Source organism: Callithrix jacchus, chromosome 5 (genome assembly GCF_049354715.1).
Source record: "Callithrix jacchus isolate 240 chromosome 5, calJac240_pri, whole genome shotgun sequence".
In the NCBI taxonomy this organism is placed as follows: Eukaryota; Metazoa; Chordata; class Mammalia; order Primates; family Cebidae; genus Callithrix; species Callithrix jacchus.
Genome location: NC_133506.1, coordinates 33416882 through 33561060, shown reverse-complemented (window position 1 = coordinate 33561060; position 144179 = coordinate 33416882). Strand labels below are relative to the sequence as shown.

The 144179-nt window shown below is 43.3% G+C and overlaps 2 protein-coding genes, 2 long non-coding RNA genes and 1 pseudogene across 20 annotated transcripts; 1 reads left to right on the top strand and 4 right to left on the bottom strand.

Moving 5' to 3' along the window:
- Nucleotides 1–23836: 23836 nt before the first annotated feature.
- On the bottom strand, nt 23837–82120 carry RPRD1B (regulation of nuclear pre-mRNA domain containing 1B). Of its 4 annotated transcripts, none has more exons than XM_002747549.5 (7): nt 81585–82120; nt 75800–75929; nt 67877–68010; nt 59403–59515; nt 57233–57359; nt 50533–50708; nt 23837–26461 (listed from the first exon to the last, which is right to left on the bottom strand). In XM_002747549.5, exons 1-7 carry the CDS (start codon nt 81733–81735, stop codon nt 26312–26314), a joined length of 981 nt encoding a protein of 326 aa, XP_002747595.1. In that variant the 5' UTR covers nt 81736–82120; the 3' UTR covers nt 23837–26311. The 4 variants fall into 4 exon arrangements, with proteins under 4 accessions (XP_002747595.1, XP_035154472.1, XP_035154473.1 ...); XM_035298580.3 differs by lacking the exon at nt 23837–26461 and adding an exon at nt 46745–48760; XM_035298581.3 differs by lacking the exon at nt 50533–50708.
- LOC128932040 (ubiquitin-conjugating enzyme E2 L3 pseudogene) lies at nt 32893–36014 on the bottom strand (annotated as a pseudogene). Its single transcript, XR_013535155.1, has one exon. The product of XR_013535155.1 is annotated as a ubiquitin-conjugating enzyme E2 L3 pseudogene (transcript).
- A 116-nt stretch (nt 82121–82236) lies between the features above and the next one.
- On the top strand, nt 82237–133100 carry TTI1 (TELO2 interacting protein 1). 10 transcript variants are annotated; one of them, XM_078371623.1, is made up of 9 exons: nt 82237–82268; nt 98681–98735; nt 102355–104697; nt 109738–109935; nt 113353–113501; nt 117039–117179; nt 119145–119349; nt 119639–119726; nt 132479–133100. In XM_078371623.1, the coding sequence occupies exons 3-9, from the start codon at nt 102393–102395 to the stop codon at nt 132660–132662; spliced, it is 3270 nt and encodes a 1089-aa protein (XP_078227749.1). In that variant the 5' UTR covers nt 82237–82268; nt 98681–98735; nt 102355–102392; the 3' UTR covers nt 132663–133100. The 10 variants fall into 10 exon arrangements, with proteins under 10 accessions (XP_078227749.1, XP_002806811.4, XP_035154470.3 ...); XM_035298578.3 differs by lacking the exons at nt 82237–82268; nt 98681–98735 and adding exons at nt 86935–87070; nt 89348–89859; XM_078371621.1 differs by lacking the exons at nt 82237–82268; nt 98681–98735 and adding exons at nt 86935–89859; nt 98371–98489.
- Nucleotides 102353–128334, bottom strand: LOC118153598 (uncharacterized). 4 transcript variants are annotated; one of them, XR_013535157.1, is made up of 5 exons: nt 128260–128334; nt 123461–123991; nt 117914–118050; nt 116541–116843; nt 102353–109972 (listed from the first exon to the last, which is right to left on the bottom strand). It is a non-coding gene; the product is annotated as an uncharacterized LOC118153598 (long non-coding RNA). The 4 variants fall into 4 exon arrangements; XR_013535159.1 differs by lacking the exon at nt 102353–109972 and adding an exon at nt 126064–126231; XR_013535156.1 differs by lacking the exon at nt 102353–109972 and having other exon boundaries at nt 123461–123537; nt 123785–123991.
- LOC144582469 (uncharacterized) lies at nt 132482–137202 on the bottom strand. Its single transcript, XR_013535160.1, has 2 exons — nt 134422–137202; nt 132482–134110 (listed from the first exon to the last, which is right to left on the bottom strand). It is a non-coding gene; the product is annotated as an uncharacterized LOC144582469 (long non-coding RNA).
- Between the last annotated feature and the right edge of the window lie 6977 nt (nt 137203–144179).

The following is a 144179-nucleotide window of genomic DNA, read 5'->3' as shown; positions in this document are numbered from 1 at the left end:
AGATGTTATGATCCATAAGACAGATAATGAAAAGTGTAGGCGAGGAGGTGGAAAAGTTAAAGCCTTCTTACGCTGCTCGGGAAACATCAAATGGTGCAGCTGTCTTGCAAACAGCTTGGCAGTTCTTCAAAAGGTTAAATGTGGAGCTACGATTTTACCCATCAATTTCATTTCTGGTGGAATAACAGAATAAAACACATATGCCCACATAAAAGTTGGCCACAAATATTCCCAGAAGCCAAAAAGTAGAAACAACCCAAGCATCTATCAGTGGATGATAGTAAACATCTATTCTTTGAATGGAGTCAATAAACGAGTAAACAAATACAGTATATTCATACAGTGGAATATTAGTCTGCAATGAAAAGGAATAAAGTATGGACACATGCTACAACACGGATGAAACTTGAAAACATTCCTAAATGAAAAATTCCAGTCACAAAAGACCACATATTGTACAATTTCATTTACATGAAATGTTCAGAATGAATAAACAGATAGAAGGTAGATTAGTGGTTGCTTATGCCTGTGGTGGTGGGAGGGGCAGGAGGATAAGGAATGACTTAATGACCTATTTTCTTTTAGGATGATGAAAATGTTCTAAAATTAAATTGTGGTGATGGTCACACAATAGAGCAGTTTAAAATAAAAAGACACTCCTTGCCTTTATTCATGCTATTTTCCTACTTGAGCTGCCCCTACCTTCTCCTATGTCTGTGGATGTCCAAAAATAACACATATCTAAGGCCTGACTCAAATGACATTACAAATTTCCTTAATCTGTTCCATCAATTCACCATCATCCACTCAGAGATTATTTAAAAGGCACCTATCATGTGCCTGGCATTTATGACGTTTTACATGATTACTTAAGGACCAATTTCATCTCTGCTACTCTACTATCAACTTTGGGAGAGAAGATTGTATCTTACTTCCTGCACACTAAGAACCCAGCAATGTGACCAGCACACAGTTGGCATTCAAAGAAGGTATGGGACTTCATTCTAAATGTCCTTTTTCTCACATCAGCCTCCCCCCGGGAAACAGGTCCTCAAGGGAAGGTTTCAGGCTTGACTCATTATTGCATGCCCTAGAGAATAACCTAGCACTTAATAGAAGTTTGTTTGTTTCTTTGTTTTTTAAGTAAACACAAAGTGATTAAATGATGATGGCTTTAGTTTCTACTATGACTGTCCAGCCAAAGGTTTTAAAAGGGGAGAGACGTACCTCCAGATTTGGGAGGAGGGGTATATATAGGTGAGGATTAGCAATCTAGATGGGGAACTGCAGGAAGGAAGGCATGTAGCCTTACAAATATCTACTGGGAACAGAAACCATGAAAAGTACTAGCAGAATTAAAAGAGAACCAAATAGTGACGGCTGCACAGCATTATGAATGTATTTAGTACCACTGAACCGTATACTTTAAAATGACAAAAATGGTAAGCTTTATATTACATATATTTTACAACAATCTTAATAATTGAAAAAATAGAGAAACCCAAATAGAACTTCTAGAAATGAAAAGCACAATAACTGAAATATAGAAGTCGGGAGTGGGGTTTCATAGAAGTTTAAACAGAGCTAAAGAAAAAATGAGTGAGGCAGAAGCTAAATGATCCAGAACATAGTACAGAGAAGTCGATAGGTGTAAAACATAAAAGAGAAGTTGGGAGACATGGAAGAGAGGCTGAAAAAAATCTGACATATTTTTTTCATGGAAGGGGAAAGGGAGAGGAAGGGAAGGGAAGGGAGGGGAAGGGAGGGAGGGAGGAGAGGGGAAGGCAGGGGAGGGGAGGGGAGGAATCACAAAATAAGCTAACAGTAATAATAGCAGTTTCAGAATAATACAAGAGAGAAAATGGGGCAGACACACTAACTGAAGAAATAATAACAGAGAACTTTCCAAAACTGATGAGAGGAACTAATCCACAAATTCAAAAATCCCAACAAATCTCAAGGAAAGTGATAAGAATCAATCTGTGTCTAGGCATCACAGTAAAGCAGAAAAACATCACATACAAGAGAAAGGTCTAACAGGCAACCAGAAAATAAGAAAAATAACCTTCAAAGAAATGACAGAGTGATGAAGGCTTCTAACTAGCAACGACAGAGCCAGGTGATAGTAGCATGATACCTTCAGTGTGCTGAAAGAAACTGACTACCCAGCCAGCATTCCATGCTCATCATCATGTACTTCGAGAATAAGGATTAAATAAAGGCATGCTCAGACAAAAAAGAATAGAGCACATTCTGCTTGTTGAAATGTGTTGAAGTGTATACTCTATGTAGAAGGAATATGAACCCTGACAGAAGGCTTGAGATGAAAGGAGAGGTGAAGAACAAAGAAACTGATCGATACACCTGTGAGTCTACCTGAGCATTGACTATATAAAACAATAACACTAATGTCTTGTAGAGTTTATCTTTTAAAAAAATAATTAGAATATACCAAAACTATGACATATATATCAAATTAGAGTAGCAGTGTTCTAAGGCCTGGAAGAAGAACAATGGTACTGATTATATTTAGACTTCAGTAAGTTAAATATTCATGTTGTAATTTCAATGATAACATTAAAAGAATAAAAACAGTGCATAGTCCCCAAACTAGTAGAGAGGGGAAATAGAACGAATTAATAATTAATCCAAAATGGGGAAGGAAGGAAGGGAGAAAGGTAAGGGGGGAGAAGGAAGAAAGGAAGAAGGAAGGAAGGAAGGGAGGAAGGGAGGGAGAGATGAAGGGAGGGAAGGAGGGAAGGAGGGAAGGATGAAGGGAGGGAGGGGAAGGGAGGAAGAGGAAGGGAGGGGAGGGGAGGGGAAGGGGAAGGGAAGGACGGGACGGGAAGGGGAGGGGAAGGGAGGGAGGGGAAGGGGAGGGGAAGGGAGGGAAGAGAAAGGGAGGGCAAGGAAAGGAGGGGAAGGGGGAGGGGAGGGGGAGGGAGGAGAAGGGAGAAGAAGGGAGGGAGGGGAGGGGAAAGGAAGGGAGGGAAGGGGAGGGGAGGGGAGGGGAAGGGAGGGGAGGGGAGGGGAGAGAGAGAGGAAGGAGAGGAGAAGGGAGGGGAGAGGAGGAATCACAAAATAAGCTAACAGATTTGCACCCATATACATTGATAAATTATATTAAATATCAAAAGACCAAATGCTGCAGTTAAAAGATGCAGATTTGTGAAGGTTAATTAAAGAGAAATGGCACAAAAACCGAGAGCTCAGTTACATGGTTGGCTACTCCATGTGGCTTAGAATTCTCCCAGCATGGCAGCTGGATTCCAAGAGGAAGTGATCTAAAAGACAGAGTCCCAAGAACCCAAGAGCAAAAGTTACCAGAGTAGATAAAAGTTACATAAAGAAATGACAGCATCATTCTGGCCTTATTCTATTGGTCAAAGCCATCACAGGTCCCACCCAGAATCAAGGCTGCAGAAATAGACTCTATGTCTTGCTGAAGGAGTGGTGAATCACACTGCATAAGAGCAGGTGTGATGGAAGATACTGTTGAAGCCATCTTTGGAAGTTACAGGCTGCCATAGCTAGTTTCTTCTTGTCATTCATGCCTGCACTTAAATGTCTCAGGCCTTTCCTCGTCCACTGTTGGAAACAGATGTTGGGTGCCATGAAGATAAACCAGCACTGAGACAAACGATCTCTCAGCAAAGCAAATTTTACTTCCTGCACTGCAGAAAGGGTACCCTTGCTAGCCATCTTGCCACTGGAGTACAAGGAAAAGCAGACATATTCATCCCTTAAGCATTTGGGCTTGTCATTACTGCTGTGTCTGATCTCCATTGGCTGGAGTCAGACCTCACAATCTAAACTAAAACCTGATTGGCTAACAACTTAAAACTTTTTTAAACAGATAAGGGGCATAGCCGTGAGCTGGGACATGCTCGTGAGCACATCCAGCACAGATATCTTGGTTAATGTACAAGGACATAAAATATGGTTTTTTTGTGTGTTTTGTTTTCTTCTCATCTGGTAGGCAAAGGTAAGGACATAGAATGTACTACGTGCCTGTAAGCATGGCATGTTTAACAGCTACATAGGATAGGGCTTAACAAAGAGTTATTAACACACTTAGGATTTATACTTTAACAAGAAAGGAAACTTTGAAGAGGAACTTTTACTCCCCACACCCACCCTATCAGGGTAGTCACCATGTTGTGTCACTTTATTTTCATTTTTGTCATAGCACTTATTATCACCTGGCATTACATGATGTCATTGTATAATATTTGACTTCCTGCAGCTGAACCCAAGCTCCTCGAGAGGAGGGACTTTGTCTTGCTCAATGCTATGTTGCTCCCTCCTCACGAGGGCAGGGCACATGGTAGGTGCCCAGAGACTTACCGAATTATTAAATGAAGTTTCTGGGGGAAGGCTGGCACTTGGCAGCCAGTAAGCTCTTTTGAACATCCAGAGATGAATTTTGTGAGAATAGGCTACTGCATATGTCAGTGAGTTCCTTATTACTGGAAGGGTTCATGCAATGACAGGATGGGCTGCCTCCAGGGGTGCCAGAGAAAGAACTTGGAGAGGCTCGTCCTTCCCCATGCTGGACCTCAGCCTTTCTTCTTTCCTTTGGCTCCTCTTAAAGTCAACCTGATCCCTCTGGTCCTAGGGGGATAATGAGCCAGGATTTATGGCTCCACCTCAATCCCTAATCTTATCACCATCCATTCAAGCTCCCCTAGGCTCTGCTTTCAGAGAAAACCCACAACGGTTATTTCTCCTCCCTTTCCCCTAACCCTGCCCCACCAGGCTTATCTTCCTATTTCAAGTTTTCTGGCAGAGAGCACAGCTCGGTGTGTGGTGGGCACTGCGCTGGAGGCCTCTCCACAAACACAGACTTGAGGGGGGTCACTCTGTTAGAAGCCTCCAAAGGCACCCTATGGCCTAGAGAGATGTCTCCATACCACAGGCCCCTCTTATGAAAGCAAATCCTTCCTTGAAAACACCACCACCACCACCACCACGCTCAGCATCCACCGCGTGCCTGGCTTTGTGTTCTGGGCTTCGCCTGTTTGACTTCACTGAATTCTCCATAAATCCCCGAGAGAGGGGCTGTTACTGGCTCCTCAGGTCACACGGAATGAGGACTGGGGCTGGAATTCTGTGTTCAGACCACACATTTGTGAAACACCGTGTGACCTGCTTTGCTTTGGTTTTGGTTTTATAGCTCTGTCTTCCAAACAAAATTGTATGTGATCCCCTAATGGCGCAGCACAGAGGGGCAGAGCTGCTTTCAGTGGGGCAGGGAGTAGGGGTTCAGGAGCCCTGCCTCCCTAACTCTCCCACCTTCTTCCTCGAAGCAACGCCCCCAAACCACCAAAGCACCATACATCATGCTCCCCATGGTGGAGCCAAGGAGGCAGAGTGGATGATCAGGCAGACCCTGGGGTCAGAGAGCCCTGTGCTTTCCAGCTGCACACCCCGGGCCTCAGTTTCCTCCTACAGCTATGGGGCTGGTGGGCACGCCTACTTTGAGAGTACCATGAGGATGAAATGAGATGGCAGTGGCAGGGCTGTATCACCCAGGAGGTGCGCCTTGCATGTGGGCCTGGTTTCTCAGCAGTCTCTGGGGTTTAAGGGAGCTCCTCAGCACCCCTAAACCTGTGGACACCACACAGCAGGCCCAGGGCCAGGAGCTGAGGAGTTGAGGGAGCCCTGACCCCTGCCAGGGACACGGGCCAATCAGCTGTGCCGACTCTACTTGCAGCTGGTGCCTCGGGGGCGATGCAGGGAGGCAAAGCTGCTAATAAATCTGTCAGTTTCCATAATGTCTCCCCCACCCCACACAACAGAATGCCCCTGTCCTGACAGGCGCCACAGGAGGGCTGAGGCCCAGCTGGCAGCAGACCCAAACGTTGGCTGAACCACTGGGTAACTCTGTAATGAAATGTCCCCATGCTGGAGGCATTAACCTTGCTGCCCACCTGAAGTCTTGCTCTGGGGTTAACCCTTCCCTTCCCAGCCCAGTCCCAAGGGTTCAGCTGGTGGCAGAAGGGCTGCACTGATTACCCATTGCTGCCAAACTAATAACCCCAAAACTTAGCAGCTGGAATGAACAGCGGTTTCTCCGTTTCTAGGGTTTTGCTGGGTGGTTCTGACTCAAGGGTTTTCATGAGGCTGCCATCAAAGTGTTGGGCTTGGTGATGGGCATCTTTAGGCTCGGCTGGGGGAGAATCAAATTCCTAACTCACTCACTACCTGTGGGCAGGCCTAGAAGATCCATCTCCAAGATCATCTGTATGAGTTCAGGGTTACAGTGAGCTCTGATCGTGCCACTGCAGCCTGGATGGCAGAGCGAGAAGAAAGAAAAGAAAAGGAGAGGAGGGGAAAGAGAAAGAAAGAAGGGAAGAGAGAGAGAAAAGAAAGAAAGAGAGAGAGAGAGAGAGAGAGGAAGGAAGGAAGGGGGGAGGGAGAGAGGGAAAAAAGGAAGGAAGGAAGGAGAAACGTCTGTTGAATTGAAAAGAAATTTAAGTCCTTGTGCAGATGATAAAATTACAACTTTGAAACAAATCTGTTAGAATCACAGAACTCCAGGACTCAAAGGGGACTCAGAAACCATCCAGCCAAACTTATTCTTTCATTTTCAGAAGAGGAAACTGAGGCCCAGAGACAGGAAGACTACCCGGGCTGCAGTCAGTGAGGACAGAGCTGAGAAGCTGGGCCTCTGGGGTGACCCTCACCTGCTGTTTTCCATCAGTCACACACCCCATCTGCCTTCTGTCACCACCTAACCTTCACCGATGGTATCTGACACATGCTAATAGCTCCCATTGGCACAAAGGCTGGAAGCCTCCTTTCTGGTAATGTGTTTGCTCAGTTTTGGAAATACCTGAAGATGCACAATCAGGCTAGAAAAGATACCGGGTGCTGTGGCTCAAGCCAATAATCTCAACACTTTGAGAGGCTGAGGCAGGAAAACTGCTTGAGGGCAAGAGTTTGAGACCAGCCTGGGCAATGCAGGAAGACCCCATCTCTACAAAAAAATATGAAAATGAGCTGGGCATGGTGGTGCACACCTGTAGTCCCAGCTACTCAAGAAAGCAAGGCCAGAGGGTTGCTTGGGCCCAGGAGTTGGTGGCTACAATGGGCTATAATCACCTCACTGCACCGTAGCCTGGGCTAGAGACCCTGCCTCTTAAAAAAAAAAAAGGAAGGAAGGAAAGAAAGAAAACAATCATTCACCCCAAATCCAGAGCCAGCTCTGCCTTGGAAAACACTCCACTTTGGGTTTCTTCTCAGAACAAGGGGTTCTTCCTGAGACCGTGGGCAGCTACGCAGACTCCTGCCCTAGACACTCAGCAGAGAGTAACTCTACTTGCAGAAGTGGCAAACTGGACCGGGTGCAGTGGCTCACACCTGTAATCCCAGCACTTTGGGAGGCCGAGGCAAGAGGATCACAAGGTCAGGAGTTAGAGCCCAGCCTGGCCAGCATAGCAAAACCCCATCTCTACTAGAAATAGAAAAATTAGCCAGGCGTGGTTGCGGGCGCTTGTAATCCCAGCTACTCGGGAGGCTCAGGAGGGAGAATCGCTTGAACCTGGGAGGCGGAGGTTGCAGTGAGCTGAGATTGTGCCACGGTACTCCAGCCTGGGCAACAAGAGCAAGACTCTGTCTCAAAAAAAAAAAGTAGCCAACTGGTGTTCCAAAAAGATCCAGATTAGTTTCCAACATTTAAATTCGAGATATTCTTACATACAAACTTAGGTTTCCAGTTTCCTATTAGAAAAATCGGACAATCCGGGCGTGCAATCCACATGCCAACACCTGGCTGTACGGGGCAGTGGCGGGCCGCGGAGGCAGGCACACCATCTCTCTCTCCTGTCCAAGCGGGCCAAATTCCCTCTTCCTCACTGCCTTCTCAGCCTTTGGAGGCTTCGGAGTTTGCAGCCCCTCCTCTCTTTGAATTTGCAGAATCCCCTCTATAACGTTCTTCCCAGATAAGTGGCTGCACAGGCTTCATTTGCTGCCTCCAGGGACCAGGAGTTCACACCCAGTCTGTTCCACTGTTGGCCACGTAGATGGTGGTGGGGAGAGCTTGACTGGAACCACGGCATATCTGAAACCGTGTCCAACAGGTCATGCTATAATGTAATCCCGGAGCCTAAGAAACTGTATTGCCTTATAACCAGAACTCTCCATGCTTGTTTTAGCTGAGGAGACAAGAAAACTACCACTAAGGATGACTTTACAGACTTCCAGGCCATTCAGATGAAGTCCAGGACACCACTGCACTCCAGGTAAACTGGGGGCCAGGTCTGGATGGCCTTTTCGAGTTTTCAAAGGCAACCATGGCAAATATCAGAAGAGGGTCTGGAGGTGCTACCTACTTTGGGTTCTTAAGCAGTGACAGCTCTGAGATAAACTGCTTTTCCATGACAGGCCAGGCAGAACTGACTCCTGACCTTGCCGGAGCTGTCATCACCATCCCTGTGTCAAAATCCATGGGAGGAAGCAGGGAGGGTCTCACAGCGATGTCAGGCCACTGAGCACTTCATCAGGAGGCGGCCTGGGAAATCTGGGCAGACATTCTTTATAAAGTTCCTGGCAAGCTTCAAAGTTTGGAATGTTAAATAGCAATGGCTTTGTTCCTAGCACACTTATCAGCAGTCCAATCTCAAAGCCAACAGAAATGTTAGTCTGGACTGTTGGATCCGGAAGGGGTCTTGCATGCTTCATCTCATCCCATCCGCACTTTAACCAAGAAGCTCTTCACAGCACCCCAGCCGAGAAGGGTCAGCCAGCCTCAGTGGGGCAAGGTGTCTTCCTGGTCATGGGGCAGAAGCCCTCCCCACTGGGACATCCCTCTCTTGCCCCAGCTTTATCCTCAAGGCAAGAACCATTTTTATGCCCTATCTTCACCCACAGCCATTGAGCTCCACTGTTTTTGCTTTTTCTTCCTCCAGAGGCTAAACTCTTCCCCATTATCCACTTCTTCCTGAAAGGACTGGGCTTTGAGGCCTGGCCACCCTCCTGCAATTGGCCAGGGTCCTTTTCCAGCATCTTCTTACAACAGCTGTGACCTTAAAAGGATGCAGTTCATATTCCAGGACCTCCAGATGGGGTTCAGCTGTGCCCCGTCTTAGGCTCTCACTCTCTGAGTTTGCACAGACTGTTCTGTTCAGCAAACTTGGATTGATTTGGCAGACATGTAGCTTGTTACTTGGGCAATAGCAGTTCATGAAGTCCCCATTAACCTCATGAGACAGAGCCTATGATTATCCTTCCCAGTGTACAGATGATGAAACCAAGACACAGGGAAGTGAAGTCACTTGGCCAAAGAGCACGTTAGATCATGAGTTTCAGACCTGAACTCAGACCACTGGGGTCTGGAGCTGCTGCCTGCGAGTGTTCACGTTAAACGTGGGGAGGAGGCGTCCAGGGAGATCTGGAAATGCTTAAGCCTTCCTGATACATCAGCCTCATGCCAAGAAGTGATTTGTCGCAAGTCACCCAGTTCTGCAGTGATGGAGTTAGGACTTCAACTGGGTTCCAAATTTGGAGCTCTTTGCCCAAGACAAGAGCCTGTGAGTGGACCAATCTGATTTAATTGAAGTAGAAACAAATCCTCCAGGGTGGCAATGTCACAGCGATCCTATCCAGGGAAGCAGAATGCATGCAACCTGGCTTTGAGCCCAGATGCAGACCTGACAGGCCACAATGACACAGTGGGCCCCCGGGGCCAAGGAGAGAACTGCCCAACCTATGCATCTGAGAGTTTGAAAGAGCACATGTTAGGAAATACACAGAAACCTCATAATTCAGAGCCCCATCATTCAGAAGCCATCACGGACTCCGCTGGGCTGAAGTGCATAGCACATTAATCCAGAGATGGGCAAACTCTTGTAAGTGGGCAGATAGAAAGTTGTTGGGAAAGGCAGGCACAGTCTGCTGGCCCTTGTGTGGCTGCATAAGAGCGTGCCCGTGCTGGGTATATCACCTCTCCTGGAAATGTCTTTTCCTGTTCTGTGATTGATGCGTACCTCCTCTTCTTCTTCTTCTTTTTTTTTTTTTTAGACAGAGTCTTGATCTGTCACCCAGGCTGGAGTGGAATGGCATGATCTCAGCTCACTGCAACCTCCATCTCTTGGGTTCAAGAGATTCGCCTGCCTCAGCCTTCTAAGTAGCCAGGATTACAGGTACCCACCACCACACCTGGCTAATTTTGGTATTTTTAGTAGAGATGGGGTTTCACCATCTTGGCCAGGCTGGTCTCAAACTCCTGACCTCAAGTGATGTGCCCGCCTTAGCCTCCCAAAGTGCTGGGGTTACAGTAGGTACCTGCCACCATGCTTGCTCATTTTTTATTTTTATTTTTTTTAAGTAGAGACAGGGTTTCACCCCAGGCTGGTCTTGAACTCCTGACCTCAGGTAATCCGCTTGTCTTGGCCTCCTAAAGTTCTGGGATTACAGGCATGAGCCAGCAGCTTGGCCAATGTGTACTTCTTTAGTCTGCTTAGACACGGGTTTCACATGACAGCTGACCAGCCCACTGCTATATGAGTTCCTGGCAGAGAGGGAACAGGGTCCCTCACCTGCAGCACAAAAATGGGGCTGCAAAAGTGCAATAGTGAGCACTGACTCCTGGGCAAGACCCGCTGGCCATGGGGGACTGAGGTTCGCTGCTGAGGCTGATCTTGCTGTGTCTCCTCTCCAGGTGAATAAAGCATTGTGCCATCCAGTGCCTGTGCAAGTGGCTTTCTTGGAACCCCAGCATCTGCAAACCATGCATGGGCTGACATTCTCGGACTGCCGCTCCTTGTGGCAGGCATCAGTATGCTGTGCTCTCAGCTGCGCAGTGGGACTACTTCCCCTGGATGTGGGAATGGGTGTCACGTGCTCAAAATATTTTAGAGGTTGTAGGCCACCAGCCAGCCTTTGTCTCGAACACTCAACTCTGCTGCTGTGTGACAAAGGTGTAGCCAGGAACAACACAGAAACAGATAGGTGGGGCTGTGTTCTAGGAAAACTTTATTTACAAGAGCAGGCCCAGTGGAGTTTGCTGACTCGTGCACTAGCTATGGGAAAGGCACATCACCAGAAACAAGCCAGCCTCTCCCCGACTGCCAAGCGTATTTACAAGAACTTCTCAGGCAAAGTGCACTGGCTCGCACTTGTAATCCCAGCACTTTGGGAGGCAGAGGTGGGAGGGTTGCTGGAGGCCAGGAGTTCAAGACCAGCCTGGACAACATAGTGAAATCCTATCTCTACAACAAAAAATTAAAAATTAGCCAGGCGTGGTGGCTTGAGCCTACGAGTTCAAGACTGCTGTGAGCTATAATTGTGCCACTGCACTCCAGCCTGGGTGGCACAGTGAGATCCTGTCTCAAAAAAATAAATAAATAAGGCTGGGTGCGGTGGCTCACGCCTATAATCCCAGCACTTTGATAGGCCAAGGCAGGTGGATCATGAGGTCAGCAGTTTGAGACTGGCCAATATGGTAAAACCCCATCTCTACTAAAAATACAAAAATTAGCCGGGCGTGGTGGCACAGGCCTGTATTCCAGCTACTGCAGAGGCTGAGGCAGAAGAATAGCTTGAACCTGGGAGGCAGAGGTTGCAGCGAGCCGAGATCGTGCCACTGCACTCCAGCCTGGGTGACAGTGTAAGACTCTGTCTCAAAAATAATAATAATAGATAAATAAATAAAAGAACTTTTCAAACACATAAGCAGAACCCATTTGCCCACAATTGATAAGCAATCCTTAGTGACTCATTAAATTAATTAATTAATTAATTAATTTTGTCTTGAGACGGAGTTTCACTCTTCTTGCCCAGGCTGGAGTGCAGTGGTGCGATCTCATTTCACTGCAACCTCCGCCTCCCAGGTTCAAGGGATTCTCCTGGCTCAGCCTCTCTAGTAGCTGGGATTACAGGTGCCCACCACCACACTCAACTAATTTTTGTATTTTTTAGTAGAGATGGGGTTTCACTCTGTTGGCCAGGCTGGTCTCAAACTCCTGACCTCAGGTGCTCCACCTGCCTCAGCCTTCCAAAGGGCTGGGATTACAGGTGTGAGCTACCTCGCCCAGCCATCTGATTAAATTAAAACAGTAATATTTATACATAGAGAGAGAGAGAACCAAAAAGAGCTCTACTTCTCAGCAATTTTAGCCCTAGTCCTTTTGCCATAAAACAATCACTACACTTGTTCTGACTCCATCGTCTTTGAAGCCGCTGACACCGCTCATCTTCCCTGACCCCCCACCACACTGGGAGAGGTGGGTAAAGCACAGCGTTCTCATGTGAGAGACAAGGGCACTGGGGCACAGCGTGGTCATAGATCCTTGATTCCAGAATTAATAAAGTACAAGTCAGCTCTCAAATTTACATCTTTCAGGTTATAAACTTGAATGTCCTCCTTTCTACTGCCCAACATTCCTTCCCTCACAACTTCAAGAGTAATCAAATTATCTTTTAAAATAGTCTATTCTCGTAACCCTGCATTAGATAAGCCCAGATGAGTGAGATTTTATTGCCTAGGCTCCCTGTAGTCTGCTGCAACAAACAGCAACAAATCAGGATGCAGGAGATGGCAGCAGGAACTTGGAGAAGTTCCTTTCTTGGACCTCAGTTTCCCCTGGTGTAAAGGCTGCAGATCTTCTATGCCTGGCATTCTCTAACAAGCAATACAGGGTGACTGAAAGAGGGCTGGAGAGAAGAGGGACTTGGGGCTGAATCCCTGTTCCATCATATACCAGCATCACGCACTTGGGCAAGTCACAACATCTCTGAGCCTGTTTCCTCATCTGTAAAGTGGGGGTACTGTGACATCACAGGGTTATTGTGGTTAATAAGTGGTGGGGAAGGAGGAAGAATTTACAGTTATGGCGCAATAACTGGCTCATCACTTCATAGGTAGTGACATGTTCACTACTTCAAAACCTTGCAGCATGATTTGTAAATATTCTAGGGGGAGGTTGTCTTTTTTTAAATAGGGTCCAATTGAAGAATCTGTAGTTTTTAATTTTGAGAAAGTCCAATTTATGTACCTTTTTCTTGCTTGTGCTTTTGGTGTTATATTTAAGAAGGCTTTGCCTAAACCAAGGTCATGAAGATTTACTCATATTTTCTTCTAAGGGGTTTAGAGTTTTACTTCTTACTTCTAGGTCTATGATCCATTTGGAATTGATTTTTATATATGATGTGAAGAAGAGGTAAAACTTCATTCTTTTACATGTGAATATTCAGTCGTTCCAGCACTATTTGTTGAAGAAGCTATTCTTTCCCCATTGAAAAGTCCTGGCACTGTTGAAAATCAATTGGCCATAATGGGAGGATTAGTGTCTAGACTGGACATTCCATTCAGTATTACACAGTCTGGATTGTTGTAGCTCTGTACTAAGTTCTGAAACTGGGACTTTGCTCTTCCTTCTCAAGATTGACAACTTCCATATAAATTTTAACATCAGCTTGTCAATTTCTATTTTTAAAAAAGGCCTGCCCAAATCATGATAGGAATTGCATTGAATATGATCATTTTGAGAAGTATTTTTGTTTGTTTGTTTGTTTGTTTTGAGACAGAGTCTCACTGTCACCCAGGCAGTGCAGTGGTGTGATCTCAGCTCACTGCAATCTCCACCTTCCAGGTTCAAGCGATTCTCTTGCCTCAGCCCCCCTGTAGCTGGGATTACAGGTATCCACCAACCCACCCAGCTAATTTTTATATTTTTAATAGAGACAGGGTATCACCATGTTGGCGAGGCTGATTGCAAACTCTTGGCTTCAAGTCACTGCCCGCCTCAGCCTCCCAAAGTGCTGGGAATACAGGCGTGAGCCACCCCACTGGCCTTACTGGCATCTTAATAATGTTTTTCAGTCCACAAACATGGGATGTCTTTCTCTTTATTTAGGTCTTCTTTTCTTTCAACAATGTTTGTTATTTTCAGAGTATGACTTTTGCATATCTATTGTTGAATTTATTCATAATTATTTTATTGTTTCTGATGCTGTTGAAAATGAAATCATCTTAATTCTATTTTTCCTTTTTTTCTATTTTTTGATAGTTCATTGTTAGTGTTTAGAAATATGATTAATTTTTTGTATGTTGGTCTTTTATCCTGACACCTTGCTGAACTTGTTTAGTTCTAGAAAATTTTTAGTGTATTATTTAGGATTTGCTGTATACAAGATGATGTCACCTGTGAATATCAATAGTTTTACTTCTTTCTTTCCAGTCTGAATGTCTTTTATTTCATTTTCCTGCCTGACTGCCCTCATCAGAACATCCAGTACAATGTTGAATAGAAATGGAGAAAAGACATCTTTGTCTTGTTCCTGATTTTTTTTCCTTTTTAAGTTTTTAAGGGACAGGGTCTCATTTACGCTGCCTAGGCTGGTGTCAAACTCTAGGCCTCAAGCAGTCTTCCCACCTCAGCCTCTCAAAGCACTGGGATTATAGATATCAGCCACTGTGCCTGGCCTGTGCCTGATCTTAGCAGGGAAATTTTGTAGTTTTTCATCATTAAGTATGTTGTTAGCTATGAGTAATCCATAGATGATATTTATCAGGTGGGAGCAATTCTCTTCTATTCCCAGTTTGTTGTATCCCACAAATTCTGATATGTTGTGTTTTAATTTTCATTCAGTTCAGAATACATTCTGATTTCCCTTTTGATTTATTTTTTATCTATATTTTGTTTGGAAGCATGTTACTTAGTTTCCAAAGATTTGGGGATTTTCTGGGGATCTTTTCAGTATTGATTTTAATTTTAATTTCACTGTGGTCAACAAATGTACTTTCTATTACTTGAATCCTTTAAAAATTTTTTGAAATAAAAATTTAGTCAGCTTGCTAGAGAACTTTTTTTTTCAAGTCTCATGAGATCTGATAGAGAACTTTTGAATTTATTGTTTAGAATGTGGCTTCTACTGGTAAATCTTACTTGTACACTTGAGAGAATTTGTATTTTGCTGTTGTTAGGAGGAGTGCTCTAGAAATGTCAATCGGGTTAAGGTTAATGGTGTTGTACAAGTCTACTATCATCCTGACTTTGTGCCTACTTATTGGTGTTAGTCTGCTCAGGCTGCTGTAACAAATACCATAGACAGGATGGCATAAACAATAAACATTTATTTTTCACAGTTATGGAGGTTGGAATTCTGAGAGCAGAGTGTTAACATGGTTGGGTTGTGATGAGAGCCCATTTCATGGCTTGTAGACAAGCCACCTTTCTGTGTCCTCACAGGAATAAGGACAGAGAGAGAGAGGGAGCAAATTCTCTTGTGTTTCTTCTTATAAGGGCAGTAATCCAGTAATCCCATGATGAGGGCTTCACCTTCATTACCTCATTCCTCCCAAACACCCCATCTCCAAATACCACCATACTGAGGATAAGGGTTTCAACATATAATTTTTGGAGAGGAAGGAGGACACAAACATTTAGTCCATATCATTATTCTATCAATTATTGAGAGAAGGGTATTGAAATATCCACTATAATTGTATATTTGTCCATTTTCTTTGTGGTTTCATCAGTTTTTCCATTATATATTTTAAAGTTCTGTTATTAATGCATAAGTGTTTAAGATTATCGTGCCCCCTTAATTAACCCTTTATTATTGTGCAATGACCCCCTCTATCCCTAATAGTATTCTTTTCTCTGAAATCTAGTTTGCCTGATATTATTATTTAGCTTTCCTTTTGTCTAGTGTAGGTATGATATATCTTTTCATCCACTTACTTTTAAACTATTTGTGTCTTTACATTTAAAGTTTGTTTCTCATAGGCAACATATACTTGATCTTACCTTTTTAAAAAAAATCCAATCTATCGCTGCCTTTTAATTGAGATATTTAGACCATTTACATTTAATGTAATTACTGGTATGATTAGGTTTTAGTCTATGACCTTGCTATTTATTTTCTGTTTGTCTCCTTCTGTTCTCTGGTCATTTTCATTTTTCATGTCATCTTTTGGAATAACTGAATAATTTTTACAATTTCATTGCATCTCCTTTGTTGGCTCCTTAGTTATAACTCTTCATTTTGTTATTTTAGTGGTTTTAGACATTTTAGTGTACTTATTACCTTATCACATTCTACCTTTCACACCTAACAAACCTTATGGCTTTTGTCAGCTAATTCAATCATCTGTTTCGTTCTGGATCTATTATTTTTCTCCTAGCTCTGGGCCATAATTTTCTACCTTTCTGCATGCCTGGTGATTTTTTTGTTGGATGATAAACAGTAAATTTTACATTGTTGTATTTGAAGAAAGACAACAAAACCTAGAGTGCTAGGTTTAAACAGGGTTAGGTTAGGCTTTGTTCTGCCATGCAGTTAAGTTACCTGTGGATCTATTAAAGGTCTACTATTAAGCTATTTTTTTATGGCAAGCTGTGAGCAGCATTACTCTAGGGAAAATTTAGCCCTATTACAAAAGCATAATCTTTTTGAGGATTCTATCAATGCTCTCTGTATTACAAGGTCTCTCTACTCTAGTTAGTATAAACCTCAACTATTCCCAGACTTTTTTGAGCTCTGGGAAGTATCTGGTCTACTGCTTTCTGTTTGTTCTTTCTGTTTGATCTCATGGTGTTTTATCCCACACATATATGATTGGAACTTGCTTAAGGGTCAGGGGACCCTCTGCAGAACTCCCAAGCTCTGTCTCTGTTCAGATACTTCCTGTTATTTTTCCCTGCAAGTTCTAGCCATCTCAACTCTGATTTCTAGCCTTCCTTAACTCTGATTTCTGTCTTCTCAATTCAGTGATACATTGGATCTCTGGTTCCCTATCTTTGTGCTGTATACTGGAAGTGCCCTGAATAAGTAAGGTAGGCCAATCATAGCATTCTCTCTGTTTGTTTTCCTTCTCTCAGGGATTTATAGTTCTGTTTCCTATGGTCCAATGCCTGCAACACTTGTTTTATATATTTTTTCTGCTTTTATAATTGTTTATGGTAGAGGGCAATTTCCATAGCATTTAATCCTTCATAGGTAGGAATGAAAGTCTCTAACTTAAATAATAGAGGATGACTTTATTAAAGATTGGTAGAGACTTTTAAGAAAATTGTGTTTGGCTGGACATGATGGTGCACACTTGTGGTCCCAGCTACACAGGAGGCTGAGGTGGGAGGATCACTTGAGCCCAGGGATTCTGGGCTGTGGTGTGCTATGCTGTTTAGGTGCCTGCAATAAGTTTGGCATCAATATGGCAAACTCTTAGGAGCAGGGGACCATCAGGTTGCCTAAGGAGGAGTGAATCGGCCCAGGTCAGAAATGGAGCAGGTCAAAACTCTCATGCTGATTACTCGTGGGATTGTACAAATGAACTCATAATGAATCAAAGACCTAAATGTAAGAGCTAAAAGTATAAAATTTCAGGACTAAATCTTCATGATCTTGGATTTGGCAGTGTTGTTTACTTAGATGAGCCCAGAACAAGCAAAACAAAAAATAAATTGGAACTCATCAAAATTAAAACCTTATGTATATCAAAGGACACTATCAAAAGATTGAAAAGACAACACACAGGGTGGGAGAAAATCTTTGAAAATCATGTATCTGATTAAGGGTCTAGTATCCAGAATATTTAAAGAACATTTACAACTCAACAACAGAAAAGAAAACTCAATTCAAAAACGGGCAGAGGACTCGAATAGACATTTCTCCAAAGAAGATATTTAAATGGCCAACAAGCCATTTGGCCATGTTGTCATGGCCAACATGACAAGATGCTCAACGCTATTAGAAAAATGCAAATCAAAACCATTTCATGCCACTTCATGCCTAATAGGATGGCTATTGTTACAGCTTCAATTGTGTTTCCCGCCCCGCCAATATGTTGAAGTCCTAACTCCCAGCATCGGTAAATGTGACCTTATTTGGAAATAGGGTCTTTGCAAATTTAATCAAGTTAAGATGAGGTTATTAAGGTGGCCCTTAATCCAATATGACTGGTGTCCTTAAAAGAAGAAAAATCTGGACATAGAAACATAGGGGAGATGGCCACGTAGGAAGACGGAGGCAGAGGGTATAGTTATGTTGCCACAAACGAAGAAACGCTTGGGGCTACCAGGATCTGAAAAAGGTAAGAAAATATCCTCTTCTAGAGGCTTCAGGGGAAGTGTGGCCCTGCAAACACCTTGATTCTGGATTTCTGGTTTCCAGAACTGTGAGACAGTTAACTTCTCTTGTTTTAAACTACCCAGTTGGAGGTCTTTTTTAATCGAACTCTTGAACACTAATACAGCTATAATTTTTTAAATGAAAAATAACAAGTTTTGGCAAATGTGGTGTTTTATTTTATTTTACATGTCAACTTGGCTGGGCCATGGAGCCCAGATAGTTGGTCAAATGTTATTCTGGATGTTCCTGTGAAGACATTTTGGGGATGAAATTAACATTTAACTTGCTAAATCTAGAGTAAAGCCAATTATCCTCCCTAATCTGAGTGGGCCTCAGCCAATTAGCTGAAGGCTTTAACAGAACAAAGACTGACCTCCCCCTAAGCAGGAAGGAATTTTGCCAGCAGATTGCCTTTGAACTGCAAATCTTGCTTAGGTTTCTGGCTGCCAGATGACCCCAGCCGATTTGGGATTTGCCAAACCTCCACAATTGTGTGAGCCAATTCCTTAAAATAATTTTTCCCCTTTCTCTATGTATGTTTTTCCGGAGACCCCTGACTCATACAGGGAGGATGTGCAGAACCTGGAAGGCTCACACATCACCGGTGGAAATGTAAAATGTCGCAGCCAGTCTGGAAAAATATTTGGTGGTTTCTCAATAAGCTAACGGTAGAATTACCGCGTGACCCTGCAATGGCACTCTTAGGTATACCCAACAGAACTGAAGATGGGTGTTCAACCCAAAACTTTCATGGGAATGTTTTCAGCAGCCCGACTGGTTACAGAGAAGAGGTAGAATCAACCCAACTGTGCATCAACTAATGGATAAATAAAATGTGGCATATCATACAATAGAATATATTCAACCATAACAAGGAATGACATTCTAACATTTGCTACAACATAGATGAACCAAGCTTAAAAAAATTATGCTAAATGCAAGCAGCCAGGCGCAAAAGATCATATATTGTGTGATTCCATTTATATTAAATATCCAAATAGGCAATTTCATAGGGCTAGAAAGCAGATTAGTAGTTGCCAGGGCCTGGGAGTAGGAGATAACAGGAGTGACTGCTTACTATGTACAGGGTTTCCTGTTGGGGGGATGAGAATACTCTGGAACTACATCACAGTGACGGTTGTACAACATCACAGATGTGCTAAATGCCACTGATTTATACACTTTAAAATAGTATTTTTTTTTTTGGAGATGGAGTCTTGCTCTGTCACCCAGGCTGGAGTGCAATGGCGCAGTCTTGGCTCACTGCAACCTCCGCCTCCCAGGTTCAATTCTCCTGCGTTAGCCTCCCAAGTAGCTGGAACTACAAGTGCACACTACCACACCCAGCTAATTTTTGTATTTTTAGTAGAGACAGGGTTTCACCATGTTAGCCAGGCTGGTCTTGAACCACCTGCCTCAGCCTCCCAAAATGCTGGGATTACAGGCATGAGCCACTGTGCCCAGTTAACATGGTAAATTTATGTTATACGTATTTTACCACTTTTGAAAAACATGTTCATGTATATATAGGATTATGAATTCACAAATTAATGAACAAACTGAGGTTATGGAAATAAACATTTTAAGTAACAAAAATGGAAAGGTGAACCAAGAATGAAAGGTCCTAAAATGAATCATGTGTGTGTGTCACCACCACAGTCCACAAGCAGGATCGGGGAACTGCAATCACTAAGCAACTTTGTCTCTAGCGGCCCTTGAAATCCAATGTGTGGGGCTAATGTATCCACTAACTCTCAAAGAAAAACCTAGGCCTCCATAACTTCTCTAGTCATTTTTATTAAAAAAAAAATTCCTGGCCAGGCATGGTGGCTCATGCCTGTAATCCCAGCACTTTAAGAGGCCGAGGTGGGAGGATCTCAAGGTCAGAAGTTTGACTCCAGCCTGACCAACACGGTGAAATCTCATCTCTACTAAAAATACCAAAGTTAGCCAGACATGGTGGTGTGCACCTGTAATCTGAGTTATGCCAGAGGCTGGGTGAGGGAGAAGTGCTTGAACTGGGGAGGCAGAGGTTGCAGAGAGCCAAGATGGTGCATCGCGCCAGTGCACTCCAGCCTAGGTGACAGAGCAAGACACCGTCTCAAAAAAAAAAAAATTCCTGTCATCACACTTACAGTGTGCTCTCATTTGAGAGCTGTAAATGTGCAGTTCCATGTTATAATCAAAACAGCCTATCATGTGAAGGTGACGTCTCTGTGTCTGCTGGGGGTGGAAGGCCAGCATCAGGAAAGGGAGGCCTCCCTTGTTTACTGTTTCTTGCAGGGACAGAACAGTGGGAGTGAAGCAGCGAGACAGTCCTTTCTTGAGGTGTGGTGGTGGTGACTGGGAGCTGCTGGGGAAAGGGTTCACAGCTTCCTTCCCCCACGGGCTCCTCAGCTCCTTGGAGTCGCTCCTCCCCTCCCCCCAGTCTGCCATCCTCACTCCCATCAGCTGGGGTCTTTTGGGGTGAGACTTTCTCCCTGGCTCTTTGCTCTCCGCTCCTTCCTCAGCACAGCGAATCTGAAGTTCTTCTTGAAACCCCTGGCCTCTTGCTCAGGCTCCATCAGCCCAGGATGCAGGCCAGTTCTACGTGCATCCTCTGCCCTGACGAACTCTAGGAGTGGAGGCTGCACCTAGCTTCTCCCTCGCTTCTTCATCACTTAGGCAGCACCAGCATCTCATCCTTTAGACCTTTCCAGGCAGGGGTCCGTCTAATCCACCAGATCAGGGAAACATACTAAGTTCTGTGGAGGCCCTTTCCACTAGCTTTGAGATAAGTGGCACCCACTGCTCCCACTAGGGAGATGCCAAACACACTAATGACTCCTTTCAAAGAATTCTCGCCCCAAATCCTCTTCATTTACCCCTTAACTCCTGACTCTTTCCATACTTTCAATGTGGGTGAGGGAGGTTGAGGATGACAGGTTTTTGACCACCCTCTTGTAAGTGCTGCAGATGGTCTAGGCATGTGGTCTCTGCTACTCCTTCCAGTAAACATCTATTTTAATCTTGTTACTTGTGTTTATAAATACCTGCATTCGTTATTTAACATAGTAACAGCCACCACTGAGCCCCTAATTTGTCCCAAAGCACTAGGTACTTTTGACAAACATCTCAGTTATTAACAAGCATGTTTGTAACTACTTTATCTATTTCATAACTAAGAATTTGTATAGATAGCTGGTATTTTAAAATCTATGGAGGACATTATTCAGGTACTGAATTTGTTAAGATTCTCAGTAGGAAGAAACATTCTGAAAACCTAGTGACAGGACTTCAGATGTGGGAAGGACTTCAGAGGTTACGTAATCAACCCTACTCATCTCCTGTAAGCAGCAGCTGAGGTCCCCAGGGGCTGAGTGACTTCCAAGGTCATCACAGTGAGAGATGAGAAGATATGAATTATCACTCACCACAGCTGCCTCTTATTCACAAAAAATACTAGATGGTTTCCTGCTGCTAATTTTAATATTTATCAAACCAATGGTGGAAATGAATTTTTAATGCAAAATAACTTGTTTCAGAGTCTAAAAAAATCGAACACACTGGGCTTTCAACACTACATAAAGCTGTATGAATCCCAACCCACTGTACGGGAGAATAATAGATTAATTGAATCTGTGCCTCAGAGCAGAAGCATGATTTCTAAATGGAAAATCCTACAGAGGTGGCAGTGAGAGATGAGCTTTAGCCAGATGAATTATTCCAGGAGAAAGTAAAAGAGGAAATCATGCTAGCAAATGGCTTTTTCTTAAAGATCCCTGATAAGCCATACACGAATTTTGTGCAGTGAACTACTGTGTTTACTCCCATCTTCCTGGTCGTGGCACTGTCTCCTGTGTCCTGATCTTTACAACTGTGGTCTCCAGGGTTTCCTACGTGTACACAGCACAGTGGTGATACTATTCATTTCTCTAACAAACAGTACTGCGAGCCCAGGATATACCAACCAGAGTTCTCAGAGACTTCAGTCCTGTATGCTTCTTATGCAGCGCAACAATCCTACGCTTTTAAGGCTCGAAGCAAGCCCAGGAATACTTCAGATAAGAAAACTGAGGCTGGCCGTGGTGGCTTATGCCTGTCATCCTTTGGGAGGTCTAGGCGGGAGGACTGCTTGAGCCCAAGAATTTCAGACCAGCCCAGACAACATAGCGAGACCCTATGTCTAAAAAAGAAAAGTCAAGAAAAGAAAAAAAAATGGCCAGGCAGCCAGGCATGGTGGCTCACGCCTGTTAACCCAGCACTTTGGGAGGCTGAGGTGGGTGGATACCTGAGGCTGGGAGTTTAAGACCAGCCTGACCAACATGGAGAAACCCTGTCTCTACTGAAAATACAAAATTAGCCGGGCGTGGTGGCACATGCCTGTAATCCCAGCTACTCGGGAGGCTGAGGCATGAGAATCGCTTGAACCCAGGAGGTGGAGGTTGCAGTGAGCCGAGATTGGGCCATTGCACTCCAGCCTGGGCAACAAGAGCCAAATTCTGTCTCAAAAAAAAAAATTAATAAATAAAAATAGGCCAGGCATGGTGGCGGATGCCTACAGTCCTAGCTACTTAGGAAGCTGAGGTAGGAGGATTGCTTGAGCCCAGGAGTTTGAGGCTGCAATGAGCTAAGGTTGCACCAGCCTGGGCAAGTTAGACCATCTCGAAAAGAAGAAAAAAAAGGAAAAGAAAACTGAGGCCCAGAGAGGAAAATACCTTGCCCAGGAAGGTCACACAGAGAGTTAATGGCTCTAATCACAAAGGGTAAGCGTTTTGACAGATTCATGAACTCTTGGGTAGCTCCGTCTTGAGCTCTGAGGACCTCCAAGTCATTTTGTAGCCTGAAGTGCCAATTAAACCAGAAGAATCATGGACTTACTATTTATAGGTAGAAGTGAAGAAATTAACTAGGCCATGAAACCTGGGGACGCAGGAGATCTTGTCTCTTGAGATTCACATGTAACATTCAGCTTCTATATTTTAAGACAGAACTTGGGTAATGCAGTCTCAATTTTCCTAACTTCTTCGGGTTGCAGTCTTGACGAACCACACCTACTACAAAGGTTTTTGCACCATAAGACAAACAGATAACCCCACTTCTGGCAGATGCTGCCATTACCCACCCAGTGGACCGGTTTATGAACATTCCAAGCATATCCCTTGCTTCAAAAAGACCTAAATCAAACCATTTTTTCTATTATTTGGAGAGCTTTAGCCAGCAATACACAGTCAATACACATTCACTGAATGTATAAGCGAAGAGGAGAAAGGAAAGCTATGATTGTTTTTTAAGAGATACCACTTGGGTTTGCAATTATCTCACATTTTTCATCTTTTTATTGTTCAGAGTGGTTTCCCCTGTACTGCCAAAATCAAATAACTCTCAGGAGGCCTACTGGTATGAACAAAGGCACTAAAATCAAAGAACTTCCAAGTTTCAGTCTGCCAGAGACTGGCTGTGCAGTATTGGGGAACAGTCATTTAGCCTCTCTCCATCAGTTCCCACTTCTGTACAGTGGGGGTAAAACTATGGTGGCACCTCTCATGTGTGCACTGGCTAATTAAAGCTAATGAAGCCTCTGGAAATAACCAGAAAACACTGTGTAAGTGCTGAGTATTTATGTGACACTAACAGTCACAAAAACTCCCAGGGGACAAGATTCTGTGCAGAGCAGACAGCACATTCTCTATTGGTGATTACTAATCACCCACTGCTTACAAAGAAAAGCACTGTGTTTTCAATAACAGGGTAGGTTTAAAAAAAAAATCACACGATGTTGTTCAACAACACCATCTTTATTCAAAAATATATATCTATGAGACATTTCAGAATATACTGCTGCCGACGACAGCCTGTACTTCTAAATAAAGTCCTAAATTAATATACAAATTTAAGCTTTGAAAATATTCTTTAAGAAAAACAAACAAAAAAGAAAAACAAGGGAAGATTGACATTTCTGAGGAATATGACCTAAAGGAAAGGTCCTTTGAGGCCTACAGATGCCCTAAGAAAGAAAAACACAAAAACAAAAACCACCCGCCCTGCCCCGCCCCGCCCAGTCACCTCATACATACAAGGAGGGTTCATTTAAATTAAACAAATGAAGTAAGCACACTTTGGGAGGATGTGGACAGCAGAATTAAGATTTAAAAAACAAAAGCATTTCATCAGAACAAATAACTAACTTCCTCACAGGAAGTTCACTAGTAACAGGTATTAAGAGGCCAACACATTCATTTACATAATTGCTACAGTTTCATTCCTTACTTTTGCTGTAATAATTATGCACCAATTGCTGGTCATAGACTCAGTTGGATAAAACAGAGCAGTGAGCTAAATCCATTCTGTTCTATTTTCATCTAGCTGATCAAGTATCTACCATACTCTTTTGGCTGGTTTGTGGCTGGTCAGATCTCACTTCCTTGGTGAAAGCATAGTGTCCAAGATGGGCCTGCTCCAAAACACGCTCATCTATAAAGCAGCACACCATTGGGGGCGGGGGGGGGGTGAGGAGGTTGGGGGTGCAGCAGCAGCAAAGATTACAATTTATCTTGCCATTTTAGTGATGTCACCTACGGCCTCTGGAAGAAAAACCTTATAGACTCATTAACAGTGACGGAACAACAGGCAGTGACAATAAGCAAACGACACAGTCTGAATTCATATCTGATTAACAGCTCAAACACTACCAGGTTCTACACAGAGTTAAGCTGAGTATCTGCTATGACTTTTCACTGTTCTTACTTCATGACAAGCAGGAGAGCTTCTGGAAGGGAAGCCCGTTTTGCTTTCTAAAGACAGGTTACGTTTCGACGTGTTTAACATGTAAAATTACACATAATTTTTGGTGATCCTGGAAAAAGCAACTCAAATTAATGGAGATTAGAAAACCCCCTCCATTGGATTCCTTTTTATAGAGTTTGCGTTTCAGCCTCTGGTCTATAACTCCTATTACATTATTGGGCAAATTGTTTTCTGCCCTTTCCAATGTCAAAAATAAGCCTGCCAAATTAGAATGACCTACAGTTGGCAGGCTGAACCTTTACTATAAGCAAGATAAAAATCGTCTCTAACTACATTATATAGTCATAATGTCAGCTGGCATGATGATAGAATTAAAACCTCCAATTATTATCTCTGACTCCCTGCTTCCCTTGCCAAGATGAACCATTCAGTAACATCTGACACAAGTAAGTACTCCCCACCGAGTGCGGACAGGGACCTGCGCAGGGACGTGACCGGACAGACCTGCTCAGTGTCCCGTTTGCAGTGATGTTCGAGTTTAGTCATGTACTGTGGACACGCACCCAGACGGCGGATTAAACGTTAGTGTGTACCCAACTCCCAGAAGAAAGGGTCCAAGTAACACCCACGAGGAGCCCGGATGCAGCACACCTGGGTAAGGGTCCTTCATCTTTTGGGGCCCCCCAGTGCCCGCCACTCCTAACAACTGCCTTCGCACCCACCAGGGGTCAAGGCGCCCTGTTTTTCGGAACATGCTCTGGCAGTGGAGCACTGCAGCGTGAGAAGGCTGTATCTAGGAACTTGAAGCAAATAAGTTACTTTTAATTCATGCTTGTGATCCTTGTTTCTGTCTCTGAACTGTGCCTTTATGTTCCACATTAGATTTGAATCTTATTGCTAGATTCTCCAATCTGTTTACAAAATAAATGCACCTCATCTTTGTGCATCACTAGGAGAATGGAGAGGGAGGATCAGAGATTTGGCAAACTCTTTATGGCAATGCTACAACAGCTGTGCTCCAACCTTTAGGGGCAGATGTAGCCAGGAAAGCCAACATCTCCAGGATAAGTACCTCAGTGGAAGCCCGCACTGAACTTGAACAATCCCAGCTCAGAAAGCAGCAGCTGCTTTTGTGACAAAATGATGTCTTGAGGGACAAGATTCTTTTGAAAGCTTCCAGAAGTACACATGATTTTCCTAACTTCTTAGGTATAAGGAGAGAGCTAAGAATGGAAAACCAACGGGGGGGGGCATGAAAATACAAAGTCGGAGAAAATGTCTGTAGTCTTTGCAAATATGAATATAAACCGGATTCCAGTCGCCACTGTTCTGAACTGTGCTCAAGATAAAAGGCTGAAGAGGAGAATCAGAGTCTGTGGTTCTTTCTTGAGGCTGGGGGGTTGAGTGGAAGAAGGGATAGAATCAGGGGCTAGAAGGTTATTTCCAACCATGACTTGCCCACTTCTTTCTGCTGGTACAAACAGAAATCTGGGACATGACACCTGTCCTAGTCAGTTGAAAACAGGTCCCCAGCAGAGGGCAGGGGGGCCAGGCCCCCTGTGACGTTGGGCAGCAGTGAGAGGTCTGGCAAGCTCTGAATATGGGACTTCAGTTCCTTGCGGACCTGGGTTACCCGCGCAAGCTTCTGTTTGTATTCCTAAGGAGACAAAGAGAAGACAACAGCGTTAAGTCTGCGCATGCTGAGGGTGTAACATGCTGCTGTAGCTGGGGCAGCTGCTTTCATTCTCGTGTTCTTCCTTGTCCCCACCAGCCTGCCCACCCTTTTCAGCTATATTGCAAAGCTAGAGTTTCAAACTCTCAAAAGGCAAAACTTTATATCAAAAAAGGAACGCAGAGTACAATACCGGCAACAATGAATTAAATGGCATTCAACTTAGTACTTGAGATTTGGAGTAAAAAGAAGTGACATTTGGTATTTGCCTTCTCTTTTTGTTGGTTCTCAAAAGTTTCAAAATTTGTAAGTTTATGCCTTAAAAATAAAATACAGACACCTGAGCTTCACAATTTCTTTCCAGACTCCACCTAGACAGGGCTAGAAAAAACACAGTAAAGTGATGCGTTCTATGTTAAAGCTTGGAGATCAACCTAGATTTACCATGTTTTGCAAATAAGCACTATAGAAGCTCAAAATACCCCACTGCTACTCCCTGCGACCGGGACCTGCTCATCCTGTTATATTGAACTGAGCACAGAAAGTCAACACCAGAACAAAAGTATGCCAAATTGCAGGGTTTATTGCCGGCGACCATGGAGGACTCACGTCTCTCCAACCCGTGGCTCCGAAAGAAGAGAGACAAGACCTTTTTATACCCGCAAAAACCACCTTGGGAGTGGGGGTGGAGATGGGAATGAAAGCTGTCAATCACCTCCCAGGCTAAGACGAGGGTGAAGGGCTTCGGACATTCCGAGGGCCAGTGGATTCAAATCACCTTCTGGGCGGAGAGGAGGGTGAGGGGGTTCCGGACATTTAAAGGGCCAGGGGACTATTTGACATTCTGATTATTATTTAAGGGGTTCACAGATGCTGAGATTAACATTCGTTTACACATCGTTTGGGTAGGGGTGGGATCCATAGATTTTTAATTACTTGGCACCAGGATAGAATTATCTGGGGGTGCTTACTCTGGTAAACAAAGGCCAGTAATTCTGGCATTTACAGATAAGAGAAGGTATGCAGCTTTACCTCAATTTGCATCCTGCAAATGATCTAGCAATTTACAAAAGCCAAAGTTAGCAGTCATTGTGAGGAGAATGGAAATAGTTTAGTTCTTTATAAAAATGGCATTGTACAGGTTCTAACTCTAGGCCGGCTATATCACAATCCCATGACTGAGTAATTACAGTAAGTCCTTGGTGAGGCCTTCCAATAGTCTCCTGACACCTGGGGCTCCTAAAACGCCACCAGACTTCTCTTCTGAAAGCCCAGCTTTCATGAAGCCACTCCTTTGAGAAAGTGAAGCACAGCACCCCACTAGCTCCACGAGCTGGTCCTTCAGAGCAGGTCTTGTAAAACCAGCCCCTGTGCAGATGTGTTTCTCACAACCTCCCAGTCCTCTGTGTCTGTGTGGACCATTTTTTCAGGATTCCTTCCAAGCCTGGAGGGGTCTCTCTCTTCTCCTAGCCCTATATAAAGCTTGGCATCCACTCCTCTGCCTATCTGGGCTCCTCCTCTCTAGGAAAATCGTTGCTCTGCATCCAGATGACTGCTCCAGAGCTCTCCCTCACACAGGGTGTGTGCCTGAGCCCCCAGCAGACTGCTCTGTGCTCTCTCCACACATGTGAGCCTCCTATGTTCCTCTAGAATACAAATCCCCTAATAATAGAAATGGGGCATATTTTTTTTCTTTCTTCAGCTCCAGAAAAAGGTACTCTTGATAAATCTGCAAAGACACACAGAAAACAACCCTAGGCCATATGAAGTGTGGGGCTGCTGGCCCCCTTAGGGCTTATTTTTTGTCCTCTCGGAGTCTCTGCAAGGATAAGCAAGTCCCTGAGGCTGGGCCCTTGATGAAGAAAGCCCTTTGTGCAGGAATGTAACAAGAAGCACTGGGCTGAGACGCGGAGACCTGCGCTTTGTCCTGGTTCCACCTCTAACCTGCTGTGTGACCGTGGATGTGTCCCCTCTTCCTTATCTGAAAGTGAGGGAACTGGACTCAAAGATTTCTTTTCAAATTCCGAATTCCTTGATACCAGATCCCTGGTGCGCACCTGAAGAGGCAGCAGGTGGAAGCTAACAAATGGGAAGAATAATGAGGCAGGAAAAAGGCCAAATGAAGAATACTTAGTTCAAGTTGTAAAGACAAAAGCCCAAGCAAGGAGAGGAGGGAACCAGGCATATCCTCTCCCCATTGCTGCAGGCAGTTGGTCTCCCACCTGCAGTGAGAGCTCCTCAGGCAGCCCACAAAGGAACAAAGAAGGGTGGAGAGTGAGCTCTCCTAGCAGTCCATTTCTTTCCTTTGTAAACTTAGCACAACTAAAATGAAACAACGACTTATGTAAATTATTAGCAGTGACTCCCACATTTAACTGGTAAGCTCCTGGAGGCCAGGACCAGACCCATCTGCTTCCCCCACCATCCACCAGCCTCCGCAGTGTCCAGCAAATAGAAGGCACCTGGCACATGTGCCGAGTGAAAGAACAGTATCTAAAGCATCACATCAGGTGAGCACACCACATGAACTAACCTTCCTGAGACTCAGACTCTGGTTACTGGTCACCTTTCACGTTCCTGAAACTGAAAACTATTTTCAAATCTGAGGATTGGATTCCCCTTTCTCCCACTGTACTTTTCTTCTTGGCTGTATATACTTCAAGGGAAATTAATATAATGGATGAAGATGACTAATTCTCTATGTCTGAACATGGATTCATCTAATAAACTTCTCCTGAATGGTAGGTACAAAAAGGGTAAAATAGCAAAACAACTACAGAACAGGGATTCCTGCCCCCTGCTTGAATGCCCTGATCCAAGCTGACAAAGCCACCTCCACTCGGAGCCATCCACTCTTGGCAACTAGGGAGCCCCTCAAGAACGTTCGAAAACCACCGAATCTCTAGCAGCTGAGCTGGGATCAGAATCCAAGGATCCTTACTCTTGGGTTATCATCAGACCATCCTGGCAAGTTAAGTTCCATTCCATTCACTGAGGTTAAAATGGAATGCACTTTGATCTAATTAGACACCACCTTAAGTTCAACTCTCTGCTAGGCTATTTCTTAAAAATCCCAGTTGTAGCCATATGTGGTGGCTCACCTCTGTTAATCTCAGCACTCTGGGAGGCTGAGGCAGGTGGATCCCCAAGGGTCAGGAGTTCAAGACCAGCCTGGCCAACATGGCAAAACTCTGTGTCTACTTAAAAAAATACAAGAATTAGCTGGGCATGGTGGTGCAGGCCTGTAATCTCAGCTACTCAGGAGGCTAAGAGAGAGAGAACTGCTTAAACCCAGGAGGCAGAGGCTGCAATGAGCTGAGATCATGCCATTGCACTCCAGCCTAGGTGACAGAGCAAGATTGTGTCAAAAAACAAAAACAGCTATGTCTGTTTGGAACGGGGGTTGGGGTGGGGGATGGGGGATTCCATTATGCTTAGGCTGATATTATATTCTGGACATTATCAAAGAAACTCATTTAACTAAAAAGAAATGTGTTCCACTTGAAAGCTTTGTCTTCAGGCCTTCAGGCCACTATGAAAGTGGACGGATCCTGCCCAAAGCTCTTCCTGCCACTGAGTGACTCTTCTCACAGGGATGCCTATTGTGAGAGCAGGTGTAGGCGGAAGGCATCACTAGAGAAATAAAGAGTGAGAATGAGACTGTCACTGAAAAGGATCAATAAACATTAAGGCTGGCCTGGGCATGGTGGCTCATGCCTTTAATCCCAGTGCTTTCAGGAGCTGAGGCAGATGGACTGCTTGAGGCCAGGAATTCGAGACCAGCCTGGGAAATACAGTGAGACCCTGTCTCCACAAAAAATAAAAAACATGAAACACTGAGACCAGTTAAAAAAAAAAAAAAAAGACCTGTAGGCTAAGAGGTTTAAATATATCAGTAAGGATGCCTGGATATGTACTCTGAATAGCCAAATACAGGTAGCAACCACCTTTAAAACTGTTAAAACATGTATCTGCTTAGCTGGGGCAGTCAAATGACCCAGATTACTTTTCTGAAGAGAGGCAAGCAGGCTAGAATTAATGGCAAGATCTGATTAGGTCAAATTTAGGCTACAGTAATTTTTATAGTTCCCTAAATAGACTCAAGTAGTAACTACTGTGATTTCCTACTCCTCATCCCCGCTTTTAAAAACAGATTCAGGCTTTCCAAACAGTCATCTGTAAACCTTGCCATGGACCGACAAGAAAAATTAATGGTGACTCCAGGCTAGACACGGTGGTTCATGCCTGTAATCCCAACACTTTTGGAGGCTGAGGCAGGCATTTGAGCCCAGTACTTCAAGACCTGTATGGGAAACATGGCAAAACCCCATCTCTACAAAAAATGCAAAATTAGCCAAGCGTGGTGGCTCGCACCTATAGTTCCAGCTACTCGGGAGGCTGAGCTGGGAGGATTGCTTAACCCCAGGAGGTGGAGGCTTCAGTGAGCTGAGATCACACCAGTGCAATCCAGCCTGGGTGAGAGTGAGACCCTGTCTCCAAAAAAAGAGTGACTCCAAACAAAATTCCCCCAAATACAACTCTGGCCTTTACCTGCCTCCCAATTTTCTGGTTCTTAAGTTCTCTCAGTTGCATCTTGCAGACCCTCACTAGCTGCCTTTCCAGGTTATTCTCTTGAGGTCTGGATAGATGAAGGAGAAAGATCTTAGGAAGATCCAAGAATCTCATGTCTCAACTTACCAGCCTGCCTTCTCACACAAGAGCAGTTCACGAGCTCTGCTGCCACAGGGCTTCTCAGCCACTCCCGCTCTCAGAAGAAATCCCACAAAAACCAACTCCAACGTGATGAGACCCACTCAGATTCTTCCACCTTGTTTAAGTGTGCTGCATCCCACAATCTCTTTAGTATACCAAGTGCCACTCAGGTAGAAAAATGATGTGCCCAGGTGGTCACATGCTCCTTGTTTCAGACACTTCATTGTTGTATGTAACACAGGACTAAGCATTTCATCCAAAACCCACGCTCCCCCGCCTAGAAATGGAATTCGAGAGCTCCTGTCCTATGCCATTTACAGCTGCAGGATGACCCTGCTGCAGTGTTCTTGCCCATCAGTCTCTTCTCCGCACCAGTGCACTCTTCTCAACCACAGTGCACCAGGCTCTCATGTTCAGAGGGTGCCTTTCCTCCACGACCAATCTTAAGCAAGGGAAGACAAGGCAAGCCCAGGCAGTCCGGTTGATAGTCCTCTCCACTGCATGCATAATTTATACTGAGAGGTGGGGGGCTGAGGTGGGGCTTCCATTTAGCTGCAAGTACCTATTGCGGCAACCCTGCCCAGACCAGAAGAGCCGTGGGGAACCCTGAATAGGGACAGTCATATCTGACTTGCTTCAGCAAACCTGTCTCAGGATCCTCAAGGAGTGGGTGTGGAGGAGGTGGCAAGCACTTTCCAGAAACTGCCTCGGTTTATTTGACTGCCAAGAAGTGTTTACAATGTAAAGGGTAAGGCCCAATGTGTAGTTCTGAGATAAAGCCTAGGATTTATGCTCTTGGCAAAGTTTGCAATCTTGCCTCACAGACTGTCTAAAATTGCAGGAGAAAATGTGTCTATAACATTCTCCTGCTTCCTGTGGATCCAGCTGACACCATGAACTCCACCCATCATGGAGCACCCAGACAATTCACTAAAGGGAGCAGGGCTTACACATTCTTTGCCTTTTTTGGTTAGAAGAGTAAGCCGGACCTGACACACTGCAGACGAGCTCTGGGATAAGAGGGCTAGAATGGCAGGGGCTGGCACTGCAAAGATCTTTCTATAAGAATTTCATTTTTAAATCAAACAAAATGATGAGTGTTTCTTCCAGCAACACACGTAAGAAACAATAATCAAAATGTAAACATTGTTCTTCTTGCTAAGAAACACTTACATATGAAAAAAATATGCTAAAAATAATGCCATGGGCAAGGGCTTGACTTGATTAAGATTTCCAGTAGAGGACTCCTAGAAATCCCCATTATCTTGCCCTGTTGTGCCACAGGACATATGGTATATCGAAATCACCCACTGCTTGGCTACCCCCAATTAGGAGTCATAAAGGGTTATTGCGCATGAAGCCGTTTATGAAGACCCCTGTTTTAAAGGTGACCTGCCAAAAGGTATTTAAGTCAAAGGTATGCTTCATAGTATGAAGGCTGGGAGAGCCAAGTCAAAACGGGAAGCTGACCCACACCCCACCAATATTTAACACACCTGCCAAGCCGCCTCGTCCTTGCTACTAAGGCCATACAACCTATACTTGAAAATCACAGTTTTTTTTTTTTTTGATATGGAGGCTTGCTCTGTGGCCAGGCTGGAGTGTAGTGGCACTACCTTGATTCCCGTGTTCAATCAAGTGATTCTCCTGCCTCAGCCTCCTGAGTAGCTGTGATTACGGCACGCACTACTAAGCCCAGTTAATTTTTGCATTTTTAATAGAGATGGCGTTTCACCATGTTGGCCACGACGGTCTTGATCTTTTGACCTCATGATCTGCTTGCCTTGGCCTCTCAAAGTGCTGTGATTATAGGCATGAGGCACCGTGCCCGGCCAATCACAAATTCTTAAACCACAATTTCATTCACTGATTCATTTATTTATGTTTTTGGAAAATACAGTAAATGAATATTTGGATAGAAAATAAGAGTGCTGTTTTTACATTTTCTTCAAAGATCCAATGCGAGAACAAAAACCCAATCACTGACCTGCACCTCTCCCCCAGCCAGCTCCACGCTCCCCTATGACCTAGTGGCAGCTGTAACATTTTGAAATGATATATTCTGCGGTGTCATAGCATGGCAGGAGCTGCTAAGATGCTGGGAAGATACAAGGAAGAGAAGAAATTGTGGTTCCAATCCCAATACGCAGAGCCTCTCAGCTCCACCATCAAACCCCGTAATTAAGGTACACGCCGAGTATTTCCCAAAAGGAAAAATGGCAAAATGGCTATAATGGGAGGAATGTTCTTGGAGCAGAGCAGCCATTCACAAGAAAAGGTAAATGGAAGCAAGCTTCTTAAACCTGAAATTGTACCACAAAGCATTCACAGGGTACTGCTTTCTCCCCAGAGGTACCTCTACACAAAAGGTGATATGATAAGGGAGCTTCTACTGCCACAAAAAACCCCCAATCTCACAGCAGAAGCAAGGAGAGAAGGAAAAGTTAGTGTCTACATTTACTAAACTAATAAAAACAAAACTGAAAAAGGAAAATACATATTAGGACTGGGCATTTTTCAAGGCTTAATATAATTATAAAGCTAAATATTTTCAATTTAACAGCTGTTCATAAAATGCTTTAAAAAGATACATATTCAAAAATGAACCTCGATTCTTCAAAAATCCTTACATTTATGGAATGGGGTCCCTCATTACATAAAACCAGTAAAACCAAAATACTAGAATTTAAGACAAACTATTTATTTTTTTTCTAAAAGTAAACCATCAAAAATGTATGCTTTATACAAGTAACAAAGACCCCATAAACTAGCTTCTTTAAGGACTATTTTAATGGAAAGCCAGGTTATTGATTTTTGTGTAGACAAATATCAGAGGTATAGACATCTCATTTCAAGCCAATACTGGTAGAGTCAAGCATTCCTGAGGGACAACTGAGAAACAAAGTGTAGAAAGGAAAAAGACAAACACACAAAAAATTTATTTTTTGTGTGTATGCTTGTGTACTTGGTTGTATCGCATCAAATTCTTTTAAGCAATGGTTATTTTAAGTGCTGGCAGGTCTGCCCTGGTTAAGACAGTCTGTAGGTTACTGTAGTATATTGGAATACAGCTCTCTCAATAAGCAATAAAAAAATTCAATTCCTTTCCAGTAACAAACAAGAAGGTAATGCTTCCTAGCTCCTTCAAATGACTGGGAGTACATCACATCTTTTCTACTGGAGGGAGATGGCTGTGGCAGAAGTCAGAAAACACAAGTTCAACCTTTATACACAAAAAAACTAGAAAACCTAGAAGACATAGATAAATTCCTAAAAACACAAAATCTCCCAAAATTGAATCAGAAAGAAATTAAAACGGCCGGGTGCAGTGGCTCACGCCTGTAATCCCAGCACTTTGGGAGACCAAGGCAGGTGGATCATGAGGTCAAGAGATCGAGACCATCCTGGTCAATATGGTGAAACCCCCGTCTCTACTAAAAACACACACACAAAAAATTAGCTGGGCATGGTGGCGCGTGCCTGTAATCCCAGCTACTCAGGAGGCTGAGGTAGGAGAATTGCCTGAACCCGGGAGGCGGAGGTTGCGGTGAGCCAAGATTGTGCCATTGCACTCCAGCCTGGGTAACAAGAGCGAAACTCCGTCTCAAAAAAAAAAAAAAAAGAGGTAAAAGTTATATAAATTGTAAAATAAAAAAAAAAAAAAAGAAAGAAATTAAAACCCAATTTAAAAGCCTACCAACCAAAAAAAGCACTAGACCAAATGGATTCACAGTCAAAATCCACCAGACATATAAAGAAATCCTGGTATCACCAATTCTACTAATGAAAGTATTCCCAAAAAATCAAGAAGGAAGGACTCCTCCCTAACTACCAAAACCTGGCAAAGACACAATCAAGAAAGAAAACTTAAGGCCAATCTCCCTGATGAACACAGACACAAAAATCAATGAAATACTAGCAAACCAAATCCAGCAGTACATCAAAAAGCTAATCTACCATGATCAAGTAGGCTTTATTCCTGGAATCAAGGTTGGTTCAACATATGCAAAGCAACAAATGTGATCCATCACATAAACAGAACTAAAAACAAAAACCCTATCATCATTTCAAGTTTCAACAGATGCAGAAAAGGCTTTTGATACAATTCATTTATTAATTTTTTTGCAGAACTAGAACATCTTTAATTTTTAATCCTTTCTTTACAGGTTACCTAGACCACTTTTGATTAAGAAAACTGTAGAAAGTTAGTAACTGCCACAAGCGAACGCCAGGCAGTCGCAGGTGTCAATTTCCAGAGTCCTACTTTGCGGGGTGTCTGAATGCATTGCACGGGGTCTCTGCTCACACCTGCTGGAACCAATCGTGGCAGATTTTAGTCCACAGGTCGCTTTTCCCCATATTTCTTTGTAAACTCTTCAGCATTCTTACAGAATTTTTTACGGTCCTTAGAGTATTCTTCAGCTAGGTCAGCCCGAAGTGGGTGCTCAGGCTGGGGGTCATTCACCAGTGCTATGAGGGACTGGATTACTTGGTGAGTTTTGGTTGCTGGCTTCCAGTTTTCAGCACTAATTACTGGGAGACAGACCTGCCCCTTTTCATCGATGTTCGGGTGATAGATCTTTGTTTTAAATGTGATCTTCGGTGGTTTGAATGGGTACTCTGCTGGAAAGTTGATTTTGATTCTGAAGGCCCCCTTATCATATGAAGGGTTGTCAGGAACAATAAGCCCTTGCCAAGTCAATAAGTTAGCTTCATCAACCTGGATATTACGGAAGTTTTTCATTCCACATTTGTGGATTTCTTCAAGCTCCTTCATCAGCCTCCTGCTGGCCACCATCTTGGATTTGGTGGTGCTCCTTCCCCCTTTTGATACAATTCAACATCCCTTCATCACGTTAAGTGCCCTCAACAAACTAAGCATTGAAGGCACATATCTCAAAATAAGAGCAATCTAGACAAACCCAGAGCCAACATCATACCCAAAAGGCAAACGCTGGAAGCATTTCCCTGGAGAACCAGAATAAGACAAGGATGCCCACTCTTGCAACTCCCATTCAACATAGTACTGGAAGTCCTAGCCAGAGCAATTAAGAAAGAGAAAGAAATAAAAGGCATCCAAATAGGAAAAGAGGAAGTCAAACTATCTCTCTTCGCAGATGATATGATTCCATAGCTAGAAAACCCTGTATCTTCCCAAAGACTCCTGGTTCTGATAAGTAACTTCAGCAAAACTTCAGGATACAAAATCAATATATAAAAATAGGTAGCATTTCTATATACCAACAATGTCCAAGCTGATAGCCCAATCAAGAACACAATTCCATTCACAACAACTGCAAAAAAAAAAAAAAAAAAAAAAAAAAAAAAAAAAACAGCTAATCAGGGAACTGAAAGATCTCTATAACAAGAATCACAAAACACTGCTCAAAGAAGTCAGAGATAACATAAACAAATGGAAAAACATTCTATGCTCATGGATAGGAAAAAATCAATATTGTTAAAATGGCCATCTACCCAAAGCAATTTACAGATTGAATGCTACCATTCCTATCAAATTGCCAATGATATTCTTCACAAAATTAGGGAAAAAAACCTATTCTTGGATGTACAACATCTACTAACAAAAACAAAAACAAAACAAAGAGAAAAAACTATTCTAAAATTGATTTGGAGCTAAAAAAAAGCCCAAATAGCCAGAGTAATCCTAACTAAAAAGAACAAAACCTGAGCCATCACATTACCCAACTTCAATCTATACTATAAGGCTAAAACAGCATGTACATGGTACAAAAACAGATACAAAGACTAATGGAACAGGGTAGAGAACTCAGAAATAAAGCTGCACACCTACAAGCATCTGATCTTTGACAAAACTGATGATAAGCAATGGGGAAAGGATTCCCTATTCAATCAATGGTGCTGGGATAGCTGGCTATCCATATGCAGAAGATTAAAACTGGACCCCTTCCTGTTATCATATATAAAAACCAACTCAAAGTGGATTAAAGACTTAATGTAAAATCTACCCTAGGAGAAAACCTAGGACATACCATGCTGGACATTGACTCTGACAAAGACTCCAAAGTAATTGCAACAAAAACAAATTGACAACTAGAATCTAATTAAACTAAAGAGCTTTTACACAGCAAGAGAAACTATCAACTGAGCAAAAAGGCAACTTACAGAATGGGAGAAAATATCTGCAAACTATGCCACCATCAAAGGCCTAATATCCAGAATCTATGAGGAACTTTAAGTCAATAAGCAAATAAAAACCCCATTAAAAATGAGCACAGGACTTGAACTGACACTTTTCAAAAGAAAACATATATGCAGCCAACAAGCACATTTAAAAAGTTTAATATCACTAATCATTAGACAAATGCAAATCAAAACCACCATGAAATACCATCTCATACCAATCTGAATGGCTATTAAAAAGTCAATAAATTGTCTGGGTGTGGTGGCTCATGCCTATAATCCCAGCACTTTGGGAGGCCAAGGCGGACAGATCACCTGTTAGGAGTTCAAGACCAGCCTGGCCAAATAGTGAAACCCCATCTCCACTAAAAATACAAAAATAAGTTGGGTGTGGTGGCATGCACCTGTAGTTTCAGCTACGTAGGAGGCTGAGGTAGCAGAGTTACTTGAACCTGGGAGGTAGAGGTTGTAGTGGGCTGAAATCACACCACTGCACTCCAGCCTGGGCAACACAGTGAGACTTAGTCTCAAAAAAAAAAAAAAAAGTCAAGAAATAACAGATGCTGGGGAGGCTGTAGGGAAAAAGGTACACTTATAAAGGGCTGGTAAGAATGTAAATTAGTTCAGCTACTGTGGAAAGCAGTCTGGAGATTTCTCAAAGAGCTTAAAACAGAATGACCATTTAACTCAGCAATCCAAATACTGGTTATATAACTAAAGGAATATAAATTACTCTACCATAAAGACACATGCATGCATACGTCCACTGCAGCACAATTCACAATAGCAAAGACACTGAATCAACCTAGATGGCCATCCATGGTAGACTGGAAAAAGAAAATGTGGTAGATATATACCATGGAATACTATGCAGCCATAAAAAAGAATGAGATCATGTTTTCTGCAGCAACATGGATGAAGCAAATCAAATACCACATGTTCTCACAAGTTGGGAGCTAAACACTGAGTACACATGGACACAAAGAAGGGAAAAATAGACACCCAGGACTACTTGAGGGTGGAGGATGGTGAGGACTGAAAAACTACCTATCAGGTACAATGCCAATGACCTGGATGACAAAATTTTCTGTACACCAAAGACCTGTGACATACAATTTGCCAATGTAAGAAACCTGCACATGTACCCCCTCAATAAATAAATAAAAGTTGGAAAGGAAAAAAAAAAAGGAAATCCAAGTCAAATCCTACACTTCCCCATGCCTACAACATGTGATAACCTTACATGCGATGGGAATGAAAACAATGGCTATGCACTGGGGGAAGCTTGGGCGAGACCAGGCACTTGCTAAACTGTTCCAGGTGAATCAACAGATCTGACGGGGAAAGAACACTCACCCCTCCCAAGTTCTATTATTTTATGAGTGATACTTAATCTTCCTGATTTATAATATGTCAAGAAAAGACATGCAAAATTGAAGAAAAAGAATTATTAATGGGAAACAAAATCCTTTTTCCCACAAACCATTTGATTATATCCTTAAAATTTAGAACATTTACTAGAAGCTGCCATGAGAAAAGGAAAGGATCTTTGATCAAGGGCACCTCTTTTTCCTTCAAGGTCTACCTGTAACACTGGAGAAAAAAGATCACGGAATTTTTTTAATTTGGTGGTACCATAGTCCAATCAGTCCATCAAGCTACAGGCCTAGTGAGAAGTCCATCAAGCTACATCGTCAAACTGGAAGGAGTCCCCATCAAAGGCAGACACTGACCATGTCTATAGATGAACCAAGTGGCTTCGATACTTGGCACCCCAAGATGAGGACAGTGGGCCAAGAATCAGGAGAGGGTTGGATATGCCTGAGTGACAATACAGACCGCACTTTATGGTCTGGTAATAATCCACGAACAGATGGACAAACTATGTGGTGCTCTGAAGGAAAAAGCTAGGGAGCTAAGAGTATATGGGGGATGGGGGATTGGGGTGGGGTCTGAGGAAATACTGTTTGACATGAGACATAAATGGTGAACGAGAATTAACTAGCTAAGGATAACTGATGGAAAGTGAGGCAGGGGAGAGTGTCCTGGGCAGAGTGGGGGGACAGCATATCCAAAGCCTGAGACCAAAGAAGGCCAAGTGCAGACAAATGCCATGGGACACAAGAGATGTGGCTGAGGGCAGCAGGGGTCAAGTCATGGGGAGTAGGAGGGGACCAGGTCAGCAGCTGGGCCCATAGTCTTTTTTTTTTTTGACAGCCTGCACTGTCACCCAGGCTGAGGTGCAGCGGCACAATCATGATCATGGCTCATTGTAGCCTTGGCCTCCTGGGCTCAAGTGATCCTCCTGCCTCAGCCTCCCATGTAGCTGGGCCTACAGGCATGAGCCACCATGCCCAGCTCATTTTTAAATTTTTGATAGAGACAGAGTTTTGCTATGTTGCTCAGGATGGTCTCGAACTCCTGGTCTTAAGTGATCTGCCTGCCTCAGCCTCCCAAAGTGCTTAGATTACAGGTGTGAGCCACCATACCTGGCCTCTGGGCCCATATTCTAAGAACTAGGAATAATGAGAAGCTATTTAAATGTTTAAGCAGGAAAATGACATGCTCAGAGCTACATTTTGAACACACCATGTGAAGAATGGATTACAGGGCATAAGAGCAGATGCAGATGGATCATAAGAGCAGATGCAGAGGCTACTGCAAGGATCCAGGGGAGAGATGATGAGAGTGGACTAAGGTGACAGAACTGGAGACAAAGACAGAGAAGGGAGACAGAGTCACGGAAAATTGAGAGGGAGCAAAAATCACACTGGTGTGGTGCCTACTCAGCTGTAGAAGATGGTGGGGTGAGGTCAACCTGGCAGAGGCATGGTAGAGGAAATGAAGGAGAGACTGTGACAAGGGGGCCAAAGCAACAGATGTGGGAGCTGGAAAAAATCAGGAGAAATACTGCATGAGGTCTAGTGTCTGACTTTGAGGGATGGCACTGTCACTCTCCAAGCCAAGGAAAAAGAAGGAAAGGAGAGGTGAGAAGGAAGAAGACAGTCTGTTGCGGCCATAATGCTTGAGGTGCCTGTGGAAATAAGATATATGAGCCTGAAGTACAAGAAAGGGGTGTGACCTAGAGATCTAGAGGTAGGCCATTGATACCCAGGTGGTAACTGAAGTCGGCCTAAGTGTTAAGCACTCAAGGGAAAGGTCTAGGCCAGGCACGGTGGCTCATGCCTGTAATCCCAGCACTTTGGGAGCCCGAGGTGGGTGATCTCCTGAGGTCAGGAGTTCAAGACTAGCCTGGTCAACATAGTGAAACCCCGTTTCTACTAAAAATACAAAAATTAGCTGGGCATGGTGGCATGTACTGGTAGTCCCAGCTACTTAGGAGGCTAAAGCGGGAGAATTGCTTGAACCCAGGAGGTGGAGGTTGCAGTAAGTCAAGATCGTGCCACTACATTCCAGCTTTGGCGACAGAGTGAGACTCTGTCTCCAAAAAAAAAAAAAAAGGTCCAGAATGAGAAAAGGCTAAAGGAATGGGAACATTTACAATACAGGCATGGAAAAAAGCTTATTGAAGGATGAAAAAGCAGACACAGCAGCAGAGGGTGGTACACAAAAACCAGAAAAGGCAAATACATTGTAATACAGTAGTATTAAATGCTGCAGAGAGGGCCAAAAGGAGAAAAGGAGCCAAGAGACACAGACTAAGAAATACCTTTTGGGTTTGAGATTAGACCACTGGGAGTCAGGGGTGGGGACTTCCGAAGACAGCCACTTGGGTGGAATGTAGACATGCATGCCAAGCCGCAATAGGCTGAGAAGCAGCGGCAGCAAGGGAAGTGGAGTATGGTGGTAGTTACAAAGGGAGGGTGGTACGGAGGGTATGCTCATGTGAATGTGATTATTTCTTTTAAATACTGGAGAAACAAAGCATGCTACATGCTTAGGACACCTTCAGCTAGTTTACTGGAGAATACTCATGTAGACAGGAAAATAAATTGGCCCTAAAGGTCCATGTGACAAGGGAAGACTAACAACCTCAGATCAGTTAAGGTGTTGGACTCTCTTGCTCCAGGAAGGTAAATTGTTACTTTATCCATGAACAGCCACATCAAAGATAAAAGGCTGGGAGGACCACTGGCTTCAGTGGAAAAAGCCAGGAAGAACTTGGAATATGCAAAGCAGATCTTCATCACGGCCCCATCATTGGGGTAAATGGTACCTTAAAGGGAACAATTCCTACTGAGGCTATGCCCTGCAGAACAGACACACTGTGAGCAAAAGGAAAGAATTGAGAAAAGGATGTCGTGAGTAAAAGTGGGATGAGTTCATTCATAATTACTGTCTGAACCCCAAGAATCCTCAGAAAGGCTGGTAAATTTTTGTTGAGTTGAAGTTTGCAGTTATTGTGCTTAAAATTCTCAAAGTAGCTACTGGCTGAATTAAGCAAAGAGAGCTGACAATACTCCTTCCTACAGATGTTTAAAGATAAAGGACCCGAATAAGAAAGAAAACAAAGGAGGCTTGCACAGTCATCATGAGCGCTGGCTGGTACCATCCTCTTCACATAAAGTATGCCATCTTTGGGGCTCATGGCTTTCTTCTGCAAAGGTTCCACTTAACTCCTGATTATAATCAGAATACTTTGCCCTGATTTCAGAAAACAACTCTTTCTGATTTTATTTCAAGTCTAACACTTTAGAGACAGAACTTCCAAGATTGCAAAGTATGCCACAATCCAATTTTAACTTTCTTCAAAATCCCAATTTGAAGTGGAAGTAGAAGGCCCACCTTAGTAGGAGCACTCATAAAGACCAAAATAGAACCTTGCTCAAAATAACATGCACCCACTCGGTCAAATAGGCAGCTCAAATTTCTGCAATCTGAACCTTGCTCTCAAAATTATGCTCACTCAAGTCCATGTTATAATAAGAAGTATGTGTTATTCTCACACAGCTGTCTCGAATGTAAACAGGATCATTTAAAAGCCAGAAGAGAGCTCCATTAGTCTAATTAAACTATTCTATGTTTACTCCTTCATAAAACAAAAGATTAATCCTTAACTTGTGGAGAGATTTATACAAAATAAGTTCAATGAAGTCCTAGACTGGTTAAGATGCTTTGGAAAAGGCAAGAACTCCTACAGCAGGAATGCATTCTGGTGGCAGAGACCATGAAATGTATATGACCTTCAGTGTACTTAAAAGAGAAGCTGACATCTGCACAGACACATAGAACTACTTCTAGAAATCTACAGGAAGAAAATAATGCAAATACTGAAAGCCTAAAGCTAAGAGACAGAGATAGAGAGAAACGTATAAGCGCTCAATATCAATCATCACTGACTAACCAACCACAGGTATTCAAGCAATCATTTACAATGTTTATAAAGTTTTTATTTCTATTGGGAAATAATCATGTTAAAAAAAATGACAGAAAACTATCTACACATTACCATTCAGTTTAAGAGGAAAAGGAAATACGCAAAAAAGAAAAATAGTTATCTCTGGGTAATGAGACCAATTTTATTCTTTATACTTATTTGCTAAGTTTCCTCTAACTTTTTTTTTTTTAGCCGGAGTTTCGCTCTTGTTACCCTGGCTGGAGTGCAATGACGCAATCTCGGCTCACCGTAACCTCCGCCTCCTGGGTTCAGGCAATTCTCCTGCCTCAGCCTCCCGAGTAGCTGGGATTACAGGCACGCGCCACCATGCCCAGCTAATTTTTTGTATTTTTAGTAGAGACGGGGTTTCACCATGTTGACCAGGATGGTCTCGATCTCTTGACCTCGTGATCCACCTGCCTCGGCCTCCCAAAGTCCTGAGATTACAGGCATGAGCCACCGTCCTCTAACTTTTATAATCATAAAAAAAAAAAAAAAAAAAAAAAAAAAAACCCTGAGTACTAGTTGAGTCAGAGTGAATGTTCTGGCAGCCAAGGAGTGACAAGAGGCCCAGGTACTGTTTCGACTTCATATGTATATGCATTTCATAACTATGAAAAATTAGTGCTACATATACCAGCTGAAACCCAGTGGCACTGCTCTGTAAAGCAGGGGCTACACTGCCTACAGAAGTTGGGCTACAAATATGAAAATGGTACTAAGGCTAAAAGCATGAATTCTTGCTGGGAGAGCTTTGAAACATGTCAGTTTTTCAATGTAAAGTCTCAAATGTTGGCAAACAATGTTTTTAGGTCACTAAGTATGTGAAGTACATTACATTTTTATAATGTGGCATTATTTTCCTGGGGTGAGAAAGAAGTATCGTACGTATCACATTGTAATAAAGAAACATACTACACACCAAACAGATAAAAGCTCCAGCTGTAATTAGACCTGAGTAATAAGGTCAGTAGTGACTAAAATGAACAAAAGAAATCCAAGGACCCAATATGCAGCCTCTAACTCCAAATCACTCACAGAAACTCATGCATCAATTCCAGAAAAGTCCTCACATACTGGAGGGAAGCCAGCATTTAAAAAAAAAAAAAAGCTCCCATATCAAAGTAGGGATGAAAAGGCAAGGGAGAGCAAGCAGTGAGTAGCTGCTTCGTGGGAAAGGACTGAGCGCAAGGCCCCATAATCACCTGGCAGCAGACTGACCTGTTTCAACAACTGTTCTAACAACCTGGGTACTGACAGAGCTGCCAGCCTAGGGAGGAGAAGTCATATGCTAAGGAAGGGCAGTGAGTTTAGAGGACTTGAGGGGAGGGGGCCAGCTCTAGGCAGGGCCTCTCAGCTCCCAGGGGAACCCAGTGGATGATCACTGTACTTAGGAGCCAGAAGATTCAGGTACTGGTCCTCACTGGCTTCCTCTGTGACCCTGAACTGCTCATATAAACCCCACAGCTCTTACCTAAAATGACGATTAGATCACCTGCTCCCATCTGTCCTTACCATAATAGGTCAGTGAGATACTGGCTTTGATTATCACAGGGAAGACAGAATTTACTCCAAAGTTGACAAAAAAGGAGCTCTCTATCTCCCCCTACTGCCTGGCCAATTATTGAAACAAAAGATTCTAACCATCTGCACCCTGCAGGGAGGTGCTGCCAAAAACAACTATCTGCCATCATTTTGGTTTAGCGCCCCCTCAGCTGTAGCCAAAGAATTTCTCAAGTTGTTAGAAGCACAATACAAACATAAATTTGAAGATTCATAAGGCAATGTTGAATTCTGAACCATTTCCCCCTTCCCAGCTGTGTTGTCTGAAGTCAGAGGCTCTACTGAGTAGTCACTATAGCAAAGGGGGAGGTGCCAAGCTTAGGAGAAACAGCAGTAGCTTTAAGTTCAAGAGCCAATTTCTCCCCGCCTATCAGACCAAGAGCATGAGCATGGGTACAGCGAGGAGGGTACCCAACCTCGGTGGCAGAGTAGGTTTTCACACTTAGAATGCTTTCATGCAACCATTTTATGATTCTACATAAAATGTCATTTCTCTACAACAAGATTCTTGGGAATTGTTTAAATGATTAAACTTTGGCTACTCTTCTGTGTAAGATGTCTTCCTGCTGTTGAAGTTGCAGAATCAAAATTCTGAAATCAAAACAAAAGCACAAATCTGATGAAGTTACCAGATGTCTGCCTTGGACTCTATCCCGGTCTGCAGCTAACTCTCCCTGAGTGTCTTCATCAATTCAGAAGTCTGATTATATGATCTCTAAGGTTCTGTCCAGTTCAATAATCCAGATATTTATCCAGGCCTCCATGTGTCACTTTACTTTGTAAAGCTGCTGTTGTGACTGTGCCCTGGTAACTTTACGGAGTGCAGAAATACTCGAATCTTCTAAAGGTGGGCGTTAACGCTGACAACTGAAAGGTGATACCACTGCCCTTCATCTGTCGTGCTGATACCTAGACAGGGCCTTTATAATATCAGACGGATCAGTACATGACATTCTAGGATGCTTTTTTAAACTCTGCAGCAGAAATTAAAGACTTAAATAACTGGGAAGGCATCCCCTGTTCATGAGTTGAAACACTTAGGACTGTTAATGGCAATACTCCCCAAAATGACCTATAGACTCAATGCATTCCCTAATAAAATTTCAACGACCTTTTTTGCAGAAATGAAAAAGGCGATTGTTAAATTCATAGGGAATTGCAAGTGGTCCCGATATCCAAAACAACATTGAAAAAGAAGAACTCTGAGGACTCATACTTCCTGATTTTAAAACTTACCACCACAGAACTAGTGATGGAGACAGTGTGGTATCAGCATAGGATAGACATAGAGATTAACAGAATAGAATTGAGAATCCAGAAATAAACCCATATATCTATGGCCAACTGATTTTTGACAAGGGTGCTGGGCATTCAGTTGGAGGAAAGAGTAGCCTCTTCAACAAATGGTGCTGGGACAAATGGGTATCTACACGCAAAAGAACAAAGTCGGTCCCCTCCCATATCACACCACAAACAAAAATTAACTCAAGGCCAGGCGTGGTGGTTCTGCACTTTGGAAGGACGAGGCGGGCGGATCACCTGAAGTCAGGAGATGGAGACTACAAGACTAGCCTGGCCAACATGATGAACAGTGAAACCCTGTCTCTGCTAAAAATACAGAAATTAGCCAGCCATGGTGGTAGGCACCTGTAATCCCAGCTACTCAGGAGGCTGAGGCAGGAGAATTGCTTGAACCCAGGAGGTGGAGGTTGCAGTGAGCTGAGATAATGCCACTGCACTCCAGCCTGGGCAACAGAGCAAGAGTCTGTCTCAAAAAGAAAAATAAATAACAGTTAAGGTAAAACTACAGATTCCTGACCTTTTTTCTTTCTTTAATACTTATACAAATAGGCTTTTTCTCACACACACAGAGACACTTTTCCACATGCACTGATCGTGCTAATGGAACATGTCCATACCATGCTTTATTCAAACTGACAAGACAGGAACTCTGCCCAACCCACTCAGACTGTCTTATGAGCTTTCAGTAGACACCTGGGAGTAATGAGTCACCTCTGTCAACCACAAACATACTTTCTCTTTGCTCTGGAAGTGAAGTTGGAAGGCTTTTCTGGCATCTTTGGCCTTTGCTTTTTCAAATAGGCTTTCTCCTATGCCCTCCACACTCCCTAATCTCCCCTTTGGGCTGCTATTTGTGCCTCCTTCCACATGTCTTCTTTTCCATTTCTAGGTTTTTTCATTTTCATGACAGAAACATTACAAACAGATTTTCAGCAGCATTCCTTCCACCCATGCCTGGTGTTTAAGGGCCAACATCATAGGTCAAAGTTAATCATGACACCCAGAAGCGAAAGTCAAAAGCAAAACAAAACAAAACAAAACAAAACAAAACAATGAATGATTATCTCAAAACAAAGCATAATTCTACTTAAAGGAAAAAAGAAAAGTAGCAGAAAAGAGAAACCTACAGAAATTGCTAAAAATGGTTACCTTTCTGTACTAACATATTCTTTACAATCAATCATTAAATCAGGTTTGTTAAGCCATTTTTAATGCAACCTAAAAAAACAAAACCTTTTCTCTACAAAAAAAGGTTACATCAATTGATGGATTTCAGTTACAGAATATTTATTGAGGAACAAATACGTTCCTGGCACTGTGAGAGCACTCAAAGAGCATACAGTCCAGCACTCTGGGAGACCTGCTGAAGGCATTATGGTTTCAGAAACTGCCCATGATTTGATAATTCGCACATTTCTAATAAGCATCTGATCAAATTATTATTAGCATCTTCATTTTTTTCTTGGTCATTTCAATGGAGAAACAGGTCTTACTGACATTTTTCCTTACTGACAACCTTTCCTGAATTCTGTATTAACCCCTTGCTTGCTGCTGTTTCCCCCAACTCAAGTGTAAGCCCTTTGAGGGGAGAAGAGCATCTTGTTCATCTTTGTACATCTGGCTGGCACAGGCTTTGCTGACTCCCTGAACGAAGAGGTAGCTTCTTCAACAGCACAGACCTTAAGCCCCCACTGGTAGTCTCCAGCACCTCCTTCCCACATCTGCTTTGTGTTTTTTCAGATACCTGCCTGCCCCAGTCTAACTGCTCCGATTTATAAACACGCTACTCTTCTTCAACCGCTAGTTCCTTTTACAAAAAGGTTTTATTGCCTGAGAGGAAGTCTGGACTACCTTATACCACAATCAGAACTGCCAAACGCCTCCTTAATCTACATTAGGTACAGTCAGTTGGTTTGGTTTTATGTTCGCCTGTGCTGTTTATGCCAGAATATGATTTCCTTGAGGGAAGAAACATAGTCTCCTCCTTCGAGCTATAATTCCCTCTCCTACATCCCAGGCTCTTGAATCATCACATGCCTTATCCTGACATAAAATTCCTTCCATAAAATCCACCAACATAAAATTCCCGAGTGAAAGAGAAAAAGATAATTATTACATAAAGCAAGATATCAACTTAAGAAGGAAAGGACAAAGAAAACTAAGTATGTTAGAGCTCTGGGAAGAAAATGGACTCCCAAGCAAATAACCACATCTCCAAAGAGTTCTGAGAATTCCATGTATGTATACACTGAAGGCAATGAAAGGATTAACAAAATAAAAGATGTAATTACCATTCTGATTTGGCAGTTTTAAAATGGACTGGCTGTGTTACAAAAATGAGTGTTAAGAAAGCAGGTACTTTATGTACTGCCCCATCACGCAGAGAGAGACTTTCGGACAGTTTGAAGGAACGCATAGTATTTACGCATCTTTCAAGTGGCACATATTTATCAAGTTGTGCCACCACCACAGGGATGTGATGGAACAGGACCAGTCTATTACAGAATGTGAGAGAAAAATCTTAGGTTCAGGAGAGCAGATTGCCTGTATTTTTAGCAAGCATGGATAAAGAAAAGAACTAAAACCATCTCTCAAATCTTATACTGCAAGGCAGGAAGATAACTTGAGGCCAGGAGTTCAAGACCAGCCTGGCCAGTATGGTGAAATCCCGTCTCTACTAAAAATAAAAAAATTAGCTGGACATGGTGGTACATGCGTGGAATCCCAGCTACTTGGGAGGCTGAGATAGGGGGATCGCTTTAGCCTGGGAGGTAGAGGTTACAGTGATCTGAGGTCACACCACCGCACTCCAACAGAGCAAGACTCCATCTCAAAACGAAATACAACAAAACCTTATATTGTATCTAGTCATTTGCTTTCTTAAATGCAGCAAGTTTGGCTCTATTTTTACAATCAATGGTTCCGCTCACGTGCCTGGGAGGCCTGGTTTGAGGTAAAAACCTTCAGTTCAGGCTCTGTACTTTGGTTCCAGTGGGGGAGGCTTTCTGTTCCGCTTCTTCAGCAATGGAATGCCAACACCATTCCACTGAATGAACTGGGCAGAGCAATGCAGACTGGAAAGTTACTGAAGAGATCCAAATCTCTAATCTGTTTCTCCACCTTAATGCCCTCTCGTAGCGTCCAGGAAACCACTGGTTCTATAGAAACCAGAATGATTCCCCAACAATACACAGAGGAGAGTGCAACTGTGGGGAGGGAAAACAGAACAAAGAGTTAACCAGTTCTACCAACCCGGTCTCAAAGACACTGTCCTCTATGGTTGCTTGCCACGTTCCACCCAACAACAGCTGCTCGTGATAATCAATGTCTGACAGATCAGAGAAAGCCCTTAATGTGTCGCCAAGGGGCAGTTCAACAGATGGCATGGTGACTTACAACCAGAATCATTAATTACACTCTCTTATTAGTCCCGGGGCACAGTGCTGAAAATGCTTCCTCAGTGAAAGATGAGCATTTCAGATAAATGACCGTCTGGTACTGCCGTGAAACTCCCTTTAGGATCTCCGGTCAGTGCCGATGTCTAAATCTAAGCCATAGTATTTTTACAGCCCTTCCCATCTTCCATATTCAAGCAGGCTACGAATATGAAGCTCCTGCTACCACTACCCATCACAGTTCCCATAATCATTGCAGGTAAGGCTATGGTAAAAAGTGCCTACTACTCATTTCCCCTCCCAACTCAGACGACTGTGTGGAAAGGCAAATATGATGATCTCAGCCTCTAAGTTAGCTCAATCTTATCTCCTTCTGTGCCAGAGCACATTTCCTGAGCACGGAGGCAACATGGCTCCGTCTTTCATTTACTCTGAGTGGGATTTAAGAAGTATTTCTTGAAACATAACATGACTGGCACTCTAACTCAGAAGCGTCCTCCTTCACAAAACCACTGGCTGCCAACTCTCTTCCGCATCTCTTAAAAAAAGAAGAGCAGACATTCCTGAAAAGGAATTGCAGCGGCCTGGGGCAGCAGAAGTTCCTGGACATTCACACTGCTGGCTCTGTTATCCCCACAGGACCAAGCACGAGGGTGAGCCACCAGGTACTTAATTACAAAGCCAAACATGGTGAGGAAATGTTTCTGAACTCCCTCCCCAAGGTCACTCAGACTGTCCTCAACCCAGGGTAGAAATGAGTTCGTTCTCAACAGTTTGAGAACTGGGGGCTACATGAATACTACTGTGAAATTTAAGAACTGACTACAGAGAGATCATGGAGGCAGACAACTTCTTGGCCTCAGCAGGGATACAAGTCAGAGATAAACCTCCAAATGACGTAGAAGAAAAGCTTTTTAACACTTCCCAAATACTACCAAGCATATTCTTTGGTTTTCACTGATCTGCTCTTCTTTTTGTACCTCAATTTAGAATTTTTTTTAAACATGAGTTAAAATTAAAGCAATCTTTTTTTGAGATGGAGTCTTGCTCTGACACCAGGCTGGAGCACAGTGGCGCAATCTCGGCTCACTGCAACCTCTGCCTCCTGATTCAAGTGATTCTTCTACCTCAGCCTCCTGAGTAGCTGGGACTACAAGTGTGCACCACCACGCCTGGCTAACTTTTGTATTTTTTAGTAGAGACGGAGTTTCACCATGTTGGTCAGGATGGTCTCGATCTCTTGACCTCGTGATCCACCTACCTCGGCCTCCCATAAATGCTGGGATTACAGGTGTGAGCCACTGAGCCTGGCAACTAAAGCAGTATTATGCTCCTAAGGCTGTGATTAAGAGTTCACTGTTTGTTTCCTAGAGTCTAATTTGTTCTGTCCTGGACATATAAAAACATGACTTCAATTTTTAACTTGGTTCAAGTAATTACAGCATCTGATGGATATGCAGAATTCATATCATAAATTTTTCAATGATAAAAATGTAGTTAATCAAAGCATAATAAAAACCTCCTATTGTGGGCCACAGGAAGGGAAACTTGGGCAGTCTGGGTCTGCCTTTCAATGCACTCACCTCCAGCTTTTTCTCCTTCTCTGACAAAACATCTTTCTGATTCTGGGTATACTCCACCAACATCCGAGCCAGCTGGCGACGGTCCTCTAGTTCTGCCGCCAGGCGCCCGTTATATTCTGCTAGTAACAGACATGCTTCATCTACTGTTTTCGAAAGACGTTCAGCTGCCTCTTTGTCTAAGTACAAATGAGACCAAAAAAAGAGAAAATATACAAATCACATAGGTACGATTACAAACATTTCTGGGGGATGTTAATGGTTTCTCTCCCAATATACAGAGTCTGAGCATAAGCCAGAACCTGTGGACAAACAATGGGTTGATTGACCAAGAAATCCAAAGGCATTCACTCTGTCAACAAGACAGGACACTCCTCAATTACCTGAAGCAAGTAAGTTTTACCAGGAGCGGGGGCTCTGCAAGGGCTTTCTAAATGCCTGTTCCTGCAAAAGCTCTCCAGATAAAACAAGCAGAAAGAGATACTGAAGGTCATCCATGAAAAGAATCGTTCCTTGCCTCTGAGAATTTCAAGTGCTTTCATTTATATTACAGTTGGTCCCCTGTATCTGTGGGTTCTGCATCTGTGGATTCAATCAATCATGAATGGAAAATACTCAGACCAAACAACCCACAAATAAAAATAACAATAAAAAACCCCACAATTTAGAAAATACAGAATAAGAACTATTTACATAGCATTTACACTACATTAGCTGTAAGTGATCTAGAGATTATTTAAAGTGTAAGGGAAGACGTTCATAGGTCATAGACAAATTCCACACCATTTCATTTAAGGGCCTTGGGCAACCTTGGATTTTGGTATCCTCAGAAGGTCTTGGAACCAATCCCCCATGGACATGGAGGGACGACTGTATTTCATTAAGCAGTCTTTTTACATTCCACTGGAATAAAAAATAGCATGTACTTATTTCTTTGATGTGGGAACTAAGATCCAAAAAAAATAAAATAAAATACATGACAGGTTTTGATATGCAGTGAGCTGAGACGTTGGGACTCGAAGCCAGATTTCTAAAATGATCTATAGTACTCTATCTCTTAAACTATGTAAGCTTGGACCTGGGGATAAACAGGGATGAACTTCTTCCTGCATTCAACAAAATGTAAGCCTGATAAAGAGGTTTTCAAATGTTTCTGAACATGACCCACAGCAGAAATACACTTACGTAAACACATAGAAAAATAAAAGAAACCAGCTTCATAAAACAATACCTCTTCTTACTATGCGTGCTCTATCTTCTATTCAGTTTTTTAAAAACTGTTGGTCATTACCTACTAGACTGATTTCATACCCAATTACTGGGTTGGAACTCATCCTTTGAGGGTCGGAGGAACTGAGAAGTATAAGAAAGGGTATTTTGGGAAGAAGTGATGAACAAAGAACTGATAGAATTAATTACGTGGCGGTGGTGGTGAAATTAGAATTTTAAATACGTATACCTCATTTTTAAAAGGCCTGAATGGCTCGAAAGAGCAGGTTGGTGCTTTGAAACAAAGAGCACCACAGAGTGCAGCATTTCCAGGGGATAGTTCTGTGACACTCCCTATGGATACAGGATGTCAGAGGTGAGAGTTCACATTCTCCTGAGGAACTAGGTTTTAAGAACTCCCAACACAGTATCTCTGGCAAACAGCCGTCTGGCTTTTAGATACCTGCTTACTGTGAATATTGGGAGAGGAACTGCTGAAGGATTCCAGATTGGGTGTGATGCCAAAGATCAGGCACTTCTACCCTCCACAGGGATGGGAAACACAAGAAAGTCCTTGGTGAAAGGGAAGAAGTGAACAGAATGGAGCACAAAGGAAAGAGACAATCTCAGTCACAGAGGACAAAGGTCAAACTTCTCCTAGCTCAGTGGCTCAGTCCATGAGCAAGCTACTGGGGTGGTGAGGTTGGTTTTAGTTTTGTTATTGCTTGATTGATCATTTTTAAAAAATCGTTAATTCACTAAGATGTTTAGGTACCTAGGGCAAAAAATGGTGAAGAAAATACTAATTTTTAAGATTAAAAAAATCAATTCGCAGCCTTAAGAACTTATACAAAGGAAATAATTCATTTACACAAATAATTACAACCCACAAAAGTAACTTATTATAGTGTAATGAGTCACACAAAATATGCAGTCAAAACGCAGAAGCCAGATGCTCGCTCCAGGGGACCTACCCATGGCTGTCCTCACGCTCTCCTTCACCCATCAGTGAGTGGCTGTGCGCCTCTTTCAGCCAGTTCTCCATGCGCGCACCAGCATCTCATGCCCTCTTGTTTCCTCAATGACTAAACTTCTGCACTGTCCCATGTCTTCCCTACCTCAGCAAATTCTCTCTTCCCTTCCTGAAGAACGCTACTAGCACACAAACCTGCTATGTATTCCAACCACACATCGCTCTCCCACTATTGACCCATTTCCCTGCTCCCTCTTGTAGCTCTTTTGAGAGAAGTGTAACCACCTGCTCTCCTCCTAAGCACACCCCAAACAGGTTTTATGCCCCCCAATCCTCTGCTCGAAACTTTCCAATTAGTTTAACAAATCTAAGTTCTTTTACCTAGCCTCTCAGAAACAGCAGAGAACAAAAAGGACAAAAACTCTCTGCCCTCAAGTTTATATTATCAGGTAGGAAGAGAGTCAATGCACAACATTATGCTTATTTATCAGCGAAAGATAAGAACTACAGAGAAAAACAAGGCAGAGGAGAAAGAGTGGGGCATTAGAAGGGGAGGGCGATCAACATTTTGAAAAAAGTTGTCAGGGTAAGCTTTGCTGAGGTGATACATAAATAAACGACTAAGAAAATGAGAACGAGCCATGTAACTATCTGGGGAGGACCATTTCAGGCAGAGGGGACAGCAAGTACAAAGGCCCTAAAAGGAAAGAGTGACTGGCAAGGAGCCCATATGACTTGAGCAGTGAGTGAGGGGAAAATGGTAAAAGTCTCTGAGGTAACAGAGGCCAACGAAAGACTCTGACTTTAAGGCCAGGCAGGGGGGTCACACCTGCAATCCCAGTGTTTTGGGAGGCCGGGATGGGAGGATTGCTTGAGCCTAGGAGTTTGAGGTTACAATGAGCTATGATCATGCCACTGTACTCCAGCCTGGGTGACAGAATGAGATCCTATCTCAAAAAAAAAAAAAAGACTCTGGCTTTACTGTAGGTGATGGGGGGAGCCATGGGGGTGTTCTGCGGAGTGGGAGACATGATCTGACTTCTACTGAAGAGGACACTCTGGTTACTATGTTGAGAACAGAATGATGGCTGAGCAGTGAGACAACGAAGCAGCCCAGCTGGGAGGCAACAGCAATAAATCAAGTGAAGACGCTAGAGACCTGTACCAGGTGGTAGCAGTAGAGGCAGTGACAAGATTATCAGATACTGGTGTTGGTCCCAATCAACAGGAATGATGAGGGCCGTTTACTGAGATAGGGAAGACCATGAGTGAAACAAATTTTAGAGGAAAGGTCAGAAGTTCAGTTTGGGCAGAATAAGCTTGAAATGCCTATCAAGATATCCAACTAATAATACTGAGTAGGAGGCTGGATATATGGGTCAACACTAGAGATGTAAATTAGGAAATCACCAGCAGAAAAATTGCTGTTTGTAGTCATGAAGTGAGAATGGCTGCCAGTGAAACCTGCTAAAGGAGGAGGCTAATATGAAGAGGTCAAGGAGAAGTGAGGAAACTAGCAAGGAGGCTGAAAAGACACAGAAGGAGAGGAGGAAAGCTGGAACCATGTGGGCTCCTACTTCCTACTGCTACTGCAGCCAATTACTACAAATTCAGGGGCTCAGCATATCACCAGTTAATCATCTCATGCCTTATCACAGCTGCTTCCTCCATCTTCAAAGCACATCGCTCCAACCTCTGCTTCCACGGTAAGATCTCCTCACTCCCACTCTCTCATCTCCCTCTCACAAGGACCCTGTGATGACACTGGGCCTTCTTAAATCATCCAGGATAATCTCCCCATCTCAAGATATTTAATCACATCTGCAAAGTCCCTCTGCCATATGATTACATATACACAGGTTCTGTGGATGAAAACATGGGCATTTGCGGCGGGGTGGGGGTGGGGGCGCATTATTCCAACTACCACACCAACTGAAGAAAGTATCTTCAGGAAGAAGAAATAACCTACTAGGTCAAATACTACTGGGGTGAAGTTAAGATGAGGGCAGAGAACACACCACTGAGTTTAGCAGCAAGGAAGTCATAAGCAACTTTGAGAGCAGTTTCAGTGAAGGGGCATCAAGAGTGGCTGGGAGGACAGGAAGTGGAGACAGCACAGGCAATCCATTCAGGTGGTTTGGCTAAAAAGAATAATAGAGACATGAGGCGGTAGCTAGAGGAAGATGTTCCCATGTGGGTAAAAAGAAAAATGTTTTTATGCTATTGAGAATAATCCAGCAGAGAATAAAAAATGGAAATGCAGGAGAAAAGGGGAGCATTGCTGGAGCAATGGCTTTGGCCAGAGGAGAAGGAGCAGACCTAATACACAGAGAGGCGGGTTTCGAAAACAGCACGTCGATGCAGAGAAACAGGAGGAAACGTCAACCAAGACGCGAGTTTTTCCAGCCACATTCCGCTGAACAGGTACGGGAAAGAAGACAAAAAGCTAAATGTAAGAATGGTGGTTGCCAGGTGATATGGGAAGCAAAAAATGATGTGTTATTGTTTAATGGGAACAGAGTTTCAGTTTGGCAAGATAAAAAGAATTCCAGCCGGGCGCGGTGGCTCACGCCTGTAATCCCAGCACTTTGGGAGGCCGAGGCGGGTGAATCACAAGGTCAAGAGATCGAGACCATCCTGGTCAACATGGTGAAACCCCGTCTCTACTAAAAATACAAAAAATTAGCTGGGCACGGTGGCGCTTGCCTGTAATCCCAACTACTCAGGAGGCTGAGGCAGGAGAATTGTCTGAACCCAGGAGGCGGAGGTTGCGGTGAGCCGAGATTGCGCCATTGCACTCCAGCCTGGGTAACAAGAGAGAAACTCCGTCTCAATTAAAAAAAAAAAAAAAAGAATTCCAGAAACTGGCTGTGTAACAATGTGAAAATACTCAGCACTAACTGCACACTTTTATGCTATGTGTAGTTTACTATTTTGTATGTATTTTACCACAATTAACAATCAAAATAAGACAAATATTTTGAAAAGAACTACATGAAACCTTTAGGTCAGTGAAACAGAGAAATGAAATTTCATACAAGGCTAACTTTACATTAGTCTGCTTCCAATTTTTGCAGATTGTGAGTTTGATAAGAATAAATGAAGTGGTCCTTTTAATAATATATATTTTAAAAATGTGATTTAACCTGTTTAGGGATTTTGCCAGGAGACTACACTGAAGGGAGAAAGAGAAGAAAATGGGTTGAAGGTGTGTGTGAGTAAAGTGAAAACAGACTTTAATCTGAGTAAAGAAGAAATCAGGACTGGAGGGCTAGGAGGAGGTGGGGAGGATCAAGGGACTGCAAGTCCCAGTGGGGTGAACTGCTGGGGCTGTAGAGGCAGAGTGAGGGGCTGAGATGTTTCCTGTGTGACTGAGAAGGCCTCCAACCCAGTACACCCACTGCCTGAAGGTCTGTCCAGGTGCGTGGACTGCTTCCTTTGCCTGGTGGCACTTCCTTCCTTTGGATATCCCCATGGCTGGCTTTCTAATTTTTCAGGTCTCTGCTCAAAGGTCATCTCATCAGGAAGGCTTTCCCCAAGCACCTCTAAGATACTATTAATATCTCCTGCAATCATTCTCTGCTCCCACTTTATTTTACTTCTTGACACTTCACCTGAGGGGATATAGGTGGGCCTCAAATATTTGTTGAGGAAATAATTTCATGAGTGACCTTGATGTCCTCTAGTAGATATGGAAGGAGTTAGAGAAGCAGTCAAGTCAAGGGACTGGAGTGGGAAAATGGTGGCCTCTGGAAGACAGCGTAATGAAAGCTCTGAGCTTTTGTAAGGGGAGGAACACAGGCTTTGCAGCCTAGGTTAGAATCCCAAGATCCACTACTTGTGTGACCTTGGGCAAGACACTATCTTCTCAAAGCCTCAATGTCCTCCTCTGCAATGTGGAGACACAAATCAGCCATCTCCAAAGATTATCATAAAGAACAGAAGTATACTGTCAAGATTAGTCATGCTCCATTCCCTCCTTTCAACTTCCCAGGCAGAAAGCAGGAATAATGTCAACGGCCCCTCCCTGTTTAACTTGGGAGGTCATGATTAGGCCAAAACCACATGCCTAAAAACACACACCTGAAATTCCTGGCATTGAAGGCACTCTCATCTACAGGGTTTGCTAGAAAGCAGGGGACAAATCACATAGCCCTGAATCATCATTTTTTCCCTTTTAGTAAGAGGGTTGAGTGTAAGAGACACAATAATACCTAATTTCCCCCCACCTACACAGCATACACACAATTTGTACTGTTTTTAACAGACCTTATTTAGAGAGCCACTGGCTGTGGCACACCAGCATTTCTGCAATAATTCCTGTAATCACTATTTAAGCTTTGACTATTTCAAAAGTTTCTTTGTTCACCCTGTGAGTTATGTTTGCAAATCCCAAGATGGTAGGGCATCCAATACAACACGGCAAGTAGTCTATACCCGCAACCCAAGTACGGCCTCAGGTTAGCGCATTACACTTACGTCCCTCTTTCCTCACCTTTCACCCAAACTCTACCTTCTCACCTGTTATTTTTTCCAACAGAGAAACATCCTGCACTTCCTGGGGCAGAGAAGCAATTTTCTGTCGGACAGTAGCATCCCCTGATGCGGCATTTTCCAGATCCTGCAAAGCTTTGATTAGTTCCTCAGTCTATAAAATGAAAACACAAACAACACTAACCATGAAGACATGGAGTTGAAAGAAAATTAGAGTTAAATAAGGTGGAGGCAAATTCTAAAAACAGTCATTCCTGCCATTTTCAAGAAAATTGTTCTTGGCCGGGCGCAGTAGCTCATGTCTGTAATCCCAGCACTTTGGGAGGTCAAGAGATTGAGACCATACCAGCCACAGGTGAAACCTTGCCTCTACTAAAAATACAAAAATTAGCTGGGCATGGTGGTGCATGCCTGTAGTCCCAGCTACTTGGGACAGAGTCCCAGCTGAGGCAGGAGAATCGCCTGAACCCAGGAGGCAGACATTGCAGTGAGCCAAGATCATGCCACTGCACTCCAGCCACTGCAGCCTGGCGACAGAGTGAGACTCTGTCTCAAAAAAAAAAAAAAAAAAAACAAACAAACTTTTTTTAGCTCCAGAGCTTACATGCATTACGAATTCTAAGAAAATCTACAAAACTAGTTTATCTAAGTCCATCCATGGCAGGACATGAATGAAATTCTGAATAATTCTTTTTTAAAAAATTCTAAAAGAACATGTTTTTGGCAATTCCAAAAAAAATGAAGTTTGGTTCATATTGCTTAATTTCAAATGATGTATCATTTCCAGTATAGAATAAAGGTATAAATATCAGAAGTTAACAACTGTGTGTTGTAGCCTGGCGTGGTGGCTTGCACCTGTAATCCTAGCACTTTGGAAAGCCAAGGAAGGAGGATCACTTGAGCCCAGAGTTCGAGACCAGCCTGGACAATATAGCAAGACCCTGTCTCTACAAAAAAATAAAATACTTAGCCAGGCATGTGTCTACAGTCCCAGCTACTTGGGAGGCTGAGGGAGGAGGGTCACTGGAGCCTGGGAGGTCGAGTCTGCAGTGAACAGGGATCAGGCTGCTGCAAGCCAGCCTGGGTAACAGAGCAAGATCCCCTCTCAGGAAGGAGAAAAAGTAACTGATATGGTGACTCATCAACTACTTCAATGCTTTCTTGAGTTTGCTTTACAAAATGAGTGTCACTCCTGAAATTAAATGTATCCAACTTACTATAAACAAAGGGGGAAAAAAACAAGAGAAGTAAACCAAGGATGCATTTTCTGTATATATCAGAAAGGAGTTTTTTCAATTGTCAGAAAACAAATGCTAACAGGCCACTCCATAATGACCAAGGAGTAGCTAGCTCTGTAGCTGGTAGATTACCCTGAAAGGTAATAACCTTGGCTGTTGTCCTTAAAGTGTTTCAATGCAAAGATATATGACCTAACACTGCTGTCATTTAATCTCCAGTCTAATTCAGCATTGTAACATAATGCAAACCAGACATGCTTCCCACTTACATAGGCTTTAGGCATGACCATGTGTAAAAAAGTTGTTTAAGGCAAAATAAGATGAAGCCCACCTTGAAAAGAGCATGGACTCTGAAGTCAGACAGACCTGGATTTAAATTAAGACACTGGCCAAGTTACTTAAACTGTCACCTGGGGCCTAAATTCTTCAACTGCAAATGGATAAAATGAACCAAGACAGATTTCATAAGCTAACTGGTGTAGCCAAACAACATGAACACAGGGTTAAAGACTAACTCCCTGTTTTAATAATCAATAGGCTAGAGTGTAGCAAATTTGCTATTGACACACAGACTGTCTTTAGATATTAATGAGTTATTTACTTTATAAAACAACCATGTTACTGGCAACAGGCCATGGTAGAAGACTTTTGAATGTCTTTGTAACATTATTTATTCCTTTCTCCAAAATCTATTTTCAAAGAATATTCTTAATTTCTAGGATTGAAAAAACCAAGTCCAAGTACTTTATAAAACATTAGGACATCCCAGAGTCATGGCACACAAAGAAATAATGATGTCTACCATCTGGCAAGCTCCTCTGGGCAGGGTGATGCACAGTCCCTGAGAGCTGCCCTTTGATAATGCCATACTAGTGGTCACTGGCACCACCTTGTGGCCATAGTCTTCAACCAGCGGTCACTTTAAGCCACTCTGCCCTACTCTGGGGGTCAAGACCTACCAAGAGGGGTCCTGCAGAAGGATCCTGAGGCGAGTAGCTTCCAGGATAGTCGTCATCCTCCTCCTCTTGAATTTGCTGAAAAGTTCGTTTCAGAGATTTCTTCTCTTCTGTTGCTACAGGAAAAAGAAAAAGTGATAAATTTGAGTTGCATATCCTGTACCGATAAGGGTCACATGCTATGCACAACGGGCCACGCGTAAAAAACAGGGCAGAAGGGGCACACATTTTCAGAACGGCTTAATAGTAACCTTTATGCTAGTTATTTTATACTGGCTGTAGTTCCCCTATGCTACTGAAAAGAGTCAAACAGGTCTTTGTCATCTCTGTTGATGCTCTGGTAAAATATTATGGAAAACAAGCATCTAAAGTGGAACTTACCCAACTATCACACTTGAGTAAGAAACTCATGGGACAATATAATGAAGCAAGCCAACCCGCTCGGGTTTACAGAGAACATACTGCATATAGAACGACATACGTTATGTTTTCCAGGGATCATTTCCGAAAACAGGAGAGGAAATTTTATCAATAAAATTTTGTCAAAAATTCCAAACACAAATATTCTTTACACTATTCCTCTAAAAACAAAATAAATCTAGTTTTACCTTAAAACTAAAATAACCATTACTGAAACCTATGATTGATACTACTGAGAAAAACTACTTAAGTTACCATTTTAAATATGACCACTTTTGAAGCTGACAGGTTACATTATTTATTATCTGCACTGTATGTTTTTACATTGTTATGATAGATGTGTTAATTCCAAAATCATTCTTTTGGAATCAAATTAGACAATACAAAATAAATGCCAAACAATTGTGAGAAATAAATCTAAATGATAAATTCTAGTTTAGAAAGTAAAGAAATATTGGACATGACCTGTGCCTGGCACTGCAATAGTTTCCTTTTAATTTTTCCAACAATTTTAAGGTATAGCATCTCCATCTGACACGTGAGAAAACAAAGGCCAGAGAGGTTAAATGACACCTACGGTATGACTCCAAAACCTGTCCTCTTTCCACTGCACTTGACTTACTTAGCATCACACAAGTACCCTCTCATTTAACAAAAAAGAGGGACATCAGGCACCTGCTTCAGATATATCCACGTTTTTTTCTTAACATTTTCTTCTGGAACCAAGCCATGTAGCTCCTGTTCTCTGTATTATATCCATTATATACTAACTGACCAAACCTCTGTCTGAAGTGAAAACCAGGCCAATATCCTAAGTTTTATTTTTATTTTTTGAGATGGAGCTTTGGCTCTGTAGCCCAGGCTGGAGTACAGTAGCATGTTCTCAGCTCATTGCAGCCTCTGCCTCCTGGGTTCCAGTGATTCTCCCACCTCAGCCTCCCAAGTAGCTGAGATTACAGGCACTTGCCACCATGCCTGGCTAATTTTTGTATTTTTAGTAGAGACAGGGTTTCACCATGTAGGCCAGCCTGGTCTCGAACTTCGGCCTCAACTGATCCACCCACCTCTGCCTCCCAAAGTCATGGGATTACAGGCATGCTCCACTGTGCCTGGCTGAGTTTTATTTTTTCTTAAAGTTTTTGTCTACTCCAAAAAAAGGAGACAGCAACATCTGCAATACGGGCTGTCCTCACTTTGTGCATTCTATTATACACAGATTTGTTATCACGGATTAAATACCAGTCCCCCAATAAAGTTCAAATTTCAGTTATCACAGCATATTAACTCTGAGTAACTGTATAAAGTACAAATTTTGCTACTAACTTCAGGCCCCAAATTGTATCAGTGACCAATCGCATCACTCTTCAAGTCTGTCAGTGATTGGTCACTGCACACCTGTTATGCAGGTCACACAAAGACAGCAAAGTGTCTCACTGAGCTGTCTCCTTGTCTCCCAGTGATAACATCCACGACATTTTATAAAAATGAATGATCAAAAGAGGGTATTGGTTATAACAATGAATACAGAACAAAGAAACTGAAACAAAAGCTAATGCTGGAAACTGAAATCCCAATGGCACATCAGTGGAGTTACAGAAGAAAGAGCAGGCTGCAGGATGCTGCCACTGCCAGCATCAGAGGGAGCCTAGATCCACAGCCAGAGGAACTTGTAGGGGCCAACTTAGCAATGAAGAAAGTGGTCGTGATGAAAAGAATGACACCATCCTAGAGGAAGAGATGCTAACAAAAAAAGTGCATGCTAAAGGAACTGAGAGGTATTTCACAACACCGAGAGCATAAAAGATAAAATGTTGGAAGCTAATCCGAACAAAAATAGGTACAACTTGCTAAGGCACTGAAAAGCTGTTTGCTCTGTTTATGTATATAAATTACACCAGAAGGCAGCCCTTGCTCAAACTACTCTTAAGTTTGTTACAAAGAAAACACACTTAAATTCTCAATGTTTTTAATGTTAAGTTATAGCACACTAAATAACTATTAGTTTACAGTCTCTTATGTTTCCCTATACATTTGGAATCAACAGTGAGTTTTTAATTCTTTGACCAAAAAAATTTCAAAGTCACAGAACAATTGTTAAGTTTCCCCACTGATTAAGATTGCTCTGCATGGGTTCAGTTTACATGGTCATGATTACAATCCTGAACTACTATGCAAAACAAAGACTGCTATATTTTTAATATTAAAAAGATCTATTAGGATATCCTTTACACACGAAACCATCTAACAGTACTTTGTACACAGCAGCTGCCTAATTAATGTGTGGTGTGACCCATGTAGACATTTAGCCACTATGGGATCAAAGCGGTCATTGTGGAAGGAGTGGCCATTAGAAGGTAAGTGCGAACTTCAAAATTTTTTATACTGTTCTGTTTGCTTTCAAGCACCTAGAAGAATGCTCAGTAAGTAACTGTTAGATACACTAAAGGTGGTAGAAAAAAATTATAAAACCTGAAATCCTTCCGTTTTCAAACTCTCATACAGAAATTATTATATATAAAACCAAACACTACTACCTCAAGACACTTAGATTTCCTGAACTCTGGCAATGGGCCTTAGATATACCTATACCTTTGTTTCCCCCAACTCAAATTTTCATGAAAATGTCTAGGTTCACAGGTTGCAGTCTGCCCAGAGGCAGAGAATGTGTTAGTGTAAATCTGGGTGCTACAGATCAAAGCCTCCTTATCTGGAGCTCTCTTTCCACTTCAACACTGCTGCTCACACACAGCATTACAAGACTCAAAATGATTTTAAAAAATCATTTTAGGACCACATGTCCTTTGCCATCCTGACAAAAGAGGGCATAATAGGTGTTAACCATTATCATCCTACTTTTCCAGTTTTCTCCCATTTCCATTTGGAGAAGCTATTGGTGCTACAAACGTTAAGATTTCTGGACATGAATTACTAATCATTTCCCCCACAGGGCTCCTTCTTCCATGAGCTACCTATTTCCATTATGAACACTTCCACTGACCCGTCTTCCAGGTACAAGGCCTTGGAAACCACTAGAATCTATTCTAAGGTCCCAATTTCTAGCAGATTCCATACCTCTAAAGGATGCCTTACATACCCTCTCTCTGCTCCTTCCCCTACACAGCCTCTTATCAGCAATCTGCCCTTTGTCACAGCTGGTTAAGACCAGTTATTTTGCTGTTATTTTAAATTGCTACTTATTTTAATATAATAACTTTATTATTTACCACTGTCTCCCTGCCTCTAGTTGCTCCTTTCCCAAGTCAGACTCTACAATTATCCCTCAGTATCCATGGGGATTGGTTCCAGGACCACTACAGATACCAAAATCTGAGGATACTCAAGATTCTGGTATAAAATGGCATAGTATTTGCATATAACTTAGGCACACATCCTCCCATATACTTTACGTCTGTATTACTTACAGTACCTAATACAATGTACATGACATGTAAATATTTGTCACACTGTTTCATTTTAAAAATGTGTATTTTTCACCCCAAATATTTTCAATTTGCAGCAGGTTGCATTCACAGATGTGGTATCTGTGAATATGGAAGACTGGCTGTATTTCATTATTAAATTAATATTCCTAAAGCTGAGTGCTCACTCAGTCATGTCCCTATTCAAAAACCTTCAGGGGCTTCTAATGAGTTTATAGACTCCTCCTAAGTTGAAAGCCTAATGACGGTAATGGCCTCCAATGCCCAAGGCACTTGGGCCTCTTAAAGCTCCTGGCCTTGCTACTTTGTATGACCACTGGCAAATCTTCTTCTCTGACAAGAACACACAGTGTCTTATTCTTCTACATCCCTACAGTACCTAGGAAGGGGCTGACAGAATGGAGTTTGAAACCGCTTGAAGGGAGAAGTCACAGAGCTTGGAAAATGCTAGTGCTGGGCCAGAAATGACTATCACTGCTCCAAAGTCAGCAGTTACGGTGCCCAGTATTGACAGTCTACTCAGACAGCCATTAAAAATAACCTGGGATTTCCAGGTTTCCTTTTCAAAAGCTCTACATTTTTAAAAACTAAAATTATTTTAAAAACTAGAATACCTGTCAGTCCCATTTCTACATCTGAATTTAAGGTAAGCCTTCCACTAACAATTCAGCTTCTACCATGGTATATATTTACACTCCCTTTTTAACTCATTTGACCACTCTGTTTACAGGCAGGACAAACTGTGGGGGTAGCCAAAGTCCCTCTGTCCTCATACTAACCTTAAAGTAATCCTCGTTACCTAAGAGTTTATAGTATGCCTCTTACAACCTGATTGTGGGAGAATTTCAGACACTATGGCAGACTGTGAAACTAATCTTAAGGCAAAACCCTGGCCCGCAGGCTCCCAAATCACATTATAATATTCAGCCATCTACCGTAAAGCCAGATCTCCTAGAGGATCCACTTGAAATTTTCTGTGATTTAAAAAAAAAAACCATCCTGTGGCTGGTCCAAGTGCAGTGGTGTTTACAACTAATTGTACAATCAGTTACAGATTTCTTTGTTCCTTTTCTACTCCCACTGCTTTATTTGACTAGTTAACAACAACAAAAACACACCTACAGGTTTTATACAGTGTTTATAATGAAAAAATGATCGGGAAATAGCATTTGCAACAGGTTCCTCATTCTTTGTTCCGTCCCTGCATAATAAAGACTATTTGAATAAAGCACATTCAACTTTACTTATGGAAAGAAAAGAACATGCAACACATAAAGGTCTAACACTTGAGGCCCAGTTCTACAAGCTGTCTACCCTTATCATCTCACTGAACTGAGCAGCCAAATCCAGGCATAAACCCAGGGAAGTCGTGCCTAGAGCTCATACTCATAGCTACCATGTTCTCCAGCCTCGCTCAAAGTCTGGACTGAAAATATTAAAAACCTCTCCTTACTTTTGCTACCAGTTCATATATAGAAACTCAGCATATTAGATACTAGAACTGACAGGGGCAAATCAAACTCGTATCATCGCCCCACTGATAACATCTAACCTGCATTATCTCAAGTAATCCTCATCACAACCCTATAAGGTATCATCATTAATAGCCATATTGTACAGTGAGGATCTGAGCTTCAGAGAGATCAAATGCCACGGCCAAGGTAACAGAGCTTTAGAAATGACAGCTAAGATCCATATTGTGGAAGTCTGAATAGCTAAACTATACTAAGATCCAGGAAAGCTGGGTAACCGACTCACAAATTCCTAACAAAAATGCAAATCCACGTACTTTCAGGAAATAAAACTGTGAAAAATATCGTCTTTAAGGTCATACAGATCTGGGAATTTGCCGCTTATCAATTGTATCTCTCTGGACAAAACTACTATCCCTTTTTGAGCCAGGATCCTCATCTAAAGTATGAAAATAATACCAAATTCATAGAGTAGTTGTAAGGATCTAAAAAAAATTAACACGAAAAGCAGCCAGCAGAGAGGCTGGTACATAATGGATGCTCAATAAATGCTAGTCCCTTTGTATCTACCCTCTCTCTCTCTAAATCCTTCTTCAACTATACACTACATGAGTCACATGTGGCCCAAATAAAAAAGTGCCATTCAGTCAAGCAACAGCTTGAGTACTCTCAAGAGTACTTTTCTCCTTTTCTTACTTTTTAAATTTTGTTTTTAACTGACACATAATTGTGTGTATGTACAGGGTAATGTTTCAAGAGACACCTCGGGAAGACAGGTGTATGAACTCAATACCCAGTTCTGAAACAGAATTCCTAAGCTCATGCATTCTCCAATGTCGTAAGAACTGTCAAAGTTCCACAGAAACATTTTTATTCCAGAGGTAAACTCTGTGAAGTTACCTGAAAACAAAGAATCACCCATGAATCAAAGCTGGTATATAAAAGAACTACTCAAATTTGGAAGTAAACTTTTGGAGAACTCATCAATATTTGAAAGAACTGTGGTAAAATATTTGATTACTCAGGTCCAGAGAAGACAGTGAAGACAGAGTGAGTAAGCGGGACTAACACACATGTTGAAATCTTTTGATGTGTGTTTTCATCTTTATAGAATAGAAAAAGAGAAATTATCTTCAGATCAGCATTATCCTCTACCTAGAGGAAACTGCCTCAATTACTGTTAATATCTAGGCTCAAAACCAAATCAGAAACCCAGTGAAGCTATTTCCAATACTATCACTGCCACAAATTCCACACATTTCCAGAGTGCAGAAGTACTCCTCACTCTTTTCTCCCTCTTTCCTATAGCATCTAGCATAGATGTTTACTCAATGTGTCTAGCAAATGTACGTTAAATTGAAATTCAACATTAGTTTCAAACATCCTCTTTCAAGGCTCTCCTACTTGCCCAAAAGTGTTTTTAAAAATTGGCACTGTTTACCACTGAACTCTAAGGCACAGTAAAGAATGCTGAATAATTCCCCAAAGCTATACTGAAGACCTCCAAAGGACACAATACAAACACTAGAATTCAAAGTAGGAAACACTGTGCTTTTCAGAAGCTCCCTACCACCTGAGTGATCCTAAAATTATCTTCTAGCAACACCAAGTAAAACAACAACGACCTGCAGTCTGAAAGCACTTATGTCATTCACAGAAAGCCTCACGCCTTAAGTTTCACAGTAAAGTTACTCACTGTAAAATGCAAATAATTTCAGACCTGGAAAGGATCATGAAAGGTACACAATAAAGGGTTGCTCAATGAAGGATACTGTCACACATGTTATTTGTGACTAGGTTCTACAGCAGATACACGTACAAAGTAAGAGAACAAGGAGGGAATGACCACATGAGCCCAGACAAGCCAGGGAAGACATCAGAGTGAGAGGAGCATTCTTGGAGAAGTTCGCCACAGTGAAAACAAGAAGGACATCAGGTAGAGGTAACAGCAGATGCAAAGGAAGCAGTGCCAACAGAGCATCCAGAGGGGAAACTGTCAGCAATTCAGTTCAGCCAAAGAATACTGTAAGTGAGGAAGTGGCAGGAGAAGAATCCGGAAGAGCAGGCTAGTTCAGATAGAAAGGGTCTTCGATACTATCAGTACTTGGACTTGATCCTCCAGGCAATGAGTATGTATGCACGCAGACAAGATCTATAGCTCAGAAACATGTCATGCCAACTAGAATTAAACCACAACTAACCAGAAGCCAAGTAACTAAACAACATTTGATCTTACTCTTTAAAGAAAAAAATAACATAAGCTGTTATTAAGGGCTTTGCAAAAATTATCTCTCCCTCTCTCCCCCCTCCCTCCCTTCCCTGATGCCCCCCCCCCCAAGGATATCCTGGGTTCATTAAAAATCAAAATCAATTTTAGGCCGGGCACAGTGGCTCACGCCTGTAATCCAGCACTTTGGGAGGCCAAGGTGGGCAGATCACTTGATGTCAGGAGTTTGCAATCAGCCAGGCCAACATGGCGAAACCCCATCTGTACTAAAAATACAAAAATTAGCTGGGCATTGTGGTGGGCATCTGAATCCCAGCTACTCAGGAGGCTGAGGCAGAAGAATGGCTTGAACCCGGGAGGCAGAGGTTGCAGTGAGCTGAGATCATGCCACTGCACTCCAGCCTGGATGACAGGGAGAGACTCTTGTCTCACAAACAAACAGACAAAAAACCAATTTTAGACAGACAGCATGCTGACAATCATAAGGATATGTTTCAAAAGCACATAAACATTTAATTAAACCAAATTCTTTAAAACCTAAGAAACTTATCCAAGGTCCTATTGTAGTTAATGGCAGAGCAAGGACAAAATCTTATTTCAGGGTACTTCCTAGTTCACCACAACTCTCAACAACTTTGCTGTTCCTTTCCTTGTGCAAGTAAAGTCTCTGAAATTCAGAAGCAAGCCAAGGAGAATAGAGAGCAAAAGTCAGGGTGTGAAAGGATGAACAGCATGAATACTAGAACCAGGCTTACACGCTGTGAGCACTACATAAATTCTCACCATCATTCATGATCATCTCTCTCTGAAGAATCATAAAATCGCTGGTGGTTCACAGCAAACCCCACTGCAGCTTTTCATATTTGATTCGAAAGTAGGCAAAGACCAAGAGCTGTAAACATGTGGTGATGTTTCTACCTTTGGGGGGAGGGCTCTTGGAGTCCTCCATAGACAGCTTCAGCTGCTGTATGAACTCGCCGCCATACACACTTCGTTCTTGCCAGATGTTCAGCAATCTTTCTAAAGGTTTTTTACAGCCTTCATCTGCCTCTCTGCCCAGAAAAGATGAAAAGATATATATAAGCTTAAGATTTTTTTGCTTTTAATTAGGACAGACCTATTTTTAAAAAAAAAAGAAGAAGAAGAAATCAACTGACTAAATGATTTACACATTTAAAAACAAAATAAGATACATATTGTAATACTTGGATACCCAAAACTTGACCACAAACTACACTCTTCCGGTGGTGGGAGGGATCATGCCATAATAGTAATCTATTTCCACGCCTGAGAAATGGAGCAAATAGGATGAGAAGTCAATGGCCAATTTTTACAAACAGAAAATTACCAGAACTCCGGCTTATCAATTGTGATAGCTTGCTTTTTAAGAAGACGTTAATTAAAATGTACTGCCAGACATTCTGCTGGAAATTAAAGTTGATCAGAACTCTTTTTTTTGAGACGGAGTCTCACTCTGTGGCCCAGGATGGAGTGCAATGGCGCAATCTTGGCTCACTGCAACCTCCACCTTCCGGGTTCAAGAGATTCCCCTGCCTCAGCCTCCTGAGTGGGTAGGACTACAGGTGCATGCCACCACACCCAGCTAATTTTTCTATTTTTAGTAGAGACAGGGTTTCATCATGTTGGCCAGGAGGGTCTCAATCACTTGACCTCGTGATCCGCTTGCCTTGGCCTCCCAAAGTGCTAGGATTACAGGCGTGAGCCACCGCGCCTGGCCAGAACTCTCAAAGACAGAAAAATGATTTTTAAAAACCAGATGTTTAAAACAGGAGATAAATTCACTGCAACTCATCAGTTCTAACACAACACCTATACATGTATAACACAATCATATATACATATATGTCAAGACTCATTTCGGTTCTAACTACTTCATAATTATTTTAATTCTGGGTTAAGTCCATAGTCCATGTTCACACAAAGGTGTCTGATAATCTTAGAACACACTTGAGAATAATGCAGTCCTTCATAATTTATATCAAAGCATAGAAATTAGAAGTTAGAAAATGTTTTCCCCGACATGTTAACTCCTGAAACAGGATAGGAGAGGACTATAGCATTCGCTGAGAACCAACTGCCTACAATAAAATGTCAGACCGCAAGCAGACAGCAGGGGAAGACTTTCTGAAAGAAAAGTGAATTCAGCCACCACCCACTGTATTATCGTGAATCCTTCTGTTTTGTTGAGGTGGTTTAAATGGCAACAATCTTATACTGAATGACTTTAAAATGGAGATACCGTGACACCTCAGTATCTAAGTTAAATGGCTTTTAGTAGGAACTTCAAGAAGAAACCATACCAAATTCAACTGAGATGGGAACTCTATTCACACACAACCATAACAACACTTTGGTAAACTCAAGGCGAGCTCAGGTTTCAGCCTAGCTCGGTCAGAAAGTCTTACTTACGAATTACTAGTTGTCAATTTCATTGATTAAAGGACTCAATCAGGGTACATAAAAATAATTCTTTTTTTGTTAAACTTTTTTAAAGTCAGAAGTGAGGGTTAGGTTAAAAAAGGGGGAAAACATTTCTACTACTAAATTTGTAATGGTTAAAAAATATGACCCAATTACTTGATATTTGTGATAAAACACTTTTACTCCACCTTCAAAGTATATCCAAAAACGAGTTACATGTCACCTTTTCCTCTGCTATCAATCTGGCCCAAGGCACTATCATCTCTCACCTGGATGACTAAAGTAGCCTCATTACTGGTCTCCCCGCTTCCACCCTTGTCCTCCTATAACCTCTGGGGTTTTCAAAGTGTAATTTTAGCTGCTGTGCTAAGGCAGTCCACGTCACTCCTTTGTTCAAAATTGCCAACATTTCTTCCCAGTATCCCACAGAATAAAATTCCTTATAAAGACTCCAAGGCCTTTCCCAAGCTGGCCCGTGATTTCCCTGGCCTCATCTCCTACCCACTCTTCCCTACCCCTGTTCTCCAACCTCCTGCCACAACAGCTACCCTGGCACTGCCTCAGAGCCTTAGCACTTGAAAAGTTTGCTTTGCCTGGAACCCCATTTCCTCATGCGGCCACACAGCTCCATCCGTCTCCTCCTCCAGGTACAAGTTGATTCACACCACCTTCAATGTGTCATTCCCTAATCTTCACATTGAAAATGATACTCCCCACCCCTACTTAATTTTTCTCCATACAACTTATCTTCTGGTAGACTGTATATTCACTAGTTTACTTTTGGTTTACACGCTTTCCATTTGAATGTAATTTCCACAGGGGGAGAGATTTGTCTTTTTCTCCCATTGCTATGTGCCCTTGAACAAACACAGTAAGTATCTGTCAAACTATACTCTTTTTCAAAAAAAGTATATGGGTTTCAGTAAGCTATATAGTTACCTACCTTTCCACAATCATCTTACTGTATCAAGGTCATCAAGTCAGAAATCAACTAAGCACACCCCAGCCCCATCAATGAAGGTGTATGGACTACAGAGAAAAATAAAGGCTGGGTCCTGACCTCTAGGGCTCACTCACAGACAACCCCTCAGACCTCGTTAGCCTCATTTCCCTACCCTACCTGGAACTTCACGTTCCAGCAACACCCACCCATATGTATTTTCTACTCAGAATTAGCTCTCTCATGTGCATGTGCCTTGTTCATGCTGTCTCTTCTCCTTTAAACGGAACTGCCAAAATCGAACAAGGCAAAGAGAAAGGAGAACTCTTGAGTAATTCGGGTAGCTGAAGTAAATGGGGGAATGTGCCGAAACTGCAGAAGAATCTGGAAGGATAGGGTGGAAATCAATTACAGAGGGCCCTGAATGTCTTTTAAAGCATGTGACCTGCAGGCAATGGGAGGTCCCTGATGTGATCAAATGTATGGCTTAGAAAAATAAAGTTATTATAACGAATATAACCAAATTGCAACTCATCAGAACTTAGTTAACTAACTGGTAATTTTAACATAAAATCTGTTCAGCGCACATTCTCCGTTTACTTAAAAGGAGGAGAAACCAATTTCATGAAAACAAATTCTTACCAAGGATTTAGTTAAAAAGTGGGTGGGTATCAGAACACACACCCACCATCTACCATTACCCTTCCTGGGGATATCTGGGACTCCTTTAAGGCTAAGACTGGTTTTGTGTAGTTTCAGGCACAGTGGAAAATGATGCTCAAATCTGTTATAACCACAAAATATTTTCAAAAGGGTTTTACTATTACTAACAGTACGGTGTTTCCTTGAGCAATGTGGTAAATCAAGGTTTTGCTAGATAAGTTTCAAAGTTTATAGTTGAATATTCAAGAAATCTTTGTACTGATTAGATTTCAAAGGAAGTAACTCCAGTGAAATGGAAGTCACTTTGGCACCTGGAATAAGACACAACTAAAGCAATAAAGCCGTTTTATAACAGAGCAATATTTTCAGATTGTACTAACTCCAATCTAAACTGAGCAATCTTTATGTGAGAAAAAAAGACTAAAAAATCTTTGCCACCAATCTATGACTAAAGTGGAAGATGGCAAATAATTATATACACAACTTAATACTATGTTGAACACTTAGGATTTTAACTGATTAATTACAAATTCAATCACTTAATTTTTAATTCAGATAGCAAAACTGACCTTTAAGAGTAAAAAATGTGTATGATACACACAAACAGAACTGCTGCTTGAAATGTCAGCTGGACACCTGAAGCCCTGCTAAGCCAGCCTTGGGGGCCTTTTCTCCTCTACAGTTCTATGGCACTTTTTGGGTACAACCACAATAATTTGTACAACTCTGTCTTATCCCATGCATAGCAGGTCTATGGTAGACCTACTAAGAGCAGGAATTCTAACTATTCCCTACACTTCCAACAGTACCTCATGTAAAGCTGGTTCAGAAAAGAGTTAAAGTAGAAGGCCAGACTGCTACCCTCAGGAAGGTACTTGGCTAGTGTCCGGGAACTTGGGATTTCAGAGTGTCCCTACTATTTCCTAATTGATAAGGGTGGTTTACTGTGCCTGTATTGTTTGTGCAAGCAATACGGTTCTTAATGAACACCTGCTTTATTTTTGGGAGCCTAGAATTTTGGCAGAGGGTACCTACATGACATATCTAATAAAAACTCTGGGCATGAAGTCTTTAATGAGCTTTCCTGGTAGATTATACTTCATACACGTCACAACTCAATGCTGGAGAGATTGAGTGAGTGAGAGAGAGAGAGAGAGTGTGTGTGTGTGTGTGTGTGTGTGTGTGTGTGTGTGTGAGTGAGAGAGAGATCGTACGGGGAGAAGATTCAGCAGCTTACACCTAGGGTGCTTCAGTCTGCTGCAGGCACTGCATGCACACCACCTGCTACTACTGTTGCTTTGGATGCTTTAGATGTAAGAATCACTGCCGTGAGTACAACTACATGATGAATCCTGTGAGTCCTTCTAGGGAATCACCAAACCTGGGAGTGGTCTTGGGGCCCACAATACAACAATAAGTATCATGTGGGTAACTCCCAAATTATGTCTCCAGAAATTAATTCTCTACTGAGCTTCAGACTATTTTATCCACCTGGCTATCTGGCATCACTCCTTGGAATATCTACTAGATAACTCACTCTTGACCTGGCCAAAACAAAACTTGTGATTTCCTCCATCAAATCTTTACTTCAGTAAAGGGCACCATCAGTCATTCACTTATGTCAAAAACCTAGAAATCATCTTTGATTTCTCTTTTCACTTACTACCAGCTCCCACTCAATGCCTAAAAATCCTATCAGTTTTACACTGGGGGGCATCCTCCCACAAAGGAAGCGTTCAATAATGGAAGCTATTACTATCTTCTCATTGCTTCTAAGTCCTAGTCAATGTCACCTCTAGCCTGTACCACAGCAATATCCTCCAAACTCAGATCCCTGTCCCTCCCTTGGCCTTTATAATCCATCCTTCTACACTAAGCCATTTTTAAAGAGGGATTTAAAAAAAATTATGTTGGAACGTATCACTCACCTTGTTAAAACTCTTCAATGACATCCCATCAGAAAAACATCCTAACTCCCAGGTCTTACAGGGTGTACATGACTGGGGCGTGTCTACCTCTCAGACCTCATCTGGATGCCACTCTTCCCTTTTTACACTATGTTCTAACCACATCAGCCTTCATTCTGTTTCTCTTAGCAGGCCAAGACTATTTCCGCCTTAAGTTTTTCTTAATAGCTGCTCCTGCTTCGCACGATTACCTCAAATGTCATTTCCTTAGAGGCCTTCCTTAACCACACTGCCTGGGAGAGATCCTACTCTAGACCGCCACCACATTTCACTATGTCCATATTATCCCACTCTGAAAGCATCTTGCTCATTGAACTGTCTTTGCTGCCTTGTTCACTGTCACTCTCTCAGTGTCTGGATCTGTACCTGGCACATAGAAGGCACTCCAATACATGCTGAATGAAAAATGACATGCACAGCTGTCTCCTCACTGGGAAGAAAACAAGGCACTTGTGTGAAAAACAAGTTTGCAGTCTGGTTAATTAAACTGCTATTCAAATCAAATCTACCCAACGAACTTGGCAGCTTTCTCTGACTTGAGAGGTTTTTTTTAATTGTTTGTTTGTTTTGGGGGTGGAGGTAGGGTTTTACCATAAAGATATCCCTCATCAATTTGGTTAATAGTAATGGGTCAACTATCTTTGTTCATCAGCTGGCCACAGAAAAAGCATATAGAAAGTATATGTTAATTAGGCTACTCCTACTGTGGACAAGCTGCTTCACAGTTGAAGCAGAGCTGTTGGACTTTCTGTCCTAATAATGGGGTACAAGAAAGGAGCTTGGAAACATGGGTATCCTGAATATAATACCCAAGCAGAACCTTAAAAGAACCAGAAGAATGAAAACAGAAAGGAATTTGGGCTATCTTTTTTATACTGAGAAAGAACAGGTTCATCTTCCCCGCACTGCCACTAAATCTGCCAAGACACCTAAAACCTAGCTAGTTTTTAAGGTGTTCCCAAGTAAAAACGAATTTTTAACCCTGGAAATCACCCACTCTCTTTTCCACCCCTTTCTATTTACTATTTGGTTTCAGGACAGCTAAAGATTACACATTTTTTGTTTGTAATTTAGAGACAGGGTCTTGCTCTGTTGCCAGACCTGGAGTGCAGTGGTATGATTATAGCTCACTACAGCTTTGAACTCCTGGGCTCAAGCAATCCTCCTGCCTCAGCCTCCCAAGTACCTAGGACTACAAATGCACGCCACCATGCCTAATTTTTAAAAATTTTTTGGTAGACACAGGGAATCACTGTTGCCCAGGCTGAAATTTTTAAATAAAATTGTGATGTTTACTATCCCTACAAGAAATCATTCCAGCCAACTCCCTAGATCAAATCTCTTCCATAATGAGTTAACATTAATTAACTCATTTAACAAATATTTACCGAACCCCTACTCTGTGTCAGGGCAGACCAAAATGTTGCCCAGCTCCTAGGACACCACATGGAGGCTCTATAAATGGTATTCCTTCAAGCTACGTAACTCAGTAGCTCCCCAGACACTTTTCTAGGTGCCTGGAATATAGGAAATGATCCAATGAGCAAAGAATGTGGAGCAGGCATTGTACTACATACTTTTAAATATTCTATCTTTACCCTCACAACAACTCTTACAAGTGGTGTCCTCCTCCTTTTAGCCAGTTAGAAAATTTGGGCTCAAAAAGTTAATTAACACATCTAAGGTCACTCAGATAAGCGTCTGAGGCAGCGCTACCATCAATTTCTAAGAAACTGTGAACTAAATCTCATGAAAACAAGAAAATATGTCTCCTGTTTCAAACAGCTACTCTAGTAGTCTTGTTCTAAGCTTACTGTTACGAAGATTCAGTATTTTTTCCAAGTAATAACACATTTTGCTACTTCAATGTCCATGTTGTTCAAAGGTGAGCCACTTATGTATCTGACCAACAAAACCCATCTTTTTCATCTCTAGAAAGCTAGGTGTCATTTCTTTCTCTTGGACTTCTAATTTTATTCCTTCAAACTTTTCAAATCCTGCAAGAAAAGCAGGACTTCATTTCTCAGTTAAGGCCTTTCACTATATTTTTGATCTAATAACAATTTCTGTTTAACCTGCTAGTCTCCCATTCATGTTTCTCAATTCCTTTCGCAAATATCTGTTTCTATGTTTTCTTATAAACAAAATATTCTAATGAGCAATCGTTTTTCTTTGCTTTTCCTGAGCACCTAATTTGAGCCTACAGAAAGCTTTTGTTTTCACATGAAGTAACTTATAAAACTTGTAATCCAATGTATGCTTTCTATATTATATGTGTGCCACTCCTCTCTGCCACAAAACACAATAGCATCAAGCTTAATACAATGTAGCCAGATCAAACACCGACTTTCCACACTAATAATTACTATTATTGCAGTTACAGTAATGACTACTATTTTTAATAAACTAGACATATAGAAATCCAGGAGGAAGTACAAAGGCAGGCATTTGGCAATTAGTTTCTTGCTATTAAGGTTAATGTTACTAAAAGATTCCCTTATTAGTGGCTTTGTTTTTTGACCATAAGCTAGTAAGACAACTCAACCAAACCAAGGGAAGTATCATAACCAAGAAATAAATTCAGAAAATGAAAATGAATATATCTAGAGGAAAAGATATGCTAGGCTGACTCTCTTAAATGTATCAGAATGTTTACATGTCTCAATAGCTCTCGAGGGCTCAACAAAACATAAAACCACAATTTGGCCTCCACGACTCTCTGTAAAGTAGGAAGTTATCAATTTACAAAGGCTATCACAGAAAAGGAAAGAACTAAAGGGTGGACAAGGTAATGAATTTTAAAACAAAACCCAAAAACAGACAACATACCTGGCAACATGAGAAAAAGCATCCACAAGGACAGATTCAAATTCTCTAGTGAATTCAGGTCCTTTCCTTTTACTGTTTTGGATGACATCATTCGCTAAATACAGAAAAGTAAGCTTTCTATTTGATTTGGCTGAAAAAAAAGAAAAGAAAAGAAATTTAACTCACACAAAAGAAATTCTCAATTCACAATTCTTTTTCCTTGGGCTACTCCTTAAAAAAAAAAAAAAAAAAAAAAGAAGTAAAGTATTATCTACTTCGGGGCCACGTAGATATGTTTAAAAAAACAATCTAAGATATAGGTTTGGAAATACCATTTTGGAAAAAAAAAAAGAAAAAGAATGGGCCATCGTCATTTCTGTGCTGTTTTAACCAGGGTAATTGATAGTAAAAATGAAGATAATCCAGAGAAAATTCTTAAAGGATAAGCAGTCAATATTAATGTTAAAACTACTATTGCAAAAAATGAGCAATTTCTAAATCACTTTTAGTTAACAGATATTCCAGAAAGACTGAGTTGGTCAGGCACAGTGGCTCACACCTGTAATCCCAGTACTTTGGGAGGCCAAGGTCAGTGGATCATTTGAAGTCAGGAGTTTGAGATCAGCCTGGCCAACACAGTGAAATCCTGCCTCTAGTAAAAAAAAAATTAGCCAGGCGTGGTGGTGGGCACCTGCAGTCCCAGCTACTCGGGAGGCTGAGGCAGGAGAATCGCTTGAACCCGGGAGGCGGAGGTTGCAGTGAGCCAAGATCACACCACTGTACTCCAGCCTTGTTGACAGAGTGAGACTGTCTCAAAAAAAAACTGAGTTAGGTTTCAATTTCAAAATAGTTTCTTGTAATTTTGCTCCTCAACTGAGAATTTATCTGATACTCCAATAACCTTAATCAGTAATACAGAAGAATCTCTAGGTGTACCAATAGATATTATCTCAAATGCAAGTATACATTAACCCTACATTATTGAAAATTTACATGTGTGAAATTTGGATATGCAAAATTAGGGCTTTTACAAAAACCATAACTCTCTCCTATTTATATGAAATGTGGTTATTCCCTATTACTCTATATGGTATCACATATTAAACCATAAAAACCTCATGCAGTATGTCTGAGTTACAGTTGCTTTGGGGAACATTACCGAATTTCCTGGCTTCTATGCACATAATTTCTCAACTATAAAGTTACATCACTACCACTTTTGGTACCAGTTTTATTTTAAAATAAATAAATCGGAACATAATTAGATGTTTCAAAACACAAAGTTTTCTCCAATGCTAAAGTACCTGAAAACCACAAGCTCTATGTCAACCTTTATATACCTGAGTAACTAGTTCTTACTCTCTCTCCCTCTGAAACCACTTCTGTTTCTTTTGAAATGCACAAAGCATGTATAGGTCTGACACAGCAGGCATAAGATCTGACATTTTAAAATGTAGCTACAGGAGGTTGGGTACAGTGGCTCATGCCTGTAATCCCAGCACTTTGGGAGGCCAAGGTTGGTGGATCACCTGAGGCTAGAAGTTCAACACCAGCCTGTCCAACACAGTGAAACCTCATCTCTACTAAAAATACAAAAATTAGCAGGGCATGGTGGCAGGTGCCTGTAATCCCAGCTACTTGGGAGGCGGAGGCAGGAGAACTGCTTGAACCCGGGAGGCGGAGGTTGCCATGGGCTGAGATCATGCCACTGCACTCCAGCCTGGGCAACAGAGTGAGACTCCATCTCAAAAAAAAAAAGTAGCTACAAGAGAATAACCCAAGTTAAAAACAAGATTTTAAAAGCACATTATAGTTTAAACTGACGTCTTAAACACTCATAAAATTAAATATGGATACCCTGAATTGTCTTAACCTTCTGGTAATAACCTAGTTTAGATGGCCAACTGATAAGAATACTGGGAACCTGGAGCTTTCTTCAACTCTTCTAATTATTTAAGCAGAACAAAAGTGTCAATAGCTATAATACCTACTGTTGCTACAAGGTATGATAGAGCAAAAGGCGCTTTTTTTTTTAAAGCAAACCTTGCTCTGCAAAGTTGATGTAAGTGGAACCACCACATAACACCAGGCAAGTTAGCAGATTCAAAAGTAAAACAGAACTTCAGCAAATAAAATTTGATTAAGTGGACCTTTAAAATTCCATACACTTTATATTAAAAACCTAGAAGCCATAATGTAAAATGTCAATTTGGACATTCAAGACCTGATACATTTTTCAGTATACAAACAAGGTAGCTAAGGGGCTTGAGAGCCAAGGTTTTCATTGTTTACAATGCCAATTACTTTTCATCACCCCAGAACTTAACGATAGGGATTTATTTAGGATAAACTGTGTCCCTCCACACCCAATATCCTCAACAGTCAACATAAGCACCTTGTGTCAAGGTGATATGACAAAATCCTAAAGCTCTTTAGCACACACTGTCACAATACACACAACATGCACACCCCGTCATTCCAATCCTGGGGGACCACTCACTTGTTCAGATGTCTTTCCTACATGACAGAAATAGGTCCTTTCTCCCACTATGTCCAACTGGTCAAACTAGTGGTTGAGTAAAATTTAAACAACTGGTTAATCAAAACTTTTTACTTGTTTGGCCGCTTTTGACATCTAGAGAAAGTCTTAAAGTAATTCTGGGATAAAAGCCTGTTTACCTACATTCAGGCCAAGGTACAAAACACCATTAAAAATACTCATTTAGGAGCATTTTACACCAAACTATTCCATAAAGGAGGGGAGACATGCTACTTAGAAGAGAGCTCAAAAGGGATAAATTAAAAATTATTCCTAGAAAATGGAAAGATAACACATCAGGAATAGAAGTATTTAAGCAAGAAAAAAAGTTAATTTTTGTAAATCTTAAATATTTGGAAGACAACTCAGAGACAGTCTGTGAACATCTCAGCTAGGGAGTAAGACTTCAGCCTAGACAGACCTAAAGGGCTCATCAGTCTGAACATTAGGGCACAGAATCCTTTTCCTTTAGCATGGGGACATTTTCAGTTCATGAAGGAAGCCTGGATATTAGGAAGCTAGATCTTGATGCTTGTAAGAGCATCTTGTTTTTTTTTTTTTAACTCTGCACTGTTCAGTAAGGTAACCAATAGCCACTTGTGGGTATTGGAACACCTGAACTGTAGCAGGTAAAAACTGGAAACTAAATTTTCAATTGCATCCACTTAACACTTGAGTTCCTCAGTCACACATTTGAAGTGCTCCACAGCCACCTATGCCAAGTGGCTACCTTGCTGGATGGCACAGACATAAAACATTGCTATTATCACAGAAAGTTGTATTGGATAGCACTGTTTAGATCCTTTACTCAACCATGGAAATTGTATCCAAGACCATGATTGAATTCCTATTTTTAAACTATATAACAGGCACCAGGCTATATCCTGTGATGTTACAAAGAAACACGAAGGTCTAGTTCCTCCCTCAAAAAATCATCTAATGACAATGATGTAACCAGTTCAAATGAACAGCTAGTAGGAACAAATTAAATGTTAAACTGGTATGATGGGGTAGGAGGCACTGATTCATTCCAATACATGAAAGTGTTACAGTTTGGTTGGAGTCAGGTGACCACCTTCACTTTTTTTTTTTTTTTTGAGACGGAGGTTCGCTCTTGTTACCCAGGCTGGAGTACAATGGCGCGATCTCGGCTCACCGCAACCTCAGCCTCCTGGGTTCAGACAATTCTCCTGCCTCGGCCTCCCGAGTAGCTGGGATTACAGGCATGTGCCACCGTGCCCAACTAATTTTTTGTATTTTTAATAGAGACGGGGTTTCACCATGTTGACCAGAATGGTCTCAATCTGTTGACCTTGTGATCCACCCATCTCGGCCTCCCAAAGTGCTGGGATTACAGGCGTGAGCCACAGTGCCCGGCCCCACCTTCACTTATTAAATGCACTGAGTAGTAGAAAAAGCAGACATTTGGCATCAGGCAGCCCTGGGTTCATATCCTAGCTGCATGTCTCTGGACAAGGCCCTCAATCTCTTTATACCTTTATCGTCTCATCTACAAAATGAGGATAATAATGCTGGCCTACTCGCAACATAAAGTTCTATCATATGAGATTAGGGATAATGGAGCTTCATAAACAAATGTACTCTCTAATTTTGCTTTTTTTCAATAACTCAACTAGGGTGAGGTGAGGTCTCAAGAAAGCTTCACACAAGAAGTGACATTTGAGATGGACTTTGAACTGCCTCTGAGGTCCCACCCAATAGGATTCTGTACAGTGGCAATTCACCTTTCAGCAGACTTTACAAATAACTTCTGAATGGCACAGTGGGGTACATGAAGGGCCCATAAACTCCAGGCTCTACCTCTCCCCAGAACTGCCCAAAGGGCTGAGGGGATCCGTATCTCAGTACGGTATGTGATATTTGGGGGTCCCTGCTAAAGGGCTAGAACTGGGTCTCCCGAAAAAAATCATGGATTTTGGTCTTTGCCAGCCTGATGTAGTCTGAGCCTCAACAGTTCAAAAGCCTTGAAAATACCACTTTAACCACTTCAGTTTCCTCGCCTGTAGAGCAGGACATCTGTGATGTCTCCACCTCACAGATAGTAGAGAACACTTGTAAAGCCACTTCCTCTGCTATAAAGGCCTACCATATAGGGTGTCTGGAGCAGTCTTCTATTATGAAACTCATCAGTACATCAGGGAGTGCAGGCGGCCGTCTTTCCCCACCAGACTCTAAGTAACTTGAAGGCAAAAGCAATGCCTCACAGAGAGTCTCATCTCACCATGATCTGTTGAATGCCTACGCTGTGCCTGACACCATGCTAAACGTTCATTTGGATTATCCTGTTTACTTCTCACCACGAGATGAGTCTCAGTTTTTTCCTCTTCTGCAAAGTTCCTAGAGCTCTGAGAATTTTTTTAACGACAATACATGTAAAGTTATCAGTACTGCACTTCGAATGTCATAAAAACACAGTAAATATGTTATCCCTTCTATAGATAAGGAAATGAAGGGACAGGTTAAGTTGCTGGGTGAGTGAGTGGCAAAGTCAGGCTTAAATTCCAGGCGGCTGGCAGAGGCAACATGCTATTAAGTGTCCATCCCAGTGCCTGGCACATAACAGACTTGAGTTCAATGAACGTCTGTCAGAACCTGAGCAGGGCCTGAAATCAATGACAGCTGCATGAGAGACAGGAGAGGGAAGGTCTGGGTGGGATGGCCCCTTAACCTAAGATGGGAGAGACTACCTAGTTCACAGGGCTGTTGTGAGTGCGAGGATATACACAAAGGTCTTAGTATAGTGACTGGTATGGAGTAAAGGCTTTGTATGCCTCCCTCTTACAGATGAGAAAACAGAGATATAGGGAGATGAAAAAACTCTCCCAGTATTATTCAGCTGGCAAATCGCTGAGCCAGGACTCGATCTAAGGAGTCTGACTCCGGAGTCCACTGGCTTTTACTCCAAATACCCAGCAAGGGGCCCTACATGCTAGGACCCCGTACGGCGCTGAATGCAACCGAGATAATAACAGCCACAAATGTCAGGGGGAAACCGAAGGGAAAACGGCTTGATCAACTGGAAGTCTGGACACCTGAGCCCCTGTCCGTGGCACCTCAGGCAAGTAGCTTAAACGTTCCCGGGCCTGTTTCCTTCTTGGAGAAATGGGGCTAACCTTGTCTCCCATCTCAGAAGCTCGATCAAGCCTGGAAAGCTAGGCTCAATGAAGAGCCTTAGAGAGGCCTAAAGGGTGGGTGGGCGAGAGGACAACCCCGGGACGGTCCAGGAGGTGGGAAGTTAGTGTTTACCTTTACGGAGCTCGCGGTGCCACACGGAGACGATGGGTCCCGCGTGCTTGCGGTGGTGGATGAGCCACAGGGACAGGGTCTGCACGCTCTGCTGAGAGTTGCTCAGCTCCGAGAGCTTCTTCTCTAGCGCCGACTCAGAGAAGGAGGACATAGTGGCTGCAGTGAGGCCCGACAGGGAGCGGCCTGGGCCGCCCAGTGCGGCGGGAAGAGCGACGGCACGAGGCCGGGGCCTCACCTAACAAGCCGCGGGACGTTTTACCTACTGACAGACGGCCAGGGGTGCAAGGAGGGGGTGGGGATGGGTCTCCGCAGTAACAGCCGCCCGCGCCGCCGCCACAAGATGGCCACCCGACCTCTCACCCCGCCCCGAGAGCGGGGTCAAAGAGCAGGGCCAGAGCAGCTGGACACCGAGAGGCGTCGGAGATCTAGAAAACCGTGCCTCTGGAGGCAGCGGCCTCTCTGAACCTCGCACAGAAAACTTCGAAGAAGACACAGCGAGGGAAGAAGCGCAATTCTCCCCGGAAGACGCTTTCACCGCTTGAGCCTGCACGCCGGCGCAGAGGATGTCGCCGGAACCCTTTCTCCCGCTCCCTCGGAACCTTTCTGGCGCGATACGGCGCGCTACTTAGAGCGTCACTTCCGGCGGGGCGGAGGAGGCGGGAGAGGGAAAGGCTGGAAGACGAGGTAAGGGAAGAATGGCGGGAACTAGAGGGAGCCCAGCAGTTGGAACCCCGTAGAGGGGTATCCTGATGGGACGCTGAGGCTGAAAGATCATGACCTGGGTATGGGAGGGGGGGATTCCTTTCTAATCTGGCGGGCCCCAGGCCGCACCTTTCCTCCATACATGTTCGTCTCTCTGGCTGTCCCCCAAAACACTTATTTTTGGTTCTTCCAAGCCACCCACGTGTTCTTTTCACGCCTCCACGCCCTGGCGCTCGTTCTCTCTCCGAAAGTGACATCCCCTCTCTCACCTGGTGAGCTCCTACCCAGCCTCCAGGAGCACCCTTTAATGTCCAATTCTGACCATTTAGTCTGTAACAGCGCCGTCATGAAATACACATCTGGGCTCTCGTCTCTTAAGTGGTTTCTCACTCAGGGTATTATTACATGCTGCTTTTGCCTTCTGGGGGTCCCGTTGACTTTTTCCAACTTAAATGAGGTGTTATCTTTGGGGAAAAGGTGGAGGGAACTAACTTACCCTTCCCGATGTGTTTGTTGACCTCATGTGAGGACACGCTATTTGAGGCCTGGCGCAGTGGCTCTTGTTTGTAATCCCAACCCTTTGGTAGGCCGAGACGAGGGGATAGCTTGAGGCCTGGAGTTCAAGACCAGCCTGGGTACCATATCAAAACTTAGCCAGGCGTGGTGACACGCACCGGTAGTTCCAGCTAAGCGAGAGTATCCCTTGAGCCTAGGAGTTCAAGGTTACAGTGAGCTATGATCGTGCCATCGCCCTCCAGCCTGGGTGAAGGAGCGAGACTCTCTCAAAACAAAACACTGTCTGAGACTCTAAACCTTGACCCTATTTTTTTTTTAAGTTTTAAAGCGGCAGAGAAAATTTGTCTGTCTTACTGCCACCGGGGTGATGGTAGGGAGTTAAGTTATAGACATAAGAGGATTTTAAAATTTCCTGATCGTGGTAGAACTTCCTAGTTGTGGGCAGACTCTAGTTTAAGAAACGTTCCAGTTGATGCCTGCTTTTGCTCTTACTGCATTGTATTGCAGTCCTTTGCTTACATGCTTTAACCCCTCCTCCAGACTAGAATCATAATCATAGCGCACACCGTGAGAAGTTACTATGTGCCAGACACTATTTCCACACAGTAACTCATTTAATCCTCACAGCAAAGCTATGAGGCATTATATTATCCTCCTTTTGACAGTTTAGGAAACAGGCTCAGAGAGGTTAAGTGATCTACCCAAGATCACATTACTAAGATTTGAGGGGAGGGGCTGCAACTTAGTCATCGTTTTAGCCCCAGTTCCTGATTTATCAAGTGAGTTAGTATAAAAGAGGTGAATAACCTAAAATCATACAGTCAGGATCTAATCATAACTGAGGGCTTTTGTGTCCAAATCTAGATCATCTTTCCATATTAAGTAACACTGTCATATGCTGAGCACGTTTATACCAAGTCACTGTGTATTAAGCACATTACATACATTCTTTTATTTAATTCTTACATCAATCTTATGGGTTGAGATTGTTACAATCACTATTTGATAGATGAGAAAACCTTACATACTTGGACACAGGAAATATCAGAGCCAGGAATCAAATCGGGGTTATCTTATACCTGATCCCAAATTCTTGACTCTTGAACCAATGGTTTATTCATTCAGCAAATAATTTTTCAGCACCCGTGTCCCAAGCACTCTTCTAAGCTAACAGACAAAATCCGTGTCCTCAGACACTTAATTCCTATTGAGAAAGATAGAAAAACAAACATGCAAGTTTAGGGTAAGTCAGAAAGTGGTGAGTAACTTCAGCAAAAATCGAGGAGGTAAGGAGGGAATGTATATGTGCAGGTGGGTAGTCTTTACTTACGCTTGTCAGAGAAGCCCTCATTGATAAGGTGACATTTGATCAGAGCCCTGAAAGAAATGAGAGCCATATGCCATTGTTCCAGGAAGAGGGAAAACCAGGTTTATAGCATTGTTGGCATTTTGGAGGAACAGCAGAGAGGACAATAAAGCTGGAGTGATAGAACCAGAAGGGTGGCTGGAAATTAACTCAGAAAAGTAGAAAGGGACTGCATCACATGGGGACTTGTAGGCAACAGTACAGACTTTAGATGTTTCCCTGAATGAAATGAAGTCCATTGGGCAGTTTTGCGCAAACAAGGAGTATTGTGGCTGGTAGGTAGAAACTACGACAGTAAGGGCGCAAAGGTAGAGGCAGGAAGGACCAGTCTGGCAGCTGTTGTAGTAACCCAGGTGAAAGGATAACTCAAACCAGGTTGTATCAGTGGAAGTGACAAGAAACAGACAGTTCTGGGGATATTTTAGAGGAGGAGGTAACAGAATTTACTGAGAGATTGGATATGGGGTGTGAAAGAAATATGAGAGTTCAGATAGCTCCAAGGGTTTTGGCCTAAGCAACTATGAGAATAAAGCTTCCATTTACTGAATTACAGAAATGTTTGTATTTGAACATGTCCATTTGGAAATGCCTATCTGAGTATAGCTGTCTAAGAGGCAATTGGGTTTATGGGTCTGGAGCTCAAGGAAGAGAGATCTGGGCTAGAGATAGAAATGTGAGAGTCCTAACAGGGAATAAGGTGTAAAAAGAGACTGAGTCCTAGGATACTTCAATATATAGAGGTCTGAAAGATGAGGAATATATGATTATATAATTTTTCTTCTTAAGCTTGTTAATAGCTTGTTAATATTAACTACTCTAATTGATTTTCAAATATTGAGCCAGCCTTGCATCTCTGAAATATGCCCCACTTTATCATGGTGTGTGTGTGTGTGTGTGTGTGTGTGTGTGTGTGTTTTACATACTGCTGAATTATATTTTCTAATATTTAGGATTTTTGCATCTATACTCAAGAGGGAAATTGCTCTATAGATTTTTTAAATTTTTGTATTGCCTTTGGTTTGGTATCCGGATAATACTAGCTTCATAAAATGAATTGGAAAGTGTTTCTTCTTTTTCTAGAAGAGTTTATGTAGAATTGGTGTTAATTCTTCATTAAATGTTTGGTGGAATTCTCCAATGAAACCATCTTGGCCTGGAGATTCCCTCCCCTCCCCACCCTGCCCTGCCCCTTCCCCTCCCCTCCCCAACCCTCCACCTCCCTTCCCCGCCCCTTCCCCGCCCCTTCCCCGCCCATTCCCCGCCCCTCCACCTCCCCTTCCCCGCCCCTCCACCTCTCCTCCCCGCCCCTCCACCTCCCTGCCCCGCCCCTCCCCTTCTTTTTTCCCCCTCCCTCCCCGCCTTCCTTTCCCTTTTCCTTCCCTGGAGCTTTTAAGTGACAAATTCAGTTTCTTTAAAAGTTATGAAGTTATTCAAATAATCCCCTTCATACTGTGGTTATGTTTTTTAAAGAATTACCTACTTCATCTAAGTTGTCAAATTCATATGGGTAAAGCTATTTGTGGTATTCCCTATCTTTGTTTTCTGTTGCTTATACCAATACATGAAACTGGGTAATTTATAAAGAAAATGGATGTTTTTGTTACAGTTGTGGAGGCTGAGAAATCCAAGGTCAAGGAGCCACATTGAGTAAAAAACCTTCTTGCTGGTGGGGACTCTGCAGAATCCCAAGGCAGTGCAGGGTATCACAGGGCTGAGGGGCTGAGTGTGCTAGTACAGGTCTCTCTTCCTCTTATAAAGCCACCAGTTCCCATGATAACCCATTAATCCATTTATGAAGGCTCATAAAGACTCTACCTCCACTTCTCATTGGGAATTAAATTTTAGCATGAGTTTTGGAGGGGACAGATATTCAAACCATAGCATTTCCATATTATTCTTTTGATGTCTGTAGGGTCTGTAGTATTATCCCATTTCATTACTGATTTGGGTAATTTCCAGTGTCAGTGTCTCATCTCTTCTCTCTCTCCTCTTTCTTCCTCTCTCTGTCTTGCTCATTCACTCACTTGTCAGTCTTGCTAGAAGTTTATCAATTTTATTGATTGTTTCAGAGAACCCAATTCTTTATTTCATTGAGTTTCTCTGTTTTCTGTTTTATCAATTTCTGCTCTTTATTATATCCTTCTTCTGCTTGCTTTATTTTGCAAGTTTTTTGTCTAAGTTTTTGTGGTAGGAGTTTACCTTTTTTATTTCAAACTTTTCCCTTTTTCTAATATATGACTTAGTACTATTAATTTACATCTCAGCGTGGCTGTAGCTGTATCCAAAGATTTTGGTGTGTTGTATTTTCATTTTCACTCATTTCCATGTTTGTTTGTTTTTTTTTCTAATTTCCCTTAAGGTTTCCTCTTTGTTTTGTGGATTATTTAGAAATGTGTTGTTTAGTTTTCAAGTATTTGGAGATTTTCCTCTTATCTCTTTGTTCGTGATTTCAAGAGATTGATTTCATTGTGGCTGGAGAATATCACTCTGTAAGATTTCAATTCTTTTAAATTTGTTGAGGTTTGTTTTATGGCAGGATAATCTCTCTTAATATATGTTCTGTGAGCATTTGAAAAGAACGTTAGCCAGACCTGGTAGTTCATGCCTGTAATCTTAACACTTTGGGAGGTCAAGTCGGGAGGATCACTTGAGCCTAGGAGTTCAAGACCAGCCTGGCAACATGGCAAAACTTGGTCTCTATAAAAATTAACAAAAATTAGCTGCACATAGTTGCATGCGCCTGGAGTCCCAGCCACTCAAAAGACTGAGGTAGGAGGACTGCTTGAGCTCAGGAGGTTGAGGCTGCAGTGAGCCATCATCAAGCCCCTGAGCTCCAGCCTGAGCAATAGCGTGAGACTCTGTCTAAAGGACAGATAGCAACAACAAAAGACTTCTGCCCGCGGTTGTAGGATGGAGGGTTTATAAATGTCGTAGATTCTGTTGTAGGATGGAGGGTTTATAAATGTCGTAGATTCTGTTGTAGGATGGAGGGTTTATAAATGTCGTAGATTCTGTTGTAGGATGGAGGGTTTATAAATGTCGTAGATTCTGTTGTAGGATGGAGGGTTTATAAATGTCGTAGATTCTGTTGTAGGATGGAGGGTTTATAAATGTCGTAGATTCTGTTGTAGGATGGAGGGTTTATAAATGTCGTAGATTCTGTTGTAGGATGGAGGGTTTATAAATGTCATAGATTCTGTTGGTTGATGGCGGTGTTTTTCTGTGTCCTTGCTGATTTTTGGTCTCGTTGTTCTATCCATTGTTGAGAGAGGAATATTGAAGTCACCACCATCTATTCTCGTGAATTTATCTATTTCTCCTTTTAGTTTTTATCCATTTTTGTTTCATACATTTTGCAGCCTATACATTTTAAGATTGTGATATGTTCTTAGTAGATTTACCTGTTATTAACTGTACTCTGTCTCTGGTATTTTTTTTTCTCTGATTTTTGGTCTGGACTTTCTCTGAAGTCTACTTTATCTGGTATTAATACAGCTGCTCTTTAATGAATGTTTGCATGAGAATATATTTTTCCATCCTTTGATTTTCAACCTGCCTCTATCATTCTGCATAGTGAGTTTCTTATAGACAGCATGTAGTTAGATCATGTTTTTAAATCCACTTTGACAATCTTAGTCTTTTAATTGATGTATTTAGACCTTTTACACTTAAATATAATTATAGTTGGCCCTCTATATTCATGGGTTCTGTCTCTGTGGATTCAATCAACTGTGGATTGAAAATGCAGTTGACACTTGAACAACACAGGTTTGAACCATGACAATCTATTTATATGCAGACTTTCTTTCCCTTCGGCCAACCTGCCTCCTCCTCAGCCTACTCAACATAAAGACAAGGATGTATAATGATCTGCTTCCACTTAACGAATAGTAATTGTGATTTTATTTTCTTTTTTTTTTTTTGAGAATGGGTCTCACTTTGTCACCCAGGCTGGAATACAGTGGTGCAATCTTGGCTCACTGCAACCTCTGCCTCCCGGATTTAAGCGATTCTCCTGTCTCAGCTTCCAGAGTAACTGGGATTACAGGCACCTGCCATCATGCCCGGCTAATTTTTGTATTTTTGTAGAGGTGGTGTTTCACCACATTGTCCAGGCTGGTCTTGAACTCCTAATCTCAGGTGATCTGCCCACCTCAGCCTCCCAAAATGCTGGGATTACATGCATGAGCCACTGTGCCCGGCCTGTGATTTTCTTAATAACGTTTTCTTTTCTCTAGCTTGTTTTATTGTGTAGCATATAAAATATATGTTAAACTGTTTCTGTTGTCAGTAAGGCTTCCAGTCAGCAGTAGTTAGGTTTTGGGGGAATCAAAATTTATACCGAGATTTTTGACATCTCGAGGAGGTTGACTACTCCTAACCCCCTCATTGTTCAAGAGTCAACTGTACTTGAAAAAAATAAAAAGTAAAAGATAATGATACAACAATAAAAATAATGCCGATTTTAAAACAACATAGTATAACAACTGTTTACATAACATTTACATTGTATTAGGTGTTGTAAGTAATCTAGAGTTGATTTAAAATGGATGGGAAGATACGCAGGGGTTGTATGCAAACACTACGCTATTTTCTTTAAGGGACTTGAACATCCTCTGATTTTGGTATCCATGGGAGTCATGGCACTAGTCCCTGGTGAATACCGAGGGATGACTATATTGATAAATTAGAGTTGAGTCTGGCACTTTGTTTATTCTCTTTTTCATTTTTCTGCTTTCTTTTTCTAGCCTTCCTGTGGGTTACTTGAATGTTTTTTAGAATTCTGTGTGATTTATCTATGATGTTTTTGAGTGTATCTCTTTGTATGTAGCCCTGTTAGTGATCCCTCTAGGTACATTTCATCATGTACACACATTGTGTGTACATAACTTTACCTAGAAAAGTACAGAAACTTTATTTGCTTGTATGTCTGTTTACTCTCCCCATTTATCATATAAATGTCTTTAAAACTTTCTCTGCATACATTTAGAACCATGCTTTATAATTTTTGCTTCAACTGTCAAACACAGTTTTGAAAACTCAAGAGGATAAGGAAAGCCCATTGCATTTACACATATTTTTGTATACCATGTCCTTTCTTCCCCCTTAATGTTCCAGGATTTCTTTTCTTATTATTTTCTTTCTGTTTAGAGAACTTTCTTTACCCATTCTTTTACAGTAAGTCGGCTGGTGACAAATTCTCTTTGTTTTCCTTCTGAGAAGTCTTGATTTCTACTGCATTCCTGCTGAACATTTTTTGCTGGGTACATGGTTCTATGTGGACAGTTTGTTTCAGCACCTGAAAATTATTGCGTAACTTCTTTCTGGCCTGCATGATTTCTGATGAGAAATCTATTGTCATTAGAATTGTATTTTTCCCTGCTGGGCATGGTGGCTCACACCTATAAGCCCGGCACTTTGGGAGGCTGAGGTGGTTGGATCACTTGAGGCCAGGAGTTTGAGACCAGCCTGGCCAACATGATGAAACCCTATTTCTACTAAAAATATAAAAATTAGCCAGGAGTGCTGGTGCCCACCTGTAATCCCAGGTACTTCGGAGGCTGAGGCAGGAGAGTCGCTTGAACCTTGGAGGCGGAGGGTGCTGTGAGTGGATATGGCATCACTGCACTCCATCCTGGGCAACAGAAGGAGACTCTTTCTCAAAGAAAATGTTTCTTCCCTGTAGACAAGGTATAATTTATCTCTGGATGCTTTCAATAATTTTTGTTGTTTTCAGAAATTATGATAAGTCTTGGGGTAAATTTCTCTGGGGTTCACTCAGCTTCTTGATATATAGAATTACGTCTCTTGCCAATTTCGTGGCATTTTTCAGCCGTTATTTCTTTGAGTATTTTTTCAGCCTGCCCTCTTAGTCCCACAGGTTCCCTGAGCCTCTGTTTATATATTTTTCAGTCTGTTTTTCCTCTGTTGTTCAGATTGGGTAATTTCTATTGTTCTGTTCCAGCTCACAGATTTTTTTTTTCTTCTCTCCATTCTACTGTTGAGCCCATCCACTGAGCTTTTTCTTTGTTACTGAAAGTTTCAGTTCTAAAATTTTTATTTGTTTATTTATATCTTCTATTTCTTTGTTGAGGCTTTCTGTTCATTTGTTTGAAGTATATTCATAATTGCTTATTGATACATTTTAATCATGCCGCTTTAATGTCTTCATTAGATAATTCTAACATCTTTGTCTCTTTGTCATATTGGTGTTGATGTACGTCAATTGTCTTTTTATCTTTGTTTTTTTTTTCTGAGACAGAGTTTCCCTCTTGTTGCCCAGACTGGCGTGCAATGGTGCAATCTCCACTCACTGCAGCCTCCGCCTTCTGGGTTCAAGTGATTTTCCTGCCTCAGTCTCCTGAGTAGGTGGGATTACAGGCACCTGCCACCACACCTGGGTAATTTCTTTATTTGTAGTAGAGCTGGGGACTTACCATGTTGGCCAGGCTGGTCTTGAACTCCTGACCTCAGGTGATTCACCCTCCTCAGCCTCCCAAAGTTACAGGTATGAGCCACCACACCCAGCTGATTGTCTTTTTTCATTCAGTCTGAGTTCTTCCTGGTTCCTGGTATGATGAGTGCTTTTTATGTTGAGATCCGGACATTACTGTATAATGTTTTAAGACTCTTGATGTTGTGTATAATGTTCTGAGACTTCTGTTGAGGCTGTTTAGTCTTCTGATTAGGCTGGTTTTCTCTGACACCATTCCTACTCTGGTTTAGAAGGGGGTCTGTACCTCGTCACTGCCAGGTGGAGGTAGAAGTCCAAGTTCCTCACTTAGCCTCCACTGACACCCAAGAAGAAGGTCTCCCCACTACTTCTGGGTGGAAGTGTCCTGCAGGGTGGAGGTGTACTGCTGGCTGGGTGTGGCAGTCTAAACTCCCCACTTGGTCTCCACTGACGTTGGGGTAGAGATGACCTCATTACCACTGGGCAGTGGTGAAAGTCCTGACTAGGTCTCCTCTGATGCTACCTCATTATTGCCAAATAGGAGTGGAAGTTTAGGCTCCCGTGTGGTCTCCACTGACACCAGGGCTGTGGGGATGGAATTCCTGCTCCTCCTCTGCCTTGTCTCATACCATCCCTGCAGGAGTGTAGAGGATGCCTCATTACAGACTCATGAGAGTGGGAGTCTAGGTGCTCCAATTAGCCTTTGCCACTGTGGGTGGAGGCCGCCTTATTTTCTTTAATGTTTGGCTGGAATAGAGTATTTATTGTCCAAAAGATTTTTGTCTTGCCAGGCCGCCCTTTCCTACTCCTTTGGCTAGAGAGAGCAGGTTTTTGTTGGGTTTTTGTGTCTGTGCCCCTTGGTGCTTCCAAGTTGCCAGCTTCTTCAACTCCAAGGCTTGGGTCTATGAGGCAGAAAGAAAACCTGGGAAACTCAGCACTGTGTCACTCCCCAGGTCCTGAGGTCCCTAACCAGTCTGCTTTCTTCTTGTATTTGCTTTATATATAATGTCCAGGGCTTTTAGTTATACTTAACAAAAGGAATGGGGAAATGTCTGCCTACCCCATCTCCCCAGAAGCTTAAATTTTCTCTGTGTGTGTGTGTGTGTGTGTGTGTGTGCAGAATGTTTGTTTATATTAACATTTATAAATAAGTGGAAACGCAAACATACATCAGTTACCTGAAGAACTTACCCAGTTTCCAGTGCCAGGTCATAAATGGGGGAGGGCAGGAGCTGTTAGCCTATATATTCTGTACACACCCTCTTCTAAGTTAAGAATCCCTTTTTTAGAATGTACTGCCTACCAAAGAAGGTCCTGTCTAGTGGAGGGAACAGGCACATAATATGAGTGTGATACAAGGCACAGCTTCACATCTTTTCTATAAGGAATAGCTGTAAACTAAGCATTATGTGAGCCTAGAGTAATTTCTGGAAATACCTATGGGAGTCTCCTTGATTCTTCTCCTCCGCATTCTATTCTATGTTCTTTGGTTCTGCAGTATACTTCCCTTACAGTGTTAGCCTCTCTGGTTAATGCTGTATCTCTCCTTCTTTGTCAAGAACTTAGCATAGTGTATGGCAAATAGTATATGCCAAGGAAACATATCTAGGTAGAGGGAAAGATGAGTAGGAATTAACAAAGCTTCAGAATATGCTGAAGGGTTAATATCCAGCTTCTTTTACTTATTTATTAAACAAACAGTGAGTGGAAATTACTTGGCAGACACTATACCAGATGCTGGGGAAACCACAAGTAAAGCTGTAACACTGTACTGTTCAGCTGGGGAGACAAATAAACTCATCATTTTAACCCAAGACCGTAGTCCCCCAGTGTACTCTGAACATTGCAACCAGATGGATTATTGAACAAGTACCTATTTCATCATACAACTTGTTCTTCAGAAGGGAAAGCATGTATAGAGAGAATATATACAGTGCAGGATTCCCACACCTCACTGGTCGTGGGACTGACCTTGTGAACTTTTAAAATTGTAGATTCCCAAGCATACCTGCCCCCTTCACCAGATTGATTCTGATTTAGTAGATCTGGTATGGACCCCAGGAATATGTACTTAAATTGTGTCTCCTTGATTCTGATAAATGGCAAGGTTGGGAACCTCTGGTACAGTGGAAAGAGTACATACAGCCTTTGGAGTCAGGAGACTTGAGATGAATTCCAAGTCTGACGCCTGCTTGCTGTGTGGACCTCACTGAACCTCTCTGAGCCTTGTGCTGTTCAACTTGCAGATGAGGAATACGTTAAGTAACTAGCACATTGCCTGATGTATGTCGGGGGTTTTTTCAACAACAAAAGAAAAATGTTTTCCTACTGTTTAAGAACTTGTATTGGCAATTCTTTTTCTTTTTTTTTTTTTTGAGACAGAGTTTCACTCTCGTTACCCAGGCTGAAGTGCAATGGCAGGATCTCAGCTCACCGCAACCTCTGCCTCCTGGGTTCAAGCAATTCTCCTGCCTCAGCCTCCCGAGTAGCTGGGACTATAGGCACGCACCACCATGCCCAGCTAATTTTTGTATTTTTAGTAGAGACGGGGTTTCACCATGTTGACCAGATCTCTTGACCTCGCAATCCACCCTCCTCGGCCTCCCAAAGTGCTGGGATTATAGGCGTGAGCCACCGCGATTCTTATATCGGAACTCCTATCTCTGGGCTCTAAACTCAGTCATTCTTTCCATAGTCTAGTTATTCAAAGGTGGAAACTTTGGAGATTGTCTTATCCATTAAGTTTATTTGATATTGAAGAAGCTAGAATTTATGGAAATCACACAGCCAGGTACTGTAAGAGCCAGGACTCAAACCCAGGTCTGAAGATTCCTATTCTTAGGCTCCCTCTGTCCCAATTCTGAAAATAGCCTGAAAGTGTGGTAGAGTACAGCCAAATCTAGAACTATGATTGCCCCATGAGAATGGATCTAGTAGAACTCTCCCAGTGTAGACAGATCAACTACCTGTAGGAAAAACTCACCCCAAGGGGAGAAGAGCATGGCAGGTTTTACCTAGAATCCAATTCAGAATAGCTGATATCAGCACTCTACCAGTGACAGAACCCGATCTTGCATTATGACCACTAATTCAACAAGCATTTATTGAATACCTGCTCTCTGCCAAAAGCAATAAAGAAGTCAGTAAAAAAATCACTGTATTCTAATATTTTAGTGAAGGGAGAGAAGCAGTAAACAAACAGGTGGATAATCTGGTTTGACAGCTGGTGTGAAGTGCTAAGGAGGAAAATTATAAAGGCAAGGAAAGGAGAGGAGGAGTAAGGATGGGTAGCAGTGTTAATAGAAGTGATCAGAGCAGGCCTTACATGAGCAAAGCCCTGAAAGACGTAAGGAAGTGAGCCCTGAGGACATGGGGGAGAGAACAGCAAGTGCAAAGGCCCTGAGCAAATGATTTCTTCTGAATGGATGTGGGAGGACTGGCCCACCTGCCACAATGGCATCTCTGTCTCATCTCTGCCCTTATTAGGTGCTATGACTTATCTCCCTTCTGGCCTTTGCTTGTGACGGGCCTTTTACCTCGAGCAGCCTTCCCACACAGCCCAAAGTATAGTCCCCCAGCCCAACACAGATCCTTCTCCCTCTTCCTTCTTAGTATTCATTCTGTTTCCAAATTCCTTTTGCACTTTTTTCCCTCCCTTATTCACTTCTTGATTGTATGATGCAGTAAGTACCTTGTGAGCTAAGTACCTCTAAAGTATAACCCCATCTCCTGTACAGATTGTTCCGTTTGTCTTCACCACCTGTACACCATGGCCCAGGGATCTTACATAGCCCATCCTTGTTACAAGGCAGAAAGGTGGGGAGGAGGGGAAGAGGCTTGCCAGGGGCAGTGAGTGAGTTCATGCTGTCCAATCACAGATCTTATCTCCCACCTCTTCAGTGGCCACTTGCCAACTACTTTCCAGGACCACAGCGGAGGTCCACTAAACTAGAAAGGGTTTAGATGTCCATTAGCAGTAAAGAACTGTTTACTCAGGCTTATGTTTGTTCAGTACTCTGAGCTCTGGGTGGTTTTGTCTACTCACCCAGAGGATACATTTTTGTTCTGAATGCCTCATCCCAGTATAACTTTGTGGGCCAGATTGCTCCTGTTCCTGTTGGTTATAAACATCAAATTTTGGTGCAGCACCACTCTAACTAATCAGGGTTGCATTTTATGGGAATAGAATCTAGGATTCCTAAGGCTCTAAATCTCTATAAACAATTCTTTCTGTAATTGACATATTGTCACACAACTGTGATTTCATGGCCATCCCATAAAGCTATATGATTGCCTTTTATAGTCATGTCAAAGTAGCAATGTGTTATTCTGTCTTCCTTAGAGAAAGCTGGTTTATATATTTCTGAGCCTATAACCCAGTCTTTTGAAGATCTCTGATTGTGGTAAATCTTCATCTGTATAGTATTTCATTGAGAGAATATACTACAGTTTATCAATTCTACTATAGATGGGCATTAGGGTAGTTTCATTTTAGGGTGATTGTGGATAGTGAATTCCAGAACACATCTTTTGATAAGCTTATATATACATTTCTGTTGGGTATATATCAAAGAATGGAACTGCTAGATCATAGCTCATATATATATTCATCTTTGAAATAACAGATACTGCCAATGAGTTTTCCGTATAGCTACACTGATTATACTTCCATCAGCATTGAATGAGAGTTTTAGTTGCTTCGTATACTTGCCAGCACCTAGTATTTTCCTTTTGTTCAATTTAGCCCTTCTCATGAATGTGTAATGGTATTTCGTTGTGGTTTTAAATTGCATTTTCCTGACTAATGATATTGAAAGTATTTTCATATGTTTATGGGCTATTTGGATATCCTTTTTTGTGATATGTCTGTTCACATCCTTTTTCATGTGCTTATATTCTTTAAGTTCTTGATAAAGCTGGAAACCATCATTCTCAGCAAACTGACACAGGAACAGAAAAATGTTGTGTATTATAGATATGAGTGTTTTGTCAGATATATAGCAAGTATCTTCTGTCACTTTATGAGTTGCCTTTTCACTCTTTAATGGTATCTTTTGATGAACAGAAGTTCTTAATTTTAAGGTAGTCCAATTTATCAGTTTTTTTATTTTCGTGTCCTATTTAAGAAATCTTTGCCTACTCCAGGAACAAAGATGTTCTTGTCTGGTTTTTTTGGAAAGCCTTATTGATTTACATTTCACATTAAAATATAATGCGATGGAATCAAGATACAAAATGTGTGTATATGTATATATATATATATATATATATGTATATGTATATGTCGATATGTGTATATATATATAAAATGGATAGTCAACTGACATGGCACCTTTAATTGAAAAGAACATTCTTTTCACCCCTTCATTTTACTGTCACCCTTGTCAGGTGTTTGGGTCTATAGCTGGACTCTCTGTTTCATGTGTGGTCTATTTCTGAACTCTATTCTGTTCATTTTTCTTTATACCAAGTATACACTGTCCTTTAATTATTATACCCTTACAGTAAATCTTGAAATCAGTTAGTATCAGTTCTCTAACTGCATTCTTCTTTTTGAAAATTGTCTTTTCTATTTTAGGTCCTTTGCATTTCTCTATCAGTTTTAAACTCATCATATTACTTTCTGCAAAAATCCTACTGGGATTTTGATTAGGATTGTGCTGACTCTACCAATGGTACCAAATCCAGAGACAATTTTTTGTCCTTGATGGGACATCTAGCAGTGTCTGGAGACATTTTTGTTTGTGACATCTGGGGTAGTGCTACTGGCGGCAGACAGATGGATGGCCAAGATTCAGAGGCCTTGGATGCTCCTAAATACCCTGCAATGCACAGGACAGCCCTCCACCAACAAGTAATATTCCCAGAATGTCGGTAGTGCTGCTGTTAAGAAACTCTGCCTGAATGTAATTGCTGTTTTACTTGGAATTCTGACTTCTGTCTGCCATCTTACTTTTTGTTTTCTGTTTGGCTCACTAGTTTTCTTTTTTTTCCTCATTTTTGCCTTCTTTTTGATTAATCAAAAATATTATCCCATTTTTTACTGCCCTGTAAACTTGGTAGATAGATATTTTACAATTATTTTAGAGCTTAGTCTACAGATTTCAACATGCATTTAACATCTTGACATGTTACAGTCTAACACAGATTATTTTATCACTTCATTATACTACTAGACTCTTAGACTCTTAACTCCCCCCCACACCTTTTGTGAATTATTGTTGTCTTGCATTTTAGTTTTGTATATACACAAACTACAGAAGACATAATAGTTGTTTTGTACAGTTAATTTTTTTTATATTTACCTATTTCATTTTCTTTATTCCCTCTTACAGTTCCATGCTTCTGTCTAGGTTCATTTTCTTACATTCTTTTTTCTTTTAATATAGCCCTGACAGCAATGAGTTCTCTCAGGTTTTGTTTGTCGTAAATATCTTAACTTCACCTTTTATTTTGTTTGTTTTCGAGACGGGGCTCACTCTGTCACTGAGGCTAGAGTGCAATGGCACAGTCACAGCTCACTGCAGCCTCGACATCCCAGGCTCAATTGATCCTTACAACTGAGCCTCCCTAGCAGCTGAGATTATGCGTGTGCACCACCACACCCAGCTAATTTTTGTATTTTTTGTAGAGATGGAGTTTTGCCATGCTGCTTAGGGTGGTTTCAAACTCCTGGGCTCAAGTGATCCACCCACCGCAGCCTCTCAAACTGCTGGGGTTATAGGCATGAGCCACTCATGCCATGCCACTACCTTCTTTATTGAAAGATGTTGTTTTTGTAGGATATAAAATTCAAAGGTGGTTCCCTAGTCCATAGATTAAAAAAAAAGAAAAAATCAAAGTTGGAGTTACTTTCTGTACTTTAAAGATAGCATTCTGTTGACTCCTGGATTTTGTCATTTCTTTTGAGAAGTCAGCTGTCATTTTTATTGCGTCACTGCTTTTAAGGTTTTCCTCTCTTCGTTTCTCAGTAGTTTTACTGTAATGTCTGTGCGTTCTTTTCTTTGTATTGTCCAAATTGGGTTGCTGAGTTTCTTAAATCTGTGGGTTGATCTTTTTCATTTATTTTGGATGTTTTATATTGCTATCTTCTGAGACTCATTTATTCATGTTTTTTATTCCACATGTCTTTTATGTTCTTATCTTACCATTCTTTTTTCTAATTGAGTTTGAATATTTTTTATTGACCTGTCTTCCAAATCATTAATCTTGTCTCCTGCTAAGTCTAATTTACTGTTAACATCTTATACTGAATTCTTAATTATAGATACTGTAGTTCTCAGTTCTAAAGCATCCATTTGATTTTTTTATAGATTTCAGCCAATTCTGGGTAAAATTATTTATCCTTTCATTTACTTTGGTAATCTTTTCCTCTGTTTCTTGACTTTATTAATCTTAGTTATTTCAAAGTTCTTGACTACTAACTTCAATAATTTAGGGCCATCTACGGGTTTGCTTCGAATGTCCGTTTTTTTTTTTCTTGATTATCAGCTATGTGCATTTACCTCCACATATGCTTTAAAAACTTACTATATACTAAACATTATATAAAAGAATCATAGTGACTCCATATATCTTCTGCCATCAAGGTTTGCCACTTTCTTCTGTTAGCTAAATACTTTAGTCAAATCAGGGATTGAGCTAGGTTGCAATCCTGGAAGCCTCAATCTTACTTTGGTTCTTCCTTATTAGAGGATGGTCCTCCAGGGCTTTCAGTTGAAAGCGTAACAGGCTATTTGTCTCCTTAGACATGAAAAGCTTTGGGAGATTCACCTCTTCCCCCAAGATTTTCAGCTTAGTTATTTAGCCAACTACTACTTCACATCATTTCAAAATTGACTACATGTCTTGAGGAAGACCCCAACAAGTAAGTATTTAAGGTCCATCAGATCTCCAGTTTTGTTACCCTAGCTTTGAAGAATACCAAAATCTATACTGACTCGTTTCCAGCAGCAGCCTTCTTTGGGAAGTTGGGTATTTTGAGGTTCTTCAAGGCTGCAGTTTTGTCTCTCCAGCTCCAGGTGACCATTAAAAGCATTGTGGTTTCTCTTTCCCCAGTGATAACCACACCCTAATCCTGAGCCCACATCCAAGATCAACAAATGCACCAAAGGTGAGCGTGCGCACGCACGCGCGCGCACACACACACACACACATGCACAGAAACTATTGATTGTTGATTCCCTCTGAACATTCTCAATCGGTTAGTCCATCTAGTCCTTGTTGCTTCCATAAGTATTGGGTGCTTTAAGGGTTAGGGTTAGGGTTAGGGTTAGGGTTAGGGTTAGGGTTTTTTTTTTTTTTGTAATTTATTTGGCTTTTTCTAGTCATTGGCAGGAGTATTAGCCTGCTAAACCATACTATATCCTACTTGGAATCAGAATCTGTGCAGATGTTTTTGAAGGCTTGCCATGTGCCAGATGCTCTTCTAGCTTCTAGGTATAGAATTGCCCCTGCCCTCACAGAGCCTCTAGCCTAAAGTAAGTAGGACAGGCATATACACAAATAATACAGCATGCTAAATACTGTCATAGAGGTGTGTACAGGGGTAGGAAAAAGGAGACAAATGTGAACTAGCACCATCTGTTTAGAAAATTGCGAGTTTTATAAATTTTACATGATTGCAGGTTAGAGTTCAAATGGTGGAACAATAAGAGATGAGGTTGGCAAGACAGGAAGAAGCCTGATAGTGAAGGGCCCTGTATGCCATGGTAATTGCCTAGGTATAGATTCTACCTAGAAGTGTCTGCCCTTCAGGCAGGATGGAGAGCAGTTGAAGAATTAAGCATAGAGAATAGTGATCAGATTTTTCTTTTAGAAAGATTACTTAAGTGTCATTGTGAAATGTGAATTCAAAGAGGACAAGAAGCAAGCCAAAGGGCCAGAGAGGAAACTGTGAAAGTTGGCCCAATATTAAACACATTGGTTTTCATCATCAACAGATTTGAAAGGTGTCAAATGGTTGGAATTGATGAAATGTAGGGAAAGGTGGGATTAAGAGGGGGTGAAAGAAAGCAGAGATCCTAGGATTTCTAGCTTGACCATAAATCATCACGGCAGAAAATGATGAGGTCAGTGTCAGATGTACTGTGTGTTTCCATTTCATTAGCGCTATTACAGCTTTTGTTATATAATCTGAGAATGTAGTTTAGGAATCACCACCCTAGGGTGTTGGGGGGGGGGCACCCAAGTTATCTTCTTGAAACTCCTACAATGAAATAAGAAAGAGAGAGAGAGAGAGAGAGAGAGCGCTCTAGGCCATTGCTTTCACCCTAAACTTTACAGGACACCCTCTGGTTTTGTCTGTTTTGTATACTGGGCTTCCATTTAAACATTGTATTTGAAGAAAATTTTCTGTACTAAAAGAAAAAACATTACTCAACAATGTAAGTATCTTGTTCTGGTAGGATATGTGGGTAATACGCTCTCTTGCATATTCTTCCATCTTGACAGAAGGACATCTTCACTGGCATTTGGGGGCCACAATCCTTTATTTGCAGTCAGTAGGTGCTATTCCACTGTCTCTAGCATCCACTGTTGCCAATAAGGAGTTCAAAGCCAGTTTCTTTTTCTTTTACATGTAATTTTTCATTCCCTCCTCAAAACATATGTGATTTTTCTCTTCATATTTAGAGTGAAGGGATTTTACCAGAATGTGGTCAGGTGTGTATCTTTCAGTCTTTTCGATCTCCAGATAAATCCTTTTGCAACTAAGGGAAATGTTTCTACTTTGAAATTCCCCCTTACATGGTGATTCTCCCAGATCTGTTCCCAAGTCTCAGAATTTGCATCTCTTTGCATTCCTGCTCTGTGAGACAGGTCTACTTGATCTTTAGGCCACTCATTGGGGTTTCAGCAATTATCTACCTTTTTAAAAATTTCATCAGTGGAGCTTTTTTGTGTGTGGAAAATTATGCTTTTAATTGTAAGAGACATCTTTGGTCTCATAATTGAACTTCCTTAATTGATCTTTTTATTATTATTATTCCAATTCTTATCTGCCTCTTTTTCTGGTTCTGTTAATCTAAGATTCGCCACCTCAAGGAGTGCTGAAATGCTTTTTCTGCCCATGGCTGCTGGATCCCATTAACCAGTTCTCTTCCTTTCCTACTTCTTGATCCAACTACCAGTATCTCAGGCAGGGAGGTGGCAAAGCAGCCTCTTGTTTGTCTGCATATGAGCCAGTGCACATGGGATGCCATTAGTCCCCAGCCAAGTTTTGTGGCTGTCACACATGGCAGTTTTCTAGCCCGGGACAGGGAAGAGTCAAGTTTCTTCCCTTCTCTGGCTTCTTGGGGCCACAGAGAGCATGAGATATACCCCCATGAAGCCTCACAGAGACAAGCAGTGCCCTTCCTCATAGGGGTCCATGGAGCTCAGTGGACCAGACTCTCCAGCATATCAGAGTCCTGGAGCCTCTCTTAACGCAAGGGGAAATTTGCCACCAGCTCTCTCTCTGGACTGAACGGGCCTTGCCCACGCCTGCTGGGCACAACTTGCCTGCCAATCTATAGTCACTGAGTTCAGACGCATTCATGGAATTGGAAGTAGAAGCAGCACAAGCACTTTCTTATCATCTCTTCAAAAGCCCCCAGCAAGTAGAGGAAAAAGGGAGACCACAAGACCGCCAGACTAGATGCTCTCCAAGCCTCCATCCAATGCCGACGTTTTACAGTTACACACATTTATGGGCTCCAACTCCACTCAGCCCTCACCACCCATGGGCCACACTTTTATGTCTTCCCAGCATGCTCTGCTTCCCCAAAGGGAGTATTTGAGACTTTTATTTCTCTCTTGAAGCCCTCTGTTTATCCTCCTCCTTGTTCACTGTCAGCCCACGACTGAATTTCTCTTCACAAAAAAAAAAGACTCTCGGATGTTGAGTTGCTCTTTGCTTTCCTATAAACCTGTCTCCTTTGCCTGCTTGCCTGCCTGCTGTCCATCTTTCCATCCTGCTGACCTCTGTCTTCTGTGTGTTCTGTGATAGTGTGTCCTCTCAGTTTTCTCTCTGAGCACCCCGTTTCGCTTTGTGTTGCTTTCAGTCTCACCCAGTTCTGATCCTTCTCCCATATTACAGGCTCCTGTGGGATCTTTTCAGTGCATAAAGTCGATCCTATCACCCCCTGCTTTAAACCTCTCAGTGACAAGAACAGGCCAAACGAGTCTGTAGTGATGTAAGTCAGAAGAGTGGTTACCTCCAGGCAGGCGGAATAGGAATCGATTCCACAAGGACATGAGGGAGCCTTCTAGGTTGCTGGAATTATTCTGTGTCTTACTTTGGGTAGTGGTTACATTGTTCTATACATACACAAAAATTCCCTGGACTGTATATTAAGATAGAGCATTTCACTGTATGTATACCTCAATTTAAAAAGATGAAACCTTCATGTTAAAATCCAAACTCCTAAAAATAGTCCACAGATTCCTATTCATTCTTTCCTCGTGTCTTGCCTCAAGCATAATCCTGTGAGACCCATCCTGCCTTCCTCAGGGTCTGACTTCCGTACTCAGGACTCTAAGCATAGGCCTGTCCTAATCCTGAAGAGGGTTTCTTATAACTGTACATTTACTTCCCTCCATAGACGGGGGGCCCAGTTTCTTTGTACCCCCTAGTGCCTTGTACAGTAGCTGTTACGTAGATCCCTGTAACTGTGTGTTGAATGAACGAATGCAAGTTCACTTCATGCTTCCTTAGAACTTGACATTTTTACTGAACAATTTCCTTCCTCCAGCCTGCAGGATGTTTCCTCATTGAGGGGAAGGCTGCTGCATGATGGCAGTTTTTGATACTCCTGAGGAGGCCTTTGGTGTCTTACGTCCGGTCTGTGTTCAGCTCACAAAGACCCAGACAGTGGAGAATGTGGAGCATCTGCAGACACGACTACAAGCTGTGAGTGACAGTGCCCTTCAGGAACTTCAGCAGTACATCCTCTTCCCTCTGCGATTTACCCTGAAGACCCCAGGTCCAAAAAGAGAGCGTTTGATCCAGAGTGTGGTGGAATGCCTCACGTTTGTCCTTTCTTCAACATGTGTGAAAGAACAAGAGCTTCTCCAGGAACTCTTTTCAGAACTCTCTGCTTGTCTGTATTCACCCAGCTCCCAAAAACCTGCGGCTGTGTCCGAGGAGTTGAAGTTGGCTGTGATCCAGGGACTTAGCACTTTAATGCACTCAGCTTACGGGGACATCATTCTGACTTTTTATGAACCCTCTATTCTGCCACGTTTAGGATTTGCCGTGTCTTTACTGTTAGGCCTTGCAGAACAGGAGAAATCAAAGCAAATTAAAATCGCTGCCTTAAAATGTTTACAGGTTCTACTCTTGCAGTGTGAGTGTCAGGACCATCCAAGGTCCTTGGATGAACTTGAACAAAAGCAGCTGGGGGATTTGTTTGCCTCTTTTTTACCTGGAATCTCAACCACACTGACCAGGGTTATCACGGGAGACTTTAAACAAGGTCACAGCATTGTCGTATCTTCCCTAAAGATCTTTTACAAGACAGTGAGCTTCATTATGGCTGATGAACAGCTCAAAAGAATCTCAAAGGTCCAAGCAAAATCTGCAGTTGAACACAGAGTAGCAGAGCTGATGGTTCACCGGGAAGCAGATTGGGTAAAAAACACTGGCGACAAGTTGACTATCCTTATTAAAAAGATAATTGAGTGTGTTTCTGTTCACCCACACTGGAAGGTAAGGCTGGAACTGGTAGAACTTGTGGAGGACCTCCTTCTGAAGTGCAGTCAATCATTGGTCGAATCTGCCGGACCCCTCCTGAAGGCCTTAGTGGGACTAGTCAATGATGAGAGTCCCGAAGTCCAAGCCCAGTGCAATAAAGTTCTGAGACATTTTGCAGATCAGAAAGTAGTGGTGGGCAACAAAGCCCTGGCAGACATCTTGTCAGAAAGCCTGCATTCCCTTGCCACATCTCTTCCTCGCCTAATGACCTCCCAAGATGACCAGGGCAAATTCTCTACTCTTTCCTTATTGCTTGGTTATCTGAAACTCTTAGGCCCAAAAATAAACTTTGTCCTCAACTCTGTGGCCCATCTCCAGCGCCTTTCCAAAGCACTCATCCAAGTTCTAGAGCTAGACGTGGCTGACATCAAGATTGTTGAGGAGCGGTGTTGGAACTCTGATGATCTGAATGCTTCTCCAAAGACCTCAGCCACCCAGCCATGGAACCACATCCAGAGGAGATATTTCCGCTTCTTCACTGATGAGAGGATCTTCATGCTCTTGAGGCAGGTTTGTCAGCTACTTGGTTATTATGGGAACCTTTATTTGCTTGTGGATCACTTTATGGAACTTTACCGTCAGTCTGTGGTTTACCGGAAGCAAGCTGCCATGATTCTTAATGAACTGGTTACGGGGGCTGCTGGGCTGGAGGTCGAGGATCTTCATGAAAAACATATTAAAACAAACCCAGAGGAACTGAGAGAGATTGTGACATCTATACTTGAAGAATACACAAGTCAAGAAAATTGGTATTTGGTTACCTGTATTGAAACTGAGGAAATGGGAGAGGAGCTGATGATGGAGCACCCAGGCCTGCAGGCCATCACGTCTGGTGAACACACCTCCCAAGTTACATCTTTTCTAGCCTTCTCAAAGCCAAGTCCCATTGTTTGCTCTATGAACAGCAACATCTGGCAAATATGCATTCAGCTGGAAGGAATTGGCCAGTTTGCATACGCACTAGGAAAAGACTTCTGTTTGCTCTTGATGTCAACCCTTTATCCAGTACTGGAGAAGGCTGGAGACCAAACCCTACTCATTAGTCAGGTGGCTACCAGCACCATGATGGACATTTGCCATGCTTGTGGCTACGACTCCCTGCAACACCTAATCAATCAAAATTCAGACTATTTAGTCAATGGGATCTCTTTAAATCTGCGTCATCTGGCTCTGCACCCTCATACCCCAAAGGTCTTGGAAGTCATGCTGCGGAATTCAGATGCTAACCTGCTTCCTTTGGTGGCAGATGTGGTTCAAGATGTCTTGGCCACTCTGGACCAATTTTACGACAAGAGAGCTGCTTCCTTTGTCAGTGTTCTGCATGCTCTGCTGGCAGCATTAGGTACATTGAGAGCCCTTTTTAATGCTAATGTGGGGGCAGGACTCAATCTCCTCGTTTGCTTAGCCTTGTTTTTTGCATTGTTTGTGGTGATGCTATGGGGGGCATTTGAATGGTTGTTTCTCCAGTCCCATATGTTATGGTGGGGTTTCTCTGTTTATCTTCTATACTTTCAGTAATCTCTATCATTTATTGAGCTCCTGCTCTATGCCAGGGATATAAACCCTGCAGACTAAATATAAATATTTCTATTTTATAAATAAGAAAAACTAAGGATCAGTGACATCCTCCTTAGCCAGGGTCACACAATTAATAAATAATAAAGTCAGGATTTATGACAGTTTTGTTTTTTCCGATATACCAAACTGCTTCTGATGATACATAGAGTTAGCAGTATCTAGGCTAATGGAGAACAGATAGAACATGAATTATTCAATCCACATATATTCTAGAACAGTACTAAGCGAAGTTTCTGTGATGATAGAAATAAGCTTTATCTGTTCTATCCAGTTTGCCACTATACACATGTGGTTCATGCATTTGAGGAACTGAATTCTGTATTTTAATAGCCACATGTAGCTGGTGACTGCGATACTGGACAGAACAGATCTAGAAACTTCCTTTTAACCTTTTGTGTGAGTTGATTTGAGTTTCTCTTCTTCCCTTTGATCCAATTGGGTGCTTGCCAGAGATGTTAGCCACTATTAGAGTGGCAAAATTTTGGACTACAATTAGAAGAAAAAGAATCTTTCAACTGAACAGTCAGTCTTTCAAGGAGAAAATAATGAACTATATACCTGGGTCCCTTTTATTTAAAGAGCATATTTCCAGTATTTCTCTCAGTACTGCTAATAGCCTCTGGGGCAGGTGGAATGGTCACTGGCCTCACTTTGTCAGTCGAAAAAGCCAAGACCATGTAAGAAGCCAAGATTCTCATGGAAGGTGACTAGGACAGGGACAGTGCACTTCCCTGCAGCTAATGCCATTTCCAGTGTTTATTCATGCATGGGCATTCACATTCAGCATAAATGTTCCTTTATTCATTTATCATCCATTCATTCATTCAAGAGTGCCTGCCATATGTCAGACACTGTGCTAAGTAATGATAGAGCAGTGAACAAGATGCATAAACTCATGGAACTTCCCTGCCACTGCAAGAGAGATGGTAAACAAGTAAACAAATCATTAGACAAGCTCACTGCAGATTCTGATAAACACCATGAAGGAAATACACTTCAGTGTAACAGGCACAGGCTTCTTTAAGTTCAGTGGTCAGGCCTCTCTGAGGAGGCAACACGAAAGCTGAGACCTGAAGGATGAGAAGGGCCCATCAACACATACAGGGCTATCACATTGTTTTTATGATTTTTAACAACATTCAGGCCAGGGACTGCGGCTCACGCCCGTAATCCATAACACTGAGTTGGGCGGATCACTTGAGCCCTCGAGTTCCAGACCAGCCTGGGCAACATAGTAAGGCCTTGTCTCTACTAAAAATTGAAAAAAATTAGTTGGGAATGGTGGTGCATGCCTGTAATTCCAGCTACTTGAGAGGCCGAAGTAGAAATATCACCTGAGCCTGGGGAGGTCAGGGGTGCGGTGCGCCATGATTGCACCATTGCACTCCAACCTGAGTAACAGATTAAGACTCTGTCTCAAAAAAAAAAATGGCCAGGCATGGTGGCTCACGCCTGTAATCCCAGCACTTTGGGAGGCTGAGGCAGGTGGATCATGAGGTCAGGAGTTTAAGACCAGCCTGGCCAAGATGGTGAAACTCCATCTGTACTAAAATTAGCGGCGTGGTGGCAGGCACCCATAATCCCAGATACTCGGGAGGCTGAGTCAGGGAACTACTTGAACCCGGAAGGCAGAGGTTGCAGTGAGCTGAGATTGCGCCACTGTACTCCAGCCTGGGTGACAGAGCAAGACTCCGTCTCCAGAAAAAAATTCAAGTGGGAAGGCCCAGAAGGAAGAAGGGGCACGGGTCCTTAGAGAATGGAAAAGAGGCCTTTGAGGAGAGTGTCGCAAGACGAAGTTGGAAAGAAGGGTAAGGACAAATCCTGGTAGGGCCATATGGACCAAGAGAGGAGGTTGGATTTTACTTTGCAGCCACTTGGAAGCCTGTGTAGTGGGTTAGTCACTGGGGAGTCAGCCATGAATAAGACCCACCTGGGCCTGCCCTCATGGAGCCCCTTATAGGACTGGCTGGCTGCTTATGCAGACTAAGATTGGCTTCCGTGGGTCAGGTATATCCCACCTGTACTGCTTTAGGGAACTATGCTATATTTCAATTTGAAATTTTTAAAAGTAGGTTAAGAAAAGCCCTGTGAAATATATCTCTCAAGAGGTATCTGAATTTGGGCCTTCAACATTGAACTGCCTTAGATTGCTGATGTCTTCGGTCATCTCTGAAGGTGGAATGTCAAAACTCCTGTGTAGCTTTGTAGTGCTTAAAAAAAACATTGAGATGGAGGGAGAGGGTCTCTCTTGCAGAAAGGAAAATTGGATGGTTAAGACTGACTGTGGGGCTTTCTTAGAACAGAAGCAGACTTAGAGCTAGCTTTACTGAAAGGTTTTGAAATGACCCAGAATATACTCGCTTTTTGAACAGTGAAGTAGTACTCAGGAGGAGTTGATATAGTCACAAATCAGAGTTGCACTTGTTGCTGTCATTTCTGTTTGTCATCAAATTATCTAACTGATGGCCACTGTTTTAAGGTGGGTGTGGAGATGTGGTCTCAGAGAACTTTTGAAAGGCCCTAGAAGAACCCAGTAAGAGTGTTAGGAAATTGAGTTACCATGAACATGGTGTTTCACATGCAGTGGCTAGAAAAGCATTTGGTGCCACAGTAAGGGCAAGAACCATCAGTTAATTTACTGCTTAGTACCAACTGCTGGTTGGCTGATTATTCATGACAAGAAAAAAAATAGGGTAGTTTTGGAAATAAGTATGTCACATACTTCAGAACTTGGAGAATGTGCAATGTCCATACACACATGGCTGCTGCATTCTCTTTATGGCTGCATAGTATTCCATCATGTGGCTGCATGTATTTAACCAGTCCTTTCTTGGTAGATGTTTTTGGTCATTTCGAGTCTTTTACCACCACAAAAAAAATGCTCCATTGAATATCTTTGTAGGTCATTTCGGGCATGTTTCAGTATACCAACAGGATGAATTTCTGGGAAAAAATGCTGGTTTAAAGGATATTCCGTTTAAATTTTTGAGAGAATATCAAATTGCTCTCCTAAGAGGTTGTACCAATTTAAACTCCATCAGCAATGTAAGAGAGTGCCAGTTTTGCCACGCCCTCAGCCACACTGTATATTACCAAGCTTTTGATCTTTGCTAATCCAATAGGAGAAAAATAGCACCTTATTATAGTTTTAATTTGCATTAAGAGTGAGGTTGAGCTTCTTTTCATGTTTAAAAGCCGTTTATGAGCAAAGACATTTTAATGTCTGGCACCCGCCTTGAATCTAGAAATAATCTTTGCAGCGTGTCTAGTCTTAGCAGTGTAAACACTGGGCCCAGGTTTTAACTAGTTGGGAACCAACCCCTTAGAGTGCGCTAAGTACTTGACAGACAACTAGGGATGCAGTTTGAAGAATGTCATAATGGCTCCCTGGATATAGAAACCTCCAGCTCGCACCTCACGCATTTGCTCTCTGATACTCCCAGTTGCCCGGCCCCGTCATCTCCCATCTGCTGCTGCTCTGGCTCTGTGCAGATGCTCCTTGATGAAAAGGAGATTAGCAGGTGCTAAAGGTTATCACAGTCTTTTTCCTGGCTGTCTGCAAAAGGAGGGCGCTGGAGCAGAGCAGTGATTTTCAGGCGGTGGGATTTGTTGTTGTTTCATTCTTTTAAGTATTAAGAGCCTTTTTTGAAATGAAGCCTTTGGGGAATCCTGATACACAAAAATGTTTGCAATTAGAGCTGAGTTGGTTGAAGGAATAGAGACCCTGGAACCCATGCCCATAGCCTGCCATCTCTTGGTGCCCTCCCTGTTGTGATCCATGAGGCATTTCTGTGAAGCCCTAAGGCTCCTCAAGGCACTGTTTGAAAACCACTGGACCCAGTGATGTTTGAAGTTTATTCTGTGGTGACTTATCAGAGGTGTTTGAGCATCACCGAATAGGGAAGACTTTGGAGAGAAAATGGCCAGCTTTCTGAAGCAGCTTACATCAGAAACACAATATGAGACCGTCGGTCCTCAAGGCTCTGTAAAGCCTGTATGCTGCTAATGAGCAGTATATTCCGTACTCAGAATTTCGTCACCTGGTTGTGTTTGCTGGTCTTGTGTATTTTTTATTTTGCATATACTTTGAGCACCCAATATCTTTGTAGGTCATTTTGGACATGCCTCAGCATATCAATAGGATGAATGCCTGGAAAAAAATGCTGGCTTAAAGAGTTTATGTTTAAATTTTTGAGAGTATCAAATTGCTCTCCTATAAGCCTTTGTGGAACCCTGACATACGAAAATGATTGCAGTTAGAACTGAGTTGGTTGAAGGAAGAGAGATCCTGGAACTACACTGCGCACACTGGATTTCCATTGGTGACCGATGGAACATAAAGTCTAATGGGAGATTCAGACACTGAATAGTACACACAAATAGATACACAAAACAAATATATAATCACATATTGTGATGAGCCGATATAAAGGGAAAGAGCAGAGTGCTCTGTAAGACATCATGTAAGTGGCCTAAGTTAAATAGGGGAGTCAAGGGAGGGCCTTCCTTATTGGGCAAGTTCTGTGTGTACTGAGATATGAAAAGTGACTTGGAGTTAACCAGATGTGAAGGACTCCAGACAGAGAGAACAGCAGATGCAAGAGTTCCAAAACAGGGAAATGCTTGCTGCACTGGGGGAACAGGAAAATGGGCTAATGGGCAACTGGGAGGCCGGAGAGCCAGGTAGGGACTGAATCTTGTTGGGGCTGTGCAGGCCAGGGCAAAGAGCTTATTCTGTGTATAAAGAAAGTACTAATGCCTGTCGTGAATAGCCAAGGTGATCGTTGTAACACTTTACTTACAGCCCAGTGGTTCCCAGACACAGGTAATCTCAGGCACCTCCACGAGCAAAGTTTAGGAGAGGAGGGAAGTCATTTGAACCAAAGACCAGCAACTCTCGAGAATAGCACCACAGCTGAAGACATCGAACAGTTTTTGCTGAACTACCTCAAAGAGAAGGATGTGGCAGATGGAAACGTCTCGGATTTTGATAATGAAGAAGGTAATTTGTTTAATTTGGCTTAGCTGTTTTTTTCTTTCTGAAACAGATTATTATAAAAATGGTGAAACATCGTTAGAGAGTGGAAATAAGAAAAGTCACTCATAATCTCACCAGACTAACATAGCTGTTCTCCTGTTTTGTGTCACCTTTTTCCCTTCTTTTCTGTTGCAAACCTGTTTTTACGTGGTTGCAGCTGTGTACCCTTTTTGTCTTTAGCTATAAGCAACTATCCTTGTTGCTGTTGAGTTTTGATAATTAATGTTTTAATAGCTGTTACTAAGTATCCATTCCCCTGTAGGACATTTAGGTTGCTTCTGGCTTAATAATAACTCTAATAAACAGGCTGCAGTGTATGATTCTGTGCATGTGACCTTTTCTCTCTCTTTTCTTTTTTTTTCATATTTCTTTAAATTCCCAGAAGTAGGATTTCTGGGTCAAGGATATGAACATAATTTAATGCTTGCAAAATTGCCTTTCAAAAAGGTTGTGTCAATTTGTACTTTTCCTTCAGAGTAGCACGATGAATACTGGTTTTACCACAGCCTTACCAACACAGGCTATTTCCAGCTTTACACCTTCCTAAATTAATAGGTGAGAAATGGTTCTTGTTACTCTACCTTGCATTTCTTTGATTGCCAGCAAGGTTGAATGTCTTTCTATAAGCTTCTTTCCTAACAGGTTTTTTCCTTCTGCCCATTGTCTGTTCACATGCTTTGTCCTTTTGTTTATTGGTGGGAGGAGATTTCAGTATTTTTCTTACCAATTTATATGATAAAGAAGAAGGGAGTTCAGGCTAGTTGAAGCTCTGGCCTGTTGTTTTATTCACAAGCTCAATCTGGAGCTTCAGGTCATGGAAAGATTAATAAATTATTAGAATCTCTTCTGCAAATATAAAATGCCAAGTCATAATGAGCTTGGTGGTCTCCGAACCATCCTAAATCGAACTGAGTCCCAAATTAGTTTGTTAGGTTGGAATAAAACAGATTTCTTTTTCTTTTCTTTTCCATTTTTTTTGTTCCACCCACCCCCTCCAACCCCCCGCCTGGCATCCTTTTGGTGATCTCCATTGTGAGACTCTGGTGAACTGAAGCCAGTACTTCCAGCAGTATAACAGGAAGTAGCGCTCGATGCAACTCACTACAACAAATTCCTTCTAAATAGCAGAGAAGCAGCGGAGGACCCAAATAACGATTTATGCAGAGTTGAGTCCCCAAGGACAGAGTTTTCTGATCAGAAATCTATCAGGCTTTTTCTTCTCAGATGTGTTTCTTGAGCCAACCCAATGCTTTTCGTGAACTGCACCCTTTCACCCAAACCTGGAAATGCTGACTCAGGGGAGGCATTCTGATCCCTCATAATCCAGATTTGCCATTCTTGTTTAAAATTTGAGCACTGTCAGTGAAACCATTCCTTCATGATTCAAATCTTCTGGTGCTAGCTGATGCTCACTTACAGCAGACAATGAATCTAATTCTTCTTCCAATAACGGCAAAATCCACGTCCCTCAACTAACATTCTGCAATAGGTGAATTTCAACAAATTCCTCTCTGGGGGAAAAAAAAACCCAGGCCTATCATCCTTATGCTTATCATTCATCAAGTACACACCACACACTTGGCATTCTAAGGAATGTTTGCCTCAATTCTGGCTTGACATGAGTGTTTTGTTTTAAGCACATAAAAGCACCGGGTATATCTGAGGTCCCTTTCTCCAAGAAATCCAAGCGTTCTACAAATGCATTTTCATTCATCTTTTCAGCATATGTTAGAGACAGGTGCAGCCTTCACTGTAAGAGTCTATCTTTCCAGCAGAGGAAACTGAAATGGGAAAAAGTTAAGGGAGCAGTGCTCTGCTCAGTGGAAATGAGCACAGCTGGTAATGGGGGTCGGATATGAGGCTAGGAGCTGTAAGAAGATCAGGAAAATTTTTCAGGATAGGGATGTTGGCCTGTGTTTCATGCAGTTCTCAAATCTTGTGGTGATGTTTCTGTTGACAAACTTATCTATCTCATGCAACGCAGCACTCTAAGCAGTGAGAATAATGGCTCATTTAATGCTCTTGATAGCATATGAGGTATACATGCTGTATCCCCTTTTTTTCCCAATGAGAGAATATAGGATGAAAGAAGTTGCTAATAGGTTGTAGAGGCAAGACTTGATCCAACCTCCTGTAACCAAACTCCATGCCCTATGAACTACACCAAGCTGCCCTTGTTACCTCACCTACGAAGATAAGTAAGGCTTGATTTTAGCCATCAGAAGTTCTTAATCAAAGGATGAACCAAGAGGAGAGGAAAAAGTGAAGGGCAGAGCAGAGGCCAGTCATGGAACTGCCCAGCCTCAAGACTCCACACGAGAACTGTGCTTTTTTTTTTTTTTCTTTTGGGATGGAGTTTTGCTCTTGTTGCCCTGGCGGGAGTGCAGTGGCACAATCTCAGCCCATTGCAACTTCCGCCTCCTGGGTTCAAGCAATTCTCTCACCTCAGCCTCCCAAGTAGCTGAGATTACAGGTGCCCACCACTATACCTGGCTAATTTGTGTATTTAAGTAGAGACAGGGTTTCACGATGTTGGTCAGGCTGGTCTCGAACTCCTGACCTCAGGTGATCCACCCACCTCAGCCTCCCAAATATCTTGTTTTTATCTTAAATATTCGTTAATGGAAATTTAGAAAAGACCAAAGGCATAGGGAAAAAATTTAAGTCGTTATCTCATTACCCTGTCACTTTTAATATTTTGCTGTTCTTCCTCCTATGCAAAAACTTATGTATGTAGCAGTGTTCATGCTGCATATGCAATTTTGTATTATGCTTTTTGTCTTTTTAAGACAATATTAAAAGAAATTAAGACAGTATTAAAAGAAATAAGCATTTCTTTTGTCATGAAAACCCGTGCTAAGCCTGATGTACTGGCTCACAACTGTAATCCCAGCACTTTGAAAGGCCACAGTAGGAGAATTGCTTAAGCCCAGGAATTGGAAACCAGCCTGGGCAACATAGCGAGACACCCGTCTCTACAAAAATTTTAAAAATTAGCTGGACATGGTGACATGCACCTGTAGTCTTAGCCACTCGGGAGACTGAAGTGGGAAGATCACTTGAGCCCATAAGTTTGAGGTTATAGTGAGCCATGTTCACACCACTGCATTTCAGCAGACAAGGGGACAGAGCAAGACCCTGTCTCTAAAAAAACTAAAAAATAAAGCCATGCTAAAAACAAATTTTAGGGACCTCATAAAATGCCATTACATGGCTATACCATGGTTTCTGTAACCACTCCCTCTTGAATGGAGGTGTCTCAGTCCATTTGTGCTGCTGTAGCAAAATACCTAAGACTGGGTAATTTATAAAGAACAGAAATTTAGGTATCTCTGTTTTATTACTCATACAACACTGTCCCCAGTTGTGCTCTTTTTCCAGAGGAACAGCCAGTCCCTCCCAAAGTGGAGGAGAATGACACCCATCCAGATGTGGAGCCACCACTGCCGTTGCAGATCCAAATGGCCATGGACGTGATGGAACGCTGCATCCACTTGTTGTCAGATAAAAATCTGCAAATCCGCCTGAAGGTCAGTGTGCAGCCCCTTCTCTGCGGTCCTGGAGCAGCAGGACTAAGGTGTGGCCTGGTTGGCAGTGGCTACATGGATGAGCACATCGCTTCTCTTATCTCCTGGGCCATGTGTCATGGCCAGGAGAAGGCATCAAAAGGAATTTATCTGTGGAGTGCCAGGTTTACATCTTTCTGTGTCTGCTCAGATGCCAAAGAGAGCTGAGTCTCCTACATTAAAAAACGCAAGTCTTGGTGATTCAGAGAATCTCCAAGAAAAGGAAAGCCTTGTGCTTTGGAAAGGATGTTATTTTCTCAGCTATGTAGGATGCAGGCTTTAATACTTTAAAGATGTCATTCTTTCAAGCCTGACACCAGCCCTTATGTCTTTCTCTGTTTTCATCCTAGGGAAAAACTGAACACTTTCTAATATATCCTGGCTTGCTGGCAGTTTGTCAAACAGCACCCCCATCAGCAGGGGCTGAAAGTATACAGTAGTGACTGCAATAACAGGACAGTGGAGTGGGGTAGAAGTGGAGGTCAGGGCTTTCAGAATCACCCCAGAGAAGCCCTTACACCCAAAGGGAAACAGCATTCCTCCCCACCCCCGAGCAGGAGCGAGAAACACAGCTGCCTTAGTGACTCACTGCTAGTGATGAGAGTGCATTGCCTTGCCCAGGGGTGCTGGGCTAGGAAACCCTGATCCGCAGGTTATCTCAGATCTCAGGGTCTGTGTTTAGTGTTCCCAAGACAGCTCTTAGCAGTCATCTGTTGTTCCATTCAGCGAGCACTTTTTACATGCAAGGCTTTAATGTCGCTGCCTGGTTGATATATTCAGCATACTCCTGTATATCCTTCAAGACCTTCCCTTTTTTAGAGGATTTGTAGCAGCTATATACATACCATAGTTCTTAAGAACCTCAGTGTTGGAGTCAGACCTACATACCTGAGTCAATCCAAATCCTGATTCTGCCTATTAGCCATGTGATCGTGAGTAAGTTAATTCACTATTTTGAGCCTCAGCATCTTCATCTGTAAAATGAAGATGATGGTAGCTACCTCACAGGGTTGTTGCTTATAAATATAAAACAGCATGAAAGAAGACACACTCATTCATTTACTAAATGCTTATCGAGGACTACTTTAGGTCTGCCAGGGGTATGTAGAGAGAATGATGCAGACACCATCCCCATCTTCACGGAACTTCCTGTCTGTTGTGGGGAGAGGTGATACACAGATTCACACAGACATATTGGAGAAAGGCTGTCAAGGTAATAGCAGGTTCTATTTGATAGAAAATAGTAATTCACCCATGCAGCAGATATGTGTTGGAAACCTACTCAGTGCAAAACCCTGCTAAGACAGAGCTTACTTTCGGGTTTAGACTAGGTCATTGGGGAAGGCCTCTCTCTGAGGTGGTAACATTTCTCAAGGCTGGGAAGGAGGCATCTATGCAAAGGGGCAAAGGCAAGAACATTCCAGGGAGAGGAGAAATGTGCATCTTTGAGTCAAAATGAAATATAATGTAACTTGTCCCATTAGTGACAGAGCTGAAATTCCAAACCTGTCAGTGATACCAAAGCCATTTCCACCCTGCTCTCTACCATGCAGCTGAGCTTTCTCTTAGTCCCTTGCCTAACTATTAACCCCTCAATGGCAGGGCCTCTTCTGTTCCAGTCTTAGTGTGGGCCAACACATAGTAGGCACCCAGGAGGGTTTACTGCTTTGTGCTGGCCAGCTTCCCTCTGTCTTGCTAATGAGTGGCCATCTAACCTGGAGGGAAGCCTGCACTGGCCGTCTGCATGGGAGGGAAGCCTGTGCTGGCCATCACACTGACTGCTGCCTGTGACACTGATGTAGGCCGTCTCTTCAGTGAGTTTGAGATGTAACAGATCAGGAAACAAGGAAAGTAAAATAGCAGTTTACATGGAGGGTAGCCCAAACCTTTCTTGTGAGGTTAGCCTGCACCTCAGCTGCTTGCTTGGCCTCTCCGTGTAGTGGTAATAGAACTCCATCTTGGCCGGGCGCGGTGGCTCAAGCTTGTAATCCCAGCACTTTGGGAGGCTGAGGCGGGTGGACCACGAGGTCAGGAGATCGAGACCATCCTGGTCAACATAGTGAAACCCGTCTCTACTAAAAATATATGTATAAAAAAATTAGCTGGGCACGGTGGCACGTGCCTGTAATCCCAGCTACTCAGGAGGCTGAGGCAGGAGAATTGCCTGAACCCAGGAGGCAGAGGTTGCGGTGAGCCGAGATCGCGCCATTGCACTCCAGCCTGGGTAACAAGCGAAACTCCGTCTCAAAAAAAAAAAAAAAAAAAGAACTCCATCTCTCCTAGCCACTCAACTTTCTCATCCCATATGGCTCCTGTCTCATTCAGTGGCACCTGCATCCCTTCAGTTGCTACACCTGAACCGAAGCAGCCTTTTTTTTTTTCTTTTTTTTTTTTTTGAGAAGAAGTCTCACTTTGTTGCCCAAGCTGCAGTGCAGTGGCTCAATCTCAGCTCACTGCAGCCTCCACCTCCCTGGTTGAAGAGATTCTCCTGCCTCAGCCTCCTGTGTAGCTGGGACTACAGGCATGCACCACCATGCCCAGCTAATTTTTTTGCAAACATATGTTGGCCAGGTTGATCTCAACCTCCTGACCTCATGACTCGCCCTCCCTCAGCCACCTAAAGTGCTGGAACTACAGGCGTGAGCCACCACACCCTGCCCAGCAGCTCTTTTAAAACACTGTCTTCCCCTGCCCAGCATCCAGTCCTTTAGCAGATTAAGCCACATCATCTCCGAAACAGAGCTCCAGTCCTTTCACTTCTCTGCCTCTGCCGCCATCACGTGGCCACATCACTTTGCTCCTCTCATGTGCATCCTAAAGGGCCTCTTTGTTTCTCTATCCCCCTTCAAGTCTCTTCTCCACTCAGCAGCAGAATGACCTTTCTAAAACATGAATTGTGTCATGTCACTTTCCTGCTTAAAACACTTTGATGGCTCCCCACTGCACTTAGTACAAAATAAAAAAATTCCTAACAAACCCCTTTGTAGTTGGGCACCGTTTTACCTCTTCTCTGTAAGGCTCCACGCCACCCTTCTTTCACTTCCTCTGAAAGCTCCGTTCCACCTCTGAGTCTTCCTCTTCACGGGTTCCAGTTGCATGAATCTTCACAGAACTAACTCCTGCTTATCCTTTGTGTCTTCTTTTAGAAGCTACTTCCCCAGAAAAGCCTTCCCAGCAGTCTGTAGTTTAGATCCTTCCCTTCGTTTTTTTGCATTTCACCTTTGACTTTCCTCCTTGTCACAATTGCTAATCATCTCTTTATTTGGATGTTATCTAATTAAGGTTTTTCCCCAGTGACCATGAACCCTGCGAAAGCAAGAAAACATGTATTTTGTCCCTGTCTGTCCCCTCTGTACCTACCTAGTGCTTGGCATGTAGTCAGCACTCAGAAAACAATTACCAATTAATACGTTTCTAAACGTTATTCTTTGAAAATGGCGACTTGATCCCAGGTATCTGGTTTCAAGCCTATGCCATCTGCTGAAATCATGTCTCTTTCAGGTCTTGGATGTGCTGGATCTGTGTGTGGTTGTGTTGCACTCCCACAAGAACCAGCTGCTTCCCTTGGCTCATCGGGCCTGGCCCTCACTCGTGCACCGACTCACCCGGGACGCCCCCCTGGCAGTGCTCAGAGCCTTCAAGGTACTGTACCGGCACCTGCCACGGTCTGTCGTGAGGGTAGAGTTAGTAGGCACAGAACTCACTGGGGCCTTTTGGATTGTTGCAGTTTACATGGAGGGTAGCCCAAACCTTCACAGTATGTCACATGCTGTGAAGGAAGTATAGAAACATAAGAAAAGCACACAGAGAAAAGTAACAGTCATTGTCCTTTTGAATTTGAAACAGAGTGAACTAGTAGATGAAAAGGGCAGGCAGTAAGCTCAGCACTCCTCCACACAGGAGCTCACCTCCTTACAACCACCTTGCAAGGTAGGTATATTGTCTTTACTTTTTACAGAGGAAGAAAGAAGCTCAGAGAAGTTAAGGAATTTTCTCTTGATCGAATGGCTAGTAATTGATAGGAACCCAGAGCAGTGAGTTCAAACCATGGTCTTTGCACTGCACAGGAATCAAGGTGAAGGGGCCAAGGTTCTGGCAGTGGGCATCCTCTGCCCAGATGAGTGATGCTGGCAAAACTCAGGACCACCCATTTTCATGTTGGGCTTAGGAATACCTAGCCCACCTTTCTCGTAGTGTTGTCAGGGATAAAATGGGACTATTTGGTGGAATGCTTTGAAAAGCCAGCAGCCCTATGTATATATAAGATATTATTCTCCCTGACTTCGTTTGGCTTACATTAGCATGCATATTTTAGCTTATTTATTTATATCTTCTTGTTCTAAAAAGCCCTTAAGGCAACCTATGGAGATACATACCACAGCAAGCTATGTTAGAAGATGGTGCGCAAGAGGAGGCAGAGGGAAAGATGTGTAGGGACACAAAATGAAGCTGGTAATGCACCGAATACACTTGGCCAAAGTAGTTTGGTCTTCTCTAACTTCTTCAGCATATACTAGATAAATATATAAAAATAAAACATATTTATGTTAAAATATAAAACACTGTTAATGTTTTTTCCCAAAACCAAATGCACATAATGACACCTGTGCAGGTGTATGTATGTGTGCCAAAGAAGGAGGGAGGTTAGGGGAGAGGGAGGGAGGTATTGCTAAATCTCATCCAGATGTACTGATGAAAATTAATAGGCTGTCTGAAATAACAGCAGTGCAGAAAAATGAAAAAAATATAAAGATGTGTGCGCAGTAACTGAGGCTGCTTTTCCCACGTGCAGACACGATGATGACACTGAGGCCTACAGAAGCTGTGCCATTCCGCTGAGGGACCTGAAATGAGAGCCTTGTTCTCTGCAAAACCAGCAAATACTCTGTGCTGGTTATGCCTCGCTTACCAATTTTTTAAAGAAATTCTTTTTATCCTGTATACTCAGTCTTGTGCAGCGGGGCAAAACGTTTCAATATGTTCTGCTAGAGAAAGTTTAAAACGAGACATGCAAAGAAACTATCTGTTGTGAAAGACAGAATGAGGGTGATGTGCATAACAGATTGTACAGCCAAACAGAAGGAACACTGGGTCGGCTGCCCCTGCAGGGACCCTGCCTTGGTTCAGCCCACGGACCTCGGCCCAGTCACTGACCGCCTGATGCCTGCGTGTGGCAGCAGCTGGGCTGTGGTGTTTGTGATTTGCTCAGCTAGCTAGAGTTAAAAGCACACATATTTTCTCAAGGGATGTTAGGAAGATTCAAGCAATGATCTATGTGAACTGCTTTAAGCTCTTCTTTTTTTTTTTTTTAACAAAAAGGGGAGGGAAATCAAGATATTAATCATATTATTCATCCAACCCAAGAACCCTTTGAATTATTCTCCGTGTAATCTGTATTTATGGCTAGAAGCAGCCATGCCTTAGGAGCAGAGACCTCCAAATTCATAACTGTCAAAATCACAAACCACGGGCAAGGAATTAACAGCAGTAATTCTATTTTTTTCTTTCCCAGGCAGAGACCTAGATGAAATCAAATTACCAAGCATTCTTTAGCTCTCTTGCTGCCTCGGCAATGTTCACTCACCAGGTTGGGGGCTGTTTCTGCAGGTTTTACGTACCCTGGGAAGCAAGTGTGGCGACTTTCTACGCAGCCGGTTCTGCAAAGACGTCCTGCCAAAGCTGGCTGGCTCCCTAGTCACCCAGGCCCCCATCAGTGCCAGGGCTGGACCAGTTTACTCACACACGCTGGCCTTCAAGTTGCAGCTGGCTGTCTTACAAGGCCTGGGCCCCCTCTGTGAGAGACTGGACCTAGGTGGGTACCAGGCAGTTCCACCTGGACACACACACTCAGTATCTGTCTCACCCTTGCCATCATGCCCTCTGCTCAGTCATGCCCCGCCCCCTCCCCTCCGTGCACCTCCTTTAGTCTTACTTTGGCCTCATTGGTCCGTTTATCTTGATGTGTGCTTTGACTGGCGGGATGGAGTAGAGAGCCCTGGGCATCTTGCCTAGCCATTGCAGTTTCCCCAGACACAGCTGGTCACTGCTTGTCCCAAATGAAGTCTGAGGGCCGATGCTTGTTTTGTTTTTCTTTTCTGCAGGTGAGGGTGACCTGAATAAAGTGGCTGATGCCTGCTTGATTTACCTCAGCGCCAAACAGCCCGTGAAATTACAAGAGGCTGCCAGGAGGTACGTCTGCCTGATCACCCGCATCCCTTTACGTTTGTTCTAAATTACAGATGATTTGCTAATGGCAAGCAGAGTTGAGGCATCTCTGCTCTTTTCTCTCTCTCTCCCTGCCAGGTTAAGATCATTTCTTTAACTGTGCCAACACTAGAGATGGTATTTTTACTAGATGTGTTTCTCTTTGCCAGTAACCTTTTCCTCTGCTGCAAAGTCAGCAACAATTCCAGAGGGTCAAGAAGTAGAAAGACGATGTGCTAGAGAGGACGCTGCTTTGAGGGGAATCTGCTGCTAGGCCTGGAGACCAGGTGCCTGGTGCTTCTTCACTCCTGGGCTCCTTAAAAAGCAAAGCAAAAGCACTGGGTTCCTGATGTGGCATACGTCGACTCCATGGCAGGTCTTAGATGGGCATCAGTGCCATGAATCTTCACAAGTTCTGTGCAAAATTGTTTGTGTGCAGGCAGGTGCACATATGCCTTTTTCCAGATAGATGACCATTTATCCTGTTCTAATAGGAATCTGTGACCCGGAGAACATGAAGAGCTGCCAGACTAATGGCTTAAAGGGCCTTTTCTGATTCTGAAACTAGGTGATTCTAATTTCCAAGAGTTTGACCATACTTATTTGAGAATAGCTATACCACCTCTTCGAGAAGAAGCTATTTCTGGTTACTTTAGTCCTAAGAGCCGAAACTGAGCACGACAGCATTCCCCGGACATGATACCCAAAATCCCCTCTGCCCCTCTTCTCCCAGCTTTCTTTCCAACTGGGAGCAGCCTGCATCCGGGAACTGCCATCCCAGGATGTCTGCTGCTGAGGCAAAAGCTGGGCTTGGCACTGTGTGTTGTTCTGGCCCTGCAGCTCCTCCAGCCTCACCAGCTTCATGCCTGGAGCAGAATCCCCACTTCTTCCTAGCTTCTAGAGGCACATCCCTGATCCTCTTCAGTGGAGTGAGAGTTCGGAGTCAACTCATTCCCTGAGGGGCCAAAGGGCTGCTCTGACTGCAATGAGGAGAGCCAGCTTGCCCCCTTATAAACCTTGCACTCCCTGGGACTGACGGGAATATCTTCTTGCTTGAATTGATTTATTGTCCTTTGCAATTATTTGCTCTTGATTTCCCATTTCCTTTTTCTTCCTGTCCCTTTCCCGTCACATTCCTTAGTCCCAGAATCAGTCATAGTTTCGTGAGCATAGGGTTGCATCCTAACCAGCTTCTCATCCTCAGGCATTTTTATTCCTTACAGAATCAACTTGGGGTGAAAATAGTCCTCCCTGGGTGGTGCCTCTGAAGCTGACTGTGCTGTGATTTAAAGTGCAACTCAAGAACATAATGAATTTATCTTGAAGTAAATTATTTTAGATGCCTGTTACAGCCAAGAGTTACAAAGGTCTGATTTTCACATTCCCCGTTCCATTCTACTTTTCCTACACCCACCCCATCCCATCCTTCAAGTTTAGAACCATCAAATAAGCTAATATTCTCAATTCATTATCTTTTCATTTCTAATTCTCTTTTTTGCCGCTGAAAGCAATTAAACCCGGAATTAGACCTTGCTGAATCTTGAGCTGGTATTCAGGGAGCCTCAGGTGAGGAACACGCAGCCTGACCACTTGACTGCAGCCTCCTTTGTTTGCTCCAGCACATTCCATTCAGGGGTTGTCAGATGGCGTCCCTCCTGACAGGCAGGGAGGGGGAGGAAGAGCTAGGTGGATTGCTTCACACACAGCACCTGCAAACTTATCTTGAAGGCAAGGGAAGGGGGGTTGGCTGGGGATGTGGGGGGAATCAGTGTTGTCCTTGATCAAGAGCTGATTTGGCATCTTGATTCAGAAATTAATAACTCTCTAAGTGGGAAAAGCCTGAGACAGTAGGAAACCTGGTCAGGTCTCTCTGTGAGCCTCATTACTGCATGGTAAGAGTAGGGGTGGGTGGGCCACTTAGTATGGAAAAGTCATACCTACTGGTAAGGAGGAACAAAGTCCCTTGCATGAGGCAGTTTCCCCATCTCAGCACAAGGCCCTGCAGTCCATCCCATTGTTCATTCTTAATTCTTCTCTTTCCTTCACACCCCACATCCGTGACAAAAAGTAAAGCCTGTCTACCTCACTTGGAAAATTGCTCTCAAAATGACTTCTCTCAAAACAACACCTCCAAGCCACTAGGCAAGGCCACCATCATCTCCCACCAGAACAATGAGAGCTCACCACCGGTCCCACTTCCACTCCTGCCCCCTCTGGGTATTCTCCATACCACAGTCAGAGTGACACACTTACACACGCTTACCCTCATGGGAGAAGAAAAAGCTGTGTTCTGTGCAGGAGCCCAAGCGGGAGCCTTGGCTTAGTTTTCAGAAGAGCCAGAGAGGACCAGAGATAGTAGTTTCTGACCCTGGGCAGATGACCAGCTTGCATTAAAAGTGGCTCTTCTGTCTGCCAGAGAGCTGATGAGGGAACCTCTCAGGGCAGGAGGCTGCTCCAGGGCCTCCTGCGTTCTGGAAAGATATGGCTGTGCATCTGCCCTATAGGGCAGCAGGGTCTATGGGCCCCTCTGTTGGGTGTGCTTGGGACCTCTGAGGGGGCACCTTCATCGAGTTGGGGTGGAGGCAGACTTGGCAGCTCCATGTGAGTTCCTCTTTATGTACATCACACTTGGGTTTTTCCTTGCTCCCCTTTGCTTTTCCTGGCTCCGAAGAATGACCAAACTTGTGTTTGCTTTTTTAATTTGTCATATTAAATATAGCCTTTGTGGCAGGCTTTTACATCCAGGCTGTAAACTCTAGAAATGGAAATTGATCAGGGGGTGGTTGATATAACCGAGGTTGTAAATGCTAAGAACGGAGATGCCATTCCAGTTTAATGCTTTTATCTAGTGAATGTGCCTTGTATGGAGGGGGCATAAATCTTCCAACGGGGGGGGGGGCATGGAGGAGGGGCAGCGGAAGGTGGGGGCAGGGTGTGACCTTGCTGTGTGTTACCACCAGGTGTCACTGTTACCTGGCAATGCAAAAAAAAAAAAAAAATGCTAGCTCCCCCAAAGTCCCTCTAGTTAAGTAACTTCAGTGGGTAACAAATATGCAAATCATATTTGGGGTATGGGAAGAAGGCTTAGCATACCAGGAGCTAAAAATAAGGCAGTGTCCCGGAGGGTAGGCATTGGATTACAGACAACAGGTCAGATCAGCCACACCCCTGTCTCAGCCAACTGCAGAGGTGAACTTGCTGATTGGAATTCTCAGCCTCCAAGATTCTCCCAGCATGTCCTGGGCCTTCACAATTCTTTGTCTTTTTGGCCGTGGAGCTTTTCCCTCCTGTACATGAAAGGAATTTGAAACTAGAGCGTACACCCCAAATTTCTGTTTTTCCTTCAAGTCAGTACATGTACTTAGCCTGGTTTAACTCCATTAAAACCAGACTCCTTGGGCCAATCTTAACAGACTCTGAGACTCCCTGGCTTTTGCAGTGAGGTTTTATATCATTCAGTGAGCCTTTTACCGTGGGCTAAAAGGAAACAAAACTAGACAATACCTATTTTTGAAAAGATGAAGTCAGGCTGGGTGCTGTGGCTCATAATCCCAGCACTTTGAGAAGCTGAGGTGGAAGTATCGCTTGGGCCCAGGAGCTCCAGACCAACCTGGGCAATATGGTGAAAACCTGTCTCTACCGAAAATACAAAATTATCTGGACATGGTAGTGTGCACCTGTTGTCCTAGCTACTTGGGAAGCTGAGGCAGGAGTATCACCTGAGCCTGGGAAGGTCGAGGCTATAGTGAGCCATGATCACGCCACTGCACTCCAGCCTGGATGACAGAGTGAGACCCTGTTTTTAAAAAAAAAAAAAAAGATGAAGTAATTGCCCAACAAGTCTGACAATAGAGAACAAAGCTTGGCCTCCACCCCAGCCCTACCTCCACCTGCTAACCCCAGAGCCCAGATAGGGATGCAGGGTGCCCGCAGGTGGTGACCAGCTGGTGTACCTTCTGGCCACACAAGTCCTGGATGCTGTCATTGCAGCAGCCCCTGGTGCAGTGCTGAGGAGGTTGCCATTCCAGCTCCCTCTGCCTTACCATTGTGTGTGAGGACAAAGCACAGCAGTCTTGGTTTGGACAAACTGAGGTTCAGATTTACTGGCCATGGGACCTTGAGCAAATGATTTAGTGTCATTTCATTTTCTTCCTCTGTAAACTAGGGGTGATGAAAACCCCATTCTCATAGGGTCCTTGTGGATGAATCACATTCGTATGTTCAGGGAGTCTCCAGGTAGTGTTCTAGGACTGGAATTAGAGGAAACAAGATGGGGGCCTCTGCCCTCTGCTTTTGTTCTGAAGGCATATTTACATCTGTGTACATACCTATGTGGGGTACATTGTATGTAAATTTACCAAATATGTGATATATGATGTATGTGTTACACATACACATAGACACTTGGGCACAGAATTTCTTGTTGGAAGCCTGCTTCATCTTTACTAAAATCTGAATTGGGGTTTTCACCTCAAAAGGATCTTTTCATGTTAATTGTGCCACCACGGTTTGCAGAAGTCACAACCAGGTTTGAAGGTCCATTTACTGACTGACTTCCCTGCTCTCTTTCTAGCAGTAGGATCCCAGCCCATCAAAGAACCAGCTGGTGCCTTGAAACCCTGGACGAACACAGACTGGCACAGGCTTATTCATTTCATCCCCGTCAGAGTCCCACCTCCTCTCTTTACCCACACATGAGCCTATTCTATTTGAACGGATGAGGAGCCACAGAGGTGATCTATTAGTTCAGCTGAGCTTGAAATTAGTAGCGCATCCCCTTAAATGGTATGGGCAGTTTGGCTGAGCCTGGACTGCAAAGCTGTTCCCCCTTGGATTGCACCCGGCATGGAAATGAGGGCACGCCTAATATTTTTTCCTTTTGACACTTGATTAATAGTTGACAAATCCAAACCCAAGTAGTTAGCTTTCCTATTATCCATCTTTTGACAGGCATTGCTGCTTTTCTTTTTGAGTCCCATTGTTCTAAAAATACACACAGATCTGAAGCTCTTCACTGCATATATAGACTTGATTTCACGGTGTCAAAGATAAGAGACATCTGCCAGGCAGATTACAAACCAAGTGGGTTGCTGGTTTCAGAACTGAAGGCAGGGACCTCTGGCTACTTAAATTCGATGCTGCCAATTCTGTCCCTACTTTCTTGGTGTTGCCGTATCACTGATAACCGGCCAGGGTCAACCGTCTTACCACCCAGTAGTAAGACCAAGCATGGGGTGTGTGTGCACAGCGTGTGCCGTGCCAGGCTGGGAGCAGAATGCTCTCAACAGATTGAGCCTGTTTGCAGCACCGCCTGCACAAAGTGGCTTTCAGTTGTCAGAGGTCATGGTCAACCACAGGGTAGTTATTTCCTCACTCTGCAGGCTCTGTCATCCCTCTCAAACACCTCAGAGGCGCGGAAGTAAATGTCTCAGTATCGAGTAAAGTAGCCAGGTGATCTCTATTGTCTTATTTATATGCGTATTTTAAGATTTTTATTGGGTCTCTTCTGATGAGCCAAGTACTGTGTTGAGAGTTAAAGATTTTCAAAGGTAACTGCCAAGGCCTCACATTGTTGTTCAATAGCAAGATAACCTTGGACAAATTAATTCACTTCTCAAAGTCTCTGTTTTCTCATCTATAAGACCAAAATAAGCATATATATTATTTTGCTTATTTTACCTAATACAATGACGACAAGGAACCAATAAAGTCAGGTAGCACAAAGTACCACCACAGAGTAAAAGTCACTATGTAGTAGTAGTTAATTATTATTTAAATTTCTTCTTATTCCCAAAATGACTTGGAACATCTTATAAATTGTTTGCAACAAAGAAAAAAAGGAAGTGAAGAAATTTTTTAAACAGAAAAATAACAGCAGAACCAAGATGAAACCAAGCTGAGGTTAATACAGACAATATGGTGAAGCTCTGCATCCTTGCTAGGGAGGAGCACCAGAGCGACTCTGTGCTTCCTGACCGACAGCAAAGAGGCAAATGGCACAGGAAGTACCCGAAGAAGAGTTTTTAAAAAAAGAAGGAAAGAAAGCTTTTTGGAAAGAAGCATGGCTTTCCTTATTACTGAACCTGAGGAAAATGTCTCCATGGGTCATCTTAGAAGAACACTGGGTACTGTCGTGACTAATATCCTCAATGTCCTTGCAGTAAATACAGAAGTACATTTCCTAGAGCTGCTTCTGAAGGCATCCGTGAGTGGAGGCTGCTGGCTTAGTGCCAAAGCACGGGTTACAGGAAAACACTTCAGGCAGGAGGGGGCAAGATAGGGAGGCTGCTATGAAGATGTCTTTATTTTCAAGGGTACATACCTTCCAGGGAGGGGCCGGAAACACTAAATGTGGCCTGAGAGTGCAGCCAGCTGGAGAAAAGGTCCGAGTCAGCCCTCACTGTGCTCAGCATAGAAGACCACTTTGATATCTGTGCCCAACAGCACCGTCATGGGATCTAGGCTTGCAGGGTTCCTGGAGGCAGGAGAGCTGGCCAGATGGAAAGGGCTGCTTTTAAATCTTGCCCCAGTGGGATTTAAACCCTCCTAGGTTCTGGCTTATTTTTGAATTGTCTGTAACAGATTGGGCCTCTCAGTGCCATATCCTTTTAAATATGCACAAAGCGATGGAGTCATTCCTCCACATTTCTGATACTTTATCTTGTGGCACTTCAGGGGTGTGGTGAGCATCATTTGCTTCTACTAGTGTTTATGCTTTTTAATCCTGCCCTTGCTGCATTTGAATATTTTTAATATTTAAATGTGTGAGTATGCATGTTGGCATTAGATCGATAGATGAATGGTTTTGAACAGGTAAATATAGTTAAGTCTGACGAGCATGTATAGCTGCAAAGGTAATTGGTAGTATTTATTTGGAGAGTAAATCGTCGCTTCAAGTCATAATCCTCCATTTCCAACATTTAGAAACAAAAAACGACCTCCGTGCAGAGGAATATAGCTAAATTGAATAGCAAGAAAGGACAGGCTTGAAATACTGGTTAACCAATGAACCGAGACCCATTAGAGTAAATTACCAAGTATAGAAACATAGCCCATTGCTTGCTGGCGAGGACGCATCGACACCCTGAGCATCCATTTGTTTAAAAGGAAATACAGAGCCTCATTTGCAGCATCAGCATGCACAGAGTGATGGGAGAAGAGATGGCCAGAGAAAAGGAGAGTGTGGAGGCTGTGCTGCCAGAGAGGGAACAATGGGAAAGCCAAAATAACATAATGGGTATGCCTGCTTTTCCACAAGTGAGCTTACTTTCCCATTGCATTTAGTCATGCCCACATAGAGAGAGCCTGTATCATGTTCCTAAGGAAAGATTTCTGAGTAACTTCTTAGAAGCCCCAAATAAATAAGCAAACAAACAGATCACAAAGCCACATGTTCTTTACCACTGGCATTTACCCTGACGGCTCATGAGAGCATTTTATAAATCCAGAAAGAGACAGAGAACAGCAGATCCCTCAAGCAAGTAATTGACAGAGGAAGAATAGCCTGTCACCCAGGAGAGCTGGAAGCCCTGCATTTCAGTTACAGTTTATTTAGCTTCATGGGCCTTCATTGGCTCATGGTTTTCTAGAGCTCCCTTTGAGCAGATGTTGTCTAGACAGATATGGTGAGAACATACTCTGTAATATTTGCTTCTGCAGCAGAGCAGAGGGGTTTCTTTTTGGTTTTGCCATATTGGGAGGCTGGGAGTGGGTGACGATCCAGTGCCCATGATTGAAAACTGTCAGCCGGACGCAGTGTCTCACACCTGTGATCCTAGCACTTTGGGAGGCCGAGTTGGGTGGATCACCTGAGGTCAGGAGTTTGAGACCAGCCTGGCCAACATGGTGAAACCCCATCTCCACTAAAAATACAAAATTTAGCTGGCCGTGGTGGCGCATGCCTATAATCCCAGCTACTAGCAGGGCTGAGGCAGGAGGATCACTTGAACCTGGGAGGTGGAGATTGCAGTGAGCTGAGATCGTGCCACTGCACTCCAGCCTGGGCAACAGAGCGAGACTCTGTCACAAAAAAAAAAAAAAAAAAAAGAAAAGACAAACTCATGTTCTGTTGGAGCTACTAGGGATCTTAGAACTGATCTGATCCACCCACTCTTTACAGAGAAGCAACTTGCCGTCCCCCTTCTCAGGAAGCCATGCCTGGTGCCACCCTGCACCTTACTTCCAGGATGGCCCTTGCCACATTGTGCCATGGGCTTCTGTGACCCCTTCGTCTACCCCAGCAGACAGGGAGCCCTGAGGACAGAGCCTTTTTTGTCCCTCTGTCTTTGTGCCTCAAGTACCTTGATTAGTGCCTGGGCAGGACCAGAGTCTAGTAAATGTTTGATGAACTAGAGAGGTAAGACTCAAACCCAGCTGACCAGATTCCAGGAGCACGTTTCCTCCCTCCCCATTCCCACCTCCTCGCCTCCAGCTTGCTCACTAGGAGCACCCCAATATTGATCATGGAGGAACAAGCAGCTTCTGCTGGTTTGGCATCTGGAGTTCATTAGGTACTTACTGATGGCTGTCAGTTGTGGATAGGGCTGAAGTGCAGGCAAATGGCTGCCTGCATGGAGTGAAATTCAATAAAACCGCATTTTAAGTGAAAAATCAGTATAAACACCAGGCTTCTTTACCATGGAAACAGGTTGCTTAGAAACTGCCTAACAGCGAGTTCTAAATTTTTTAAAGTCAAGTTATCATTTAAGCTACACAGCCCTACAGGTTATTGAGAGATAATCACTCGCCTCAGGACACTCAGAGGCATGCGGCACAGCTGAGTGCCTCCCAATACTCTGGGGACCAGATAATCTCTTGATAACTGTGCTCCCTGGAGCCACTGATTTGGGCCTGGGGGAAGGAGAAAGAAATTTTTGTTCAGGAGTTAAATGGTGTACATATATTTTTTAAAAAGTATTTCTCTTTGGGTTTGAAAAAAGATGGAACTGGCCATTTGGTGTGTTCAACAGCCATCCCTGCGCATCACAAGATGTATTGGGAACATTTTCCAGGCAGTTACCCCAGTCACTTCAAAGCAGAGGTCCTGTCTTTGTCTTCTGGCTTTGGCTTATGCAAAAGGAGTTTTCAGTGACTTCGGCTTTCAGCCCTTCACTATCTAGAGGTCCCTCTTCCCAGCTAAGGCTGGGCAGGAACTGGCCCCAGGACAAAGTGGCACCAGAGTTTGGAACAAAGCCTGGTGCTGAGCACTCAAATCAGACCTCCTGGGCCTCAGGCTCAGCTCCCAGGGGCTTAAAGCCAACAAGGGTGTGGGTTCAGAATTTGCGGGTGTTTAGAGTTCAGCAGGCCGCGTGCCTCTCAGGGAGCAAGAGCACAGCTATGCCTGCCAGCCATCTGGTTGCATGGCACAGCATTTGCTCCCCACCTCGGGCATGCGGAGAACAGAGTATATTGCATTCGTTTCTTCCTGAAAATGATAGGCGAAATTAGAGCCCCACTGGCTGAGAATTGGTACCCCCACCAAGTCAGTATGGAGGAAATTATGAGTGAAACAAAAGACAAATGTTTTGCCCTTTTCAGGTGTCTGAAAATTATCCATGGCATGGTGATGCTGCTGAGATTGGTAGTGATAATTATGCCTCGGACTCACTTTCTCTCACTCTCACTTACTCTCTGGAAGGAAGGAAGGAATACTGTTTTCATTACATACTTCAAAGTGTTTTCCTACACCTCATCTCTTGAGAGCCTCAGAACAAACTTGTGAGGAGAGTGGGCTGGGTGTGATCATCTTCCTTTGAAGAAAGAGGAGACAGGTTCATGAGGCAAAATAACTTGTTCCAAGCCACAGAGCTGGGGGAAGGAACATGCATTCCTGCCATTCTGGGGCATCTGCCCCTTTAAGAGTGAAGAAATGAGACCCAAAACAATCCTTCCAAGAGTTTGACTCTTGCTTAATAAGAGAAGGTGAACTTTGCACGTTTTTCCTTGCTTTTCTGTTAATATTTCATTTGGTTATCTTGCAGGGCAAAAAGAGTGGCTGATTTTCTTTTCCTTTCCTGCCAACGAATATAACATTTATATTTCGCATGTTAAAAAGAGCTCAGAAAATGAACATTGCAGCATTTTCATGCCGTGTAAGTCAGAGCGCAGCTATGACTGAACTGGGCCGTGGCATCACTTTGCTGGGTGTTGCCCAGATAAAAATATTCCTTGAAGCTGGGAGAGCGCCATGCTGTAGCTTGAGAAATGGTTCCAGCTCTTGAAAGGGGGAAAAAAAATCAAATGAAACCATTTGCATTCTAACAGTCTTTGGCACCAGGGAAAACTGTCAACTGTGTCACGTGTAAATAGAAATCTGCTTCCCAGTTTTGGTGCGTGTTTTCGTAATTTCCCTTGCCACTCTAATTATCAAAGATATTTTTATTTTTAAACAAAAATTGTCTCCCATGCAGGCCTCATCTCCTTTCTGCGGTGAAGTGGAAACGATGAATTAGAATATTCTAATCACTTCTCCAGCAACCACTGTGGAGGTTATAAACACAAGATTATCCTAAGCAAAGAAAACTTAAATTGTTTGGGCACAGACAGGCCAGGAAAAATTCAGTAGGCCAGGGCAATGCTCATGCCTGTAATCCTAGTAATTTGGGAGGCCGAGGTGGGCGGATCACCTGAGGTCAGGAGTTCGAGACCAGCCTGGCCAACTTGTTGAAACCCCATCTCTACTAAAAATACAAAAATTAGCCAGGCATGGTGGTGGGTGCCTGTAATCCCAGCTACTCAGGAGGCTGAGGCAGGAGAATCACTTGAACTCAGAAGGCAGAGGTTGCAGTGAGCCGAGATAACGTCACTGCACTCCAGGCTGGGTGACAGAGTGAGACTCCATCTCAAAAAAAAAAAAAAAAAATTCAGTGCCCTTATCCACCCTCCCCACTCCCCCACTGCCTCCCTGGCCTCCTTAGTGTATGTCCATTACACCTAAGGATCATACCAAGACTGGCTTCACGGTAAGATCCAAATCCACTGAGGGTACAGTTCTTTCGTATTAGTGAAATGAAAACCCAGAATTTACTCCCGCTTAGCAAGCACTGAAGTTCCTATTTAATGCCCAATGGTATGCAAGAGGCTCCTAAGAATAATTGCCAAGAATAAAATGTGGTTTATCAAATAGATACTTGATGCTGTTAATTGGTAAATAAGGATCACATGTGATAGGCTGTGTAGGGCTCGATCTGTGCTTTAAACCTCAGCAAAACCCTGAGTGAAGGACATCCCCCATTTTTAGAAATGGGCACACTGAAACAGGGCAAGTTGAATGATTTCCCAAAGTCACATAACTAGTGATGCCTCTGATCATTTGAATCCTGTTGATAATGTTCCTTGTTCCTTCCTTGGTGGTGAGAGTTTGACCCCTCCTTCAGATCCTTGTGTAGAGTTTTAACTATTCTAGAGAGGGGTGTCGTCTAAAGTCATTCGTGTGCAGTGTAGTAAGTCACTGTGTCCTCATTAAAATGTGAACTCGTTCATTGTTACACAGACATATTGCAGGGGGAAAAAAGAGAAATGAAAACCTGTTCAGTCAACATTAACTGAATGCTGACCACATGCCATGCCAGGTGCCCAAGATACAGCAATGTACAGAACAGATGTAGTCCCTGGTCCCTGCCCTCGGGGAGCTTATGTTGAGGGAGAGAGATGATCCATAGTCAATATGTGTTGGGAAAGGTGTCCTGAATGAGAAGAGTAAGGGGCAGCCTTACTTGGGCACAGTGGTGTGGACAAAATGGCGTGGGGAACCCAGCCTCCGAGCAGGCCATGGTGAGCTGATGGGCAGGCTGTCTGGGAGGTCCCATTCTTCCTGGGATTGCCAAGCCAGACCGAATTGCCACCGTGTATGAAGTTTACACTTGGACTGCCCAAGCACAGTGGCCCTGGGCATGTGACTGATCTTTCAGAAATAGTATTTGAGCAGCTAAGAGGCAAGCGTTGTGATCCCAAAGTTCAAACCAAGACAAAAACCACCCTTGGTGGCTCTGTGTCGTCCAGTAGGCCAGGCCCTTGATCTCTTTTCCTATCATCTATCAGAGGACATCCATGCTCTATCTCTGCCAAAGGTTACAGAGCAGGGCTCAGCCAGTCCTGACCCAGGAGAATAAAGGAGCCCTTTGCCAGCCTGCCAAAGGCGGCATATTCTGTGGATCTGAACCCTGTGCGTAAGCAGCTCTTCACGGGAGCCATGAGTGTGTGTTCACACCACCAAGAATCCATGGCTTTTGGCCAGAAAGGGTCCAACTGCCGAGTTGAGCAGTGTGCTGGAGGACCATAATAATGAGGTTTGCTCAGGGCCTCCGAGGAGGACAGGGAGCCCCACCCAGGGCCTGCCCCCAACCCTGAGCTGAGTCTATGAGCTGAACAAAGCCTTTAAGAAAGGGTATGTGCTGTCATTTTTCTTCTTTATGAAAACTCCTGCTTTGCACCTTAGAACTCAACCTCTTTCTTTGCCAAGAGCTTGTTTGCTGTCAATATTGTTCTGCTCAGACTAATTACTGGCTTTCTGCATGTCAATGGATATGAAACTTACCTGTATTTCTGATGGGCTTTGGGACCATCCTCCTGGTCCTGTCTTATGAACTCAGGTGGGTTTGTTCTACTATTTGAAGTAACTTGATATTGTTACCAGTTTCTTCTCAAACAGCCCAGTAAACAGCCTCCTGGTTGGGGCTTCAGCACTCCCCACCTTCCCTCTCTGTACCCTCCACTCACTCCTCTCCTTCTCTCCACAGCGTCTTCCTCCACCTGATGAAGGTGGACCCAGACTCCACCTGGTTCCTCCTGATCGAGCTCTACTGCCCCACGCAGTTCACGCCTCCCCACCCCAGCCTCCACCCCGTGCAGCTGCGCGGGGCCAGCAGGCAGCAGAACCCCTACATGGCCAATGTGCTCCGTCTACTCAAGGAGCTACAGTGACCCTGCTCCCCCCACTGCAGAAGCCACCGACCCCTCTTCCAGAAGTTGGGCTGACCCCACCCGGCCACAGGCGGTGACAGCGGCGGCAGGAAAGGTGAACTAGCCAATCGATTTATAAATTGATCGATCACACAACTGCTTAGGAATAGATTGAAGGAAAGTAGCTGGCTGTTATTTCTATTTCATACCTTGTGTTTTCAAATGACGTTGTCTGGAGGCTCTGAGGGTTTAACTCCTTAGCCTACCATCTCCATGGCCCCAGCTGCCTCACAGGCCACACACACACACACACACACACACACACACACACACACGAGGTCACTTCCCCTCCATCTGCATACCCCTCCCTCTCTTCAAATAATGAGATGGAACTAATTTGTTATACTTAACCTGTTCTTTGGGAAACAAATTGAAATAAAGGCACTCCTTGGATGAAAAGTGTGATCAACATCTCACTTTGAAGTTTGTTATTTAAATTGGGTGATTATTTTTTAAAAAATGAGATTATATTCTTGAATGGTCAATATAGAACCACAGTATAAAATCCAAAGCCAAGCAGTACAAAACAGAAAACAGTGAAGAGTAAATCTCACCCTCCCCATTTCTCAGGCGCCTGGTTTCTGTCTCCAAAGGCAACCACCCGGAACAATGTTTTGGATCCTTTTTAAGCAGGGGGTTAATTTTTTTAACTTTTTACTATGGGTACTAATGTAATGAAGTCCCGTGTCCCGGTGAAACCCGGCTTCCCTTGTGGTCAGCATGTGGCCCAGCTTGCTTCCTCTGTGCCCTGCCCATGTACCTCTCCACACTGGGATTATTTTCAAGCAAATACCAGATGTTGCATTGAAACTTTTTTGAATGTACAACCACGATACCATTATCACACCTAACCAAATTAACAATGAGCCTTTAATATTGTCAGATACTGTCAGCGTCTAAATTTCCCCAGTGTTTGGGTCAGGAGCCAAGTAAGTGGTACATTGCTGGTTCAGTGTGCTCCCTAATGAATTTCTTCTAATGTGTAGATTCCCCCTCCACCTCTCTCATTTTCCTTGAAGTTGTTTGGGGGGGAAACATGGTCATTTCTCCTACAGCGTTTCCCACCATCTGGGTTTATCGATTGCATCCCTGTGGAGGTCATTTCATGGGCCCCTCCTCTCACCTGTTTCCTGGCCGTCAGGAGCAGAGTAAGAGTTGTGATCAGGTTTGGGTCTTTTGGCTTTGTTTCTGGCACTTCTCCATAGGTGGTGTTATATACTTCCATCAGGAGGCACATAGTCTGATTTCTTCATGTGTTCTTAGCGGCCATGGTGATCTCACTGGGATCCATCCACACACTCATTAGGGATTGCAGAGTAATGCTGTTCTAATTCCACCATGCCGGCTTGCTTTTAGCCAGTGTCCTTGCGTAAGGGGAACCTTCCCTTCATCAACCATCTGGTAACCTGCTGGTATAGTTTGTAAAGAAAAGGCAAGATAAATACTTGAGTTTTTTACCTAGCTGAGAAATTAAAAACATACAGATTATGTAAATTCAGGTACACATCCCACCCCAGCCCCCTGGCCTCCCAACCCCCCATGTATGCTGAAGGATCCCAGGGATGGTGAATGCTTTCTCACAGTGCATGTTGGAGTGCCCGCTAGATCACAATTCCAGTGACACAGATAATCCCCAAACTCCAAAAAGCCCAGAGGGTGCCTGGCATGGGGACATGTTGGTGTGAGGGTCCCCAGCCAGCTCTGGAGAAGCCCCACTCACTTCCTGCTCCGCTGTGCCTGCCAGGGCAGAGTTGAATCCAGTACCAGTCTCGGTGGCAGCTGCCTGGCTCTGGTCTGGCTCCTGAGCCCTCAGGGAACCCTTCTTTTGGGACTTTTTTCAGTTCTGCAGCCTGTAAAGTGGAGGGATTGGGCCAGAGGGGGAGCTCTTCATCTGCTGGGATTGTGGGGACCCACTCCCCAGAAACTTGTTCCTGCTCCTCCCATTACCCCAGGAGGGCACTGCATCCTCCAAGAGCGCAGTGGGCACCATCTCATTTGCTGAGGACGCCTCACTGACTTCACAAGATTCCATGTGCAGTCAATTCCAGAGGCTCACCTATGATCCCACAGGGATCCCAAGTTCAGAGCCCCCTGAAAGGGCCAAGATCATCACTTAACTCTTTTCCAGCTTTAAAATTTGGGGATGATTTCTTTTGGAAAAAGGGAGGGAAATGCCCTCTAATTGCGGGGATGGTGAAAGGATTCACAGCATTGTTCCTAATTCCACTGGGAACCCAAAGTGATAGGCTGATTCCGTCTGCAGATTCTGACAAATGAGAAAACAGGTCAGGGAGATGGTGTGACTTGCCGAGCATTACTGAGCTCTCCCGGCAAGATGAAAGTAGCCTGCCTTTGCAGGGGCCAGGGAAAATGTGCACACGCATCCTAAGAGAAACTCGGGCTCTGGGACAGCTCTCCAGGAGATAATCAGCATCGGAGGATATGCCATGGTTCTTCGAAAACCCACTTCTTCCTCAAAGAGTTAAGCTGTCTGGAGTTGCTTTCAGATTCTTGCAGGCAGATTGTTGCACTTGATTAAAAAAAAAAAAAACCTCATTAGAGCATGTCTCCAGTTATTATATTCAGGCAACTTTCACTTTTGAACCTGTCCAGCTGACTCAGTCTAGTCCCTGTTAATGTCAGCTTTGCAGAATACTGTTCTGCCGGTTAAAACTTGCTGGTGCAGTCAAGGTTTCTTATTTTCACTCAGAGTATACCAGCACTTCAAGTATTGTTTTGGCCAGAGGTAGGGGTAGATACAGGATGGATAGGGAGATACTGCAAGGCCTAGAATTTCAGGTTGAGATGTTTGAGCTGTGATTTGCAGGCAGCAGAAGGCTCCTGGAGGAGCAGGAAAGTGTAGACCTGGACCCAGGAGATGCTTGGAGGTGGCTGTGGTCTTCAGGAGGCACTGTGTCATGGAAGGAACATGGATGATTTGGAGTTCCTCAGAGCTGGGCTTCATTTCTGACTCCACCTCTCCGTGACCGTGTGACCCTGGGCACGTCATTTTATTTCTGAGCTCCGTTTTCCCATCTCTGAAATAGAGCTGTTGCCTCCGTCTCTTCAGGCAGCTGCCTCAGAGGGAATGAATGCAGCCGTGTTTGTAAAGCATCTGGCACCGTGCCTGGGGCTCCAGCAACGTCTTTCCCCCGCTGCCCATGGCTTTGCTATGGCTGCAGTACACACTCCTCTCCACAGTTACAGCTGAGGAAATAGATGGTTAGGTCTCAGCATGTGCCACCCAGAAACTAAAAGAGAACAACAGTAGGGGAGAGAATCAAAGAAGGCTTCTAGGAGGAGGTGAGGTCCTAGTGAACAAGTAGATTTCAGCAGACAGAATAATGGGCATTCCAGACCGGAAAAATAACATGCCCAAAGGCCTGTGGGCATGCCTGCCAGTATCTGTACACATCATAACTCAGTTGGGAGTGACAGGGAAACCAATTCAAAATTGGCTTGAGCAAAAAACAAAAATATCTTGGTACACAGAACCAAGAGGCCCTGTTGGTGCAGCTTCCCCAGCCTGTCCGTATCTTTCGATACTGCTTTCCCAGTGGTGGCTTCACTCTGTAATTCCAGGCTCCTGTTCTTTCAGTGCCACACACCCAAGTGAATGTGCACCTCCTAACAGCTCCAGCCAAAGGCCTACGATTGGGTTGGATTTTTAGAGACGGGGTCTTGCACTGCTGTCCAGGCTGACCTGGAACTCCCAAGCCCAAGAGATCTTCCCACCTCAGCCCAAGTCCTAGGATTTGCTCTCATTGGCTCAGCCCCAAACCAAACTTGGTCCATTTACAACAGCTGTCGGCAAACTTTCTCTGTAAAGGGCCAGAGTGACTCTATTAGGGTTTAGGGCCACACATAAGGTCTCTGAAGCATCTACTTTGACTTTGTTTTTTAACAATTTGTTTTTTTGAGACAGGGTCTCATTCTACTAGCCCAGACTGGAGTGCAGCGGTGCAATCTCGGCTCCCTGTAGCCTCAACCTCTTGGGCTCAGGTGATTTTCCCACCTCAGCTTCCAAAGTAGCTGGGATTACAGGCACACACACCCATGCCTCGCTAATTTTTTGTCTTTTTAGTAGAAACCGGGTTTTGCTGTATTGTGAACCAAACTGGTTTCGAACTCCTAGACTCAAGCAATCTGCTGGGCTTGGCCTCCCAGAGTGCTTGGATTACAGATGTGAACCACCGTGCTCGACCACCATCTTTTAAAAAACAAAAAATAGGCCAGGCTTGGTGGCTCACGCCTATAATCCCAGCACTTTGGGAGGCCGAGGTGGGTGGATCACCTGAGGTCAGGAGTTTGAGACCAGCCTGGCCAACATGGCAAAACCCTGTCTCTACTAAAAATTACAAAAATTAGCTGGGTATGGTGGCATGTACCTATAATCCCAGCTACTCAGGAGGATGAGGCAGGAGAATCGCTTCAACATGGGAGGCAGAGGTTGCAGTGAGCCAAAATCATGCCATTGCACTCTAGCCTGGGAGACAGCAAGACTCAGTCTCAAAAAAACAAACAAACAAAGAAAAATTGGCTGGGCGCAGTGGCTCTCACCTGTAATCCCAGCAGTTTGGGAGTCCAAGGCGGGAAGATGATGAGGTCAAGAGATTGAGACCGTCCTGGCAACCTGGTGAAACCCCATCTCTATTCAAAGTACAAACATTAGGCAGGTGTGGTGGCGTGTGCCTGCAGTCCCAGCTACTTGGGAGGCTGAGGCAGAAGAATCACTTGAACCCAGGAGATGGAGGTTGCAGTGAGCTGAGATCGCACCACTGCACTCCAGCCTGGCAACAGAGAGAGGACCCTGTGCAGAAAGAAAAGAAAAGGGGAGGGGAAAGGAGGGGAGGGGAGGAAGACAAGCAAAAACAGAAAAATTCTCTGCTCGAGGGCCTCACAAAAAATAAGCCAGGGGCCTTTTGTTGGTGGTAGTGTTTGTTTTTGCTTTGCCCTCGGACCTGTTTGCCAACCCCTGAACTTCAGCATTCTCGGGGATGGGTCTGGACACCCACACCATGTGGAGAAAGAGTTGAGGTGGAGTGGTTTCCCCTAAGGGGAAGCACTGGATTTGGATACCAGGAAGAGAGATGCAGAGATCCGGGAGGGCACATGTGACAGGCACACGCCACCCTGTATTTGTGGCCTATGACAAGTGTGGTGTGGCAGTCTGGGAGAGTGAGTATTAGGAGGTGGTGGGAGCTGAGGCCACATTTATGGAAGGCCTTGAATGCCAATCTGAGTATCCCAGCCTTAAGGGATCAAGAAGTGGCCTTGGAAGGTTCTTGAACAGGTGAATAATGTATTGAAAGCAGCATGTTAGGAATATTCATCTCGTGGCAGCATACAGGAGAAATGGGAAGGGAGAGAGACTGGCAATGAAATTGTGTTTCTGAAAGTCCCAGGACGAGGAAATGTACCTCTTCCATCAACCCCAAACTGTTTGACATGCCGCGGTTCATGGGCAACTTGAGGCACATAAATATGTGCTTTAAAGTTTAAAAGTAAGAAGTCAGATGAATGGAACCTCTGATGAGGCTTCCTCTGGCTCGTTCCGGAGAGTTGAGGAGCCCAAGAAATGATTTTCCGCAGCTCCAGCTGTGATGAGCAATCCACGGTCCCTCTCCCTTTGTGTGTCTTACCCAGTCCTGTGCGTCGGGCTTGATTGGAAGCCAGGTGCCCGTATTGCCTTTCCTCCAGAGTAAGGAATAGAGGCCAAATTTCAGAAAATAATTCTGAGTGATGGTGGACTCTGTGGGAGTGTTGATTGCTTTATAAATGGCATTCTCCTCTCTGTGCACCCCCCCGCCCCCCTTCACTACTGAAGTTTGGAGGCAGCGGCTTTTCAAATTACTCTTGAAAAGCAGGCTGATTTCCCACAGGAATCATCTCCTAGATTAGGAGCTGTTCTACCTTTTCCGACAGTTTTACCCAGAGTACAAAGCCTGTCTGCAAAGGACAAGGAGGGAGCAGTGCCCTCCTTGCTTCAAAGCTCTCAGCACCAACCATTTATGAAAACGTCTCTCGCTTCTGCAGCGGTATCCAGTGTCTGGGGCTGCCTGCTTTTGCAGCAGGAAAGGGTTAAAAAACACTGACGAATGGCTGCCTCCGCCACCCGCTTCCATTTTCCCTCCTTATATAATTTGCCATTCTTTTTGCACAACAGCTCCTGGGTCTCAACCTACTCTCTCAATCAGTACCCTCACGTCCTCAGCTTCCTCCCACACAGGCGGGCTCAGGAGTAAGGGAAGCACCTTTCAGAATCTCTGAAGCTGTTTCCAAGGGAAGAGATGGGCGGGGGGAGATAGAAGAAGTAGTGGAGAAGAGTCAGAAGTTCCTTCATGAAATAAAACATGTTGCGTTTCGCGGGCGTGGGTGTTGGGGAGGGATAGGCCTCGGCCTAGCCTACCTCTTGTCGGCCCATCTTCTCATTGTTTCATGGACCCCACCCTGTGGTCTCCGGAATTTCACCCAAACCGTGCCCCAGTTCCCTGTGCCACAGCTCACAGGTGACCTTGGGCACTCTCTTTCCCTCCCTGCGCCTCAGTCTCCCCATCTACTAGATAAAGGGTTCGAACCATCAGTCCCCAAGCATTGTTCCACCTCCTCAGCATCTCTAATTTGGTAATATAATGTTGGCAAGTTTATGGGGAGACAGGCATGGACACTGGCACAAGGTCTTTGGAGGCTGGTTGGGCAGTCTCGACCAAATTTGAATGCAATTCTGCCTCTCAGGTGTTTAACACTCACATATGTGCACAAAGGTTTACACGCATAGGCAATTGACTGCAACACTCTTCCTAATTTGCAAAAACTTACAAATATGGAGTGCCTAGTATTCCATATTTGTGGCTTCATGCTTAATGCTTTTCCTTAATATCCAAAGAGCGGAAGCAGAAGATAGGAAATAAGCTAATCATAGTGCTGAACACTTCTTCCAGAAGAGAGTGAAGTGCCCCCCACAACACAGAAATTCTCCTGAGCTATATTGAAGAGTGATACATCAGATGCCATGAGGCATGGTGGCTCATGCCTGTAATCCACCGTTCCAGCTGTGACGAACAAGGCAGGGTCCCTCTCCCTGTCTCCCCATATACTTGCCAACATTATATTATCTAATTAGAGATGTTGAGGAGGTGGAACGATGCTTGGGGATTGATTGGTTGAAACCCTTTTGACGGAGAGACTGAGGCACAGGGAGGGGAAGAGAGTGCCCAAGGTCACCTGTGAGCTGTAGCACAGTTTGACTTCCTCCAGGGAACTGGAGCAGGAGGATTGCTGGAGCGCAGGAGATTGAGGCTGCAGTGAGCTATGATTGTGCCACTGCACTCCAAAGGCATGAAATGTTACTGTTAACTGTTTCCTCAAAGTAAATAGAAAATTAAGGAGAACAGGGGAGGGAGGGAGGGAGGGATGGACTAAATGATCTCTGGCACATCCATATAAAAAAGTACTGTGCAGCGTTTGTTTTGTTTTGTTTGTGACGGAATCTCACTCTTGTCGCCCAGGCTGGAGTGCAGTGGTGTGATCTCAGCACACTGCAACCTCCACCTCCCGGGAAGCAATTCTCCTGCCCCAGCCTCCCAAGTAGCTGGGATTACAGGCCCACGCCACCACACCCAGCTAATTTTTTTGTATTTTTAGTATCAATGGGGTTTGACCAGTCTGGTCTCAAACTCCTGACCTCAGGTGATCCACCCACCTCGGCCTTCCAAAGTGCTGGGATTACAGGCATGAACCACTGCACACAGCCTATGCAGCATTTTAAAAGAATAAAGCAGGAGGTGAGGGTAACTGGCCGTGACATCTGTCACCCCATTGATTGCCAGGGTTGATTCGGCTGATCTGGCTGGCTAAGCGGGTGTCCCCTTCCTCCTTCACCACTGCCTGTGTGTCCCTCCTGAAGCTACATGCTCTGTCAAAGAGGATGACCATTCCCAACAGAGGAGGGCTGGTCTTCAGTCAAGGGGATACGAGTAGCTGAGCTCCCTTGCTAGAACCTCCAAACAAGCTCTCAAGGCCCATTGTAGGAGAACATAGGATAGTCAAGCTTCCAAGACTCCAGACACATTCAAATGGGGCGCTACATGTGGCAGTCTGCCTTTAAAAGAATACAAACTAAAACAGCAATAGCTATCAGAGTTTTAAATGCATATACCCTTTGACAGCAATCCTGCTTTTAGGAATTTACTTGTCATGTGCAAAGATGGTGAATAAAGTGTATGTTGGTGCATTGTTTACATTAATGAAAGACTGGAAACAACCTAAAAGTCCATCCAGAGAGTACTGGCTAAATAAGTGCCTCATAATCACATGTAGTGTACCATATAGCCTTTCAAAATAATGAGGTAGTTCTCTGTGTATAGCGTCAAGATCTATTATTAAAGAAAAAGACAAGCAGTGGCCAGGCATGGGGGCTCTCCCCTCTTAATCACAGCGCTTATGGAGGCCAAGGTGGGTGGATCACCTGGCCAACATGGTGAAACCCTGTGTCTACTAAAAATACAAAACTTAGCTGGGCGTGGTGGCACATGCCTGTAATCCCAGCTACTCTGGAGGCTGAGGCAGGAGAATCGCTTGAATCCAGGAGGCGGAAGTTGCAGTGAGCAGAGATTGCGCCATTGCACCCCAGCCTGGGTGACAGAGCAAGACTCCAAAAGAAAAAGACAGAGAGAGAGAGGGAGGGAGGGAGGAACGGAGGGAGGCAGAACAAAAGACAAGCAGAACAATGCTGCTGCATATGGGGAAGGGATACTTGTGTGTGTGGAGGCTCTCTTAAAGGACACCCAAGTGGCAGCCTTCAGCTTCTAGGAAGAGTAACAGGATTGGTGATGAGAATCTTCTCAGAAGTACCCCATATACCCTTGACATTTTTTTAAAACCCTATACATGTGTAACTTATCCACTCACACAAAGAAAGTTATCAAAATAAGGCATTTATGGGTCTATAATTCTATGGCAAACTCACTTTTGGTGTTAGGGCCCTAACATCACCTTGGGCCCCTCACTTGTGCTTTGCAGTTTCTCAAGGGGAACCAGGGTTAGGGGAAGGGGAAGTAATGCTTAATCCAAATAAGCAGCCAGTTACGGTGGCTCAAGCCTGTAATCCCAGCACTTTGGGAGGCCGAGGCGGGTGGATCACCTGAGGTCAGGAGTTTGAGACCATCCTGACCAACATGGTGAAACCCCATTGCTACTAAAAATACAAAAAATTAGCTGGGCATGGTGGCTCGTGCCTGTAATCCCAGCTACTCAGGAGGCTGAGGCAGGAAAATCACTTGCACCCGGGAGGCGGAGGTTGCAGTGAGCCGAGATTGCGCCATTGCACTCCAGCCTGGGTAACAAGAGCAAAACTCCGTCTCAAAAAAAAAAAAGAAGCAAAGGAATCTTGGCGAGGATGCCTCTCGGGATGAGTTATATCCCTGTGGGCATGCAGGAAGATGATCTCCCACCCATGCCCTAGCTCATCTGAGCACCCTCAGAACCCCAAGAGAGGCAGGTTTCCCTGCCTACCCTCGCTGAAATCAGGGCTCTTACAGCACTGCGATGCCACCCTCGGCTGCATCCCTCGCCACAGCTCTGCCTGGGGCTTGTAGCTTTTTTCTCGTGTAGGAGTCATATTCCTTTCTGCATCCGCAGCACCTGACAGACACACGACAGGGTCATGACTTGCTGCTTCATCTCATGGTCCTGATGACTGACATATCCAGTGACTGCTCCAAAGGCACTAAGAGCAAAGACAGGAAGGAGGCTGACATCACCAGATCAGTTGCACGATCAGTTACAAAAGGGTTTATGGAACAGGCTCTAAAATCTGCTGGTTGGAAACTTCAACAAATATTTTTCAAGGCTTCTTACGTGCCAGCCCAGAGATAAAGGCATGTGTACTGCCTCTTAGGAGCTCGGCTTACAGGAGAGCTAAACAAGGCAAGTTAGTGTGAGAAGACAGCAATAAAAGTCTGCGTTGGAAGGAGGTAGAGAGCAGCAGTTAAGCTCATGGGCTCTGGAGACAAGATGGCCTAGGTTTGAATCCTGACCCTGTGGCCTTGGGAAAGTCTCTTCAGAACTCTTAGCCTTGATGAAATGGAAACAAAAACAGTGCCTCCCTTGGAGCATGGGACACCAGAGTGATAGAGCGATAGACTCACGGACTGGCTGGTCCCTGGGAAGTGCTCTACCAGAGTTGGTCGCCACAGGTGAGGATGATGATATTCAAAAGTATAAATAGCAGCACAGAGGTTGAACCAAAAGGCAATCAGGAGGCTTTGAGACACCATCAAGCTAGCGTTGCAGTATTTGCCCCTCGAGTACACACAGGGAAGGGCCCTCTGGGCAGAGGGAACAGCAGTTACAAAGGCTCAAACACATTTAAGGTGTTGCTCATGTTGATGTAAAGTGAAGGCAGAGGGCAATGAAGATGAAGAGAAAAGGTGAAACTGCAGGAAAGGAGGCCAGTCTGTTCAATCCCCCAGAGGTGGCCTGGGCTGTACATCTGGCAGGCACCCAATAGGTGTGTGGGTAATGGGTGGGTAGTGTTGCCATAGGGAATTTGTTCTCTGGGGCGTTTCTGCAGGGTGCAATAGGGTGGATGAGGGATGATGGGCAGAACTCACCCTCACCAGGTCACTCCCAGCCAGAGCTGAAGGACCAGGTTCCTAAGGTCCCGCTGGCAGCAAGCACTAGGGTCCTAGCCCAGGGTATTTCCAGCTTGTGAGCTCCTGCTTTGCTGATTTCTGGGAAGTTTACACAAAAGAGAGGGTGTAGTCCTTGAGTTTACACTCCATTGTGGGAGGCCAGACTTCCATGAGAAACATTTTCATTTAGTAATGGATTTAATGAGAGCAGAACTTCCTGCTTTAAACAAACAAGTGATTAGCATTGACTATGGACGCGAAAATGGATCCTAATGAATTGCTAATTAGCCGCCTCCTTTTCCTGGGATCTTTAGCTGGTAAATTCCCTCTCTAGCTAGAGCCGGGCTTAGTCAATCAGATTGGCATTCATGCATTCCACATACGTTTTTGAGTCCCTACTATGTGTCACTGTAAACAAGACAAGGGAAATCCCTTCCTCACAGTCTGATGGAGGGGGAAACAGCATTAATCACCTAAATTTACAGACATATAATGACACACTTACAGAACAGGGAGCTGGGACAGTGTGCAACAGGAGGACCTGATCTTATCCTGGGGTGGAAGGAGGCAAAAGAAGGGGCATTTGAACCAAGATCTGAAGAATAATAACAGCCCAAAATGGAAACAATTCAAATGTCTATCAATAGAAGAATGGATTAAAAAATTGGGACATAACCATGCAACAGAATACTACCCAAAAAGGAATGAATTATGGATATACACAGTAACATGGGTTAATCTAAAAGTCACCATACCTGATGAGATTAAGATGGCAGATAGGAGGCAAGGTTAGCTTGCAGTTCCCGCTCGGACGGACACAGCAGCCAGTGGAGACTCACATCGT

What these genes read in the sequence shown, in the direction of transcription:
- RPRD1B (XM_002747549.5), bottom strand. Translation starts at nt 81,735, where the DNA reads ATGTCCTCCTTCTCTGAGTCGGCGCTAGAGAAGAAGCTCTCGGAGCTG. An exon ending in GCTTTTTCTCATGTTGCCAG is followed by an intron (nt 68,011 to 75,799) that starts GTATGTTGTCTG and finishes TTTTCTGGGCAG; the next exon opens with AGAGGCAGATGAAGGCTGTA. An exon ending in AGAAGGAGAAAAAGCTGGAG is followed by an intron (nt 26,462 to 50,532) that starts GTGAGTGCATTG and finishes TTGTCTCCTTAG; the next exon opens with GAATACAAACAGAAGCTTGC.
- TTI1 (XM_002806765.6), top strand. Translation starts at nt 102,393, where the DNA reads ATGATGGCAGTTTTTGATACTCCTGAGGAGGCCTTTGGTGTCTTACGT. An exon ending in GGATTTTGATAATGAAGAAG is followed by an intron (nt 109,936 to 113,352) that starts GTAATTTGTTTA and finishes CTCTTTTTCCAG; the next exon opens with AGGAACAGCCAGTCCCTCCC. An exon ending in ATCTGCAAATCCGCCTGAAG is followed by an intron (nt 113,502 to 117,038) that starts GTCAGTGTGCAG and finishes TGTCTCTTTCAG; the next exon opens with GTCTTGGATGTGCTGGATCT.